At 41.5% G+C, this 144,179-nt stretch overlaps 3 protein-coding genes across 6 annotated transcripts; 2 read left to right on the forward strand and 1 right to left on the reverse strand.

The window, feature by feature from the left end:
* The first annotated feature begins 934 nt into the window (after window positions 1-934).
* On the forward strand, window positions 935-37,137 carry Xpnpep2 (X-prolyl aminopeptidase 2). The gene is made up of 21 exons (XM_021662896.2): window positions 935-1,253; window positions 4,230-4,303; window positions 5,909-6,019; window positions 7,608-7,671; window positions 8,600-8,704; window positions 8,955-9,041; window positions 10,057-10,203; window positions 13,109-13,210; window positions 13,860-13,941; window positions 14,256-14,451; window positions 15,424-15,513; window positions 16,162-16,271; window positions 16,849-16,926; window positions 28,139-28,210; window positions 29,739-29,799; window positions 31,024-31,093; window positions 31,655-31,759; window positions 32,121-32,180; window positions 32,840-32,916; window positions 35,124-35,213; window positions 35,793-37,137. The coding sequence occupies exons 1-21, from the start codon at window positions 1,205-1,207 to the stop codon at window positions 35,985-35,987; spliced, it is 2,025 nt and encodes a 674-aa protein (XP_021518571.1). The 5' UTR covers window positions 935-1,204; the 3' UTR covers window positions 35,988-37,137.
* A 16,519-nt stretch (window positions 37,138-53,656) lies between these two features.
* Sash3 (SAM and SH3 domain containing 3) lies at window positions 53,657-68,972 on the forward strand. The gene is made up of 8 exons (XM_021662894.2): window positions 53,657-53,942; window positions 61,525-61,620; window positions 61,983-62,129; window positions 64,624-64,765; window positions 65,912-66,060; window positions 66,415-66,624; window positions 66,773-66,923; window positions 67,464-68,972. Exons 1-8 carry the CDS (start codon window positions 53,886-53,888, stop codon window positions 67,655-67,657), a joined length of 1,146 nt encoding a protein of 381 aa, XP_021518569.1. The 5' UTR covers window positions 53,657-53,885; the 3' UTR covers window positions 67,658-68,972.
* Window positions 68,973-79,392: 10,420 nt separating this feature from the next.
* On the reverse strand, window positions 79,393-117,086 carry Zdhhc9 (zinc finger DHHC-type palmitoyltransferase 9). 4 transcript variants are annotated; one of them, XM_060375540.1, is made up of 9 exons: window positions 114,979-115,220; window positions 103,133-103,293; window positions 99,168-99,326; window positions 89,478-89,615; window positions 88,556-88,604; window positions 87,694-87,796; window positions 85,901-86,004; window positions 85,435-85,531; window positions 79,393-80,998 (listed from the first exon to the last, which is right to left on the reverse strand). In XM_060375540.1, exons 1-9 carry the CDS (start codon window positions 115,143-115,145, stop codon window positions 80,882-80,884), a joined length of 1,095 nt encoding a protein of 364 aa, XP_060231523.1. In that variant the 5' UTR covers window positions 115,146-115,220; the 3' UTR covers window positions 79,393-80,881. The 4 variants fall into 4 exon arrangements, with proteins under 4 accessions (XP_060231523.1, XP_060231522.1, XP_060231520.1 ...); XM_060375539.1 differs by lacking the exons at window positions 79,393-80,998; window positions 85,435-85,531; window positions 85,901-86,004 and adding an exon at window positions 116,890-117,086 and having other exon boundaries at window positions 87,701-88,604; window positions 114,979-115,179; XM_060375537.1 differs by lacking the exons at window positions 79,393-80,998; window positions 85,435-85,531; window positions 85,901-86,004 and adding an exon at window positions 116,890-117,086 and having other exon boundaries at window positions 87,701-88,604; window positions 114,979-115,268.
* Window positions 117,087-144,179: the final 27,093 nt, after the last annotated feature.

Genomic DNA, 144,179 nt, shown 5'->3' on the forward strand with positions numbered 1-144,179 from the left:
AATTCAAGAGTACACTGGACTGGCCTTTTGATACAAAATCCCATATCAAATCTAATACTCATCACTTGAAAAAAATTCTTTCTAGGCTCTCAGGACCTCAAAGTACCTAGAGAGCTTTCCCTTGGAGCTGTGTTAGCATTGGTGTGGCGTGAAGCTCCTGATAGGGCAGAGGACAAGGAAGTGAGTATGTGCTTGTCTGCCAGCACACATGCAGAAGATCTCTGCTTCTGGCTTTCTTTTTCTCTCCCAGTGAGTTCTGTTGTGTAGGAATGAGCCCCGCTGCAGGGTGACCAAATCTCTTTTCTAGAAGCTGTGTCAAGGGCATTTCCAGTTTACTGTCTTCTCAGAGCTCTCAGACTTTTCCTTCTGGGTCTTTTTCTCACTTTAGACATCACTTGGCCCCTCCAGATCCTTTGGCCTTCAAAGGTATTCTAGATATCAAGGTCCCTAAGCAGCTTAGACTTTGCAAACCACAGAACATGCAGCTGAACGGGACTGTGAGATCCTAAGGGAAGGTCAGCCTGCATATTTTAGGATGGACTATTGGGGAAATTCATGCCAGTTGTAAGAAAGTAACCCCTCCCCCAGTTGCGATCAACCTCCCTGGGATGGCAGCACCTGGGAGGGGGGAAGAGAACAATCATTCACTGGCCTTTCTTTCTTTCTTTCTTTCTTTCTTTCTTTCTTTCTTTCTTTCTTTCTTTCTTATTTTTTGACACAGGAGGACTTAGAGGAGGAGCAGAAGTAAGAGCAAATATCCATCTCAAAGCAAAAGCAGGGCTGTACCCTGCGCCTGACGTGAAGGAGATAATGAGAAACAGCTTGGTGGAGGGTGGAGAACAGAATTCAGGAACTGCTGGGATAGGGCTGCTGAAGAGGGGGCTGGAAGAGGCTGGCTGATTGATACCAGCTGTTGTTTCTCAATCCCAGAGATCTTTGGACTCTGCCTTGGGGCAGGCTCACGCCCTATTCCAAACCACAAGAAACCAGCACAGGCAGGTTGCTTTGGCAGCCTGAAACTCCTTTGCCCACTCACTGTGGCTTCTCAGACTCTGAAATAAAAGATTAGAGGAGGCTCGTCTTCTAGCAGCAAGACACAACCGTCAAACTTATCTGTTCCTGCCCAGGAAAGGCCTGGAGGAAGAGGCCACCAAACAACTCAGTCTTCTCCCCAGTGCATTGACTGCCAGCATCTGGAGACCCAATGGCCCAAGCCTACTGGTACCACTACCCCTGGCTTGTTCTCCTCTGCGGTATGTGCACCCCAGCCTCTCCTGGCAGACAGCTTTGATCTTTCTCTCCAGGCTCAGAAAAGTTTAGAGTAAGGGCTAGGACCCAGGTTCTCTCTTTTGTCTTTGTCACCCTGTCTTTTAGAAAGGGCCCCTGCCAGGGGCCTTCGTGACTTGGATCAAATCTAGTTTGGCCCCTTTCCATCCCATGACAAAACTATTGCATCACTTGTCAGTTTGCAGGCTCTCTTTAAGATGACTGCAGGAAGGGCTTTGCAGAAGGGAGCCAGGTGGGGCACATGCACAACACAGTCTGCTAGAGATGTACAGTCAGTGAGGACTGGAGGACTTGCTTCCCAGAAAGTTACTAAGAGGACTCCTTAAGGGTTCAAAGGTGGAGAATTATTGCTAAACTAATTTAACAGGATTCTCGCTGAAGGCAAGCCGGGGTAATAAGGTATCAGGGGAGGGGGATAAGAAATCTGATCCACTCTTGGAGGTGATCAAATACTGAAGGCTGGAGGTTTTCTCTAAAAAAACTTAGAAGAATTTTTGCTAGGACAATAAAGACCTGACAGACAGGGCAGGTACAAAAGGTCAGTGTTGAGGTCTTGTCAAGAAAAGAGATCAAGGGAAAAAAATGTTATATCACCTCTATGGTGCCCTGTTTGCTTTCTACGAGGTACCCAGTTCAGCCTCCCACCCCCTATCCCTGGTCATTGTTCTCTGACAGCAGGACCTGCTCATTAATTCAGCATCCAGTTACCTCCTTGGAACCACCTCTGTGCCAGAGAACACTCAGAGAGTGATAGATGCTGGTGTACAAAGGGACATGGATTAGCTAAGTCACACTTCCTATGTTGGCATCTTAGTACTGCCATTTTGCTAGACAGCTGCTCCTACAGAATTGGAGGTTTATTTTCTTGCATTAAAAGTATGGATATCATCGCTCCTTTGAATTTATGAGGCCAAATCATTAAAGGGAGGCATTCCTGATCTTACAGCCCAGCTATTTTTCTTCTGTTTCTCAAGCCACTGATAAGGTAGAAGTATGGAAACTCCCTGTACTCAGTCCTCCACAACCCCCCAGGGAAATATGCACCCTAAGTTTAAAGAGGTGAAGAGAGGGACTAACTATAAGAGATTACTGGACTTTCAGGTCAGGAAGGATTTCTAATCTGAGTATCTTTTTACACAGGCCCAGAGTTAAGGGAACATATCCTAGTGCGTGGCACACAGTAAGAACTTAAAAAATTGTTCAGTGCAAGAAAATTTGAACACAGGGAACTTCCCAGAGACTCATACTCCAACCAAGGACTATTCATGAAGATAACCCAGAACCCCTGCACAGATGTAGCCCAGGGCAGTTCAGAGTCCAATTGGGTTACATAGTAATGTGAAGAGGGACTGCCTCTGACATAATCTGATTGGTCTGCTCTTTGATCACCTCCCCCTGGGGGGGAGCAACCTTACCAGGCCATAGTAGAGGACAATGCAGCCACTTTTGATGTGAACTGATAGACTAAGATCAGGAAGGAGAGGAGAACCTCCCCTATCAGTGGACTTGGGGAGTGGCATGCATGCAGAGGGAGGAGGGAGGGTGGGATTGGGAGGAGAGGAGGGAGGGCCTTATGGGGGGATGCAGAATGAATAAAGTGTAATTGATGAAAAATTAAAAAAAAAAAGAAAAAAAATTGTTCAGTGAATATTGGGTTGCTTTCTTAGAATCATACAAAATTAAGTACAAAGCCCAAACTGGAAACTAGACCTCTGTATACTGTGTAACTTTTGTAACCCTTTCCCATTTCCTGGACTACTTCCTATGCTTAGCCTAATGAAAAGATGGAAAGAAAACCCTTGTTTCTTTTTACATTTTTTAAAAGCATACAAATGCTTTACCACTGAGCCATGCCACCAACACCACCCTCCTTAGATGGCCTGGGTTCAGATCTCCATCGAACCACTGACTCCCTGTGGCAAAACCTGGGCAAATTATCAAACCTACATGGACCTTGGCTTCTTCCATTATAGCAAGTGAATAACCATACATTTCTCACAGGGTTGTCACAAATATCAGAGGAGATACAGTTGTAGCCAATTGACAGTGGGCTGCATTCTGTGAAATAGTGGTAATTAGTCAAGATTTTCGTTGCACAACAACAGGTGCAACAGGTACTTATAGAAACCTAATGTGGCTAATAGTATTATTAGACTATATAATAATATGGGGTCATTGTTATATATCAGCTCTTAGTTGACCTTAATAGTGGCATGTGGCACATGACTATACAGCAGTTATATTACTGAGCTCATTTTTATTTTGTTCTGTATTATCTTTTTGAGATGAGGTAATATGTAGATCGGGCTGGCTCCAAACTTGCAACACAGCCAAAGAAAATCTTACATTACTGCCTCTTCCCACCACTGATAATATAGGTATGCAGTACTATGATCAGCTGTAAATTACTGACTTCCATATCTGAAACCTTTCCCCACCAGGTAATGATGTTGAACTACAGTTGCTGTTTTATGTTTAATTAAAGCCTAGAATAGTAAGCAGAGACTTAGACTGTAAGAAAAGGTAGGAGGGACCTTTGAATTTGAACACATCTCTCTCTCTCTCTCTCTCTCTCTCTCTCACACACACACACACACACACACACACACATACACCTTTGATTTGAAATTTTAATTTATACCGTTTCTTTTCCACTTTACTAGTCCCTAAAAAGACAGGATTAGATTATAAGGGGAAAAATAATGTGATGAACACTAAAACCCGACCAGAAGTAGAAATCACTTGTCAATGACTGTGACCCAAGGTGTCATCCAGTTCATCCTGATTTCCCATGAAATGTGATCAATTTCAGTCTCAAATAGAGTTGGCCAGCATGGTATGTTTAAAGGATACAGGTCCTACAGGCTGAGGGAAGATGTCCATTCACTCCGTGAGGGCTCTTTGGTCCCCAAATAACCCTAAGTTTGTCTCCCATTTCCTAGCATGTGCCTGGAGTTACCCAAAGCCTATGTACCTTGGAAGAGAAGATGTGAGAAACTGTTCAACCAACCCCCCGGTGAGGCTTTGACCCCACCCCACATGACTCTCTTACCCATCATTCTCTCCATTCCCTATTAGCCCAGCTACTGGCCTTTTCTCCTACTAGCTTTCTTCTAATTTCTCCCCTCTTTCGCCCTTGTTTCTTTTTAAAGTGCAACAGTAGCAGCTCAGGTAACTAACATATCCACTATGGGTGCTCCATTCCTCAGCCCCACTCATTTCCACAACTTGCTGGGGCTGGGAAGCTTCCAGGGGGAGAAAGACAGAGAAGGTGGGTGATGAAAGAGACTGCTAGCAGGTGGTTAATTGAGGCTAGGCAGGGGTAAAGAACGAAATGGAAGAAATGAAAACAGAAATTCTAAACTCTAGGGCGGTACTTCTCAACCTGTTGGTTGCAACCATTGGAAAGCACGTGTTTCTGATGGTCTTAGGAACTGAGACACTACTCAGTAGCAAAATCACAGTTATGAAATAGCAACAAAACAAATTAGAGGGTTCCTGAGACCATTGGAAATACATTTTTTTCTGATGGTCACACCCAACAGGTTAAGAAGCACTGTTCTAGAGGGAAACTGCAAAGAGGAAAGCGCAAAGGGATAAAAGGAGTCAGCCAGTGAGTGAGCTGGAAGGTCTAGGTGAAAGGTAAAAGGAGGTCAGAGGTTGGCAAATGGGAGACAAAGGAAAGAAGGTGGCTAGCTTCACAGCTAGACTCTAGAATGATTGTTCCCACAACTACAAAGAGTAAATATCTCTGAGTAAGGTTGGGTACCAACATGTGAAGAGGTAGACAAGCCCCAGTCATAGTCTGAGCCACAGGATAAACAGAATATCTGTATGCAATGCCAACTTTATAGGACCACTAGGGCCAGCAAATGGATGAGCAAGCCCACAACATCTCCATATTCAAACAAATCTGGATTTCTTACCGAAGAGAATGCAATGCAACCAAACCAACAAACAGGAAAAAAACAAACAAACATGTTTTTCAGTTGAAAGATAAAAGATCTCCTAAAGAGATATTTGGCTTGAAGAGGATCTTTCTGGGAGATGTTGTAAATGCAGGGGTATACTCTCCAGTACCATTTGGGGTTAGTGGGTGACTTCTGGAAAAGTAGCATGGCTGGATATGAAAAACAGTATACTTGATTACATTTAAATTTCAGGTGATAATATTTTGGTATTAAAGTATGCCCCCCAAATAGTACATGGGACATATTTATATTAAAGTATGACCCCATGCTTAATGGAAAGTCAAATCTAACTAGACAGGTGGCCCATATTTGTTTATTAAATCAGGCAACTATATTCTCAAGATATCCCCCAGAGCGTCTGCCCATAGCCTGGCCTGAGACCAGGGATGAAACCCCTGTAGTTTTCATCTATACATCCAATGGACATTCAGGTCCAGAGTCTTTCTTCAAATTCTGTAATACCTCCAACTCTAGGTATCTTAGGCTTTTAAATTTAGACTAACAAATACTATTAGCAGCTACCACATTACTCTTAAATACAGCCTAAATTCACCCTCAGGGAAATCTGGGGGCTTCTCTGGAAGCAAAGTCCCTTATATCGTTTTCTCTCAGCAATGCTTATGTTTGGGTGTCTTCCTGTTATTTGTCAGCACCTGCCAGTTACTGCAGTCAATACAACAATGCGGCTAGCAGCCCTCCGCCAGCAAATGAAGGCCTGGAATCTCTCTGCCTACATCATCCCAGACACGGATGCACACATGGTAAGGACCAGCTCTGTTTTCTCTCATCCTCTCCCTCACTTACGGTTGTTGGCCTCTAAACACAAGCCACAAATACGAGCCTGGTAACACTTGGAAACTGAAGACAGAGAAAACATTTCATAGTGAAAAGGATGAAAATGGAAAGCTCACATACACTATCCTAAGGTCAACTGAATGAACATACCTCTTTACATTAGAGGAAAAACATGGCCAAGTTTTCTTGACCTCTAGAAAAAAACATCATAACAACTTTGCTACTAGGGAGATGGCTCAGTGGGTAATGGCATTTGCCACCAAGTCTGATAACCTGAGTTCAATCTTTAGAAAACCATGAAGAAGAAGGAGAGAGCCAACTGCAACATGTTTTTCTCTAACCTCCACACACACATACAGACACACACACATACACACACACACACACACACACACACACACACACTAAATGTAAAATATTAAAACAACTTCAGAAGAGATTTTGACCAATCCCTTGATGACAACTCCAGAATGTTTAGGGTATCACTGGAAATGACTCTGGAAGAATTCTAAGCTCCTTCCTTATCCAGTTCATCTCAGACCCTGAGAGCAGTGAGATGATCCAAAGTGCTAGACTATAAAAGCATGGGAAGCAGACTGAGGGGAGAGAACAGATAGAAAACAAGGTGACCATCTTGTGTAAGAACTACTTTCCTCCAAATAGTAGTCTGGCCTACCTAGCCTATCTTTTTCCAAAGCCTCTACCTCATCCAGCAACTCACAGCAACCCAGCTAGAAGAAAAGGCATTTTCAAAATTAGTGTATCTGATTCAATTAATCTCTAACCTGCTGTAGATGCTTAAGAACTTTGACTAAGTATCAAGCTCCTTTCAGCAAAGACAACAATTATAAGTATTCAAGAGTTATGAGAACCAACAAAGTCATCTTCTGGTATTTACTATTCAATAGAATGATGTTTCAACTGCCTTATATAAAATGACATAATGTTTACATATAATCAATACATATTTTTCTATGTGCTTTAAATCATCTCTAGAAAGTTTATAATACCTAGCATAATATAAATGCTTTGTAAATGTTACCACACTCTTCTGCTTAGGGAATAATGACAATAAAATATCTATATATACTAAATACAATACCATTTTCTAATATTTTTGACCAAGGCCAAGGTTAATAGAAGTTACAGATACATGGATATGAATGTGTAACTGGGCAGTAGTGTTTAAAGCCCTGTGCAGAAGTTATTTATGAAGTATCCAATACAGTGTGATAGATTGGTAAAGAAGACATAATATTTAAGGGGAATACCAAAAGGCATGGCCTAAGACCATACTGAATTTGCATTATGACCATGGTGGTAAATTTTGCAGAACAATCTGGTGTAACCAAGTCCAGTGCCAGACTGGCTTTACACACCAAGAGACACAGTTTTTCAAAGGTAGAAAAGATAGCATGCTAAAGGAGTTACAGAGACTTCCAGAAAGAAATAGCTGGTGCGGCAAGACAAGAAAAATCCAAAATGTAGCTGGGGTCTTCCACTTGGCCTCTGATTCAATGAACAAGATTAATGATGATATTATTGATTTCCTAGAGTGAGTATATTGGCAAACATGATGAGAGGCGTGCATGGATTTCAGGCTTCACGGGAACTGCAGGTAAGAACTACAGTTGGTAGACCTGAACTGGTTATAGAGGACCTGGGTTGGCCAGTTTCTCAGCAGACAAGACCACAGGCTGATATTCATTCTCCTTCTCCCCACACGAATAAACCCAGCATGTTCCCCAGGTCAAATATCTCATACCCCACTGACCACTCTTCTGCACAGCTTCCTTCCATGCTTTGCTGTTTCTGCCACAGCCAGCCCCAGCAGAGCACTCCTTGTACCTGGTTTCTAAGCAATTGCTACTTCTACCTCTATTGACAAAACAGATCTTTTTGCTCTTCATTTTACATAATAGCTCATTTAGGGATAAAGTTTTACTTTGTAGGATCTTTATATAGACAACATCACTCTACATGGCCAAATAAGACATAAACATGGCTATTAATGATGTCTTGTGTTGTTTCTAAATGGCCCTTACCTTGATCTTGTTCCCTTAATTGAAAGACAGCTTCCTTTGTTGATCCTCACACAATTCTTCCTGAGTCTCCAGGAGATCTGCCTCCCCCATTGTGACTCTCTCTTCCACAGTTGATGTATCTGTCTATCCCATCAACCCTCAAGTAGGTACCTAGTTGGATGTTTTATCAGCCCTCATCTTTCCTGACAACAACCACATGCAGCATTACCTCCTTTGGACTGGCAGAAGCCAACCACATTCTTTTCCTATTAAATGTTCTAAAGGCCCTTCTTCAATAGGTACCTACAGTTCAAAGCAGAGATGGTTTGCCCAATGAGCGCTCTTTGTAGTTTCCCCTAAGAATGACTTTAACATCTCCTACCTCTCTTCCTTCCAATGGAGTAGAGAAGCTCATTCTAGAGGCCTTTGTGACAGAGCCAATATGTCGTGGCACATCCAACAAAGTCGTGTTCCTCACTTTCATCTTTATCTGCATCTCTAGACTTCTCTGTTCTGCTATAGGTACTGCTGTGGTGACCATGGGGAAAGCAGCTGTCTGGACCGATAGTCGTTACTGGACTCAGGCTGAGAGGCAGATGGACTGCAACTGGGAACTCCATAAGGAAGGTAGAAGGCCCACATGGATCCCCCCACCCCAAGCCCTAGATCCTAGACTAGGTTTGGGGAAATACAGGTGAGTGTGTGTCTATAAGGCCAAGCTTGGCCTCTATGGGATGTTCAGGGAATCTGAGGGCATCTCTGTTCTTTGAGGCAGATAGAAAGAACACATGTGGCAGGATTATCACAGACAAAAGTCTGGCTGTGGGGTCTGACGCTGGTCTGGGAAGTGACTTTTGTGTTCCCTCCCATCTTTCAGTTGGTGTTCGTTGGATTGTCAGCTGGATCCTTGCTGAAGTGCCTGATGGAGGGCACGTGGGCTTCGACCCCTTCCTCTTCTCTGTTGGTATGTTCTTCTCTCAGTCCCTGGATTTATGTGAACTGCCAAGGAGGGTGGCTCAGCCTCTTGGGAAGCACATAAATGTATTTATTTAGGAAGAGGGGCAGTGTGATCACAGGGTATCTTGAAGTTGTGGCTGTAGAAATAGTTTATAACAAAGAGATCTTCACAAGTTATGCGAATAAAATGTTAAAAGAACTAATACAACCTTTAAGAAAAAAAGCAATGAATGCAAAAAACCAACCTAGAAGACTTGGAATAATTAAGACCTAGTGGATAAATAGGTCTGGGATGTCCTTGACCTCAGAACCATCCTCTGGGTCCTGGGAGTCTACAAACTATGGTACTTAGGATCTTTTAAAAAACATTTTTTCTGAAAGGTAGTATAAAAGGATCAAAACTGTAAAGAGGACCTTTGAGCAAAACATGGTCCTGGAACATAGAGCTCCCCAAGTTCTGACAGCTGGATAACCCATGCCATCGAAGATAGACTTCATGAATATGCATTGAAAGACTCCTTCTTCCAAACTAACCTTTTTGTTGGCCCATCCAATGCCAAGAACATCACCCTTCCTCTGAATGGTGATATTATACCCTAAGAAAAAAATGATTTCTACCTCAGAAGGACCTTCCCCAATCACTGACACTTTAAAAAGAGCAGATCATAGTCAGTGGTATAGTACAGTGGCAGAGTGCTTGCCTGACATCCACAAGGTCCTAAGTTCAATCACTAATACTGAGGCAGAGAGTGTGGCCTAGAAGAACAAGATTACCTAGTTGACAGCGGACAGCATTGGGGTGGGATAGGATGATGAAGTTTGGAAAGCAAAGAAAGACAGATAGAAGATGTGCTGTGAAGGAGAGTTGTGCATTTCAGAGGGCCGGAGCCTCGGGAAGGCTTTGGGCAGCTGAAGCCACAGGAACCAGCAAAGGCAAGACTACAAGGACCAACTTTGCCTAGATTAGTTTTCCCTAATTTGTAAATGGACAAAGGGCAAGCGACTCCTTCCTTTCTCTGCAGATTCCTGGGAAGAGTACTCTCTGAAATTCCAAGGCTCCAACAAGCACCTGAAATCTATTACAACCAATCTTGTCGACCTGGTATGGGGATCAGAGAGGCCTCCAGTGCCAAACTCACCCATTTATGCCCTGCCAAAAGAATTTACAGGTGATTCCATTAACCTATTTTCATTTTCACTTTGTACAAACAATGGTCCTTACCGGTTGCTGCTGTTCTTTCCCTGAAAATGTCATTAACCAAGGCAACAAAGTAATGTTTGACAAACCACCTGAGGGTGGTTAAAATGTAGATCTCTCTCTCTCTCCCCCCCTCCCTCCTCACAGAGGAGTCCAAAGTTGCTCAGAGTATATTTAGAAATTGCAGAAATAAGCAGTATTAAGATTTGAAGAAAGAGTTAGCAGAAAGGGAGGGAACAAGAGAGAAGTTGGAACAACAACAACAACAAAACCCTTTCTTTAAAAAAAAATGTTTTCCATTGTACTTTTTTATATGTATGGATGTTTGTCCTACATGATGTCTGTGCATCAGGTGCATACAGTGCTTGAGGAGTCCAGAAAAGAGAATCGTATTTTCCTCGGACTGGAGTAACAGACAGTTGTAAGTTGCCATGTGGATACTGGGAATCAAACCTGCATTCTTTGGAAGAGAAACCCCGTGCTCTTAACTGCTGAGACATCGCTTTAGCCATTATCCCACTCTGTCCTCTCCCCCCAAAAAAATCTTTCTTAAGAGAGAAAGCTTAGTTGTTTATCTAGTATTGAAAACTGAGTCATTAGGCCCTTTTCTTCTGGTTCTACTCTAATGAGGAATTTAGATTTAGGACAGAGATGACTTGGACAGAAGTAAATGACTAAGTTTGGTGTCAGTCTGTGGCACAGAAGAGGGTTTGGGCTAGACCACAGAAGAAGGTTAACTGGACCCCAAAAATTCTAACATCTGAAACCATGACCTCACTGGCATCATCTTAGTCTGATAAAATATGTTTGCATTATGGTTCTTGTAAGCAAGAACTGAATCAGGGTCTTAGTTACTAACCTCTCTTACCTCCCTGGGAATTCTGAATGGGCCAGTGGAGTTGCAGTTCTTTGAGAAACTGTCACATTGAGCAATCTGAGCACCCCTTTCCACATACAAATCCACATATTATTTCTGATTTAGAAAGGGGTCAAGAAAGCAGGAGGGAAATTTCAAAATTTTGGCTATGATGAAACAAGTAGAAGTAGTGTACAATTTCTTTATCTGTTCCAATGAAACTTGAAGAGTCATTCTTTGTGTACCTTGACTTAGTTTTTAAGGAGACTGGTTATCTACAAGGATTTGATCATGAAAACCACTCATGTTACTCAAATATCAAAGGTCACCACTGTGCTGAGGAAAAATGAGGTTAAAATGGGAAAGGTGATTACCAAGGTTTGGGACAGGATTCACATGGATTTTGTTACTTCCCATAAGCTAAGAGATGCGGAGGTATCATTAGTCTTCAAAGAAAATCCATCTGGAATTGAAGCTCAGCCCAGAAGCCAAAGAACAGAAGTTCAGCTTTAAGATGCCTAGACAAGTAGAGGTTTTGAAGGTGGAGTGGAGGGGCAAAGGCAAAGGGTGGTATATGAGAGAAGCCAGACACTCACACGTCAGACTATGTGTGATTTTGTTTTCTCAAAATGGATCACATTTACACATCTTTCTTTTATGAGTTATAAGTTGTTGGGATTTTTTGTTTTGTTTTTGAGATAAGAGCTTATTCTGTAAGCCCAGCCTGACATAAACTTATTATATTGCCCAAACTGGCTTCAAACCCACACTAATCCTCTTGTTTCAGCCTCTCAAATCTTAGGATTAGAGGCATGAGCCATCATCCAAAGTAATATTCATGAATCTCAATCATAATTTTGAGTGAAAGGACCCAAAATTTATATGATTCCATTTATATGAAACACCCATCATTGGCAAATCCATAGAGAAAATATATTAGTGATTTCCTGGAGCTGGAAGGAGGGGCAATGGGGAGTGACTCCTTCATGGGTCTAAGGTTTCCTTTGGGAATGTTGAAAATGCTTTAGAATTAAATACTGGCAGTGGTTGCACAACACCATGAATGTACTGAAAGCCAGCTGAGTTGTGTACTTTATGAAGGCTTAATAAAATTTATCTTATGTCTGTTTCATCAGAATAAAATAAACGTAAAAAGTATATCATACCCAAAGCTTTTGGTTCTAGTCGAATAGTTTTACCAGTTTGCATAAAGTTTTAAAAAGCATTATAATTTCTGTATCTGGGCCCAAGTAGGAGTCCTAATGCTTATGACAGTCTGCCATTTATTTTCCTAGTACTGTCTAGAGAAAGACTTTATATGCCTTGCAGGAGGCAGGAATAAGAGATGAAATTTTAACTCCTGGAACCCAGATACATGCATGCTAGGTAGGAAAATACTGGACAAGGCTTAAATAACACTTAGATGCCTGAGTGCTAGAGTTACTGCAGAGGAGAGTTAAACACAGTCCTGGTCCTCTCTCTTGCCTATCTAGAGTAGCTCTTCTGTTCTTTTTACATGTTTATTAACAGGTCAGAAAAAGCAATATGAGACTTAGCAAGTGCCTTTTTCTATGGCTTTACAAATGTCAGTCCATTTGATCTTTGTAGCAAACCTATTGAGGTAGATGCTACTGTTACAATCCATCCTCATCTAACAGATGTGCAAAATAGGACACAGAGATGTCAAGTAATTTGACCAATATCACACCCAGTTACTAATGGGAGGACTATGGTTGGAGCCTCGTCTGGGTCCATGGCCAAAGACATTAATAATACAAGTCAGATATTGTTTGAAGATAGAGATAGAATTCTACTGCATTTGGAAACATAGAGGACTGGAGTAGTTCACACATAGAGCACTTGCCCAATGGTCAAGGCCATTGGTTTCATCTACTTAACTAAAAATGAAGGAAAACTACTACCTGTGGAGAGTTTTCAAGGAGCCCTGTGCCAAAGACCAGGTGTGCCACTCATGTTTTTGTTTGTTTGTTTGTTTATTTTTGGTTCCTTTGCTTCTTAGGGAGCACTTGGCAGGAAAAAGTATCCACCATCCGAAACCATATGCAGAAGCACACCATGGCTCCAACTGGTCTCCTTCTATCAGCACTTGATGAGACAGCCTGTGAGTAGGGATTTGTGAACAGACATGGGTCCAGTAGTCCCAGGCCTCCTGCGCCTTACAGCATACAGCTCTTCTGAAAATGACATGTTCACCAGATCCTATAAGCTCCACAGCCATGGCCTGTGGGAACCCAGAGGGGGAAGAGAGCAGCTGCTCAAGGCTACAGAATAAGGAAGCCAGGGAGCTCCAAGCAAATGGGCAAGCCCACAGGCCACCTGAGAAATGTGCTGGCCAGAGCACAGAGAAATTATGACTCATTAGGGGAAAGAAGGGCAACAAAGCCACCAGCAGCCTTGGCTGTCATCCAAGCCACTCAAAGTCCCAGCTTTAACATCCAGAGTAACTGTATTCTGTCCTCACATGGCTGAGGACTTTCTGCCCACTTCCTACGGCTGGACTTCAGACATTTGGAGGATCTACCAATACTGTGTGCTAAATGTCACCTATCTACATTTTATGGGCGAGAAATCCATAGCTTTCTTCAGTAGCTCAATGATCTCTGTGAAGATTGAGAACCACTCAGGGACAGATACCAGAAGCTGCTGTCAGTAATAACCTTGAAGCCCAAACTAATAGTGAAGCATAGGTGTCAAAAATGCCTTCCCCTATGCAAGATGGCCTCAAAAAGTCCCATCAATTCTTTTTCCAGGGCTCTTCAATCTTCGCAGCAGTGATATCCCTTATAACCCCTTCTTCTACTCCTACACACTGCTCACGAAGTCTTCTATCAGGTAAAGCTTCTCCTTGGTTCACTGTTGTGAATTTCTTCTAATGTCCACTCTATCCTGTACCGTTAACATCACAATCTTTAGGGTGCTCATGAGTTTGGGTGCCTACCACAGCAGACTTCTCTAGGAGACCCCCTACTCTCTGTGCCTAATCCATTGACTTCTGGTCCCAGTGAACCCCTGTGTAATACCCTGGCTTTTTATGCTGGCTTCTTATGAGCCTTTGGAATCAAAAGACTGGTATATGCCTCAGGTTCCATGTGTTATCCTTAGTAGGTAGGCACATGGAACACTCCCAGTCTTCCCTCTCCACTTAGGTTGTTTGTCAACAAGAGTCGCTTTAGCCCTGAAACCCTGCAGTACCTGAATACAAACTGTACATTATCCATGTGTGTGCAACTTGAGGACTACAGTCAAATTCGTGACAGTGTGGAGGCCTATGCCTCAAACAACGTGACAATCTTGATTGGGGTCAGCTATACCACCTATGGTCTCTATGAAGTGATACCCAAGGTAGGTTTGCCAGTCACTGGCCTTCCTCTGCTCCAGCATGACAACTGTCAACTTAAAATGTGGCCACTCAGTCATTGGCCCAGCTAGTCAGACAGCAAATGAGCACTGTATACCTTTGTAGGCCTCACTAATGGAATACAGAGGAGGATAAGGAGGTAGAGGAGGTGGTGGTGGCTGTGGTAGGTGCGTCTGTCCACAAAGCCTATAAAGCTTTTTAAGGAGACTAGAAAGAATACAGCCTGGTCTAGAAGAAGATTTAGTCATCTGAACATGATACTGACCTGAGATCTTTTCATAAATGGCCACACAGTGAGCTTGAAGAAGTAGTTCAGTGATTCTAGATCTCTGTTTCTTTAAAATGATAACAAAGTTGAGCACTTACAGGAGTTGTGTGAGTTCAAGGAGACAGTACTTGTGAAGTCCATTGGCTGATATAGTACATGCTTGGGGCTGGTAACTACTCTGATCCATACAAGAAACATACAGTGTTAGAACAGCCTGTGGACTCCAGCATGTTGCTGGTATTAGGCCTGACTGCTAGTACCAGGACAATGTTCATCAAAGAAATATATGGGGTGGGGAGGTTGGGGGAAGGCTGGAGAGATGGCTCATAGGTTAAGAGCACTGGCTGCTCTTACAGAGGCCCTAAATTCAATTACAGGCAACAACATGGTGGCTCACCACCATCAATAATGAGATCTGGTGCCCTCTTCTGGTTTTCAGGTGTACATGCAGGCAGAACATTGTAAACATACTAGTACATAAATACGTACATACATAAGTCTTAAAAAAAGGAAAAAGAAACCTACACACAGAAGACTAGGAAAGAACTGCCTATCTAGAAAGGAGCCAAAGGAGAGGGCATGGCCATGAAGGAGAAAGAGATCAGCAAGTCTCACAATCTGGCATTTGTAAACACTGTTTGCCTTTGACATTGCTTCTAGTCCATCATTTTGTCCATGCTCCCAACAGGAGAAACTAGTGACAGAGACCTACTCCCCAGTGATGCTAATCAAGGCTGTGAAGAACAGCAAGGACCAGGCCCTCTTGAAGGCCAGCCATGTAAGTACATATGGCAAGGCCTATTGGGAGGTCTGTCTGATGGGTTAGATTTCCAGAGAGAAGCCCGAAGAAGACTCTCAGTGAAAGCAAGGAACAACAAATATTTATATTTATAGCTATATAGATATGTAGATATTACATGTGGTGATGTACATTGCTTTGAACACTGCCTTGTTAGATGAGTGTTAGTTATAATGATTTCCTTCATATCTGGCAAGAGGATGGCTCACTTTTTAGAATATTCTTAATATTGGGATAAAAGACCTCATTTTGAAAGAAATTTTCTTAAGAAAAAAAAATTAAAATACACTACAGTAGAGAAAATAGCCTAAGATTCCCTATGTCCCCATTACCCAGCTTCAATCATCACCAAATCATGCCTTACACTGTTTCATCTGGAACCACTCTCCTCCAAGCATGACCCTCCCCTTCCACCCCTTGCTGCTGGCTTGTTTTAAAGTAAATCCTATGTTTTCAGCACTTGTAAAAACACGAGCACACTCTGATTACATATAAACATTAATGAGAATCTTTTGCTATCTAGTAGTCAGCAAAACTGTCATGTTTTTAAAGCATTCAATCTCAGGGCAGCTATCTGATTTTCTGTGAGTGGCACTCTGGCCTACCTCCTTCTGCTTCCTGCTTTAGGTGCGGGATGCTGTGGCTGTGATCCAGTACTTGGTCTGGTTGGAGAAGAACGTGCCCAAAGGCACGGTGGATGAGTTTTCTGGGGCAGAACACATTGATGAGTTACGACGGTACTGGACTTATTATCCTTTGGTGCGGGGGTGGGGGAGTGAGGAGTAATTAGTCCCCTTAGGAAGATCTTGCTTGTATTTGGAAGTGAGATTGACAGGTTCCTGGGTGGTCCTACTGAAAGCGCGGACAACCCAATAGCACCCCCTAGCGACTGCCTCAGTCACAGTTCGCTCTTCCTGGGAAAGGATGGCTTAGACCAAAATACACCCACTCCCCCACCCCACCTCCCACCCCGGTGTCCCCCAAACCTGCAACACTTGGGAGCTTCTAATAGGCAGAAGTCTTCCTGAAGCAGCTTGTATTACCATCTAGTTCAAGGCTCAAGCCATGGAACACTTTTATTCTCTCCCATAAGTAAAATGGAGGCAAAAAAAAAAAAAAAAAACCCAAGAATATGGACACCATCCATCCTTCTCTGTACTTGAGTGCTTTCTATAAGTGACAGGACAAAGCTGTGGGAGGTGAGGCTGTGAGAGGCAGATGGAGCCATGTGTGAAAGCAGCTGGACCTTCATTTGAAGAGATTATCGCAGGCCCTGGACCATTCTCTGACCATTCTTTACATTGATTGGCCTAGGAAAGAAAACTTCTCCTCAGGACCCAGTTTTGAAACCATCTCTGCTAGTGGCTTGAATGCTGCCCTGGCACATTACAGGTACTTCAGAACAACAACAACAAAATCTATAGTGCATGTGAGCAGGGATCATGGTGTAAGTACAGAGGGCTTGGGATGAGGAGAGAATGTTCTGAACTGAGGCAACATTGAGGATTTGGAGCCTTCAGGACTGTGGGTGGTCAAAGGACTAACTCCTTTGCCATTTAGAATCTCCTTGAAATTAAATTGCTCCAATGTGGCTTTTTTTCCCAAAAGGCTGGGATTTGGGAAGTGCTTGGGTGCTTCTGAGGTCTTCAATGCTCAAGGAAACTATAGATGTTAGAAGCTTGCTGTCTTTCTTTCTTTTTTTTTCTTTTCTTTCTTCCTTTCTGAATTATTTGTCATCTGTTTGTCTGAAATAGTTTTGTTTTTGTTTGTTTTATTTTTATTTTATTAATTTTAATTTTATTTTATTTTTACAATTTATTCATTATATATTCCAATTGAAGCCCCCTCCCTGAACTCATCCCAGTCCCACCTTTCCTCCCTCCTCCCCTCTATCCTTCTCTCCTGACCTGCTGAAAGGGGGAGCTCTCCTCTGCAATCTGCCCATAGCTTATCAAGTCTCATCAGGACTGCCTGGATCCTTTTCCTCTGTGGCAAGGCAAGGCTGTATCACCAGGGACAAGTGATCAATGAGCAGACAACCAAGTTCATGGCAGAGGCAGCCCCTGCTCCCCATATTTGGAGACTCTCATGGAGCCTGAGCTGCCAATCGGCAATATCTGAGCAGAGGGTCTAGGTACTCTCCATGCATAGTCCTTGGTTGGTGCATCAGACTCCACAAGACCACCTAGGCTCAGATTTTTAGCTTTGTTGATCTCCTTGTAGGGCTCCTGTCCCCACCGTGTCCTTCTATCCTCCACCCCTGTCTTCTTCCATAAGACTCTCTGTGCTCTGCTAAAAGTTTGGCTGTGAGTCTCAGCATCTGCTTTGATCCCCTGTTGGGTGGAGCCTTTCAGAGGACCCTCTAGAGTAGGCACCCATCCTGTTTCCTCTCTTCCACCACTTCTGGTGTCAATCCTGGTTTCCATTCAGAATGATATTTAAGCATCCTCCCTAGGTCCTCCTTAGTGTTTAGCTTCTTTATGTCTGTAGATTTTAGTACGGCTATCCTATATTGCATGGCTAATATCTGCTTATACATGAGTGTAGACCATGCCTGTCTTTATATTTCTGGGTTACCTGACTCAGGATGATCTTTTTCTAGTTCTATCCATTTGCCTGAAATTTTCATGATTTCCTTGTTTTTAATAGCTGAGTAGTATTCCATTGTATAAATGTGGCACAATTTCTGTATCCATTCCTCCATTGAAGAACATCTGGGTTGTTTCCAGATTCTGGCGGTTACAAATAAAGCTGCTATGAACAGAGTTGAGCAAACATCCTAGTTGAATGGTGGAATATGTTTTGGGTATATGCCCAGGAGTGATATAGCTAGATCTTGAGGTAACATTATTCCCAGTTTTTGAGAAAGCACCAGATTGATTTTCAAATTGGTTGTACAAGTTTGCACTCCTACCAGCAATGGAGGACCTTTCTACACATCCTCTCCAGCATGTGTTGTCACTGGAGTTTTAATCTTAGCCATTCTGATCAGTGTAAGATGGAATTTAAGAGTTGTTTTGATTTCCATTTCCCTGGTGACTAAGGATGTTGAGCATTTCTTTAAGTGTTTTACTACAATTCAGTATTCCTTGGCTGAGAATTCTCTGCTTAGCACTGTACCCCATTTTTAATTGCATTATGTGATTTGTTGAAATCTAATTTCTTGAGTTCTTTATATATTCTGGATATTAGCCCTCCATTGGATGTAGGGTTGGTGAAGATCTTTTCACATTCTGTAGGCTGTCGTTTTGTTCTGATAACAGTGTCCTTTGCTTTGCAGAAACTCTTCAGTTTCATGAGGTCCCATTTATTGATTGTTGCTCTTAGAGCCTGTGCTGATGGTATTCTGTTCAGGAAGTTGTCTCCTGTGCCAATGAGTTTGAGGCTTTTCCCCATTTTTTCTTCTAACAGATTTAGTGTGTCTGGTTTATGTTGAAGTCTTTGATCCACTTGGACTTTAGTTTTATGAAGGGTGGATAAGTATGGATCTATTTACATTTTTCTACATGTAGACATCCAGTTAGACCAGCACTCTTTGTTGAAGATGCTATTTTTCTTCCATTCTATGGTTTTGGAATATTTGTCAAAAATCAGGTGTCCGTAGGTGTGTGGCTTTATTTCTGGATCTTTGATTTTATTCCATTGATCCACCATTCTGTTTCTATGCCAATAACATGTAGGTTTTTTTTTTATTACTGTTGCTCCATAATACTGCTTGAGATCAGAGTTGAAGATAGCTCCAGAAGATTTTTTTAATTTTTAAATATTAATTATAGTTTATTCACTTCGTATCCCCCTGTAGCCCCCTCCCTCATTCTTTCCCAATACCATGCTCCATTCCTTATCTCCTCCCATCCCCTCTCTAAGTCCACTGATAGGAGAGATCTTCCTCCCCTTCCATCTGATACTAGTGTATCAAGTTTCATCAGGACTGGATGCATTGTCTTCCTCTATGACCTGTCCCCCCCTTTGGGAAAGGTGCTCAAAGAGCCAATCACTGGGTTCATGTCAGAGATAGTCCCTGTTCCCCTTACTAGGGTACCCAGTTGGATAATGAGCTGCCATGGGCTACATCTGTGCAGGGGTTCTAGGTTATCTCCATGCATGGTCCTTGGTTGGAGTATCAGTCTCAGAAAAGACCCCTGGGCCCAGATTTCTTGGTGTTGTTCCTCTCCTTGTGAAGTTCCTGTCACCTCCATGTCTTTCTATCTCCCACTTTCATAAGATTCTATGCACTCTGCCCAAAGTTAGGCTATGAGTTTCAGCATCTGCTTTAATATCCTGCTGGGTAGAGTCTTTCAGAGGCCCTCTGTGGTAGGATCCTGTCCAGCTGCCTGTTTTCTCCCACTTCCAATATCCATCCCATTTGCCTTTCTGAGTGAGGATTAATCATCTTACCCTGGGTCCTCCTTCTTGCTCAGCTTCTTTAGGTGTACAGATTTTAGTATGTTTATCCTATCTTATATCTCTATTATCCACTTATAAGTATATACCATGTGTGTCTTTCTGCTTCTGGGATACCGCACTCAGGATGATCTTTTCTACTTCCCATGATTTGCTTGCAAATCTCATGATTTTCTTCTTTTTAATTGCTGAGTAGTATTCCATTGTCTAAATGTACCACAACTTCTGTATCCATTCCTCAACTGAGGGATATCTGGGTTGTTTCCAGCTTCTGGCTGTTGGGAATAAAGCTGCTATGAACATGGTTGTACAAATGTCCTTGTTGTGTACTTGAGCATCTTTTGGATAAAGGCCTAGGAGTGGTACAGCTGGATCTGGAGGTAACACTGTTCCTAATTGTCTGAGAAAACACCAGATTGATTTCCAAAGTGATTGTACAAGTTACATTCCCACCAGCAGTGGAGGAGGGTTCCACTTTCTCCACATCCTGTCCAGCATGTATTGACACTTGATTTTTTTTATCTTAGCCATTCTGATGGGTGTCAGGTGAAATCTCAGGGTCATTTTTATTTCCATTTCCCTGATGACTAAGGATCTTGAACATTTTAAGTGTGTCTCTGCCATTCGATATTCCTCTATAGAGAATTCTCTGTTTAGGTCTGTACCCCATTTTTTAATTGGATTACTTGATTTGTTGCTTTTTAACTTCTTGAGTTCTTTGTATATACTGGATATTAGCCCTGTGTCAGATATAGGGTTGGTGAAGATCCTTTCCCAGTCTGTAGGCTGTCGTTTTGTTCTGACAACAGTGTCCTTTGCTTCACAGAAGCTTTTCAGTTTCATGAGGTCCCATTTATTGATTGTGAATCTTAGATCCTGTGCAAAGCAAATGAAAGACCTGTCTGAAAAAACTTCAAGTCTCTGAAGAAAGAAATTGAAGAAGATATCACAAGATGGAATGATTTCCCATTCTCATGGATCGGTAGGATTAACAGTGAAAATGTCTATCCTTCGAAAAGCAATCTACAGATTTAATGCAATTCCCATCAAAATATCAACACAATTCTTTAAAGACCTTGAAAGAACAATTTTCAACTTCATATGGAAAAACAAAAAATCCCAGAATTGCCAAAATGATCCTGTACAACAACAGATCTTCTGGAGTTATCTCCATCCCTTATCCCAATCTGTACTACAGAGCAATAGTAATAAAGAATTGCATGGTACTGGCATAGAAACAGAATGGTGGATCAACAGAATCAAATAAAAGACCCTGAAATAAACCCACACACCAATGGATACTTGATTTTTTTTTTTTTTTTTAGAAAGAAGCCAAAACCATACAATAGAAAAAAAAGAAAGCATCTTCAACAAATGGGGCTGGTACTACTGGATGTCTGCATGTAGAAAAGTACAAATAGATCGCTATTTATCACCCTGCACAAAACAGAAGTCCATGTGGATCAAAGACCTCAACATAAAACCAAACGCACTAAATCTGTTAGAAGAAAAAGTGGGGAAGAGAATTGAACTCATTGGCACAGGAGACAATCTCCTGAACAGATCTTTTATTGTAGACAATTGTTTTAGCTGCTCTGGGTTTTTTGCTTTTCCATATGAAATTGAGACTTTTTCTTTTGATTTCTGGAAAGAATTATGTTGGTATTCTGATGGGAGTTGCATTCAATCTGTAGATAGGTTTTTGGTCAGATGGCCATCTTTACTATGTTAATACTACCTAGCTATAAGCATGGGAGATTTTTCCATCTTATAATATCTTCTTCAATTTGTTTCTTCAGAGACATGAAGTTTATTTCAAACAGATCTTTCAGTTGCTTGGTTTGAGTTACACCAAGGAACTTTATATTATTTATGGCTATTGTGAAGAGTGTTGTGTCCCTAATTTCTTTCTCAGCACAACTGTCTTTTGTATATAGGACTACTGATCTTGTTTAGTTAATTTTTTCTCCAGCTACATTGCTGAAGGTGTTTATCAGCCAAAGGAGTTCCCTAGTAGAATTTTTGGGGTCACTCTTATATTCTATCATATCATCTACAAATAGTGATTCTTTGAATTCTTTTTTTCAAATTTGAATCCCCTTGATCTCCTTTAATTGTCTTATTGCCCTAGCAAGGACTTCAAATACTATGTTGAAGAGATATGGAGAGAGTGGGAAGCCTTTTCTTGTCCCTGATTTCAGTGGGATTGATTGGAGTTTCTCTTCACTTAGTTTGATATTGACTATAGGCTTGCTAAATATTACCTTTACTATGTTTAGGTAAGTGCCTTCTATCCCTGATATCGCTAGGACTTTAAACATGAACAGGTGTTAGATTTTATCAAATTTTTTTTTCAGCATCTAAGTATATGATCATGTTTTTTTTTTTCTTTCAGTTTGTTTATATGATGTATCACATTCATAGATTTCCATATATTGAACCACCCCTGCATGCCTTGGATAAAGCCTACTTGATCATAGTGGCTGTTACCTTTAATGTGTTCTTAGATTCAGTTTACAAGTATTTTTGCATCAATGTTCATAAGGGAAATTGGTCTGAAGTTGTCTTTCTTTTTTGTCTTTGTGAGGTTTAACTATCAAGGTGATTGTGGCTTCCTAGAATATGTTTTGTGATGATCTTTCTGTTTTTATTTTGTGGAATAGTTTGAAGAGTATTTGTGTTAGTTCTTCTTTGAAGGTCTGGTAGAATTCTGCACTGAAATCATTTGGCCCTTGGCTTCTTTTCGAAGGGATAATTTTGATTACTGCTTCTATTTCCATAGGGGATATAGGACTATTTAATTTATGTACCTGATCTTGATTCAGTTTTGGTAAGTGAAATCAATCAAGAAAATTGTACATTTCATTTAGTTTTGCAAATTTTGTGTAATATAGGCTTTTGAAGTAAGATCTAATGATTGTTTTTATTTCCTCAGTGTATGTTATGTCCCCTTTTCATTTCTGATTTTGTTCATTTGGATGGTGTCTCTCTGCCATTTATTTAGTTTTGCTAAGTGTTTTTCTATCTTGTTGATTTTCTCAAATAACCAGCTCTTAGTTTCTTTGATTCTTTGACTTGTTCTCTTTGTTTCTAGTTTATTATTTTCACTCCTGCGTTTTATTATTTCCAGCCATCTACTCCTCTTGGATGTATCTGCTTCTTTTTTCCTAAGGCTTTCAGGTGACACATTAAGTTGCTTGTATGAGATCTTTCGGATTTTTTTATGAAGGCACTTAGTGCTATGAACTTTCCTCTTAGCACTGCTTTCATTGTGTTCCATAAGCTTGAGTATGTTGTGCCTAAATTTCCATTGAATTCTAGGAAGTCTCTGATTTCTTCCCTGACCCAGCTGTCTTTGAGTAGAGAGTTGTTCAGTTTCCATGTGTATGTAGGATTATGCTATTTCTGTTGTTGTTGAGGTCCATGGTGGTCTGATAGGACACAAGGGATTATTTCAATCTTCTTGTATATATTGAGGCTTGCTTTGTGACCAACTATATGGTCTATTTTGGAGAGGGTCCCATGAGGTGCTAAGAAGAAGGTAAATTCTTTTGTGTTTGGCTGAAAAGATCTGTAGATGTCTATTATGTCTATTTGATTCATGACATATGTTAGTGTCATTGTTTCTTTATTTAGTTTCTGTTTTGTTGATCTGTCCTTTAATGTGAGTGTGTTATTGAAGCCTCCCACTATTAACGTTTGGGGATCTATGTGTGGTTTCAGTTTTATTAATATTTCCTTTACAAATGGGGGTACCCATGTATTTGGGGCATAGATGTTCAGGACTGAGATGTCTTCTTGGTGGAAATTTTCTGTGATGAGTATGAAGTGTCCTTCCCCATCTCTTTTGATTAATTTTGGTTGAAAGTCTATTTTATTAGATATTATAATGGCTAGTCCTGCTTGCTTTTTGGGTTGGTTTGCTTGGAAAACCATGGGCCAACCCTTTATTCTCAGATAATGTCTGTGTGACTGAGGTGTGTTTCTTTTATGCAATAGAATGTTGGGTCTTATCTATGCATCCATTCTGTTAGTCTGTGTCTTTTTATTGGAGAGTTGAGTCCATTAATGTTGAGAGAAATTAATGTCCAGTGACTGTTAGATCCTTTTATTTTTATGTTGGTTGTAATAGTATGTTTATGTGCTTGGCTACTTTTAGTTTGCTTTAGTCAGGTTATTTATTTACTGTGTTTTCCTGGGTGTAGTTAGCGTTCTTGGGTTGTATTTTTCCTTGTAGTTTCATCTTAAGCCTGGATTTGTGGGTAGGTACTGTTTAAATTTGTTTTTGTCATTGAATCTCTTCTTTTCCCCATCTATGATGATTGAGAATTTTGCTGGGTACAGTAGTCTTGGCTGACATCTGTATTCTTTAAAGGTCTGCATGATATACATCCATGGCCTTCTGTCTTTCATAGTCTCTGTTGAGAAATCAGGTGTGATTCTGATGGGTTTGCCATTATATGATACTTGGCCTTTTACCCTTGCAGCTTTTAGTATTATTTCTTTGTTCTGTGTATTTAATGTTTTGATCATTATGTGTCAGCAGGATTTTCATTTCAAGTCTAATATATTAGGTGTTCTGTAGGTCTCTTGTATAATTGCAGGCCTCTCCTTTAAATTGGGAAAATTTTCTTCTATGATTTGTTGAAAATATTTTCTGGGCCTTGGAGATGGGAATCTTCTTTTTCCTCTATTCCTATTATTCTTAGGTTTTGTCTTTTCATGTTGTCCTTGATTTCTTGGATGGTTTTTGTCAGGAATTTTTTAGATTTAACATTTTCTTCGATGAATAAGTTGATTTCTTCCATTGTATCTTCCACACTTGAGATCTTTCTTCCATCTCTTGTAGTCTGTGGAATATGCTTACTTCTATAATTCCTGTTCTCTTCCCTAAGTTCTCCCTCTCCATGATTTCCTCAGTTTTTTTTTTTAAATTTTCCATTTCTATATTCAGATCTTGAACATTTTGTTGATTTCCTTTACCTGTATGTATTTTCCTGCTTTTCCTTCAATTCCTTCACCTGCTTGTTTGAACTTTCCTCTTTCTCTTTTATTTCTTTTAATGGCTTAATTATTTCCTCTTTAAAGGACACAAATTGGCTGTATCTTCCTGTATTTCTTTATGGATGGCCATAATCTGTTTGACTTTATCTTCCTATATATGAATTTTATTTTTTCCTCTATTATGATCCTCATGAGCATAGATTTAATATCATTTTCTTGAATTTCACTTATGTTAGGGTATCCCAGGCTACTTGCCCCTGGATAACTGGGTTCTGGAGATGCCATATTATCTCGGCCCTTGTTGATTGTACCTTTATGCTGGCTTCTACCCATCTGGCTGTCTTAGGTGTTATGTTGGCTGTTAGTTTCTGGTGCCTAATGGAGTCCTTGTGGATAGAGAGTGGGGGAGGAAATCCCCTTGGCAGAGAGATGGTTGTTCCTGAAGAAGGCCTCCTCAGTTTCTTGGGTATGGTCACTGAATGGCTGGTGCTTCTCAAGGGAATTGTCACAGCTCTCCTCAGGTGCATGGTCATGTGGGGTAACTGAGCTTGTTGGGAGCCCAGGGGCTTTCTTCTCACCAGGAGAAGTCCCAGAGACAGCTACCCTGCCACTGGGTTTCTTTCTCTGAATTTATTGAGCTGCTGCTCCTGCTCATACACTGTGTTTGCTAGGCACAGCCCTTTTAAAGGACCAGGGAGCCCTGAGGTTTGGTCAGTTTAGCTAGGGAGACAGGTTGAGCTTTGGAGTAACATCTGGGTATAGTCCCATGGGTCCCAGGTGTCTGTAGGTCTGAAATTGGAGCTCTGTGCCCCAGCACCCCAGAAGTAAACAATGGGAGGTAAGCAAAGCACACCAGGCATGTGGCTGGAGGCTAGAGTCCCAAGCCTGCAGGGATACAGGAATTTTTCTAGGAAGTATCTGGATGCCCTGAGGTCAGACCTGATGTTTCCCTCATCGTCGGGTTTCCTCCAGATGAGGATATCCAGTCTGTGGTGTTTGACTGTCCACAGTTTAGTCTAGGATGGTGAGTAGAGCATGTAGGTGTATGGCTCTGGGCTGGCGACTCAGTGCCTGCAGGAACCCAGGAACTTTTCAGGAGAGAAGGGGAGTTGGCTGGTGACCCCTGAGGTCAGACCCGATTGCTTCCTTCACTGTGGGATTTCCTTTCAACTGGGAAACACAGTTTCTGGTGGTGTGGGGCCCGCAGTTCAGTCTGAGCCAGGGATCAGAGCATGCAGGTATGTTGTCCTGGGCTAGTGACAGAGTGCCAGGGAACATTGTGCTAGGTTACAGGGAGCCCAGGAACTCTTCTGGAGTTTAGCTGGGTGACATGAGATCAGACCTGATTGCTACCCACATCTTGGGGTTTCCTCTCACCTGGGAAACACAGTCGCTGGTGTTTTGGAGGCCACACTTTGATCTATTGGTCGCTGTGCACTCACTGCTGCCCTGCTTATCAGATAGAGTGTCCTCTCTGTGCCACCATCTTGCCACCTCCTGTTTGTTTTTCAAGGCAGGGTTTCTCTGTGTAGCCTTAGCCATCCTGGACTCACTTTGTAGACCAGGCTGGCCTTAAAGTCACAGATATTTGCCTGCCTCTGCTTCCCTGAGTGCTGGGATTAAAGGTCTGTCTTTAATCAACCATGACTGGACTGTTATTTTATTTTATTTTGTTTTATTTTATCTTATCTTATTTTATTTTATTTTTGAGACAAGGTCTCCTATATATAGCCTGGGCTATCCTCAAACTCATTATGCAGTCAAGATTGGTTCTAATCCTGATCTTCATAACTCTGCCTCTGAAGTACTGGAATTACAGTTGTGTACCACCATACCTAATTTGAGACAGGGCTTTGCTTTGTAGCTCAGGCTGGCCAGGAATATGTGATCTTCCTGTGTGACCATGGTGATTTCAGACATGAATACCACAGGAAAAAAAAAAAAACACAGAGAAAGGCTGTTTGCTCAGGCTCCATCAACCATAGTGAGTCCAAAATATAAGTTAGTTACTTAGTCCCATAGAAAACAAACCATGGTAGAGGCAAGCTGACTAAATGTGTCAGGACATAACAGAATAGGAGTCAGATGCCCTCCAGAAAAAGACCTGGCATGTCCAAGAACTCCCTTCCCTGATGCCTCCCAAGCCTTGCCCACTGAAGCTAGAAAGTGGCAGAAGTGGTATACCTCAGCCCTCTAAAATAGTGTTCTCCAGTCCTAAAGCCTCCTCTCTTTCTGTGCCCTAGTGCATTGGGACCCTCTTGGATGCATCAAGAACTTAGAGAGAAAGAAAGCCTAAGCCCAGTGCCTCTCTGCTGTGCTGTGGACCTCTTGCAAGCTTCTTACCTCTGGGCTTTTTCTTATGCAAGTAGAGATAGCTGAACCAAGCAGCCTCTGAAACTATTAGCTTTTCTTCCTGGGACCAAAGTCTTGCTTGCTTAGTTGTATGCAGGATAAACAGAAGTGTTCTGAGGACAGCAGCTGTAGTTATTTTCCTGGAGCTGAAATCCTGGAAAGCTAGCCCCTAAGTAGTGGGGGGGTCTGTTTCTCCTCAGCCCCTATCCTCGTGTCCACCCTGTTTACCTCGTTTACTCTCTCAGTGTTCATTCTCTTTTTTTTTTATTTTATTTTTTCTTATCAGTTACATTTTATTAACTCTGTATCCCAGCCGTGTCCTGATCCCTCATTCCCTCCCAGCCCTTCCCTCCCTCCCTCATCTCCACCGTGCCCCTTTCCAAGTCCACTGATGGGGGGGACTTCCTCCCCATTCATCTGATCCTATTTTATCAGGTATCTTCAGGACTGGCTGCAAAGCCCTCCTCTGTGGCCTAACAGGACTGCTCCTCCCTTGGGGGGTGGGGAGGCCAAAGAGCCAGTCATTGAGTTCCTGTTAGAAATAGTCCTTGTTTCCCTCACTTTGGGAAACCAATTGGTTACTGAGCTACCACAGGCTACATCTGAGCGGAGGTTCTAGGTTATATCCATACATGGTCCTTGGTTGAATGTCAGTCTCAGAAAAGACCCTGTGCCCAGATATATTTGGTCCTTGTGGAGCTCCTATCCTTTCTGTATCAGACTAACTCCCAATCTTTCTTATGATTTCCTGTACTCTGCCAAAGGTTTGGTCATGAGTCTTTGCTTTGAAAACACTGCTAGTTAGAGTCTTTCAGATGCGCTCAGTGTTCATTCTCATTCCCAGCCCAACCAAAGAGCTGCACCGCAAGCTGTCCACAGATGAGATGTACCTGGTGGATTCTGGGGGGCAATACTGGTATGTATATTTCATCATGCCTTGGCCTACTTCTCAGCTCAGACATCTGGAGCTTTCAGAGGCCAGCTGAAGTTGGTTTTCTTAGGTCATAGGTCTTCATTTGATTAAAGCAAGGGGCTGCATTGAAAAAGCCCTGAGCAGGCTTCTCGTGTTCTAATTGCAGGTGTTTGCACAGTAGAAAATACACAGAAATTAGAATAACAGGACCTGTGTGAGAATTAGGAAAAGCCTCTACTTGCTTAAGTAATTTTTTCAAGTCTGCATATTATTTACACAGATTTGCCTGGCTGCACAAACATGAACACCCATATTCTCACCTACTCATGCAAGCCCTAGACATAGCCTACATCCGAGTCATCAAACCCAACTCATTCTCCATGACAAGATAAGTGACCATGTGATATTGGAGAGGGAGGAAGATGAAAGAAATCGCCCTTTAGATGGGATTCTCTTATTACAATGTCAACCTAAACAGTCTGATGTGACAATCATGCCTAATAAGCTAACTGTATTCCTTTGAAATATATGGCCAGTCCTTCACAATTTCATCAGGTTTCCCAACTTTTGTCCTCTTGGAGAGCCAGCTTGCCATGTTCTCAATGTAGCAACCTGTACTTATCACTAAGTAGTTATCAGTAGTTTGATGCTGTGTGAACCTGAGATGGCTGTAAAAAGGAAGTAAATCTGTGGGGACATGTTGGGTTGGGGCATGCTCAGAAGAAGGTGAGGTAGAGAAATAGTCACCTCACTTCCTCTTCTCTCCTGAGGAAGAAGTTCTCCATGCCCCATGACCTACTTTCAAGAAGCCCCAGAGTCCTGGGACCCTTTGTTCATGCCTCCCACAGTGGGATGGCTATACTTAGTGCCTGCCTGGGGGAGCCACAACAGCCAGTGATAGTGAGTTGGACCTGCTGCCTATGGCTTCATATTCATGGAATTCCAAGCCATGGTCAAAACAAAGAGAATTTTATGACAAGTCAACATTTTCTCCAGCCTGACTTTACCAAATTTGGGGAAGGGAGATGGCTAAAGGTTTCAGTGGTCCCATCTTTAATAAGGAGGCCTGCTCTGTTGTCCTCTGTGGTGAGCTGCTGAAGTATCCTATAGATGGTAAATGGCTGTGATTATGGGAATGTTAGAATAACATCACCTTTATGAACTTCAGTCTCCCCATCTGTAATTTATAAAGAGAAAGAGAGAGAGAGTTAATGCCCTGAACATAGCGACTTTTACCTGAAGAACTCGACTAAGTCTCTTTGGTGCATGGATGCTGAGGTATGATTCTGATAGTGGTACCTATCCTCCCTCTCCACCTCTCATCCATACATATTTCTTTCTTTCTGACATGCATGCGCCACCATGCCTGGTTCTCTAACTTCATTTTTACTTGCCCCCATGTCCTAGTCTAGCCTAGTCACTCAAACCCCAGAATAAATAAACAATAGGAAATATACAAGAAGAACATGGTCCTGAACCCTCCTCCCAAGTACTCAGCAGAGTTGGATGTATTGATTCCCTTCCTCCACAGGGATGGGACCACAGATATCACCAGAACAGTACATTGGGGCACCCCTACTGCCTTCCAAAAAGTAAGTACTGGAACACAATTTTTCCCTTAAGTTTCCCCAAACCACAAGTCATCAAAAGCCCTTTGAAACTGAAAGAATAAAACTAAGGCCCAGAGATGTTATGTAGTTTGCCCAAGGTCACACAACAAGTACCAAGAAAACCAGAGCAAAGTCACACTACCACCAAGACCCCAGGCCACATGTATCCTCTTGCCATGTCAAGTCCATAAATGTACAGACACTAGCTATTTGTATATTCAGCCTGTGCTCTTCAAAAGGGAGAGAAAGCTATCTCTAGTGGAGAAAATAGCACAGAGCATTTCAGGAGCTGAAGGAGCTAGAGCTGGTGGAGTAGAACATGGAGCACTGGCTAGAGTAAATGGGCCAGGGAGCTGCTTACATGCAGCCATGCAGCCAGCAGGCTGGGAGCAGAAAGGAGAAATCCCTGTTGTGTGGGTCTTTTAGGAGCTCATAGTTTAGCATGTTGATGAATCTGCTTTCTCAGAGCTCCAGATGGCAAGCCAGTGGAGGAGTGGGGGAGGGGGAGGAAGTGACCACATGGCCACTAGCAGTGACCAGAACAGGTCTCCATTGTCCACCACTTTCTCACAATAGGAAACCTGCCCTGCCACATGATCAGGCCCAACTTCAGGCCTTAAGAAAAACTAAAGGGAGTTGCTAAGGCATGGTAGACCACACTGGGGAGGTAAAGACAGAAAGATTGACTGTTCAAAGTAAACCTTGGCTACATATTAAATTGAAAGGATATCTGTGAGGAATATAGGAGTAGCCAGGCTCACTTTACTTGAGCATTTGCTCATTGCCTTATACTCATTGTCAGTCTACTTCATCCTACTACTTTAGGAACCAGGTACCATTAGAATCCTATTAAGTATGAGGAAACCAAGGTAGAAAGAGATGAGCCAAGCCAGGATTCTAGACTTGAGATGAAAAAGGCCTGCTTGCCACCCACTCAGTCACTACCTTCTACAAGCATTTTTTTCAGCACATGACAATTATACCTGTACATCAGCCTAAGAGAAGAACATGGAGTTGGCCCCAGCTTTGGGAATACCTTTCTTCCTTTGGTCATCTTCCAAAACCTGAATGACTACACATGAGACTGTGTCTCCTATCCCTGGTCCTGGGCCTTTATTCCTATCTGCTCCAAAATCGAACAGCTCGAAGTTCCCTGGCTCCTCCTCATACCCTCTATATTATCTCTTCCTCCTCTCTCCTTACCAGGAGGCCTATACACGTGTACTAATGGGAAACATCGATCTGTTCAGACTTGTATTTCCTGCTGCTACATCAGGTAGATTTCAGAAAACAGACTGTACCCACGTACCTCAGGCTCTCATTGTATGGCACTCAAATTGCTATCCTGGGAGGCTAGTGGGATATCCCATCCCTGTCATATAAATGAGAAAGTGTAGCCAAGAGAGAGGACTTGCTCAAGGTCCTACTTAGGGTTAGTGGGAGTACCAGGCCTTGAATAGAGGTCCCCTACCTTTTAATGCAGTGCTGTCACTCAGAGGCAGGGAAGGTCAGTGTGAGCTTCAGAAGTCATATGCAATTCTTGGAGGAAGTCACTATCAAAGTGCTAAGGCCTATCTCATGAGGAAATATTTCAATAATTTTAACAGTTCAGGTAACAAGTCTAATGTATGAAGTGCTAGAGATAGTGGGGGGTTGGGATGGGTTGATCAGAGAGATACTTACTAGTTTCATCTATCAGCCCCTCTCCATCTCACCCCAGTGTCCTCTCAATAGCCCTTATCCTCGGGTACCACCCTAGACATTAAATAGAAAAGGCCAAGAAGGACAATTTAGGGTCCAGCCAAATGGACTAGGAGCAATCTCTTTTCCTTTTCAGGGAGAATGGTAGAAGCCTTTGCTCGAAGAGCCTTGTGGGAAGTTGGGCTCAATTATGGTCATGGGACAGGCCATGGCATTGGCAACTTCCTCTGTGTGCATGAGTGTAAGTATCTTCTTGGCTATCCTTGTTTGATCCTCTCCTGTGAGAAAGAGCCTTCCAAAGGCATGCACAGAGATGCATGACCTAACCAAGGTCACCAAATGGAGAATGATGCTCCAAGGGCTAAATGAAAAAAACTGGCAGTTGGGTGTTTCATAGAGAGAACCAAGGACTGATGACTAAGTGGCATATACCCAAATAAATAAAAGGCAAGTCCATCTGGTCTATGCCAGTTCCAGATATGATAAGTGCTGATATAGACACCTATGTAACCTTTTCCAGTTACCCATTCTCCTTCAGAACCTGCTCACTTCCAAGCTGGTGACACATAGAACTGAAACCATGCTTATATCTTCCTTCCTAGGGCCAGTGGGATTCCAGTATAACAACATTGCCATGGCCAAGGGCATGTTCACTTCAATTGGTATGGTTCTTGAGTCCCTCTGCCCCACCACCCAATCCCAGAGTGGAACTATCTGGGGAGTGCAGTCATATGCAACCATCTTTAGAAAACATGCTGGTCTTAGGCTTAGCCCAAGTTCTATCATTGCTTTCTTTCCCAAATGGTTATCACATCCTTACTCCAATCTCCCTCTGCCCATTCCTGCATTTTGCTGTTTTGTGTTAGACCATCTTATGCAGCTGTCCTTGAACTATATAAACCTTGTAGCTTTATATAGCTAAAGCTGCCCTTAAGTTCCTGATCTCCCACTTCCACCTCTTCAGTACTGGGATTACAAACATGTGCCAGCACTCCTGGATTTCCATAACTCTCTTTTTTTTTCCTTTGGGAAATTGTTTCCAGGTATACACCCAGACTATGGAATTATCTATCCAATGCTAGGGTAACAGGAAAAGGACACACACAGAGATTGGCACCCCAAGCGGGCTCCAGTATTACTTACTGGACTACAAGGAAGGGAAAGTGAGACCAAGTTATACCTAAGAGGATCTGAGCCAAAGCCACAGGCTTCCCAAGCTGCTAGGCCCTGCATTTACTTGTGGATTGGTATAGGCATCCTGGGGATGAATCTCTCTTACCCATTGTTTAATGTCATTATAATCTCTGTATGTATCTCTCAGAACCTGGATACTACCAGGATGGAGAATTTGGAATTCGTCTTGAAGATGTGGCCCTTGTGGTGGAAGCAAAGACTAAGGTAATATGCCATGGTCTAGACACATATAGAAAGCACGGCTCTGAATTTGGGATGAATGGGAGTAAAGAAGGCCAAAGGAGAAGGACATTTGATGTAGAAGCATGAATTTACTTGAAGTCTTACTTGGGTCCCCAAGAATTCTATAAATCCATTTCTCAAGCTGCACTCTAGAATCATCTGGAAAGCTGTTTGTTTCTTCTTTTTCTTTTAAAATATCAGCACCAGTCTTTACTCCAGAACAAGTGAATCACTGCCCCTGCCCTAAATCACTGGTTCTCAGTGCACATAATATTTCCCAGGGGAACTTGTTAGAAATAAAGAGTTGATATTAGAGCAACCAACAAAATGAAATATCTGGATATAAACTTTAAAAGGCTTACACAGAGAAACTCTGCTAGGAGACATAAAAAAGATGTAAGTAAACGGTGCTCTCTGGGAAGAAATGTTGACACTGTGAGCATGCCATTGTCCCTAAATTAATCTGTACATTCAAGACAACCTCAATTTCAATGTTAAGTGGATAATTTTGTGATCTCACCAATGACAGTAAAGTTTATTTGTGAAAATAAACATGCAAAATATCTAGGTAGGTAGGGGGAGAAATGAAAGCTTGAGGAGCAATTAAGGAAAACTAGCTCTATCCAATCCTCCTATAAACTAGCCCAACAAAAAAACAAGGTGGCACTGGAGATGAAATAGGCAGCTGGAATAATGAAACAGAACAGCCAGTCCAGAAATAACCCTCTAATTCACATAAGCATTGGGGGGAGGGTTAGCTAGTGTTTCACTGAAAGAGGGAAGGAAATCACTCCACAAATGGGCAAGAGAATGAATGATTAATCATTGTGGGGAGTAAACAAAATGACATCGCTGTGATAGCAAATAAAATCCCTGATGGACCAAAGAGGGTTTATTATCACAAAGAGAGTTTAATATCATATTTGTTGTCACATATTTATTGCATTAAATCAAGGCTATCATGTACCTTGATATTATCCACATACCCCTTACCTGCTATTAGCTCACTATTCCTGCTGCCAGATGAACCGATGTTTCATTGTAAACAATAGAACCACAAAGGCCTATAAGAAAACCTATTGAATTCATTTATAATCCCAAGTGGAAAAACACCTTCCTATAAAACACCCAGAAGTGATGAGGGAAAGTTTCATACCTAAATTAAACAGAAAATGTCTGTATGAAAATCATGACATAATGAAAAGCAAAAGCTCTATTTCAAATTACAGATAAGTATCCTTATTTTTACTGTGAACTCATACAAGATCAAAATGGGGGGGGAGTGGGCAAACAACAGGAAGAGACAGTTCATTAAAATGAACAAGAATTCAATGCATGTGAAAAGATGCTCAATTGCATCCTTAAATGTGTATAAATCAAACAGCAATAGAAGAGTGTATCATTCCCTTGGGTTTAATACTAAGTAAAAATACTAAGGGAGGTATAGAGAAGTGTGTGTGGTAGGATCCATTTCATCTGACTTTTTTCTTTATTAATTACACTTTATTCACTTTGTTTCCCCCCCCATAAGCCCCTCCCTCCTCCCCTCCCGACCCCACCCTTCCTCCCCCTTCTGTACGCATGCCCCTCCCCAAGTCCACTGATAGGGGACGTCCTCCTCTCCTTCCTTCTGATCTTAGTCTATCAGATCACATCAGGAGTGGCTGCATTGTCATCTTATGTGGCCTGGTAAGGCTGCTCCCCCCTCAGGGGGAGGTGATCAAAGAGCAGGCCAATCAGATTATGTCAGAGGAAGTCCGTCTTCCCATTACTATGTAACCCACTTGGACACTAAGCTGCCATGGGTTACATCTATGCAGGGGTTCTAGGTTATCTCCATGCATGGTACTTGGTTGGAGTATGAGTCTCTGGGAAGACCCCTGTGTTCAAATTTTCTGGTTCTGTGTGTGTGTGTGTGTGTGTGTGTGTGTGTCACTGTAGCAGGCTATGTGGCTCTGCTATCCCAGGGCCCAGGGTTGGAAGTGCATAATGAGTCATGCACATCTGGAAGAAGGTAGATAAGAAGACTGGCGAATAGAAGGGACTCTGGAAAGCTCAAGTCTAGCTGCAGTTTCCAGAGCTGGCAAGGATCAGTTCCCCACACTCCTGACTCCTTCCCTTGCTGCTTTCAGCCAGTTTCTCAACCTCCTTTGCTTTCTTGCTTTCTAACCTTCCTTATGGAATTTCAGTACCCAGGGACCTACCTGACTTTTGAAGTGGTGTCCTTTGTGCCATATGACCGAAACCTCATCGATGTCAGCCTGCTCTCCCCAGAGCAGGTAAGTGTCCTTAGGAATACCTACTATTCAGCCTATGAATAGCCGATTTCCAGCCACCCTAAGTATTTCTTGCCACTCTTCCTCCTACTCCAAGGACTTCTGCCCTTACTAGGAAGATCCACACTGTGGCACTGTAGCTAATCATTGGGTGCATATCCTCCCAGCCTGTCAGAGATCCCAAAGCTTCTAAGACTTTCTAGTCAGACCAGCATGCCCCTAACTCACTGAGTAAACCCCTAGGGAATATGAAACTGGCCTTCTGGGCTCTGCTGCCAAAAGGCATAGAATGATGCAGTTCATTCCCCACTTTGGGCCTCAGTCTCCTCTTTTGTAAAATGGGGATAACTACTCTGCTTGCTTTTTATTTCTGTGCCAGACAGCAACCTCCTCTCCATGAGTATCACTATAATAGTAAGCAACCACCAAGGAGCAGTCTCCAGAAAGCCCCAGAAAACAGCAGAGGTCTGGAAGTGGCTGGGTCCCTAGTCCACGGTGAAGCTAGAGTACCATAGAAGGGGACTAGATGGTACCAAGACCTCATCTTTTGGCATCTTCCCTCATATCCACTTCCCTTTGCAGCTCCAGTACCTGAATCACTACTACCAGATCATTCGTGAGAAGGTTGGCCCAGAACTTCAGCGTCGTCAGCTGCTGGAGGAGTTTGCGTGGCTAGAGAAGCACACAGAGCCCCTGTCAGCCAAGGCCCCTCATACTACCTCCTTGACCTCTATGTGGGTAGCCTTCACTCTTGCCATCCTCAGCTGGAGTAGCTAGAGGCTTCTGATTCTCCTGCTGATTGTTCACTTAGGTTTAGGATTCATTTGCTACTGCTCAGCTACTCTCCATCTGTGCCATATATGTACCAAGAGCCCCTGCTGACCCATCGCCTTGAAGTCACTCTCCTAAGCTTCCTCCAGAGTCAGAGCCAGGCAGCATATTCTACCTTCTTCCAGATGTACATAACTCCTCATGCACTTCCAACTATGGGTCCTAGGATAGTGGAGCCACATAGCCTGCCTGCTACAGTGAGTCCCTCTTTCCCAAAATAAAGGACCCTATGGTGTTATTACTCTATGGGCCCAGAGGAGCCCATCCTATCTCCACCCACTAGAAAGGTCCAGGGCTGTTAGCATCCACACTGACTCCAGACTTTTTAAGGCTACCACTGGTCACCCTTACTTACCCCCAGGCCTTCCTTGACCTCCTGGCTATAGACTATGGAGCTGAAGGAATATGACTGACTCATGCCTGTGTGCTGTATCTGGAGAAGGAGGCGACTGGGTGTTCGGGTTGCTGACTACTACTCTAGTATTAGGAAGAACAGAGAAGTGGAAGTCAATTGTGGCCTGGAACTGGAGACATCAGTAGGCAACATGTATCAGTCCCCTCCCCATATGTAAACCCACAGCTCCTAAACCACCAATGTGCTCCTTGACAAGTGATCACATAGGGAGCTAAGGCTTTCACCATGAAGTAAAAGAGGGAATGGTGAAGTTTTCTGGAATGTGGGCAGCCACCCTCTCCCAGACTCCTCTGACACTCAGGTAGCATCTTAATTTTCTAAGGTGGAGCCACCATGACAATGTCTCTCATATCTTTGAAAAACTCTGAAATTTATGTGGACAGACTCTGATTTCCTGGAAATTTTTAGATAGGAAAACTGACTTTCAGACAGGAGGTGTGGCCTGCCTGGGGAGACTCAGCACTTGGTGAGGAGATGGGGTTAGGAGACGGTGGAGGCAGATGGGTTGGTGCTCTAGTTCCTTTGCCCACCAGCATTGTGCCAAGTCTCTTAGCCTATATCTTAGCCACCGCCTCATTTACTGAACCCACTGCCATCAGCATTTCCTTCCGTCTGGCCCTAACTAGCTGTTAGCCACCTGGGCTCACATCCTGCTAGATGCTTAAAACAACTTTGCAAAGATGCCTGCCTCTGGTTTTGCATTGTGTCTGCTGTTGCTGTGTTGGAGGAGGCTACTCGTACCTGTGGCTTTTGTGGTGTGGGAGGAAGAAAAGAATCTGAGGTGGGGGCAGGGATGTGAGGCTCCCAGAATCGCAGTAGGGAAACACGTGGGCTTGAGAATGTGCTCGTGAGCATGCGCGTTAGTGTGTGTGCATGCTTGTACTCACATGCATGTGCTCCACGCCTGGCCAGCTACCTCTAGCCTGTATGAAGGTTGTTGCAAAATTACAAAGGAGATAGACATGGGTTCGTCTCTCTTAGAAACTTGTGAAGTGTGGCCCAGAAAAGTTGGAGCCAGCTCTTTTGTCTCAAGGGAGCACATTGAAGGTGAGAACCAAGGTTCTAGGGGCCCAGTTTTGGACAAAAGCAGCAGGCTGAGAATTTGCCTAAGCTGGGTCAGTGTGGCCTAATTTTCCAAGTGTGAAAATGATGTATAGAAGCTGGGGAGATGTCTCAGTGGTTAGAATACTTGCTACACAAGTGTGAGGACCAGAGCTCCTATTTCCAGAAACTCATATAGATACTGAATGGAAACAGGGCATTCCTGGAGCAAGCTGGCTAACAAGACTAGCCATATTGGCATACTTTTGGTTTGACTGAGAAATCCTACCTTGATATGAAATATGGAGGCTCCATAAAGGATGATTTCCAATATCAGCATTTGCCTCAACATGAGCGTCCATACATACATTCACACGCACACACACATACATTACACCCACATGAAAAAAAATCATCTATCACCACACAAATTTGCTTTCAAGGCCTCAGATCTGCCCTGACCTCACCAGGAAGCCTGTCACGGGTGAGACTGTTTGAGGTGTCACTTGTCTGAGAACTACTCCTCCTAGAAACTCAAGTCACCCTCATTACCATCACTGTGTTCTCTTCCACCGTTTGGGAAGCTTCCTGCACACTCGCTCGCTTTATCCTTCAGAACCGTCATCAGAAGTCATGGGTACTGTTCTCGTTTTCGAAGTGGGGGAAGCCAGTGAGGCCTTTAGAGATTGGAGAGAAACAAACTTGCCCAAGGTGGCTTTTATAACAGGTTGGTGAATAAAACAGAATTCAAACCAATCAGATGGCTCAAAGACCTGCTCTCTGAGAAGATGAGAGGTGTGACTATTCCTGCTTCTCAAATGAGAAAACAGGCTCCACTGGGCTCAGACAGCTGAGGAGAAGCAAATCCCTATACCTGCTTTCTAGGGCCTGCCTGCCCAAGCTTGCCCTGTGTGTTCTGACATGTGGTCCCAACTTTCTCCCAGTCACAGGCACTAACCAAGCCTCATTTGCAAGTCATTCAAGGCAAAACCCTAGAACTCCACCTGATTTCTTCCTTGTGATTTAGCTCCTCTGTACCCCCATCTACGCCTGAAGATTAAGTCCTGCCTCAGTTAAACAGCTGTAGAAGGGACTCTAGACAGCCCAGCTCCTCTGTTCTTTGGGATCTGGAGGGCTGGCCCCACCTGTTCCTCTCTAAGAGCTTCACTGTACATTAGTCAGGGAGACACTGAAGTGTGTATACAGTTAAGACTGGCACCTGAAGGAGCTCCTGTGATGTCATTAGGAATTGAAGATAGATAACTCCCCCCTTGGGTTACAGTCCTGTGTTTTCACACCAGAGGGTAGAGTTAGCACATTTCTCTTTATTGAGGCTGTGGAGCAGCCCATCCATGTGGAAAAACCCCTACTTGTTCCCAAGAGTTAGGTTTCTAGGCTTCTAGCCTCAGTTGTAGCAGCTGTGTGGCCTTGGGCAAGCCACATCACCTTTCTAGTCTTTGATTATCAGTTCTGTAAATTACCAACTCAGGCTTCCTGATGAGCTTGTAGAGAACTGGACCGTAAGACCCGGATGTGGTATTATTCTGTAAATCAGGAAGCTACAAGACAAAAGATAATAATGCTGTTTTTCACCTAGCACAAGCTACCTTCAGAGGTAGATGGGAAAACAATTTATTTTGGGTCAAAATTACCTTTTTCCCTCTCCCTCTTTCTCTTCTACCTCCTCTCTCTTTCCTACTCTCTTCCTCTTCCTCTCCATCCTCCACCCCTCTTTTTCTCCTTCCTCTCTCTCTCTGAAAAGGCTTTTGGGGCTAGCTTCTAATTTGGCTTTTTATAACTATGCTCCCTAGAGCCCAGGTTTCCTAAAAAATGCTGCAGGGCTTGTCACAGAAAGCAGAATTCCAGGAGCCAGCAACCATTCTGGGCTTTCCATACAACTGTGAAGTAGTTGAAGGGTCAGCTTTGTGGGTGGGGGACCTGGACATTTCTTCAGGGACATGTGCTCAGAGGGGCCTCAAGCTGGGTTTTATGGTCTTTCCCCAGCTGCCTGTCTTGCAACTTTTTTCTTTCTTCCTTCCTTTTTTTTTTTTTTGTTTTTGTTTATCTGTTCAGTCATTTTTGGTTTTTGAGACAGAGCCTCTTGTAATCCATAATGGCATCAAGGTCACCATGGAGAGAAAGTTGCCCTTGCTTGTTTCTCCACCTTATTTCATAATTCTTAATACTTTTCAAAAAGAGCCCCACATTTCCATTTTACACCCAAACCTGAAACTTCCATATTCATTCCTGAATAGGTGCTTCACAACTAGAAAAAAAAAAAAAAAAACAAAAAAAAACGGACATATCCAAGGTCATAGAGTCTGCCAGAACTAGAGCAAGGACAAAATCCCAGGCATTCTGCTTTAGCTCTGTGGTGACTCCTTTCCCATTTCTTTCTTTCTTTTGCTTTTTATAAAGGAAAGCATTTAATTGAGGGCTTGCTTACTGTTTCAAAGGCTTAGTCCATTATTGTCATAGCAGGGAGCAGGCAGATGCTGGAGAAGTAACTAAGAGCTACATACTGATCTGCAAGTAGAGGAGGAGGAGGAAAGGAGAGAGAGAATGAGTCTGGGCCTCCATGGGTGCTTGGTTTTTATCCTCTCCCACTTTTAATGTGTGCTTCTGTCACTCTCAAATAGCCTCTAGTTGACAAACTGAAGGAAGCCCAAGGAGACCTGTTTAAGGTCATGTGAGTGTGATGAAAGCAGTAAGGTGTCAAGATATTTTTCTGAAAATGAGGTTTCCTATGTAACCCAGGCTGGCCTCAGACACACTCTGCCTATCTCTCCCAAGTGCTGTGGGAAGAGACCACCACCAAGCTCTGCTCTCAGCCACAGTTTGGGGTGTTTTTTTGTTTGTTTGTTTCTTTTTTGTTTTTGTTTTTGTTTCTGCTGAAACAGGGTCTTAAACGGCCTGCAAATCACTATGTACCTCAGGTTGACCTTGAATGCATGGCAATCCTTCTACCTCTGTCTTCAAGTACTGATACTACTTAAATTTCTTTGTGCTTTAAATCTTCTTTAGAAAAGGATATGTGAAAAAAAAGGCATATACACAATTTAAAGAGTTCATCACAGTTTAAATAGTTCATAGTTTCCTCTATATGGGTTAACAAAAAAGTCAGTTCTCACTCCTTTTTGCAAGTCAACTGGCTCCAGCTGGTCATGAGTTGGGACCTTAGAAGGGGCTGGGCTATCCATTCTTTATTCGTTAACTCACATTTTACCAACTCATTGGGCACTTCCTCAAATCAATAGTTGGGCATTCTTGGGCTCAGGAAAAATAAGAATATGAAGACTTAGTAGCCACTATTTTCTCTCTCTCTCCATCCCTCCCCCTCTCCACCATGCCTCATTGCAGCGGGGTGTGGGAGGTGCTCTTCAAACCCTCATCCAGCCAGACCTTGTTGTGAGGCTGGCTCATCTCTTAACTTCTGTGTTTCTCTATGAAACAGGAACTTAGCAAGCAGCTTAGGTCGGGTAGGATGGATGGTTGAGAAAACCCCAGTAGGCTGTGGCAAGGCCCTGAAGCTGAAAAACTGGTTTCCCTCCTAGTCCCTCTGTCTGTCTGACTCTATCTCTGTTTTTTTTCTCTCTCCCTCTCTCTCTCTCTCCCTCTCTCTCTCTCTCTCTCACACACGCACACATACACACACAAACACATGAGACCAGGTTGTCGGTTAGTCTTCACTATAAAGCTCATCACAAATGATGTTACTTGCCCAATGCCCTGTTTCCAATAATGAACATTTTGAATTCAGTTCAACCTGTGTCTCCTTTACTGGGAAGTGTTCTCCTCCTCATCCCTAGAGGCTTAAAAATTGTCCCCATGGCCTCTGAAACTCACAGCTCATAGAATTTTTTCCGGGTACCCTCAAAGACTGAGTCCTAGGCAGAGCAACCCAGCCACACCTAGTCGTCCATAATTAGGCCCTCCAATGAGTCATAAGCATGTTTTGTTCTGAGTACCAAAGCCCCGCCTCCTCTTCAGAGGGTAACTGCCACAGCTTGCCTGCAGGTGTTTTTTGTTTTTAAACCAAGAACTTATCATGAGTTCAGAACTCCAGATATGATTGTCTTTCAGGAGCTACCCAGTGTTCCTGAGCTGAAAGCCCCATGTGCATATTGCACGTGCTAATGTGGTAGGCACAGATGCAAGAGCTCCCTGCCCCTTGTCTCTTGGCCGCCTCTGCCCTTGCTTGCAGTGACCATTCCTGCATTCACTCTAAGATATTCACACAATATGATTACAAGCCAGGCTGCTTCACCCATGAATCCCCAGGTATTTTCAAGGGACTACATAATCCTTGCTTGGATAGTTTTAGAGACAAGACCACTACTTAATCAAGACTAAATTAGTATCAGTAAAATTTCTTCCTTCAAACGACTCCGAATCATCCATTTTCCTATTCCTCATCATTCCTAGCCACATATATGTCTTCTTCTATATGGCCTATGTTAGGAAGCAACTTGTCCCAAATCCCTCCCACAACTCTTTAGGCAAAAATTGTTTACTTCTTGACATGTTGACAAGGACTTCCCTATGTGTCATTCGCATTTAGCCAGCCCTAGTTACTGCAGCCGTAGTGCAAATGATATGACTTCAAATGCCTTCTTCATCCTGTCCACGCCCCTCTGGGCCTGCTTCGAAGTGGTCCTGTGGCATCTAGTCTTTTATCCAGCCCCTCATAGTGCCAACATAGAGAAAAAAAAAAGCTATAACAAAAATGTTCCACAATGCGTTATCTCCTCTTTTAAAAATTCTATATTAGAGACACCTTAACCAAATGTTTAATAGTGTGGCCCCCAACCAAGACCTGACCAGTATTTAGACCTCAGCTCCCACCAATTACTACGCAGTCTTAAGTAAGTCACTTAATCCCACTGTACCTTGACTTCCTGGAAAATGGGGGCTTGGAAGGTTGTAAAGCTGGAGTGTATGGGCAGTTTGATGGTAGGAAGTGAGATAAGAAACTTTAGGGACATTCTTCCAGATGTAGGCATTCCTTCAGTATCCAAACTGTTAGTATCAAAAAAGCAGGGGTGCACCCATTCAAGGGCACAAAGAAAACAACTCCTTATGAATAGGTCCCACGTGCCTTATATAGCCCACCCATGATCATCTAATTACCAAAGGAGAATCTCCACTGTGTGTGCTGGTAGGGGCCTGCCATGTGTGAACACAGTCTTCAAAAGCCTGGTGTCTTTGGTACTCCTACATCCTCCACTTGAGGGTTCAAACTCATTTAGCAAGATAACTCCAAACACCACACACAGACACACACACACAAACACACACACTTCAATTGTGTGCTTAATCAAGGCTTTCTTATTTGATATGTATACTTCCTTCTAGGCCCCACCTTTGCAATAATGTATCTCAGCCTGAACTACCCCACTTGTATCTCTGGAGGACTGTAGTGGGATTGAAGAATATTTGTGCAGTATCTAATGCAGTAGTTGGCAAAGAACAAACAAGGGGCAAATGAGAGGCTGCCACTCCACCTAGGAGGTCAGCTCTCAGGAACAAGGAACTTTGACATTTGTTTATCATGTGCCTCCACCAAGCACCTAGCAAGGCTGTGGCCACAGCAAGCTCCTGGATCCAGCCTGTCAGCCCACTATCTAGTTTAAGGTGGCCTTACTGATTGAACTATTCTGCCCCAGGTCATTATTTTAGCTAAGCACTCTGTGTACCTGGAATGGAACCTATAAAATACAAATGTGGCGCAGAAGCCTATTAAACAAGTATTTAGGACCCATTAGCTTCCTGGAGCTTAGCCCATTGGGACTCTAGCCAGGGTCTTTGGCTGAAAGAAAGGCTGGAGGAAAGCAAGTGCTTGCGGGAGATCTGGAAGCCTGCAACACAGGCTGTGGACTGGGTCTTATGCAAATCTAAAAGAAAAGAAGGGGAGGGGCTGAGAACACTTGCCCCGCCTGTGTGTGGGGTGTCCTGTCACCTCTATGTACTCTGTCCTAAATGCCCTCTCCTCCCACTTTACCCCCAACCCTTTCACATGCCACAGCAGCCCAACACCCAACCGGGTTTACTGGCAGCATTTGTAGGTTCTGCGGTTAGTGTGTGAGCTCTGCTCACTGGGGCTGGGCAAACAGGAAGTGGGCACATCCTGAACACCAGCCAGGGACTGCGCATGTGCAAAAGTTTCGGCTCACTGCTTCCACCTTTGAGGCTCCTGGCTTCATAAGCTTCGAGAGGCTAGACAAACCAGCACTCTCTATCTCAGTCTTTGGAGAGAATGACCTCCAGCCTGGGATCACACTGAATCCCCAAAGCTGGATGAGTCCATCCCCTTCCTAGCTTTCAACTTCCTGCACACAGTGCAAAGTCTTAGCCAGTTAACATGTTGGTGGTCCTAGGCAGTCAGGGAAAGACTTTAAGACTAAAACACTCAAGCCAATAAGGAAGAGATGTAGAACACAGAACATTTTCATGAGTCAGCCTGGCAGTTTGTCTGGACTAGGGCCACAGGAAATACGGTTTTATCTTGAGAAAGATGGACTTTGTCCTTTCCTTAGCTCACAAGCAGATGATCTGAAGGCCTTAGGGTCCAGAGAGGAAGTCACCAGAAAATCTTGGGAGCTGAGACAGGCCTGCTTGGGATTTCACAAGTGCCACAGAATTGAAAGCCTTCCAAAGGTGAATCATTAGAGTTCTTTATTAGGAAATAAAAGTTGCAGACAGGGCACGGACTGCGTAAGAAATACTCCTCACTGAAGATGAATACTCAATTTCATTTCACTTTGAGGGTTTATTTCTTACTTGTTCTGTTTTACATTTTTTGAGGAATTATTTTATTCTAAGAAAAAAGCAAAGATGGTAGTGACCAGCGTGTACCTTATCTGAGGGGCACAGGAGCCGAAACTGAGTGGGGGGAGGGGAGTGCAGCTGAAGCCAGAACAACAACATGGAGGATTCCTGGGCGAGAGGGGACAGCCCGTGAGCTGGGACAGTTTAGATCCAGGTCACCTGTGGACATCTCCGGGGACTGAGAGTAGCGAATATTTGAATAGTTGAATCCCTTTGCATTTCCCCTTGCCCCAAGCACAGGTCTCCCTGCTTGGCAGAGGCAGCAGTGGTTGCCCCAAGCACAAACCTCCCTGCTTGGTGACAGAGACAGTGGAGGCAGCTGCCCCAAGTACAGGTCTCCCTGCCCAGCGGACAAACAGTGGACACCACTGAACTGATGGATCTCCTAAACTTTGATTTGCCACTGTAGAAACAAATCTGAGAGTAGAGAACAGAGGGAACCCTGTGCTTTCCAATTAGGCCTGCAACCGAGTGAGTGTGCCTTCAAGTGAGTGCTTACAGAGCCCAGATCCAGGATCCCTCTACTCTAGCAGCCAGACATCAGATCCCTCCCACCCACACACCTACTGTGGGCATCATAGGGATCCTTGGGACAGCATTCTCAACACTGAAGCCCCTGTTCTGTGGGTCTACCAGTGGAGTCCAAACAAACAATTCCTGGAGCCCAGATGGTGCAGCCTAGACAGATCTGAATACCTGGAGGACAGTACAAGAGGCCTATGAGCCACTGAGGAATTCAGAGCACCTGCGCATGAGCATTGCACCATCAAATGGCACCATCAAACCCAACCTGTGTTTATGCTCCCCTTCCAGGTAGCGACACACTCTAGCACCATGTCCTTCAAGGTACACTTCCAAGCACACTCCCATGCTTGCACACATGCACCTGCAACCTTCCTCCCTTACCTATAGCTTAAAGAGCAACATCCACTCTTGAACCAGTGGTCCTCTCTCATCTTCCTGAAGAATACTCCAGACACCAGAGACAGATAGACCCAGTCTGAAGTACAGACTCCAGGAACAAACAGCAAAAGTTATGGATGAGCAGATAGCTAGAGGTTGGCATAATGAAAATCAGGCATGGCTTTACCAGCGACCCCAAAAATCAATGGATATTTTAATTCTTTGGAAACACAGAAAAATCTCAAATCTATGCTTATCCAGTTATTAGAGGCACATAAAGAGGAAATGAACAAAGCTCTCAAAGAAATACAGGCAAATACAGTGAAACAATCACAAGTAGTAGCATATAAGGAGGAAATGAACAAGAAAAGTATGGAAAGACAGAAATCTACGTTCAAACAGATGAAGGAAATGGTGCAAGACATGAAAACAGAATAAGAATCAATAAAGAAAACACAAACAGAGAAAAGCCAGGAGCTGGAGAACTTGGAGAAAAGATCAGGAACCACAAAGTTAAGCATCAGCAACAGAATACAAGAGATGAAAGAGAGAATCTCAGGCACTGAAGATACTATTGCAGAAATTGATACATCTCTCAAAGAAAAAGTAAAATTGGAAAAGTCCCAAACACAAAACATCCAAAAAAAAAAAAAATCAAGGATGCCATGAAAAGATGAAATCTAAGAATAATAAGAATAGATGAAAAAGTGGATTATAGGCTCCAAGGTCCAGGAAATGTTTTCAAAAAAATCATAAAGAAAATTTTCCCAGCTTAAAGAAAGAGATGTCCATAAACATACAAGAGGCCTACAGACACCAAATAGACTAGACCAGAAAAGAAACACCTCACATCACATAATAGTCAAAACACTAATTCTACAGAAAAAAAGAGAAAATATTAAAAGCAGCAAGGGAAAAGGCCAAGTAACATATAATGGTAGACCTGTCAGAATCACACCAGATTTCTCAACAGAAATTATGAAAGCCAGAAGGGCCTGGGCAGATGTCATGCAGATTCTAAGTGACCACAGATGCCAACACAGACTACTATACCCAGCAAAGTTTTCCATCAACATAGACAGAGAAAACAAAATATTCCAAGGCAAAACTAAACTTAAACAATATCTACACAGCAAACTAGCCCTACAGAAGATAATAGAAGGAAAACTCCAGTCTAACAAAATCAAATACACCCAAGAAAACACAGGATGTAAATAACTTCACAACAAAAAATTAAAAGAAAACAAGCATAGAAACACAGTAACACCACCAACTCCACAGTAAAAGGAACTAAAATTCATTGCTCACTATTATCTATCAACATCAAATGGACTCAACTTTTCAAAAAAGACACAGACTAACAAAATGGTTAAGGAAACAGGATCCAACATTCTGCTGCATCCAAGAAACATACTTCTACAACAAAGATAAACACTACCTCAGAGTAAAGAGTGGGAAAAATATTTTTCAAGCAAACAGACCCAGAAAACAAGCTGAAGTATTTATCCTAATATACAATAAAATAGACTGTCAACCAAAATTAATCAAAAAAGATGAGGAGGGGAACTTCATTCTCATTAAAGGAAAAATCCACCAGGAGGATATCACAAACCTGAACATCTATTGCCCAAATACAAGAGCACCTACATTTGTAAATGAAACATTATTAAAACTTAACTCACACATCGATCCCAACACCTTAATAGTGAGAAAGTTCAACACTCCACTCTCACCAAGAGACAGATCATCTAGACAGGAGCTAAATAGGAAAATAATGAAACGTACAGGTCCTAAATCAAATGGACCTAATAGATGTCTACAGAACTTTTCACCCAAACTCAAAAAAGTATACCTTCTTTTCAGCAACTCATGGAACCATCTCAAAAAACTGACCATATTTTTGGGCACAAAGCAAGCCTCAACAGATAAAGAATATCGAAATAATCCCTTGTATCTTATCAGACCACAAAGGCCTAAAACTAGACCTCAACAACAACAGAAATAAAAATAAGCTTACATACACATTGAAACTAAACAACTCTCTACTCAATGACAGCTGGGTCAGGGAAGAATGAAAAAAGAAATTAGATATTTCCTAAAATTCAATGAAAATGAAGGCACAACTTACTCAGACTTATGGGACACAATGAAAGCAGTGCTAAGAGGAAAGTTCATAGGACTAAGTGCTTCCAGAAAGAAGTTGGAGACAGTTCATACAAGAAACTTGTAATGGCACACCTAAAAGCCCTAGAAATAAAAAGAAGCAAACACATCAAAGAGGAATAGATGATTGGAAATAATCAAACTCAGAGCTGAAATCAATGGAGTAGAAACAAACAAACAAACAATTCAAAGAATCTATGAGACTAGGAGCTGGAGTTTTGAGAAAATCAACAAGATAGACAAACCCTTAGTCAAACTAACTAAAAGGCAGAGAGAAACTATCCAAATCAGCAAAATCAGAAACGAAATGGGAGACATAACAACAGACACTGAGAAAATCCAAACAATCATTAGGTCTTACTACAAAAACCTATATGCCACAAAATTTGAAAAACTAGGTGAAATGGGCAATTTTCTTGATAGATTCTATTTACCAAAATTAACTCAAGATCAGGTTAATAAATTAAATAATCCTATATCCCTCAAGGAAATAGAAGCATTCATCAAAAGTCTCCCTTCCAAGAAAAGCCCAGCGCCATATTGTTTTAGCACAAAATTCTACCAGACCTTCAAAGAAGACCTAACTCTAATGGTCTTCAAACCATTCCACAAAATAGAAACAGAAGGAACATTACCAAATTAATTCTATAAAGCCACAGTCACTGTGATACCTAAACCTCACAGAGACCCAACAATAAAAAGAGAACTTCCGACCCCTCTCTCTTACGAACATTGATGGAAAAATACTCAGTAAAACACTTGCAAACCTAATCCAAGAACACATAAAAGATATCATCCACTATGACCAAGTAGGCTTCATTTCAGGCATGCAGGGGTGGTTCAATATACAGAAATTCATCAATGTAATCCACCATATAAACAAACTGAAGGAGAAAAACCCCATGATCATCTCCTTAGATCTCGAAAATGCATTTGACAAAATCCAAAATGTGTTTATGTTTAAAGTCCTAGAGAGAGACCAGGGATACAAACACACACCTAAACATAATAAAAGTAATATACAGTAACCTTATAGCCAACATCACACTAAATGGAGAGAGACTTAAATCAATCCCACTGAAATCAGGGACAAGGCAAGGCTGCCCGGTATCTCCATATCTCTTCAATATAGTACTTTAAATCCTAGCTAGAGCAACAAGACAACTAAAGGAGATCGAGGGGATACAAATCAGAAAGAAATAAGTCAAAGTATCACTATTCACAGATTATATGATAGTACATGTTAGTAACCCCAAAAACTATGCCAGATAACTACTTCAGGTGATAAATACGTTCAGAAAAGTGCCTAGATACAAAATTAACTCAAAAATAAAAAATCAGTAGTCCTCCTATATATGAAAGACAAAAGAGTGGAGAAAGAAATTAGGGAAGCTACACCCTTCACAATAGCCACTTACTAACATAAGGTACCTTGGTGTGACTCTAACAGAGCAAGTGAAAGCCTGTTTGGAAAAAGAAAAAAAAAAAACCTTCAATTCTCTAAAGAAAGAAATTGAAGAAGATATCAGAAGATCGAAAGATCTCCCATGTTCATGGATCAGTAGGATTAGAATAGTGAAAATGGCCATCCTGCCAAAAGCAATCTACAGATTCAATGCAATTTCCATCAAATACCAACATAATTCTTTAAAGAACTTGAAAGAACAATTCTCAATTTCAGATGGAAAAACAAAAAACCCAGAATTGCTAAAACAATCCTGTACAACAAGAGATCTTCTGGGAGTATCAACATCCCTGATCTCAAGCTGTACTACAGAGCAATAGTAATAAAATCTATATGGTATTGGCATTGAAACAGAATGGTAGATCAATGGAATTGAATAGAAGATGCTGAAATAAACACCCACATCTACAGATACTTAATTTTTGAGAAAGAAGCCAAAACCATACAATAGAAAAAAGACAGAATCTTCAACAATTAGGGCTCATCTAAGTGGATGTCTAAATGAAGAAAAATGCAAATAGATCCATATTTATCACCCTACACAAAACTAAAGTCCAAGTGGATCAAAGAACTCAACATAAAAAAATACACACTAAATCTTTTAGAAGAAAAAGTGGGGAAGAGCCTTGAACTCATTGGCACAGGAGACAACTTCCTGAACAGAACACCAACAGCACAGGCTCTAAGATCAACAATCAACAAATGGGACCTCATGAAACTGACAACCTTCTGTAAAGCAATGGGCACTGCCATCAAAACAAAACAACAGCCTCTAGACTGGGAAAGTATCTTCACCAACCCTATATCTGACAGAGGGCTAATGTCCAGATTATATAAAGAACTCAAAAAGTTAAAAAGCAACAAATCAAATAATGCAATTTAAAAAAATGTGATACAGAGCTAAACAAATAATTTTCTATAGAGGAATATCGAATGGCAGAGAAACAAAGAAATGCTCAATGTCCCTAGTCATCAGGGAAATGCAAATCAATATGACCTTGAGATTTCACCTTACACCCATTAGAATGGCTAAGATCAAAAACTCAAGTGACAACACATGATGGAGAGGATATGGAGAAAGGGGAATCCTCTTCCATTGATGATGGGAATGTAAATTTTTATAACCACTTTGGAAATCAATACTTTCTCAGACTATTAGGAACATTGCTACCTCAAGATCCAGCTATACCACTCCTAAGCATATATCCAAAATATACTCAACTACACAGCAAGGACATTTGCTCAATCATGTTCTTAGCAGCTCTATTCATAAGAGCCAGAACTTGGAAACAGCCCCAGTGTCCCTCAACTAAAGAATGGATACAGAAATTGTGGTACATTTACACAATGGAATACTACTCAGTAATTAAAAACAAGGAAATCATGAAATTTGCAGGCAAATGGTGGGCTCTAGAAAAGATCATCTTGAGTGAAGTTTCCCAGGAGCGTATATACTCACTTATAAGTGGATATTAGACATATAATATAGGATAAACATACTAAAATCTCTACACCTAAAAAAGCTAAGCAAGAAGGAGGACTCTGGGTAACATTATCAAGCCTCACTCAGAAAGGCAAATGGGATGGACATCATAAGAGGGAGAAAACAGGCAACAGGTCAGGAGCCTACCACAGAGGGCCTCTGAAAGACTCTACCCAGTAGGGTATTAAAGCAGATGCTGAGACTCATAGCCAAGCTTTGGGCAGAGTGCAGGGAATCTTATGAAAGAAGGGGGAGATGAAAGACCTGGAGGGGACAAGAGCTCCACAAGGAGATCAACAGAACCAATAATTTGGGCCCAGGGGGTCTTTTCTGAGACTGATACTCCAACGAAGGACCATGCATGGAGATAACCTAGATCCCCTGCATTGATGTAACCCATGGCAGCTCAGTGTCCTAGTAAAGGGAACAGGGACTGTCTTTGACATGAACTCAGAGGCTGGCTCTTTGATCACCTCCCCCAGAGGGGTGAGCAGCCTTACTTGGCCACAGAGTAGGACAATGCAGCCAGTCCTGATGAGACCTGATAGGCTAGGGTCAGGTGGAAGGGTAGGAGGACTGCCCCTATCATTGCAGTGGGGGAGGGGCATGAGAGGACAAGAGGGAGAAAGGGTGTGATTGGGAGAGGATGAGGCAGGAGCCACATCTGGGATGCAAAGTGAATAAATTGTAATTAATAAAAATAATGAATAAAAAGAGAAAAAAAGTAAAAAGCTGTCTTTGAATTAAGAAAAAAAAATAGCGCACATCTCTTACCTAGGAATTCCAAACTTTCTGAACATTTAACCTAATAATAAACTCATAGATGTGACTGAGTATTTACCATAAGGACATTCAATAAGTTTTTGTGTATTTTCTAAAAATCAACCAAGGCAAGATAATTGTTGTGTGTTCATTCGACTGATTGCTTATCATCCATTTAAAAAGTTGTGTGATTCAGGAGAGGTAAACAGCTCTTTGAGAAGAGTGCTTATTGTATAAGCACAAATACCTGAGTTTAAATCCCTAGTACCTATATAAATACTGGGTGAAGTGATACACATCTATAACTCCGGTACCGGATGGGGAAGGCAGAGACCTATGGCTCCTAGAAGCCTGCTAGTATAGCTGAAAACTGTGAGCTCCAGGTTCAGTGAGAGACCCTTTCTCAAAAAATAAGGTAGAGAGCACTGACTTCTAGCCTCCACATGAGAGTGTACAAGTCAGTATTTTGAGTGCATGCATGTGCACACACACACACACACACACACACACACACACACACGTACACATAAAATCACATAGTTCCAGAATATATCAATATATCAGCCAGGCATGGTGCACATCTATAATCCCAGCACTCAGGAGGCTGTGGCAGGAGGACCACAAGTTCCAAGCCAGCCTGGAATATATAGCAAAATCCTGAGCATCAGAAAATATTTAACATGAAAAGCAAATACCAACAGTCTATGAAACTTTTTTCATGAAAAAAATTAAAGATATCTGTCCTCTGAGACATTCCACCCAATAGCAGATCAAAACAGATGTTGAGACTCACAGCCAAACATTGGGCAGAGAGCATTGTGGAAGAGTTAGAGAAAGGATAGAAGGACCCAGAGGGGACAAGAGTTCCACAAGAAGACCAACAGAGCCAACTAACCAGGAGTCAGAGGTGCTCATGGAGACTGATGCATCAACCAAGGACCCTGTATAGACTGGACCTAGGTCCCCTACACATATGTAGCTGATGGGCAGCTTGGTTATTATCTAGGTCCCCTATTAAGGGAAGCAGGGGGCCGTCTCTGACATGGACTCTATTGTCTGCTTTTTGATAACTTCCTCCTGGCAGGACTGCTTTGCCAGGCCTGTGGAAGATGATGCGCTTAGTCCTGATGAGACTTGATGTGCTGGGGTGGGTTAGTAGTGGGGTTCCCCTTTTCTGAGGGGTAGGGAAAGAGGAATAGGGAGAAGAGGGAGGGAGGGAGGGTTGATGAGAGCAGAGGAGAAGTGGGAAGACCTATGATCCGGATATAAAAGGAATAAATAAAATATAAAAAATTAAATTAAAAAAATGAAAGATAGCTTTATTGAGGTATACATTCATAAAACTATCACCACACTCAAAATAAGCAAACATATTCATCATCTCCAAAAACATCTATATGTCCTTAGTTATCTATCCCTCCAGTCTCTCTAAATCTCTCTAAACCAATGATCTCCCTCTTGTTCAGCATGATTTTTGTAAGAAGTAAACATGTTTAGACAGATGTGCTAGATGCTGAAAACAGTTAAGGATATTTATCTAAACAGTCTGAAACCACTTATGGAGACCTTTTTTGAAGTTTCTTTTTATTCTTCATCTGTATTTGATAAGGTATATATGATGCATACCAGTTGCTTTGTAGTAAACTGGAGTCATTGGAAGTATTTAAGTGTTGGCCACAAATGCTCAATGGTAGCAAACTTACCTGGCATGTGTAAGCCATGGGCTAGACCCATGAGCACTACAAATCATCATTGCCATTATCATTATCATCATCATCTGCTGAACATAATCCACAAGATAGTTGTGGTGCATAGGTATTTGATAAAGCCTTTTAAATGGGATACCCGTTGTTGACACGGCATTGCCTGCAAATGTTTCTCAGTTGTTCTTGTGTGAGCTGAGGGGTGTTAAGTGTAGCACATCTCATCTAGAACGACAGACATATACATGCTGATGGAAATGTAGATAGTTGCTTGGATGGTAGCTGTAGGAGTGGTGGACACAGGGTTATTGAAGGTAATAGGGCTGAGAACATCATGGAGATGTCTGTAAGGATGACAGCTATAAAGAGGATGAAGCAGTAGAATTATCTGAAAAAAAAAATGAGAGCTTACTGATCATGCCTAAGGTGTGCTGACAGCAGTGGAATGGTAGGAGGGTTGATGGTTGTAGGGGTCATGTAGTAGGAGTAGTGCCCATCTGGTAATGGTAGCAGTAGTGATGACCATCAAGGTGATGGCCAAAGGGGTGACACTAATGGTAATTGTGGTGGCAGTATTGACTTTGGTGATGCAAATTGACTGGAGGCATTTGCTCAACAGGCAAAGAGACTGTTCACCTTTTGATTTCTGAAATTTAATCAGTGAGTATAGAGCCCAAATAAGCCACTGAGTGAAAGAACTGCTGGTGAATGGCATGAAACAACAGGATTGAGGCTTTTATCTGATTGTTCAGCTCAATATCTGTCTGCATCAGAATCTCTGGAGACTGAAGCAGGGACTTACTTCCTTCCTAGAGGCCAGCAGGGGCCATGATTGCTGTAAGAGTAGGTCACGTGGCAAGGTTTCCTGTATGCTGCTGCTGCTGCTGCTGCTGCTCCTGCTGCTGCTGCTGCTGGGTGTCCATGGCCTGCACCACCAACCTGCCACTGCAGCTGTAAGAGTAGCAGCTGGAGGCTCAGTCTATGCTGTGCCACCTTGCTGGTGCTGGGGAAGCTTATAAAGAGACGTTGGCATCTTAATACCTTGGAGAACGGAGCAGGAGTGTCATCCCAGCAGAGGACCATGTTGCGTCGTAAACCCTCCAATGCCAGTGACAAGGAGCCCACTCAGAAGAAAAAGGTGAGGAACATCTTTGAGCGCTCATTTCTTCCTACCCTCCTCCACACTCTCCACCAATTCCCTCCCCCCAGACTCTTAGAAGGGGGAAGTTGAACCAAGGCCGTATGTTGAGCTTGTAGGTGAGGGTTCTTCCAGAAAGCAAAGGGATGGTGCTCAATGGTCGCTAGAGTAGTAAAAGAACGGAAGATACTTTTTAAACTCTGGAGTATGGAGGTATGAGTTGGAGCTTTAGACGTCTAGACTTATAGAATCAACCTTACAAAGATGAGATTAAAGAACTTAAGGTCTAGAACCATAGACTTTAGTTTGAGAATTACAAAATACAGTGTTCATGTTGAATCCAAAGAGTGTACTTGATTCTGTCCCTCCCTAGCCTTGTTCTGTATTACTTCTGCTCAGCTATGTCCTCTTGAGAACTATCTCACTCAAAGGGCCCCGCTAGTTTACCCGGCCAAGGTGGCCGCAGACCTTCCTACTCTTTGGTAGGAGTCATGCCCCTGCACTTGGATCCACTACAGCCACCCCCTCCTCCTGGGCCACTAGAGATGAATTACTAGGTGCTTTTTGAACTCAGGAAAAGGGACCACCAAAGTGCAGTGAAATTCGGGGGTGTTAGTCAGGTTCATTCTGGGCAGGGAGAACTTACAAAAAAATGAGAAATGAAGCTGATGACATGGTGAGTAGGTGTGAGAGCTGAGAAGGAAAATATCATGAAGGGGGAGGGGATGGAGGGAGATTTCAAAGGCCAGGAAGAAAGGTAGCCATCATAGTTGGCTGAGATGTTCATCTTCCGAGACAGCAGCTAGACTGAATGATTCTTGAAGACTCTGTTATACCCAGCTTTCTCTGGTTTGTATATAGAGAGTTTGTTTTACAGCAGAATTCTCCCAGGCAATTGGTCTGTCCAGCCTGCATGTCTAGTGGGACCATGGGAATGTTCCAAAGCAGGCCTAGCTAGATCCAAACCTCCAAATGGTAGGCACAGGTTTCCAGGACTCATACTGTTTCCCCTGAAATTCAACTCAGGTACACTATGGGGGATTCCCTCCTTGTCAGGAGAACAGTTCCCAGGCAGTGGTGACAGCTGAAAAACAGGCTCAGAGCACTGAGGTGTACATCCTGTCCCATCTCTCAGGATCTGGGTAGCTGCCACTTTCCGCTGTACTCTCCCCACCTCAGCTGCTTCTCTAGGGTTGCAGTGGTAGTAGGTGAAAGAGAGAGAGATTTGTGAATATTCACACAGTACCCTGTCATCCCCCCCCAACCCCACCTAAACTAGGCCCCAAAGGCTTGCCATTGGCTGCCACTTCTCAGAGACAAGCCACTTCCCCTTGCTCTTTAGCTCATGAGAGAAACAGAGACTGCTATATAGACCTTGGTGGGCCCCAAACCGCAGGAGAATCAAGCTGGAGGAAAGAGTCTGAGAAAGAGCTGACACTGAGACACTGGGATCCTATGCTACCTCAGGCAGAGATGCCCCAAAGCACACAGAACAAGAAATCCCTTTCCACTCTCTTGGTTCCAATAACAGATCCTGCACTTTGCAGATGGGCCTCTGGGAATTCCTCCAGGTTTCTTCTAGAAAAGTCTGTGGTCCATATCCTTTAGGGAAGAGTAGTTCGTGCAAATTGCACCTTACCCCTGCCAGAGCTTATGTCAGCCTCCAGGAAGCAAGAGGAGCTTGCCTCTACATACCCAAGCTCCATACTCTAAAAATTCCCTTAGCACAACCAGACTTTCAGAAGACATGGCATCTTCCCAAGGCCCACAGACAGTTACATTTTGATTGCCAGATGACTGAAGTCAAGTGTCTTCCCTTTGGAAACTGAGGTGATGTGATGGAATGCACAAATACAAAGGAAGTGCTTCCCTCCTGTTCCTCCCTCATATCCTCCTTCAGGCAATGAGAATGTGCTAAGGAGAGAGATAAGAAAGTAGAGGTGGAATCCTGCCTTTCTGCCATACCTGAACAGTTTATTGAATTTCTGTGATCATCAGTTTCTTCACCTATGAAAGAAAAGGTCGTTTCTGGAGGTAGGGAGCACTGGAATAATAGTTATGAGAGCATTCTATCACGTGTGTGCTCCTGACTCCAAGGAGGTGTTTGCTTTTTCATGAGTCAAGATGGAAAGAACATTGCAAAGAACAAACCATGGTCCAAGCTGTGAAGTACAGGAAGCAAGTCCTAAGAGCATAGAGAGCTGTTACTAAGGGAAGGCTTATCACAGGCCATGTGCTGCCCTTTAGTCACAGCTTAGCTTGCTGACTTTTCACTGCAACCACATAGAACAGGGACCAGTGTGGATTTTATACTGATCTCACACCCAAGACTCAGACTGATGAAATTTGCTGGAGCTATCACAGGCTAGTGAGTTGCAGGGATCCAAGCCAAGGTCCTGGATTTCATTAATTTCAGAATCTTACCTCCTTCTCTCTGCACTCTTTTGTCCCCTTACTGATCTCAGAAGCATCAGGAGTGAGTAACAATCACAAAATTTAGTCCACCAGTAGAAGAACTGTGTGAGGAACACCCAGATACCTGTGGACTGAGAGACAAGCCAATAGAACAGAGGAGGGAGTAGACCTGTTCAGAACATGATACTTGTTGTGCTTCACAATGAGGGAGAATGCTCCTGAGTAGGAAGGTTTGTCCCTCAGTCGCTCTGTGGACGCTTGAATCATCTTCAAGTTTGAACTATATTCCTTTTGCTCTTACTTCTATCAAATGTCAGTGTCAGGGTCTAAGATATGGAAAGGAATTTGTTCTAGATTTGTCTCCCCTAAAGACAGCCCTTCTCTATCCTCTCCAGGGGAAATAAAGAGAAACCTAGGATCATGCTCAAGTGCCTCCTTCTTCTCTCTTCACCAGTGCTAGCTCATTGCTTCCCATGGGGCCCTCGTGTCACTCTTCTAGAATAAAACCCCAATAATACATGCTACAAAGCATGTAAAGACCTTATTACGAAAATCTGAAAAGCTCCAAAATCTGAAGGCTTTTGAAAACCAACAGGATGTCACAAGTAGAAAATTTCACACCTGACTTCATGTGACAGGTCACCGTCAAACCACAGGCACACTATAAATGTTATATAAAATTTACCTTTAAGTTATCTATATGAAGACTATGTGAAATATACCCAAAATTCATGTTTAGATATCTTTTTCTCCAAAACATATCAATATATATATATATGCAAACATTAAATATTTTAATTGGATGGACTAATGATATAGTTCAGCTAGTAGCATGCTTATCTAGTATTCATAAACCTCTGGGTATGGCAACCATAGACTTATCTGTAATGATTACTGATTCAAGAGGTAGAGGCATCATCTTCTACATCTTAAATATGAGTCCTCCTCTGCTACATAGCAAATTAGAGGCCAGCCAGGGGTACTTACGATACTTTCTCAAAAAACTAAATCTGAACTGTGGAACACTTTTGGTCCTAAGCGTTTTGGATAAATAATATTCAACTCATGGCTCCCCATTGTCCACAATAGAATGCCTATATCCCTTGGCATGGCTAGTAAGGACCTTCTGTGGCTTTTTCTGCTTTGCCTCCTAGAACAGCTATGGGTATACCCACCATACTCAGATTACCCCTAGCTCTAATTCTCATTCTAATGCTTCCTAGCCCCAAGGAGGAATATTGCATCACCTGTCTGAGCCCATTCAAATGTTCTTCCTTCACAATTGCTCCTACCTGTTCTCCTGCTGGCTCCAGGCACACAGCACCATAGTCAGCACTGTGCAAGGTCTATCTTGGTATAGGAGTGACTGAGCTAGCTGTGAGGTGGCACAAGGCCCAGCATGGCCTTTCATTGTCCCAGACTTGGGTTTAAGGAGTGTCCTCCTCTTATGTTTTCACTACCAGCCATGGGGCTCTGCCTAAAACCCTTAATTTCCCTGCATCTCCATTTCCTCTACTGAGAAGTGAGATTGTCATATGGAATTGGTGATGCTGGAATAGGCTGTCACATATGAAGAACCTGACAGGCTATTGGGCATATGGGTGATAGTTAACCTTTCTATGAAGGTTTCACAAAGGCTAGGACCTGGGCTACTGAAGTGACTTAGAGGGAAAATTGTGGGATATGTAGGAAAGCTGAGCCACCCGGGGCAGTGTAAAGCTATGAGGGGTGATCAGAGAAGGATTTCTGTAGGGGTGCTGCCTTTAAAACTGGAATAGGAACCACTTTTTTTTAAATCTGAGTATGATATCCATATGGTGAGTTTCTATAAAGTAGAGATCCTCAGTTATAAGCAGTACTCGGCTCAAGAAATAAACCGTTTCTGAAATTCTACAAGTTTCTCTAATAACCTTATCTGTCACCACATATCCCTTCCCCAAGGGTAACCACTTTCCTGACTTCCAACAGCATAAATGAGTTTTTCTGTGCTTTGACCCTTGTGTAGGAAGAATTAACTATCATACTTTTCCAGAAAGCTGACCAGTTTTCATCAACCATGTGTTGACGAGATTTATTCATATTTTTAGAATAAAGAATATTGTTGAGATAGTTGCGTTGTTGGTTACTGTCCTCCTGCATGATTCTGATACAGTTAATCCAGTCTACAGTTGATGGGCATTTGTGTTGTCTCCAAGTAAAATGAATCTAAAGATTTCTCTCTGACAATTGCTAGAAGTATAGGGTGTGTTTGATGGGGAAGTGTCTAGGTTAAGAGATTATAGATACAAAAGGTTAAACATAAGCCAGTGTCTCAGGAGGGACGGATATGCCAGGTGGTGTTCCCATCATTGGACGGGTACTCAGTTCAACTTGACAACATCTCAGTACAGTAGAGGGTTCGTCTTCATTTCATTAATGAGGAAATGACAGCACAGAGAAAACAGTAACATCCACAGCTGGTCAGTAGCAGAAAAGAAGAAACTGAGGTTTAAAAGGTTAAATAAGTCATCTGAGGCCACACATAGCAGAGTCATACCAAAGTTGAACTTAGCAACGCCCAATGCCCAAAGTGTAGCTGTTTCTAAGAGGCCCATATGCTCTCCATAGCCTCAAAAGAGAAGCCACCAGTACATGGAACTTCCTCACTTGCTGGCACAACTCTCAGCCAGGCCTCACCCCAACGGGAAAACAAACAAAACAAAACAAAACCTAGCTCATGGATTTCAACTCACCTGTGAGCTGGGTTATCCCAGTGCACGCAATAGTCAGCTAGGATATTTGGGGTTGCCCCCAAAGATGGAGGAAGGCCTGGTAAAAAGCCACCTTAGCTGACCCATTGATCACTTAAAGAACATGTGCCTGACATATTTATTTATCTGGACTAAGCCCAAGCCCCATAATTATCCCCATGGCCCTTTAGGGTTGTCTCCTCATGCTTTGGGGCTTAAGCTCAGCCAGAGGAGCCCTCACAAGAGCCTGGGACTCAAAGGCCCCTTTCTCCTCCCAGTCTCCCAGCCAGCTAATTAATAACAGGAAAAGGCCTGGGAAAAGAGCTGTGATTAGAGAACAGTCTCTGCAATGAACTTACTCTTCCCTAACAAAGCCTACTTTCCACCCCACATCTGCCCTCCTGCTTGCTTTCCAGCTTTACCAGTCCCTGGGGCTTCAGCAGGACTGTCAGCCTTCTGGTCTGAAGACTAGGCTAAGCAGTTATGGAGGGAAAGCTACAATAGGTCCCACCAGCCTATAAATAGTAAGCTAGCCTGCTCTCCTTGGGCCCAAGCCAGCCTGGTGCCCACCCTCTCTCTGTTCCCTCTTTTCCATGCAATAAGAGGAGGAAGTTATCCAGGCAGCTGCATCCTACCATACAAGAAAAGGAAATAAATGGAAGATAGAGGAGAGAAGAGAAAGAAAGGAAGAAAAGGAAAGAATAGTGAGGAATAGAGGAGATGCATGGGAATCATGGAAATCCCCCTCCCCCCCATGGTCCGACATTCCTCTCTGTTTACCCACTCACAGTCCCCTTTCCAGGTCTCTATCACAAAGGAAGCTTACCAAATGAGGCTCCAGGCACCCCATCTACAAGGCCCAGATGAAGCTAGTTTCTGCTTGGCCTGACTGCTGACCTAGTTTCTGGTCAACTACTTCTAGGAATACATGACCCTGAAACCCAGTTGCTGATTCAGCTTTGGTCAAGACCCAGAAAGAATCCCAGACAGCTCTACTGTAGTCTTGTAGAAGTTAGGACAAATTGTACTCATTGAGGGTTAAGTGACACCACCCCCTGATCTGGGGGGGCTTTGTCACTGGACACGCCCCCTTTTAGCAGGAAGAAGGATGTGAAACCTGGAGCTTCAGTCTCGGTTTGGAACTCTGGTTCCTCAAGCACTTACCTTGAACGTCTGTAGTCTATCTCCACTCTATTTGTCTGGCCATGTGTGAACCCTGGTTCCTGTGCGTGTCTGCTGGTCTTATCGTGACACAGGCTTAGCATCAAATTTTTTTTTAATTAAAAGAAATTTAATACCAATATGTTGCAGCCAATGGTGTTTTTGTTGACAAATATGAGGATAAACAGACTATCAGATGTTATTGTTAAAATTATATTTTCTTTCTGGTAACAAATACGTTCAAATGAAAGATAGAAATCATATAGACAGAATTTTTAAAGCAAAATAAGAGAAGATATTATTAGTTAATCCAGGAAACATTCTCTGTTGATGTAAATATTTTGGGTTTAGGCTTTATATTTGCATTTAGCACCAAGGCTATCTCCAACACCCCCCCCCCCTTTTTTTTTCTTCCAGAATTGAAAGTTTGACAGAAAATCGGCATTTAAACCCCATTAGCATCAATTTTTGTGTCTTTGGTCACACCCATTACCTGTCCTGTCCTGTTTTTTGGCTGATATCTCAGCATGTACACATGTATACAGTTAAAGATGGCTTCCTGAAGATAGTCTCATCAACACAAACAATAGGTCACACCTGAAAGTCCAAACACTTGCAAAAGTCAGCAGTTGCCAGCTTCTCTTATTGGTGGCTGAGGCAGGTTAAAAACGGAGATGAATCAAGAGAAAATGATGGTCTTCTTGACTGAATTAGCTCCAATCATTTATGAGCCAAATCTATAGGCACCTTCTATAAGTAAGCCTCTACTGTGGTTTTTATAGACAATGTCATGCCAGGCATCTGGTGGGATTGTCTTCCTCTTCCTGGGACACAAATTTGTCAGGCTAGAGGCCTGGATATATTTGCCCCTGTCACTGTGTTAGCAACCTGGCTCAGTGTGCAGCCAGAGTGTGGAAGCCAGAATCATGCTTTTGGGAAGGATTACCTCCCAGTTCACTTATGGCATTTTTATATATGCTAAAGTGTACATTGACTCTGACACATTGAATCTTTCATGTCAGGTTTCCAAGACCAAACTTCGGTGATGGAAATCTGGGTTTAGCCTGGAGCTTCATTGAGGTATGAGGCACTTGAGGCCAAAAGTAATTTGTTCTGTGGCCAGGGATAGAATGAAAAATGATACATCTTGTCCCTTCACCTCAGTGTTTCTGTTGCTCTGCCTGGCCCTGATGTGGGCATGTGCCCAGAAGGGAAAAGAAATCCACCCTTGGGCAGTCATTTTACTGCCACTGATTACAGCTTTCTGCTTCTTCCAGCTCTCACTTCAGCGCTCCAGCAGCTTCAAGGATTTTGCAAAATCCAAGCCCAGCTCCCCTGTGGTGAGCGAGAAAGAATTTAACCTGGATGATAATGTGAGTTTCAGAGATTCTTTGGAGTCTGTTGCATGGGGGGAAGTGGGTGGCAGGGTAGAGTGGAAACATGAGGAATTAGTATTACTGGGATAAAGCTTCCTTAACACAGAAGGTCCACTTCTCCTAGGCACCAAATTCCTGGGCCTAAATATCCTATGCATATTAATTACATAGCAGAAAGCAAATTAAATCACAGACTAATAAGGTTGAGAACAGGATTAGACCTGAAGAGAAAGGGAATGGGGTGACTCTCCATCCCACCACATTCATCTACTTCAGGATCCTGAAGACTTCTTTGTATACCAAGACCTGGACCCAAGCCAGTGTTACCATACCCTCTGAATCTCTACTTGTTGTCACAGATTCCAGAAGATGACTCCGGTGTTCTTACCTCAGAGGATTCTGGGAAGAGTGGCAAAAAGTTGGGAAAGAAGTGGAGGGCAGTCATTTCCCGAACCATGAACAGGAAGATGGGCAAGATGATGGTGAAGGCCTTGTCAGAGGAGATGGTGAGGCCTGGAATCCAAGGGTGGTGGGCTGAGGCCAAAGAGGGCTAAGGAGGCCATTCTGGCAGGGAAATGAATATGATCACCTGGATAGTCAGTATTTAGATGTGCAGACGCTGTTCAATGCAAACAGGGTGTTCACATGGAGGTGATGGGAGGGCACAGGGGCAGCACAGCCAAGAAAGGCTGCGGAAGCAGGAGGCTGGCTAGGAAAGAACTCAGTTTGAAGAAAGATGAAAGTCTGGGCAACAGAAGCTTCGTGTTAAGATGGGCAGCTGAAAGGAATTCAAGTTCCCCTGAGCTATATGTATCCAGCTCAAAGCTTTAACTAGAAAAATCCTCTGGGATTGATTGAGAAGACCTGATTCCAGGAAAATATAGTGAAAATACAGATTTTCTTCTGTTTACCATGGGGTTACATCCTGATAAGCCTTAAATTCAGAATGCCATGAGTCAATAATGCATACTCCCTAACTGCCTGGACACTACTAATGTTCACAACATAGCACTGTGTAGAAGTGTCACCTGCTTCCCCTCATGGCTTTGTGATTGATGGAGAGCTATGACTTCCTGCTGCTACCCAGCACCACCAGAGAGGATCACACTACATAGTGCCAACCTGGGCAAAGATCCAAATTCAAGGCTTAATGTGTGGCTCCCACTGAATGATATCACTTTGGTAACCATCAGAAAGTCAAATAGAGTGTGAGGCTGAAAAGGTGGCTCAGCAGTTAGGAGTATGTGCTGCTCTTTCAGAGAACATAAGATTGGTTCTCAACAACCACCCATAATTCCAGCTCCAAAGGTATTCAGTGCCCTCTTCATGACTCTAAAGGAACTTGCACTGATATGCATATACCCCCCAACATCACCCTACCCACACGTATATAATTTTAAAAATAAAATAAATCTTTAAAAGTAAGATAAATAGATAGGTTGAACCACCATTAACTCAAAGACTGTAATGAAAATGGAGGTTGCTAACTTCAGCCCAGGGAGGAAGGTGATTCAGAGATCTATGGGGGCAGGGGCACAGCCCCAGGAGCTTAGAGCACACAGTGGGCTATTGTGTTTGTGGCTCTTACAGCAGTCTTGAATACTGGAGCCAGCTCAACTAGCTTGTGAAGGCAATTGTCATGAATCTTGCAAGTCAGTTGTTAAATACAACTATTATTAGAAATCAACTTCTATACACTGACAGAAATCAGTGGTAAAGTATTTTCCTAGCATGTACAAAGACCTGTATTTAATCACCAACATTATCAAACACACACACAGAAATAGAGAGAGAGAGCTTTAAATCAAATATAGCCTTATTAAAAACAAAGGTTGTCTTTATTAAAAACAAAGGTTGACCATGGCTGTAATGAAACACTATGACCAAATCAACTTAGGGAGGAAAGGGTTTATTTGGCTTACACTTCCACAACATGGTCCATTATTAAAGGTGAGGACAGGAACTCAAATGGAGCAGGAACCTGGAAGCAGAAGCTGATGCAGAGGTCATGGAAGGGTGCTGCTTACTGGCTTGCTTCTCATAGGTTGCTCAACCTGCTTTCTTATAGAACCTAGGACTACCAGCCCAGGGTGGCTTCACCCACAATGAGCTGTGCCCTCCCACATCAATCACTAATTGATCCTTACAGCTGGATCTCATGGAGGCATTTCCTCAACTGAGGCTCCTTCCTCTCTGATGATTCTAGCTTGTGTCAAGTTGACACAAAAGTAACCAGGACAAAGGTTATGCCAAAAATCTTCAAAATTCATAGTTTCCTAATTCTGGCACAACCTGCTATTCTTAAACACATTGCTTATATGGGTGTATATAGTATCTACACAGTGGAAATAACCTACATACCTTTTCTGACAAGTCATCCAGGTACATGCAATGGTACCCGGATGTTGACTGTTGATGGGGAGCATTCACAACATAGAAATTGGCAAATCACTCAGTCGTTTATTCTAAGAGAACCATCTGAGAAATAACAACATGCTCAGATGCACTGAACTGAGGTGCAAGGAGCTCTGGAGCCAAGCAGCTTGGTTGTTGCCCACAGACCTTGGCTAAGTTATCTGTCTTAAAACTCAGGCCAACCATGTCACTTATCTTCGGGTACTACAGTGAGGATTAAGTGAAATGGCAGGTCAGCCTGACACATGAGAATGTGGACATTTGCTCTCAGACACAATTATCTGCCTGATTAGGTCGTGGCAACAACCTCAAGTTGCTCTGGCCTCTTGTTTATGTCCATCAGCACTAGAGGCTGACAACGTATATCCACTCAGAACACTGGAGACCTCTTTCTGTGACATAGGGAAACTGGTCCTGCTAACCTCATTTTTCCAAAAGAGGAAAGAAACTAAGGTACAGAATGTGGTCACTGAGCCTGTAACAAAACTGAGATCTGAACCAAGCTCAGAGCCAGTTCCAGTGCACTGGAGACTGGCTTTGTTACCACAGCAAGGTTTCTCAGAGATTCCAACACTCTTCCTGTAGGGAGACATGCTGGAGGAGGGCTCTGTTTCCCCAGCATCTCCAGACTGCAGCCTCGACAGCCCCGGTCCTGAGAAGATGGCCCTGGCCTTTTCTGAGCAGGAGGAGCGGGAAGTGCCAGCACTCAGCCGCCAGACGTCAACAGGTGAGGAGGAAAAGTGAGTGGACATCTGCCAAATCTGGAGGAAAGAACTAGGCTGGGGTAGTGCCAGGGGCTTTTCTGGGAAAGGGTTGAAAGAGAAATGAGTATCTGTCTTCTACTTGCTAGAACCTTCTCAACCCACTTCACATTAAATCTTCATCACTCCCTGATAGGACCTCACTGCTGCTGATGTGGAAACTGAGGCTTGGCAAAGTTAAGTGACCCAATGTTGACCTCAGATCTGCCTTGAAGGAGCTTCCACTTGCTATTTTAGGCCTGGAAAGGCCCACACACAGAGAAAGAACCTCACTGTCCTCTTGAAGCAGCCTGTCCACAGCTGTCCAAGGGGACATACATACTACAACCCCCTGAGTGCCTGAAACATCCCACCTTGGAGTCCAGAGTTTTCAGTTCTTGAGAGTCATCCTCTTGGACCCAAGACCTCTGTTTATTGAGCTTATGGCACCACCAGACATCTTCTAGAAGTTCACAGGCTAGACAAGAGGTGCCTTGCCTAAAGGAGCAGTCTCTCAGGCTCATTCCACTTTTGTCACTCTTTCTCTGGCTCTACAGACACATCCCTCTGCCTCCCAGTGAGGTCCACTTAAAATGTCCATCACCCTGGGGTAGGAAGAGCATGCCTGCATATTTTATAAGGCCTTGTTGCTAAACTTTGAGTCTAATAAACTAGAGAAAGTAAAAGAATCCTGCAAGTTATGTCTTCCTGTGTAAAATGAGCACTTTAGTGGGAGTAAGGAGACCTGGAGTGTAGTGGACCCAGTGGCACCAAGTATAATGAGAGGCCTTGGGGAGGTCACTTGGGCTGCTTGCCCTTTGATTTCCTCACCTGTTCAGTGGAAATCGGCCCTATTGAGCCCCAGAGGCTTTCTGGATTTGCCCATTCTTTAGTCTCAGTGAGCCAACTCTCCAGCTATCAACTCTTCATCGCCTAAAGCCCTGGAGGTAAAAATCTATGCTTCTCCAGAATGGCTAGGTGTATTTATCCAAAGTACTTCTACATTTCCTGCTAGAGTACAGCTTCTGTCCCTAGTGTGTTTCTTTGGTAGTTCCCTGTCTTGACCCAGCTAGGCACTGCCTGCGCCCAGCTGCCTGGGGACAAAGACATGCTTCCTCTCTGTCCTTCTGCAGGCAGTGAACTCTGTAGCCCTGGCCCAGGCTCTGGAAGCTTCATGGAAGAGTCACCTGCTCCCCAGTACACAGGGCCTTTCTGTGGGCGCGCTCAAGTCCACACTGACTTCACTCCCAGCCCTTACGACCACGACTCACTGAAACTGCAGGTAAAGTTGGCACCTGGGTCCCTCCAGGATTCGGCAGGCTTCAGCAATAAAGAAAGAGAACAAAGACAGGCAGTGGTAGCACAAGCCTTTAATCTTGACACTAGGGAGGCAGAAGCAGTCAGATCTCTGTGAGTTCAAGGCCAGCCTTGTTTACAAAGCGATTCCAAGACATCCAGGGCTACACAGAGAAACCGAGTCTCAAAAACCCAAACACTGAAACAAACAAACAAAAAAAAACAAAACAAAAAAAAATAGGATAGCAAGAAAAAAAAAAGGAGCCAAAATATGAAAGCCAAGTATTTTCTTTCCTGCTCTCTTCTTCTAACTCTTCCATCCCCACAACCTATCCCTTAGAAAGGAGATGTGATCCAGATCATTGAAAAGCCACCTGTGGGAACGTGGCTGGGCCTGCTCAATGGCAAGCTGGGCTCTTTCAAATTCATCTATGTGGATGTGCTACCAGAGGAGGCTGTGGGACCTGTGCGCCCCAGCCGCCGACAGAGCAAAGGCAAGAGGCCCAAGCCCAAGACTCTGCATGAACTGCTGGAGCGCATTGGCCTGAAGGTTTGATTTTGGACTTGCATTAGTGTCTGGGAGCAAACGAGGCATACTTGCCACTGGGATGGGGACCGAGGGACTATGTGTAAGGGGAAAAGTTCCGGGCAGGGGTGGCTTATGAAGGAGACTGTTGATTGCCTGCCTCTACCCCCAGGAGCACACATCCACTCTGCTGCTCAATGGCTACCAGACACTGGAAGACTTCAAAGAGCTGCGGGAAACACACCTCAACGAGCTGAATATTATGGACCCACAGCACCGGGCCAAGCTGCTCACAGCTGCAGAGCTGCTGCTGGACTATGACAGTGAGTGGCTTTGGTGGGGGTGGGCAAATAGGTTCTCACTGGCATTGAAGGCACTGTACTCCGACCACACTCTGCCCCAGAGACCCCATTTTGCAGTAGGAAGACAGCTTTCCAAATACTTGGGTTGGTGTTTCCTGGAAAATGAGCTGGGTACAGCGTGAGTTATAAGGGTAACCAGGTCCATCTCCCTTTTGGATCAGAGGGGAGATTAAGGCCAAAGAAGGTAAGGCATTTGCATGAAGCTGGGTAACAGCTCCAGAGTTCAAGTCCAGGTTGCCTGGTTCCAGCTTAGTGCTGGAGATGTTTGAGCTCTTGGGCCTTGGAACAGCTCTCATCTTCCCTGCTGGAAGTGGGGAGAAGAGAAGCAGAGGTAGTAGAAAGGGTCAGAAGAGCTAACTGCCTACAAGAGACTTGCCCAGGGTTTCCACCCCATGACCAGGCTCCGAAGGCTTCTGAAAACACCCACCATCCCACTCCCATCCCTACCTCCACCGCCAACCCGTTTAGGACCCAGTCTCTCCATTTTGTCTTCCTTCTCAGCCGCTGGCAGCGAAGAGGCTGAAGAAGGTGCAGAGAGCAGCCAGGAGCCTTTGGTGCACACAGTGTCAGAACTCAAGGTGGACATCCCACGCGACTCTGGCTGCTTCGAGGGTTCAGAAAGTGGGCGTGATGAGGCAGAGCTGGCAGGCACAGAGGAGCAGCTGCAGGGTCTCTCCCTGGCAGGGGCACCTTGAAGTGAAGATGGCATAGGCCGAGGCTGAGCCCTAGCTGCAGAGACTGCAGGGATGGGCGTGGCCTCCCATAATGGCTCAGGATCAGAGGACTGGTGCAGAATCTGGCCCTTCTTCCCCAGGGAGGCTTATGGCTGAAACCCCTGCCAGGATGCTACAGGTTCAGATAGAGTGAATAAGGGACTGCCAAAAGGCATACACCACCTTTTCGGACCCTCCCCCTCTACCAGTGACTGACAGAATAACCACTTCTGGCACCTCCTATTCTCTCACTAAGGCCTTACAAGTGGGACACCAAAGAATCTAGCCATGCCATCTGACCATGCCCCCCCCAAACTCTCTTACCTTCACACCACTGTCATACTGCTTCTAAGAACACCAAACTACTGTTTCAAACCAGTCTTTAAAGCCCTAAGGAAGCTGGCTCTTTCAAAGGACCTCAGTTGGACATTGGTGAGTCCAGAATTCCTTAAATGAGGTTTGAAGGAAGCCTCACATACTGTCCCCACTACTCTTCTCAGAGTTTTAGAGGTCTAAGTACTAAGTCACCATGAGACTTGAACTATATGTCTGCCTTTTTTTTTTTTTTTTTTTTTTGGCTTCAGCTTGGTAAGGATTCAAATGGGCAGTTATTGAGGGCTCCACAAGGTGATAATTATGCACCTTTAAATATGTGCTCTCCAGCTGCCTGCCATCCAGGATACCAGTGGACTTCCTGAAGAGGCTGGAAGGGCCTAAAGTTTCCAATGAAATAGCTCTTCCTTCTCATCCATTTCATACCTTTCCATGTGACTCAAACTGAGTGGCAACTTTTCCCAGCTTAAAAAAAGATTCCCATATCTCATACTAGAAGTGACCCCACTTATCCCTTGGCCCCTTAAAACACAGTTTCTCACAGGATGATTGAAGATGGATACACCTTCCATGGCAAAACTGCCTCCTGAAAGTCAGATACAGGTATGGGCCCAGGCTTGTTCATTTAGGTGGATCTTTGTAAGCAAAGACAGGCTTTTGCTTGCCATTGGAAGCTCCACTACACCCAACATTGATTTGCTGAAAGTTTTAGTGTCCTAGCTCCAAAGTGTCAGTAGATCATCACATCTATTACGGGTACCCTTGACTTCAGTAGCAAAAGAAGCTCTTCCTGATGCAAGCTCAACTGTGCCCATCACAGGTAGGACTACCTGCTTAGTGAGTGGGCATGCTTCTGATCTCCTACCAAGAACTTTCATAAAATCTAGTTTGGGTAAAGGAGTTGAATGTAAATAAAGGGAGGTGGACAGACAAATTAGTAGCAATAAATATAAATAAAACTTAATTACTGTCTCCTGATTTCTTTCCTGTGTCGAAAGGGTTGGGAGAGGGATCAAAAGTTCTTTAAAGCTGATCTCAGCAAAATACCCATTCATTGTTCTTTTCAGGGCCATCTTTCCCCTACTTGAGGATGCAAGTATTCTTGACTCCGCTAACCTAACTCTCCATATAAAGCTACAGCTGGCTCCATTCTTCCTTCCAAACATCCCTACTGAGAACAGGGCTTATATGACCATAGCCACAGGCCTTGCTGTGGTCTGAGAGCTGGCTAAGCAAGAGCTACTTCCTCTTCCTATAATCACTTAAACAGGAGCCTTTTAAAGCCCTTCATTCCTGTGAAGAAGAGCCTACATTGGGGGGAGGGGCTTTACAGGGAACAAAAGCAGAACAGCTAGGATTTGCAGGGCTTTTCTGCTGAGACTTCCTTCCTCCTGAGCTTTACCTTGGACACACTAAAGCATCACCATTTCCTGGAAAGTGGCACGGGCTTCCTTTGTATATTACCTAAACTAAGAAGGGCTATGTGTGTCTTTCTGCTTCTGGGATACTGCACTCAGGATGGTCTTTTCTAGTTTCCACCATTTGACTGCAAATTTCATAATTTCCTTCTTTTTAATTGCTGAGTAGTATTCTATTGTATAAATGTACCAGAATTTCTGTATTCATTCCTCAACTGAGGGACATCTGGGTTGTTTTCAGATTCTGGCTATTACAAATAAAGCTGCTACGAACACGGTTGAGCAAAAGTCCTTGCTGTATACTTGAACATATTTTGGATATATGCTTAGGAGTATAATAGCTGGAACTTGAGAGTGGATATTAGACACATAATATAGGATAATCATACTAAAATCTGTACACTTAAAAAAAGCTAAGCAATAAGGAGGGCCCTGGATAAGATAATCAATCCTCACTCAGAAAGGCAAATGGGATGGACATCGGAAGAGGGAGAAGACAGGCAACAGGACAGGAGCCTACCACAGAGGGCCTCTGAAAGACTCTACTTAGCAGGGTATTAAAGCAGATGCTGAGACTCATAACCAGACTTTGGGCAGAGTGCATAGAATCTTATGAAAGAAGGGGGAGACAGAAAGAACTGGAGGGGATAGAAACTTCACAAGGAGAGCAACAGAACCAAAAAATCTGGGCCCAGGGGTCTTTTGTGAGACTGATACTTCAACCAAGGACCATGCATGGAGATAACCTAGAACCCCTTCACAGATGTAACCCATGGCAGCTCAGTTTCCAAGTGGGTACCATAGTAATGAGAACAGGGGCTTTCTCTGACATGAACTCAGTGGCTGGCTCTTTGATCACCTCCCCCTGAGGGGGAGTAGCCTTACCGGGCCACAGAGGAAGACAATACAGCCAGTCCTTAGAAGACCTGATAGGCTAGGTTCAGATGGAAGGAGAGGAGGACCTCCCCTATTAGTGGATTAGGGAAGGGGCATGGGAGGAGAAAAGGGAGTGAGGGTGGGATTGGGAGAAGACAAGGAAGAAGGCTACAGCTGGGATATAAAGTGAATAAATAATAATATATAAAAAAAATTAAAAAGAAGGGCCACTTAGAGTGAGATATGCTACCAGAGTAAATATGGGGCCAATCTACTTCTAGGCTGTTCAGCCATATTGCTGCTAGGGACTCTGGGTATCAGAAAGCTATGAGCATTCTCTTCCCCCAAGAAATATGTGCCCTGAGAATGGCTAAGTAATTGCTACCCTTACTGAGCATTTATATATTGAGGAAGATATTATCATCATGATCATCATCATCCAATTTACAGAGGAACAAACAAGCTGAGAAGTTAGGCAGGGTGACTAGAAAGTCACAGGGGCAAGATGGTTACATGACATCCAAACCCATATCTTTTTTAAATTATATTTTTTATGTGTGATAGTGTTTTATCTGCATATGTAAATATATAAATATGCACCATATATGTGCCTGGTGCCCAGGGAGGTCAAAAGAGGGTGTTGGATTATCTGGAACAGAAATTACAGATGGTTGTGAGTCATAATGTTGGTGCTGAGAAACACATCCAGGTCTTCTGCAAAAGCAACAAGTGCTTTTAATGGCTGAGCCATCTCTTCAGCCCTAAAGCCCATGTCCTTAAGCTCTGTATTACACTTCTCCTTAGCTAACAAGCTGTGCAATAGATGTGGGGGGCTTCAAAAAAAATCTGACCCTTTGACACAGCCTTTCCTCTTCCACAATTTGTCATACACAAGGAGCCACGCAAGTGTACAATAATATACTGATAAAGATATGCACAACAATTGTGTCTGTAAGAAATTAGAAACAATACAAATGGCCAATTACAGTACAGTGGGTTCATACTAAATTACACAGCAACTGGTTGGTAGCAGCATGTTGCAGTAAACTAATGACCTAGGGAAATCTTTATGATTTTTAATTACTTTCAAATTTTTAACTTATATAATGTTCAGCTTTCTTGTAAAGATTTGCTATATCAAGAAGAGAGACAAATATTATATGTTTAAGAAGAGAAAAACATACAGAATAAAAACTGTAAAGATCAGCCCTAAAGGTGAAAAGCATAGACTCAGGGCTGAGCCAATGAGGGCCTCATTTTCCACATACTTTTTCCTTTTTGACTTGTAAAACTATTTAAGAACTTTCTATATATGAGGAAAAAAAAAGAATGGTATATCAAGTTTTGAAAAAAAAAAAGTCACATTTTTAGTCATGGTGATGCACAGCACTTGAAAGGCTAAGCAGGAGGATCTGGAATTTTGAGATCATTCTAGACTATACAGAAAATTCCAGGGCAGCCTGAGATATATAACAAGAACCTGTCTCAGAAAAACAAAAACACAGCCAGGCTTGGTGGTGCATGCCTTTAATCCCAGGACTCAGGGAGGCAGAGGTAGGTGAATTGATGTGAGTTTGAGGCCATTTTGGTTTACAAAGTGAGTCCAGGACAGCCAAGGCTACACAGAGAATCCCTGTCATAAAAAACCAAACCAGAACAAAACAAAAACCAAAATAAAACAAAAAACAAGTGTATGTATAATATATATACCACATGTGGTATATAATATATTACTATATATAATTATTATATATAATTAGATTTAACCAAATTAACAAATCAATAGTGCCTAAACTTCTGGCTTTCAATACAGGACAAAAGTTTCTGGCAAGATGAGGACTGAGAGTAACTAATGACCAAAGTATTTTAAAAAATATCATTTGCCCCACAGGCTCCTTTTACCAGAAGAAATCCCTAAACTGGACTGGAGTGTTGCTCAGAAGTGGAACTCATCTCACCGAGTATGCATAACACCATAAAATGAAAACATATATACAATACAACCCTGGGTGATGGTTATACATTAGTGCTAAGATGAAGAAAGAGAAATGTTGGAAAAAGAACTCATGAGAGAATGATGTTTTGAAATCCTCCCTTGCCCTGGAGAATGGTCTGGGTACAAGTAGAAGAATAGCTCAAAGACATAGGATTCATTTTGGCCAGTAGGTCTATTACAGACTGAAAGGAGGTAGCCAAACAACAGCCCCAGTGATCACAAGAAGAACAGAAAACAGACAAGTTTTCCTTCTTCCCATCTCAGGGGAAGCAGTTCCAGGCATTGGCACATACCAGCTAAACTGCCTCCCTTCTCATTTATAGATTCCCTGTCTCATTGATACTACCTTAAGACCACTCCATGCAGGTTCAAACCAGCTCCTCACAGACCCTCACCTGACCCCAACCCCTATGGTAGTGTGGGCCAACACATGGTAAAGGACCCAATTCTGCTGGTAACTTTCCAACTTCTCACTCACTTTCTGAGCTCCCCATCAGACTTTTCCCAGGAGTGGAGGCTGTATTTGGACCACAGGAGCCAAGAACATTGAAATATCGGGAAAAAAAAAAAGCAGTTTTTTTTTCCTTTTCTTTTCTTTTTTTGTAAGGGAAAGAAGAAAAAAAAAAGCACACTGATCACCATAGTCCCAGCATGGCCTGACACCTCCCCCCTTCCCAATTCAGGAAATTCAGGATGAGGTTCTCAAGCTGGGAAAAAAAGTGGTTCTCCCAGCTCTCTTACACAATAGAATCTACCTTCACTTCTCACACATTACATTATTATTCAGTGGCCATATTACATTATTATTCAGCCAACAACACAATCAACTGGGAAGGAACTGCCTCTCCTCTGGACTCAGCCAAGACTCCTCCTCTAGGAAGTACTTAAATAAATGGAATTCTATAGTACTTGATATGTAGGCTTCACCTTTTCCTATAACTTCACAGTGACCAATATAGCATTTGTATACCATTGCCTCTGGGACCTCTAGAGATAGCGTCAGAAAGCCAGAATGAACCCAACTCAATGACCTTCACAAAAGCACAGCTAATTTGATTGTGGGAACTGGCAAGGCAACTTCCTGACTTTCAATACTAAAGAAACCCCACCACAAGTTCAACCTAAGTGCAGGGGGGTGGAGAAAAATTGAATAGATTTAAGTTTTAAACAAAAACTCAGGAACCATCCCTTTGTCAGCCTTACTACAATACAGTCAGATCACTAAAATGGAAAAATCATCAACCCTGTAAACTCCAAATGACAAATAATCCTAAAAACGATTGCTGTATGTCAACATGCTTAAGAGAGAATGAAGTCAGCAATGCAGTTTCTTCTAAATTAACCCTAGCACAGTGGTTCTCAACCTTCCAAATGTTGTGACCTTTTAATACAGTTCCTCATGTTTTGATGAGCTCCCAACTATAACATTATTGCTACTTCATAACTGTAATTTTGCTACTGACATGAATCATAGTGTAAATATCTGTTATTCAGGATATCTGGTATGAGACCCTATGAGAGGCTCATTTGATTCTCAAAAGGGTCACAACCCACAGGTTGAGAACCTCTGCCCTAGCACATGCTCAATACTCAGAAACTGTTTACTGAATGTGAAACAAATCAGACTTCAAATGCTATTTGCAGTAATCCAAACTCCATTTATACCCACTTAACATAGAAGGAATGGGTTGTACTAAAAAGCTCTGGATTTTGATAGTGCATCTTCCTTTTGGTCTTGGCTCTACTGGTAACTCTTTAAGTGACTTTACATAAGTTTGTACTTAATTTGGAGAAAGGTTATGAATATGAGAGCACAAGCAAGCAGCAAGCAGCATGGCCCATGTCATCAATAGACTCCTTTCAGCTATGTTGTTCAACAGAGCCTGTATTTTGTGACAAATAATCATTATGTGTCTTATTCAAACATAAAACACCAAGTTGGAATAGACAAATAACTACTGATAGACAAATAGATGGGTAGTAGCTCACAGATAAGACAGTAGGAAGATGAATTTCAAAAAAATAAAGGAAGAGTCGGGGGGAGCTAGAAAGATGGATCAGTGATTAAAAACACATACTGCTTTTGTACAGGACCTGAGTTCAGTTACCAGCACTCATGTTAGGTGACTCACAACTCTCTATAACTCCAAATCTAAGAGATCCGATGCTCTCTTCTGGCTTCTGCAGGCATTGCACACATGTGATACAATCCCACAAGCAAACATACATATTAAAATGATAAAAATAAGTGTTAAAAAAAAGAAAACTAAAAAACATGGAATGTCAAGAACGTAGCTCTAGATCATGTTTTGGAATTGTAAAAACATTTCTAAATAAAGGGTCCTCTCATTTCCAGAACCATGAGAGAATTTGAGTCCTAAGCTCTAATTGATTGATTTATTAGAAAATGACTTTGCACCAAAAGAAAACAGATCAAGGACTTGGACAGATAATTCACAGAAAAAAATACAAATGTCAGTAAATATAGAGTAGGTTAAAAGTGCAAAAAAAATGCTTAATCTCACTGTTTAACCAATAAAATATAGAGCATACAACACTGAGTTATACTATCAAATTACTGCACCAAATGTTTGAATGGCATCGGTTAAAGCATGTTTTTTGATACAATGCTGACAGAAAAATGCTGTGACAGTCTTTCTAAGCAACAATCTTCCCAAGAGCTTGTAAAAGAGCATTCTCTGTGACTCAGTAGTTCTGCTTCTAGAAATATATAAAGGTATAATCAATATGCTCATATATAAAGAAGTTGGTCACAGCATCACTTATATTAAAAGCTGGAAACTCCAAAATATGTGACTCTAGAGGGAGAGTCTTAGACATATTATAGAGTCAGAGAAGGACTTATAAAAACTCCTAATGATATAGAAAATGCTAAGATAGAAAGCAGATTTTAAAATATTATTTAGAACTTAGAATATAGCTCAGTGATAGAGATATTCTTTAGCATACATGAGGCCCTAAGTTTAATTCCCAGCTCTGTAATAATAATAATAATAATAACTACATTTCTAGTTGAATCACCGAGACAGAGAGAGAGAGAGAGAGAGAGAGAGAGAGAGAGAGAGTCTAGAGAGAGCCTAGAAAAGACTGTACCAAAACATCAATAGTGATTATTATATCTTGGGGAGTTTACAGATTTTTGAAAGTTCTCTTATTTTTTTAATTTTCAGTAGTGAGTAGGGAAATTTTTTTAAAAGCACATTAAGGGTATGATAGAAACAAGGTTTTGTTGTTGTTGTTGCTGCTGTTTTTCCTTTCTAAGCTTCCTAAATATTTTGAGTTAGAAAGGAATATGAAATAACCTGGTCCACTGGTTCTCAACTTCAACACTCTCTTGCTATATGCAATATGTTGCATTGCCCCTTTTACAACCATGAAATGAACTACAGAGTTAACATAATCTACTTAATCCTCCAAACCCAGCATGATTATGTATAATTATTCCTCGGCCTCCATGTATTATTGGTCTTGTCATTCTCACTATTAGGGATACCCAAATCTCTAGATACTCATAAAAATTATATATTATACATATGACCTTAGGCACCGTTGTCCTGTGTATTTAAGGTAATTTGTAGATTACTTATAATAATTAACACGATGTAAATGTTATTACCATTGTTATACTGTAATATGGAATATTGACACACAAAGTCTGTACATACTTAGTACAGATGCAGGTTGGTTTTGTTTTGTTTTGAGATAGGGTCTCACTGTGTAGCTCTGTTTGGCCTGGAACTCACTATGTAGAACAAGCTGGCCTTGAGCTCACAGAGATTCACCTGCCTCTGCTTCCTGAGTGCTTTGATTAAAGGGGTGTGCCAACATCACCCAGGAAAGATGAAGCTTTTAAGAATATCTTAAATCACCTGGAGGGGACAAGAGCTCCACAAGGAGAGCAACAGAACCAAAATTTCTGGGCACAGGAGTCTTTTCTGAGACTGATACTCCAAACAAGGACCATTCATGGATATAACCCCTAGAACCCCTGCTCAGATGTAGCCCATGGCAGTTCAGTTTTCAGTGGGTACCCTAGTAAGGGGAACAGGGACTGTCGGGACATGAACTCAGTGGCTGGCTCTTTGATCACCTCCCCACCCCCAGAGCGGGGAGCAGCCTTGCAAAGCCACAAAGAAAGACAATGCAGCCAGTCCTGATGAGATGAGACCTGACAGGCTAAGGTCAGATGGAAGGGGAGGAGGACTTCCCCTAACAGTGGACTTGGAGAGAGGCATGGGAAGAGATGAGGGAGGGATTAGGAGGGAATGAGGGAAGGGTAACAGCTAGGATACAAAGTGAATAAACTGTAATTAATATAAAAAATAAAAATTTTAAAAAAGAATATCTTAAATCTAAAGTTAGTTGAATGTGTGAATATGGAACTCAAGGAAATGAAGGACTTACTGTACTAGCTATACCATAAAGGAAAAAATAAAAGAAAGTAATTTATAAGATAACATGTTTTAATATAAACAATTGGGAATGATTAGTCTAAGACATATAATAAAGTACGAGCTATAGCCTACTATCTGAAGAATCACTATTGAATGTAATATAAACATAGACTCATAAGGTAGGTTGTGTTGGCCACTTCAATACCCATGAATGACACTACAGTGACAAGAATAGCTCCTAGCAAGTTTCCAAACAAAGTAAAGCACCACATCTCTACAATCTACACAGTGGCTGTGTTTCTGGAAAATCAGTGTATATTCACATTATAGAATCATCTTGTATTTATTTATAAAATAATTAGGACCGGCAACTATACCATTTTCCCACCTTCATTTATGTCCAATGTGATATTTGAAAGTTCTTGAGATGTATGTGTATGCTTACTCCCCTTTTATATTTACCCAAAACATACAATTCACCAACACCCTTTTCTTGTGTGTCTCGGGCTTACAACCTTTAAAACTAATGATATTCAGAGTTTGAGCCTTTGAGAACAGCAAGAAATTCCTAGAATGTATTCTCAAAAGTGACACAAATGCCTTTGGAATTATTGGGAACATGACTCTTTAATAGCACCAGAAGAAAGAAAAATACTATCCTTAGGGGTAAAAAAAATATTTACTGTGATCTCTTGGTGATTTTTCTCTAGCCTGGCCCCAGCCTCAGTAGTATAAAATGAACTGAGCTGGAAGAAAGGACTAACAGGGTCAGGCTACAGGGAGCAAGAAAGAGGCTAAGTTGCTAGGTTACCACTTGAGCCAATCTAAGTGGTCCCAGAGGGGTACAAGATACAGGAGAGGTCTCTATCTGGACCACCTATTTGAGGGCCCTCTCAGTGGAAAGGAGAGGAGCCAGTTTCCAAAGGTGAGGCAAGGGCCCAGTCACTCATACTAGACTCAAATAAAAAAATCAGGCAGAATCACAAAGAAACAAACATCCCTGTATTTCTAAAACCGTTCAAGTCTCCTTCACTAATTGGCTTCCCCCCAAAAGAAAGATTTCTTTATTAAGAAATACCAGAGAGTGAAAAACCCCAACACATACACATTTGTAGGCTCACACAAAAGTGCAGAGATTTACATATTAAATTGCATTTAAGTTAGAAAATAGATTTTAAAACAAAATACTTTTCCCCCAAACAAGTTAAAGAGATTTAGTCAGTAGGAAAAGGGACCTGAGGGTAAGGGCAGGATGGTCAGATGGGAAGAACGGAATTTAGCTGCTATAGAATTAGAACCCACCTCTAATCAAACCCCACTCCTGGGGAAAAATGCAAAAGGAGCAATAATGATTTCAACTAGGGCCAGGAAGCCCCCAGAGCCAAAAGGACATACATTTCCCCTTCCTTTGCAATTTTGGATCAGTGCCAACCATCCTGGCCTGGGGAAGTGGGATGGGTACATAGGAAGTGTGAGGAATGAGAGAAAGGGGAGAGTTGGAGAGTGTCAGCCATTGAAAACATCAAACAATATAAGGTCTCTTTCCCCACAGAAAGATCAAATTTTCAGTCTATCCTCCAATCAGAGCTCAGACTAGGGACAGTCCCAGCTGGTATTTGATATGAATGGGACAGGTCTTCAGGCCAAAGTCTTAAATACAGAAGATTTATAAAGAAAGAGAAAGAGAGCAAAGAGTGTAAGGAAGCAGATTAAAAAAAAAAAAAGACAACAAAAACAAACAAACAAAAACCCAAAACATTTTCGCTAGAGATAAAAGATTTTCATTTTGATTCTTCCCACTAGAAAGAGAAAGCTCTTGGGGCAGAAGAAGAGTAACTGAGGTAAGTCAAGGGAGGAAAGAAACCCACCCTGGCCCAAGAGTGGAGTTGGCCTGAGTATTGACTAGAAGGGGAGTCCTGTGGGAAATAGGCTGATTGGGGAAAAAAAAAAAAGTAACTTCCGCACTCTCTATGATTGCCCTAATTTTGGTCTAACTGAAATCTCACTGTAATAACAAAACTGAGAGAACAACAACAACAACAACAAAAGGAGAAACAGACAGGAGAGGAATCTGAGACAATCTCTCTCCCAATGACTCTTTCCCCAGGAATATTCGATTCAAATCTTGAAACAACCAAAATGGAAAGACACAGAGAAACCTGGGAGCAGCCAAATGTCACTAGATACAAGTAACTGCAAAGAGTGAGATAGGAGTCTTGATTATAGACCGTTTGAAAAGAAATGCATGCCATCACTTGTAGAAGATCACTAATGAAACATTTCCAAGGAGAGGCCCTGGTGAGCCTGCTTCGAAAACCAAGACCCACTTGCACATAACAGTGTCCATCTACTTCAAAAAAATATCCTAATAGAGAACGTGTTCTCTTAAGTGTAATCCCTCTACTCTCCCAGTCTTGTTCACACTGTATATTGTTTGAAAAGTCCTGTGTTCATAGTCCAGAATAAGATAAACTTCGGCCCAGAATTAAATAGATCAATGGAGAGGTTGAATTTGAGAGGTATCTATCTCTTCAACTCAAGGGTACCCTGGAAAATGAAAGCATGGGAAATAACAAGCAATCCCTTCTACCCTCCACCCACCCCCTGACCCAGCACACAAACACATTCACAACCCCATGGTGGTTCTTGAAATGGAAGGGGAAGGAGGAGGCAGGCAGCTTGCATTAGACACAGTTTAATTGCCTTCAAATAGATTAAAAGTTGTGGTTCACACCCCTCCCTGTCCCCGTAAGTCATCCAGACAAGACCCTGGCTTAAGAAAGAGAAAAACACAGGTGCTCTAGGAAATATAGCCACATATAATACATAGATCTTCTTCCCTGAAATAGTGAGGGTCCTGATCAGAGCTGCCTGGGGGTTGCAGTCCACCCCCAGGATGAAAGTGGCTCTGGGACTCTGCCGGTGGAAGTGCTGGAAGAGTAGGGCTTGGATGAAGCCCATGGTGTGGTTACCATTGCCAGAGGTGCACTGAGGCCTTGGAGTGGGATACCCGGGAGGGCAGCAGTTCTGGGCTTTCCCTCACTCAGCCAAGGCTTAATGGAAGTACTGTTTAGTCCTTTTTTTTCCTTTTTTTTATTTTTGAAGGGATGAAGAGTAGAGGAGAGTGGAGAGGGGGAGAGAGAGGAGGAGAGGAAAGGAGTAGAGAGGAGAGGAGAGCCTCTCTGTGCCTTGGCTTCCCCATTTGTGCATTCAGGGCCTTTGTAGGCCTTACACAAGAAGTCTGAGGGGTAGTGTTTAAGTGAGCACTCAGGCTTCCTCTGAGGAAAAGGAACTACCAAAGTGCAGACTTTTATTACTGCCATTCCTGCTCCCAACGGAAGCAGGAGTCAAAATAAGAAAATTAAAATGGGCTAATGAGAAAAGAGGGGAGATGAGACAGAGAGTGTGAGGGGCTATGCTGTTGGCATCTCATCAATGCTTACTGAGAATAGCACAGCCATTGAAGTTTCTGGAGAATCTATGAGAAATGTAACTTGCTTTCTCTACTATGACTACTTATGTATATCATCTAATGGGGAAAGAGTGAGATGTGGATGTTAGAGAATGCATAGAGGGAGAAAGGAGAAGCTACCAATAAATACAATACCTGCCCTATTCCAAAAGGACTGGCTGGCAATGCTGGCACTTTGTAGCCAGGAGAATCCTCCAACCTCCCTCTCCCATCCTCATTAGTATTGAAGGAGTCAAGAGCCTGGTTAGGATTCCCTGGCCAGAGGTTTCTGTGAGTGCCTCTGGACTCAGGCCACGCAGCAGCTGGAAAGGACTTCAGTCAGTCTCGAGAATCTTTAGCCCCAGAATGAGACCAATGAGCCCCATCAGGAGAGCTACAATCTGGAGGGAAGAGAAGGAGAGTGCAAGGACAGCTGTGGCTCAGACAATGGAAACCCAATACCATGCCCCAAGAGACCCATTTGTCCAGTTGCCACATGCGAGTGGTGAGTGGCGTCTTCTGCCATTGTCTTCAGTCCATAAGTTTAAAAGAAAAAGTTTGCAGCAAGAAAATGCCACTGTGCAATTGGGTGACTAAGACCAATGAAAAATAGTAATAAGGGACAGCTTAGATGCTCTCTGTCTTAGGTTGATCTTCTCCCCGGAAATCTCTCATAGCCCTAATGAAACACAAACAAAAGACTCTTCAATAGATAGGCTACTTCTCAGCTTCGGTTGCCTCCTGTGGTGGCTCTGGGGGCTCAGGAGGTGGCATCTCTTCCGGAGTGCTGCTGTCCTCTGGCATCTCATTAGAGTTCATATGTTCTGTTGAGGCCTGAGAAGTAAAAGCAAGCAGATTCAACACAAAGCTCTCTCTTAAGGTCCAAATGCACATAATCCAAAGGCATTGACTTCTTCCTTGAAAACATTTGACCATAGTGACACTAAGGCCATAGTCACCAAACTCACATCCAAGCCCAGGCTATCATTGTCTCAGCAGAATGCACTTGTGGATTATTTCAGGTCTATTCTTAACTGTTATGGACAGATGTTTATACTATTATAAATAATGATAATAACATGAGCCATAAATAATTATACGCAAGCATACCCACCACAACAGAATATTATACTGTGCTTGTCTAACAATGTCTGAGCCAATGGTTTTCAATCCCATTTCTGTCCTAACGGACAATTTATTAGAATAGTGAATCCAAAAAAAAAAAAAAAGTGGCTTTAAATGACACATACAGTTTAAAATGATGCTTAAGTGATTCTTTTTTTTTAATACTATTTATTTTTATCTTATGAGGATTGGTGTTTTGCCTGTATGTATGTCTGAGTGAGGGTGTTAGATCCCCTGGAACTGGAGTTACAGGCAGCTGTAAGCTGCCATGTGGGTACTGAGAATTGAACCCAGGTCCTCTGGAAGAGCAGCCAGTGCTCTTAACCACTGAGCCATCTCTTCAGGACCCTCCTAAGTGATTCTAAAATACATGCCCTCCTGTAGTCAACTGAGAACCACTAACCTATATTGTCATTATTTGGGACCAGTCTCATCAGAAAAATGATATTCAAGATGATGACGATAACATGTAAACATACTTACAGTCCCTTAAAAAGTAAAATAAAGGTTTAAGGGGAAAAAGAATAATAATCTTACAAAAAGTATGCACATAAAATAAGATTCTATTTTGAAACAAAGTTTAAATCTAAAAACCTATTAGAAGAAAAACATGTTTAGCTAAGTTTCAGAATATAAGACTGATACACAAAGATTAATTGCATTTCTCAATACTCTAATGAACAATGCAAAAAATGAAATTAGGAAATCAACTTCATTTACATTAATGTTAAAAAGAACAAAATATTTATGTAACATAAGATACATTTAAAACTACAGCATCAACAGTCAGGCTCGGTGGCTCATGCCTGTAATCCCAACACTCAAGGAGGCAGAGGCAAGCAGATCTGTGTGACTTTGAGGCCAGCCTGGTCTACAAAGCAAGTCCAGGACAGCCAGGGCTACACAGAGAAACCCTGTCTTGAAAAACCAAAAAGAGAATTAAAAAAATAAATAAAAACCTACAGTATCAAATAAAACCAAAGTGAATAAAAAGATAGCCCATGTTTTTTGGTAAGGGTTCCCTTCCTACTTGGCAGAGAGCTACTGTCTCACTATATCATGACATGGTAGCAGAGATAACAGTCAAAGAGACAAATCACTCTTTCTGGTATCTATCTATCTAGTGTGTGTGTGTGTGTGTGTGTGTTTCTCCTCTGTGTGTGTGTCTGTCTGTCTGTGTCTCTCCTCTGTGTAAGAGTGCATGTGGGTATGCATGTGTTGCAAGGACACTACCTCCATCTCCAGCAAAAGATAACCATGTTAATGGCTCAGAAAAGTTGTGTTATGGTGGCAATACTCCTCAAATTTATCTATAGAGTCAATATAATCTCTCAAAATCCTGGTTGGCTTCTTCAAAGAGACTAATAAGCTCTTAGTTATCCTAATGTTCATTCAGATTTCAAGAAACCAAGAATAGCCAAAACAAGCATAAAAAATAAGGTTGAAGGAATAGTATTTCCTGTTTTCAAAACTTTTTAGTGCTAAAGCAACAGAGACAGTATAATACAGGCATAAGAACAGATATATGGATCAACAGACTATAATTGAGAGGACAGAAATAAACCCACACATTTCAGTCAGTTAGTTTTTAATAACAGTGTCCAAATAATACAAAAAGGGTGACAATCTTTTCAACAAATGGTAGAAAGATAACTGTATATCCACAGATAAAAATAAAAAAGTAAATGTGTACTCTCTACCTCTTACCATGTATAAAAATTAACCCAAAATGAATCAAAGATATAATTGTAAAAGCTGAAACTACACAAATCTTAGAAAATACAGAGGAATAAATCTTTACAACCTTGGTTTAGGTAATAGTTTCTTAGACATGGCACCAAAAACGTGAGCAATAAAAGAAAAAAAGAAATGTATACACAATATTTAAAACATATGAGCTACGTCAACGGCTCAGGGCATAAGGTGCTTGCTGTGTAGACATGAGAACCTGAGTTTAATCCTTAGAACTCAGGGTATGAGAAAGCTAAGAGTGGAAGCATGCATTTCTAACCCCAGCATTGGGGAGACAGAGACAAGAGGATCATTGGAGGGGGGGATGGGTGATGCACAGGAAGCCTACTCTACTTGGTGAGCTCCAGGTCAGTCAGGGAGGCTATCTGAAAAAAAACAAACAAAAGCAAAAGCCAAACAAATGAACAAACCAACAAAAAATGAAGCTGGAAAACACTTAAGGAACACTAAAAGTTATCCACTGCTCTCCTACCTACCTACTTACACACACACACACACACACACACACACACACACACACACACACACAGACACACAGAGAGAGAGAGAGAGAGAACAAAGAAAAGATTTGAATAAACATTTCCCTTGTGAAGATACACAAATGACTAATTACATATATGGAAAGATGTATGCATCATTAGTCATCAGGGAAATGCAAATCAAAGTCACAATGAGATAACACTTCACATCTACAGAAGAAATGATCAGATAATTTATCAGATACTGCTAGTGAAAATGAAAAATGGTGCAACCACTTCAGAATGTATCTCAGCAGCGTCCCAAAAGATGTTAATGTTTTATTTATATAAATAGTTCCCACCTCTCTCAGCAATCTCACTCCTAGGAATACAGCCAAAAAAAAAAATGAAAGCATATGTCCGTGGAAAAACTTGCACAGAAATGCTCATAGTAGCATTGCTTATAATAACCAAAAGGTAGAAACAGAGTTGGTGAGATGACTCAGCAGGTAAAAGCATTTGCCAAGTAAGCCTGATGACTTCAGCTTGATCCCTGTAACCCACAGTGAGAAGAGAGAACTGATTCTTAAAAGTCATCACCTGACCACCACATGTGCACTGGGTGACAAACACATGCCTACCCTCAGACACACGTACCACATATACACACCCCATAGTAACGATAAATAAAATTTTTAAAATAAAAAACAAAATGTGGAAACAGTGAATGGATAGATACAATATGGTACATCCATGTGATGGGGTAAGAGTCTGCCATACAAAGGAACAAGTACTGTCACATGTAACACAGATCAGCATTAAAATTATTACTCCAGGGCCCGGGGAGCTCATTGGTAAAGCCCTTGCCTAACATGTATGAGGTCCTGGGTTCCATCTTCAGACCATACTCCTAAAGGTATACAAGGTTTCTTAAAGCAGAGGTTGAGGAATTTTTTTTTAACTTTTATTAATTACACTTTATTCATTTTGTATCCCCCCATAAGCTGCTCCCTCCTCCCCTCCCGGTCCCGCCCTCCCCCCCCTTTCTGCATGCATGCACCTCCCCAAGTCCACTGATAGGGGAGGTCCTCCTCTCCTTCTTTCTGATCTTAGTCTATCAGTTCTCATCAGAAGTGGCTGCATTGTCAGGGTTCTAGGTTATCTCCATGAATAGTCCTTGAGGAATTTTTTTAATTTAATTTTCTTAATTTAAAAATTTTAAAATCATACAAGTGTGAACATACTATACTCAGGAATTTTATATTTGAAATAGACACTATATGGTATGTGCATTGTATCTCAATAAAACTCTTAAAAAGAAATTTCAATGGTGGTGGACATATGTAATCCAAGCACTTGGGGAGGCAGAGGCAGGTGGATCACTGTGAGTTCAAGGCCAGCCTGGTCTACAAAGCAAGTCCAGGATAGCCAAGGCTCTACAGAGAAACCCTGTCTCAAAACAAAACAAAAACCCAAAGAAATTTCAAATAGTTTTCGGAACATATTTTATAAAGTACATCTTGACCAAGATGCCTGGGAGAATGCTCACACCTGTATAACTCAAACATGGTCCTCTGGTTGCATCTTTGCCTCTTTAACATTTTATGTTTCCCTATCTTCTATGTTCTTATCCTTCATCTCCATCAGACAGTAAATCCTTTCAGGTCAGGGCATCATTCGACTTGCTCACTCGTGTAGCCCTAGCACCTATGAAAGTGGTTGGCACAGAATAACTGCTCAACATGTGTCTTAGAAGAAATGAATCAATCTTAATCTACATCAAAGGTACACAGATCTGAAGGCAGTATCTGGGCAGCTGCAGAGACAGTGAAGCTGGAGAGATTAGGGTACAGAATCCTGCAGTTATATTTTGAAGATGTGGAGTTAGCCTGCACAGTCCCTATCACCTACACAGTGTAAGTCTGCAATACTTACTGGACTCTGTGGCAAGAGGCTACTGCTGGTCTCTTGAGTACTTGGAGGTCGACTTCCACTTTCCTCCAGTGGCAAAATACCCCTTCGATCCAGCACACTGACAGAAACAGAAGAATGAATCAAGGACTTGTCATGCATTCTTCTACCAGCTCATCCCCACTAAGCCTTGGTATGTACATTAAAAAGCCCAAACATGCCTTTGGCAATCTGTCCTGACCCCAGCACACATCTATCTTCCATTTACTCTTCTGCAAACTAGAGGATGGCACATTAACCAGGGAACAAACAAATGAAATAACCGGCCCATGGTTTTATGGCCCATGTAGATATGGTGCTATGTGTCAGTTCCCAAGAAGACCTATTTGGTATCAAGAAGGTCCGTGCAGAAGAATGCAGCAGAGCAAGTAAGATGATAGGCTTGAGTAGTTCATCTTAAGAAGCCAATGCATTTTTTTTACTCCAGTACCTGGGGGGCAACGGGCCGCAAAGCACCTCACAGCAATTTTTCACAATGTTGCCATGGCTATAGGGATTCTGCACTCGATTCTTCCCTGTCCATGATCCTTTGATCTGCAAGATAAAAGCCAGTGCTTACATTCAAGAGTTATGTTGAAGAAATACATGCAGCATGGGATGACAAAAAAGTTCAAGAGGTAGATAATGGCAATAATTACACAGTAATAGGAATGCACTACAGGTCACTGAACTGTACATTTATAAAAGTTAAAGATGTTGGGTATGATGCCATACACCTTGCATTCCCAGAACTTGGGAGGCCAAGGATGGAAGAGCCTGGGTGCTAGGCCAACCTGGTTTACATATATACATGTATTATATATATATATATATATATATATATATATATATATATATATTAACCAAATATATATATATATTAACCAAAATTAATGACAAAAATAGGGGTTAGGGAGATAGTTCAGTGGGTAAAGAAGTACACTTGTCACCAAGCCTGATGGCCTGAATCGTCAGGAATCACATGGTAGGAAGAAAACCAAGTTGTCCCCTGACATCATACAAGTACATACTGCTTAATAAATTTAGTTTTAATAGGAAAGAAATAGTTTACCATGAAAAATGAACATGTACTGTACATTTATGTTAAAATACAGTGTATATTCGAACTCACAGATATGTGACAGCATACGCAAGAACTGCACAAGTTCAAAGCAGACAAACCCCAGCATAGAGAAGGGGAAGTGAACACAAAGTCCTACCAATCACCAAGAAATTATTTGCAATTAATATCTTCTAGGAAAGGGAAAGTCAGTTTTCTCCTTATGGAGTGTCACTGGATATAACAACCACACTCCAGAGTAGGTCTCATGCCTGGGAGGAGTTGGACAATACAAAACAGATTCTATGCTTTGTTTTGGTGTTTCGTGTTTTTTGTTTTGTTTTACTTTGTTTTGGTAATTTTTTCTTGTTGTTCTAGACAGAATTTTGTCTTCTGATTTTTTTTTACTTTCTTTTACGAGAGAGAAAAAGAACATGAAGTGAGATGGGGAAGATCTGAGAGGAGTTGATGGATAGAAAAGGATATGACCAAAATATCAAAATATTTGCACAAATGTACAAATATCTTAAATAAAAAATTAATTTTAAATACAGTTTCTGCGTAAACAAATAATATAAAATCTAGACAAGTTTAGAAGATGACAAATCATACCACTAACAAAAGTGATATCTAGAAGGTAAAGTTACAGAAATTTATTTGTTCAACTATATTTTTCTCATTATCCATAATATTAACTGGTAATTCCTTAAAAGTAAATATTTATTTGGTTCAATTATCTTTCTCTGTTCCAAATTTAGAGCATCAACTAGCCCTTTTGTTGTTATTGTTTTCTTGTTTTGAGAAAAGGTCTAGCTTTGTAATTCAAGCTGGCCCAGAATAGCCTTCAAATTGAGATCTTCCTGTCTCAGTCTCTCCAGCAAGTATGGCAATTGTAGAAATGTTCCATCACACTAGAACTTCAACTAGGCCTTTAAGGACCTATAACCAGCCAAAAGACATTATGCCTATCCAACTTTCCAACCTCTTCCTAATGTTCTACAGGCATTAATCTTCAAACAGAGCTGTCTGCCTGTTCTACACCTTTATTTAAAAATCTCCCAAGCCAGGTTTCATTTCCACTTGTCTCATCTTTCCAGGCTCTGGAAACATGGTTTCCTAGCACTAACAAGAAAATGGTCACAGAGAGAAGGAAGATACACAGCAAGATGAGAAAGTTGACTCACGTCTTCATTGGTCGTCTGGTTGAGAGCCACGAGGAAAGTGTGAAACCCAGTCAATCCCACAACAGACCAGAGTGTGAAGAAGCAAATGAGGACTTCCAGAACAGTGAGGTTAGGTTAAGGAATGTTGGAGAACTCATGTGAGATAGGAAAATTAATGCTTCAGACAATATTTTTGATCTCAGTCATACCATCTTTACCTCTCAGAACCAGTATCACAAAAAGTCAAATTATCTGCATATAATTATAGATGATTTCTAAACTTCACTGGATATTTTTATGAACATTAATGCATTTCTGTTTGCTCACTACAAAGCATTTGTAGTGTGTATCACTTGCCCTGTTTGTCATTGGCTATTTGAAGAGGATATTTAGTAAGATGCCAAAGCTAAACATTGTTGGCCACCATTGTTTATGGAAATCCCACCAAAAAATAAACTTTATATATGAAAAATCATTTGGATGGTAACAAGATGTGGTTTATCCAAATCTCTTCTAAATTCCCTTTTCATAAATGTAGTCACTGCACAAAATAAGCTTTCACTGAAACAGGAGGGTAGGGTTCCCAGCAAATAGCATAAAAGTGTATTTAGATAGAGAGCAGCCAACTAGATGAATCAAGGCTGAGACTAGAAGGACTCTTGAAGGACTGAAGGCAGCCAAGACAGAGGTGAGGAGCGAGCCTCCCTTAAAGCCCTGACAATTTCCCATTCTACTTGCTAACACTAAGACTACACATGTTAATTTTAGGCTTTGGCATTTGCTGATGTCTGGAAAACTAGATAGTGGGACGACCGCAGGAAGAAAACATGCTGGCAAGCAGTTTAAGATGGCTTCACATAGACAAACTGCCAGGGGAGGATATGTTCCAGGAGTTTCTTTCAATGTCTCCAGGAAGCCAATTTTCAAGGATTCTGTGAAATTGGGAAGAGGGGCAGAAAGAAAAATTAGTGACTTTAGTCAAAACTATTTAAAAAATAAATAAAAGTGCTAGTGTCTATCCATTTCCTCATATCCCTGTCCTGTGCTATATACTCTGGTAAGAAAGAAGGTCCCGCTAGGGCAAGGATAAAGACTTTCCTCTGCACCTGCAAGTTCGTGACTGAGTTCACATTCCCCACATACTCCAGTGCAGGAATAAGCATTGGACCAGGTCCAGGGAGAAACCAAGCATTAGGTTCCCTTTCCTTTTCCCAGTCTGCAAATATGGACATGCAGTGGGATAGGAACAGAGGAAAGAAACCAGAAGTTCTCTAGAAAAACCCTTTGTCTCCCCTATACTGCTGCCTTGTGCAACATCCAGTTGAGATGTCGAGACCACGTGATTAGCTCCATACTCTACCTGTCCTTAGCAGTTTTGTGTATGTGCACATGCAGGCATGTGGGTGTGCGTTTTCCATCTCTTGCATATACCATGATCCACTAACAGGACAAAGTCCTACTACTCAACACACATATATATATTACAAGACAGAATGAGAGGGTGTATAGAGGCAAATATATAGCCAACCTTTTGGATCACTTCAGAATCATTCAGTACTCTGGATGTGACTCAGGAATTATGGGTCATCATTGGCAACAGATGGCCAGAGAGAAGGCCAGAATACTCAGTAAATATCTACCAATGTGAGCTGAGATTTGTGGTTCAGCTCAAGAACAGACGATACTACTTGTTTCTGTCTGCTCCTGAGTGAAAGTGTCACCAGAAATCCACCTTCCCCTAAGTTGCTCTGAAAGCCTTTCCCCACCCACTGTCAGCCAGTGACAGATGCTTCCCCTATACTCACTGAGGGCCACGTAGACGATGTTAAAGGCAAAGACATAAATTGTGAGGAGGGAGAGAGAGAGGATGAAGAGGTAGAAGTAGCGGTAGTTCCTCTTTCCAACACAGTTTCCCACCCAGGGGCAGTGATGGTCGAAGCGCTCTGTGGGAGAAAAAGAGCTCAATGCCAAACCCGCATAGCACCTAACCCAAAGAACTCAAGGACCTGGGCATACCTTTAATCTCAGCATCTGGGAGGTAGGGTCAGACATACCTCTAAGTTTGGGGCCAGCCTGGTCTACATAGTGTTTTCTAGGCCAGCCAGAGCTACATAGTGACACCTGACTGAGAGAGACAGAAAGACAGAAAAACAGAGAAAAAGAGACAGAGAAGGAGGGAAGAAAGGAAGGGAGGGAGAGAGAGAGGGAGGGAGGGAGGGAGGGAGGAAGGAAAGAAGGAAGGAAGGAAGGAAGGAAGGAAGGAAGGAAGGAAGGAAGGAAGTTCCCTCAATCTTGTGATGGGTAATCTTTGTTGTCACCTTGACAAAATCAGGAATCAACTAAAACTCAAGTTTTTAGGCAAACCTGTAAGGGATTTTTCTTAATTAGATTATTTGAGCCAGCAGACTCACCCTAAATCTGGGCCACATCTTCTGATGACAGTCCACTCAAAAGTACACGGAAGAAGGAACATAAACTGAAAACCGGAAGCTCTTTAGGAACCTTCCAGGGATCTAGCAGTAAATTGAGACTGCTGAGACATTCAGTCTCATGGATTGAAACTACTTACTGGATTCTTGACCTTTTCATAAGGAGACAGCCACTTTTGGATTAGCCAGACCATAGCCTGTAAGCCATCCCAATATACATGCACATATATATTCATTCTGTCAGTGATTCCTCTTTAGATAACCCTGACTAAACAGATCTTTATAACTACACTGGATATCAGTTAAAAAAAATATTTTCTCATTTTATAGATCAAGAAACAAAGGCTTTCAACAGTCCAGTATTCTGGGTTATTCTGTCAGATAAAGGACAGGGACATTGCTTTTCCCAGTAAAACCTTAGCAATTGGATCTACTAAATTCAGCAAGTAAATTTGAAAAATGAGCATTGCGAATTTTTTGACCTGTCTTTGTTAAAAACTTAAGTCTATAATACACCATTCTTAAAATTGTATGGCATTGCTCAATGAAACAGAAAGAACACAAAAACAGACTCTAGAATATGCAAGAATTTACCATCTAATTAAACACCATTATAAAAGAAAGTATGATTATATGAATAATTATGAGACAATAGGCTAATTGTGGAAAATAAGGTAACTTTTTTTGTTCATATTATTTGCCAAAAAAATCCAGGTGGGATTAATTGTTATATATATATTTTTAATATTTTTAATTATTTTTATTTTTATTAATGACAGTTTATTCACTTTGTATCCCCCCTGTACCTTCCTCCCCCCTCCCCTCCCAATCCCACCCTCCCTCTTCTCCACCCGTGTCCCTCTCCCAGTCCACTGATAAAGGAGGTCCTCCTCCCCTTCCCTCTGATCCTAGTCTATCAGGTTTCATCAGGAGTGGCTGCAATGTCATCTTCTGTGGCCTGGTAAAGCTGCTCCCCCCTCAGGAGGAGGTGATCAAAGAGCAGGCCAATCAGTTCATGTCAGAGACAGTCCCTGTCCCCATTATTATGGAGGCCACATGGACACTGAACTGCCATAGGCTACCTCTGTGCGGGGGGTTCCAGGCCGTATCCATGAATGGTCCCTGGCTGGATTATCAGTTTCAGAAAAGACTTTTTTAATCTGTTGCTCTCCTTGTGGAGCTCCTGTCCTTTCCAGGTCTGACTATCTCCCACTTCTTTCATAAGATTCCCTGCACTCTGCCTAAAGTTTGTCTATGAGTCTCAGCATCTGCCTTGATACCCTGCAGGGTAGAGCCTTTCAGAGGCCCTCTGTGGTAGGCTCCTGTCCTGTTCCCTGTTTTCTCCCTTCTCCGATGTCCACTCCTAGGCATATATCAAAAAGAGGCTCAAGTATACAATGAGGACATCTGCTCAACAATGTTTGTAGCAGCTTTATTTGTAATAGTCAGAAGCTGGAAACAGCCCAGGTGCCCCTTAGTTGAGGAATGGATGCAGAAATTGTGGTACATCTATACAATGGAATATTACTCAGTGATAAAAAAAAAAATGACAAGGAAATCATGAAATTTGCAGGTAAATGGTGGGAACTGGAAAAGATCATCCTGAGTGAGATATCTCAGAAGCAGAAAGACAAACAGGGTATATACTCACTCATAAGTGGATATTCGGTATATAATATAGGATAAACATACTAAAATCTATACAACTAAGGAAGCTAATCAGGAGGGAGGACTCTGGCTAAGATGCTCAATCTCCATTCAGAAAGGCAAAGAGGATTTTTAAAATATCTATCTATTTATGTATGTATGTATGTATTTATTTATTTATTTATTATGCATGCAATGTTTTGTCTGCATGTATACCTGTGTGCCAGAAGAGGGCATCAGATCTAGATGGTTGTGAGCTACCATGTGGTTGCTGGGAATTGAACTCAGGACCTCTGAGAGAGCAGCCAGTCTCTTAACCTCTGAGCCATCTCTCCAGCCCTGTTATAGATTTTTTTAAAACAAATTTAAATCACAAAATAATAACAAAGAACAGATACAGGACTTTCCACACATATAAGTAATGCAAGAAAACATAGAGGAAAAACCCATTTTACTCTGGAGGCAGAGACAGGAACATGTCTGTGAGTTTAAGGCCAGTCTGCTCTATATAGCAAGCTCCAGGACAGCTGGGACTAAACAGAGAAACTCTGTCTCATAAACCACTACCCAAAAATGTCTCTGACTTTAAAAAAAAATGACTTCCCATACATTAAAATGCTAGAGAGGCATTGAGGTGGCTCAATGGCAAAAGGCAGTCACTTTGCAAGCCTGGTAACTTGCATTGGCTCCCCAGAGCCAACTTTACACTAGTAAAGGTAGGATTGAATCAATCCACAAAGTTGTCCTCTGAACTCTACAAACACAGCAAGGCACAAGGCCCCACCCACATCAAACACACACACAAAGCATTCTCTTCTCTCTCTCTCTCTCTCTCTCTCTCTCTCTCTCTCTCTCTCTCTTCTCTTCTCTTCTCTCTATTTCTTTCTCTCCCTCAATAATAGAAGAAAAATTAGAGAGAAAAAACAATCATATATATGCCTTATTTTATGAAATCTTTCCAAATCAATAAAAAAAATATGCTTCCTCAAGAAAATTGCCAAAGGGTGTTAAAGGTGTTAACACGTATTAAGGGTGTTTTCTTTTGATTTTGCTTTTGAAGACAGCATCTCACTTCATAGCCATAGGGTGGGGCCTTCATTCAGTAGTATTTCTGTCCTCCTAAGAAAAGGATAAAACACTAAAAATGTATGAGCACAGAAGAAAAAAAGAAAAACAGTGTGAGAACACAGCAAAAAAGAAGCCATCTGCAAGCAAAAGAAAGAGGCCTTCTCAGAAATGCTTTTGTCACCTTGATCTTGGATTTCCCAGTCTCCAGAACTGTGAAATGTGTATATTCAACAGATTAAACAATCCAGTCTATAGTATTTTCTTATCATAACCCAAGCAAATGACCAGGTTTATAGTCAAAAGTTCACTTGCTAGATCATACAGTAATGCCACATTAAAGTTTTGAGGAGCTATTTAACTATTTTCATATTGGATACATAATTTTACATTCCTACTAGTAATGTAAAGAGGTTCTACCTGCTCCACATTCTTTTTTTTTTTTGGGGGGGGTTCAAGATAAGGTTTCTCTGTGTAGCCTTGGCTGTCCTGGAACTCACTCTGTACACCAGGTTGGCCTTGAACTCAGAGATCTGCTTGTCTTTGCCTTTAGTCTAGTGCTGAGACTAAAGGCATACACCGCCATGCCCACCCTTCTCCACATTCTTAAGATAAATATGTTTTTGAAAAGGGGTCTTGCAATGTTGCCTAAGCAGGCTTTGAACACACAATTTTTCTGCATTAATCTCCCAAGTATATGCCACTAAATCAAGCTGAGCTCAATAATTTTTATTTCATAATAATAATAATAATAGAGAATAGCATCTGATGACAGGAGACTGACTAAATAAACTAAAATATAGTCTTATAATTGATTATGCAGCCACTAAAGTAATGTTAAAGATATAGAATAGGAGCTCAGCACTTGAGAGGCAGACAGGTGGATGTCCTATGCAGTGAGCTCCAGGCCAGACAGGGCTACACAGTGAAGCTGTCTAAAACAAAATAAAATGAAATCTAACAAAAATAGACAAAAGCAAGATTAGAAACTCTTATCAGGATCTGCAGAGATGGCTCAGTTATGATTAAGAGCAACTTTTGCTCTTATATAGGATCCAGGTTTGATTCCCAACACCAACATGGTAGCTCACGATCATCAATCACTTCAGTTCCAGGAGACTGACACCCTCTTATGACCTCTGCAGGCACAAGGTATGCACATGGTGTATATACAAGCATGCAGACAGGCAGGCAGGAACACATAAAATAAATAAATCTTAAAAAGAAAACCTCTTGTCAAGCTGAGGGGATGGGTCAGTTTGTAAAGTTCTTGGCACATAAGCATCCCTGGCACTCACATAAAACACTAGACATGGGCTGGAGAGAAGGTTCTGTTTATAACAGCACTTATTGTTCTTGCAGAAAACCTGGTTTCAGTTCCTATAACCCACATGATGGCTCACAACCATCTTTAACTCCAGTTCTAAGGGGACCCAATGCCTTCTACTGACTTCATGAGCACCAAGCCTGCATGGTGCACATACATGCAGGAAAAAAAAACTCATATACATAAAATACAATAAACAAGACTAAAAGAAAAAAAAAAACAAAACATTAGGCATGGTGGCACATGCTTGTAATCCTAGGAGCAGAGATAGGAAAATCCCATGATGCCCTTGGCAAATGAGTCAAGAAGAATTTATGTTCTCCAAGTTCAAAGACAGACCCTGTCTCAAAAAAGAAAATAAGGTGGAGAGGGATCATCAAGATGGTTCAGACGATAAAAGCATTTGATGCACAAACCAGATGACCTCAGCTGAATCCGTGAGACTGACTTATAGGTAGAAGGAGAGAACCACATATGTAAATTGTACTCTGGCCTCTATATATTCTGTGGCACATAAGCACACCAGCACATATCATACACACTCACTCACACACAAACATGTCCACACACATACTCAAAAAATAAAACAAACCCTCTTATCTGTGGAGCAGCCATAAATCAGTGTAGAGATTCCTCAGAAAACTAAAAATAAAACTGGCATAATATTCAGCTCTACCACTGGGTATATACCCAAAGGAATCTAGTACATCCTCCACAGAGATACTTGTACATGAGTGTTTTCTGCTGCAGTACTCACAATGGCCAGAATAATGGAACTGGACTAGACGCTCATCAACAATGACTAAGTATGCTCTATATATAAAAATCAAGTTTTATTCAACTGTAAAGGAGAATGCATTTAATTCATTTTCAGGAAAATGGACAGAACTAGAGATGATTACGCTAAATAAATAAGCCAGGCTTGCTAAATAAATAAGCCAGGCTCAGGCAAATGCTACATGTTTTCTCTCATATGTAGAATCAAGATTTGTGTGTGTGTGTGTGTGTGTGTGTGTGTGTGTGTAAGAGAGAGAGAAAGAGAAAAAGAGATGAAAGCAGAGAGGGAAGTAATGGGGAAACAAAAGAAAGGAACAACGGTTGTTAGCCAATATGAACAAAGTATGATGGCACATATGGATGAAAATGTCATAATGAAGCCTGTTATTTGTACAGTAACTACAAAAACTTAAAGGCAGCTGGGTGCCGTGGCTTACGCCTGTAATCCCAGCACTCGGGAGGCAAAAGCAAGCAAATCTTTGTGAGTTTGAGGTCAGCCTGGTATACAAAGCAAGTCCAGGACAGCCAAAGCTACACAAGGAAACCTTATCTTGAAAAAAAATTTAAAAAACAAGCAAAAAAATTAAAGGCAGAAGATGTAGCCTGTGATAAAGTGCTTGCCTAGAATGTGTGAGGACGTTGTTCAACTCCCAGTACCACAAAAATTTAATTCAGAAATTTAAAAATACTCTTATATTATGTAATGTCCCCTTTTACAAATGAAAGGATTAGAACAAAATGTGGCAAAATAGAGTATGAGTTTAAAATTGGGTTATATATATATTTTATACCACCCATATTTTCTAATAGAAGCATATATTATTTGAATCGGCTTTTTTGAAAAAGAGGTTGAGGGCTGGAGAGATAGCTCAGTGGTTAAGAGCACCTGTTGCTGTTCCCAGAGAACCAGAGTTCAAATCCTAGACCTACATAACTGCTCACAAGTACCTGGAACTCCAGTTCTAGGGGATCCAATACCCTCTTCTGGCCTAGGACCACCAGGTACACAAGTGCTCCACAGAAACACATTCAGACAAAATACCCATGGAAGTACGATAAAAAAAAAATAAAGCGAGTTGGAGAGATAGCTCAATCATTGAAGTGTTTGCAGTGCAAGTGTGAGGACCTGAGTTAAACACACACACACAGACACACACACACACACACACCAAACTCATGTAAACAATATGAGTCACAATAGCACATATTTATAATTCCAGCACTAGAGAGGTTAGAGATAAGGGTATCCCTATGGCTTAATGGCCAGGCAGGATAGCTTTATTTGTTAAGGCACAGATCCCAGTAAGAGACCCTGTCTCTAAAAAAAAGGAGGACAACAAAATTGTCCTCTGGCTTACACACATGAATGGGCAACTACACACACATGAATACACATACACAAACACCTGAGGGAAGAAATGCTTGAGGAATAGTGAGCTGTCTACTAATCAAAAGTAAGACTGTAAGAGTAAAGATGCTAAAGTTAGCTCTTCACAGTTGATGGCTTCTGGCAGCGGTTGGGGTGAGGAAAGACTCAATTTTCTTTAAGGGGCTAGCCACTGGGAGTTTGACCATGCTCCACTGAGTATATGGGCAACACAATTTGGACTTGGGGGTTTTCTTTTGTTTTTGAGGAGTAAGGCGTGATTGGGGTGCAGTCTGAGAAATTCCCAAATAATAATAAAAAAAATGTTATGTTGGGAACAAAAGGAGTAGTATATCTCCTTGTTAGAAGGTTTCAATATATGTTGTTTTTTGTTTTTTCCAAAAGAAGAAATGTATAAAGAAAACTGCCATGCTCAAGTGGTTAGCATCACATCTAGATTCAGATTTGTAGATATAGTCTCATTTTAAGCAAACTTGCCATATAAAAATATTGAGAAAAATGTAAATTTATACAGATCTATGTTTTTAGGATATTTTTAATGCTGCTCTCAGTTTGGGTATAGAAGCCTTTCCCCACCCCACCCCCAGTGGCAGAAGTCAATGGAGACACTTACAACTGGACAAGGTCATGAGAATAAATGACTGTTGTGTGCTCAGTACTAAATGATAGATCTTATTGACCCCACTAAGGCTCAGAGAACACCATGGAAGAGGGATAGGAAAAAGTGCAACAGGCAGAGGATTTGGGACGCTGTTTTTAAATCATGACAGGACCATTGTACTCATGAACTCACAGTGACTACAGTTACCAGCACAACATCAAGCCAGTTAATAATTCGAGCATGGTCAGGTGGTGGTGACACGTGCCTTTAATCCTAGCACTGGGGAGGTGGCAGGCAAAGCCAGCCAGGTCTCCATAACGAGTTCCAGAACAGCCAAGACTACATAAAGAAACACTGTCTCGAAAAAGCCAACTTAGTATTATTATTAATTATTACTACTGTATTATTATTCCACCATGATGGAGGAGTGACTAACAATGTCCCATCTTTAGGTAAGGAGCTAACAGCAATTGATGGCTGCTGAAGGATAGGGAGATGTTTTTTCCTTAGGAGTATGGTTGCCAGATAATAAAGAACCCCCATACCCATGCACATGCAGGCAGCACTAATCATAAAAAACTAAATATGTTTTTAAAAACATGCAGTTTTAATATTTATCTCTCTGATTATTAGTAGGTGTGGACAATATTTTCATGTCAGTTAGATAAGTACATTTCCTGTTTTATGAACTGTCGATATTTCTCACAGAGCATTAGCTCTTTTTTTAAAAAAATCAGCTTGTAGAGCTAGGAGCAGTGGTGCACGCCTATAATCCCAGCACTCAGGGAAGCAGAAGCAGATGGATCTCTGTGAGTTCAAGGACAGCCTGGTCTATAAAGTGAGTCCAGGACAGCCAAGGCTGCACAGAAAAACCCTGTCTTGAAAAAGAAATTAATTTGGAAGCAGGTATAGTAGCATATGCCTTTAATCTCAGCACCTGGGAGGCAGAGACATGCAGACCTTTGTGATTTCTGGGGCAGCCTGATCTACATAGAAAGTTTCAAGGCAGCTAGGGATTCATAGAGAGACATTGTCTACCCCCAAAAAAACCAACTTATACAATTTTTTTCTTATGTGTATGGGTTTGTCTGCATGCACGTCTGCACCACATCCATGCCTAGTACCCACAGAAGCCAGAAGAGGGTGTCAGATCACCTGGAACTCAAGTTACAGATGACATCATGTGGGTGCTGGGAATCAAACCCAGGTTCTCTGGAAGAGTAGCCAGAGTTATTAACCACTGAGCTATCTCTCCAACCCCTTGTACGAGTTCTTTATATTTAAGAATATTAATAAGGAGAGGGAATTCTTCATGAAACCTTCCCATCAGATCTTATTTAAATATTATTTCATAGTCCATTTTAAATTAATTTTGATTCATAAAATCTAACCCATATATCAGTTTGGACCATACAAAGGAATATAGATCTCACCAAACTTTGCCAGAAAAACAGGCTAATAGGAAGAAAGCAAGGTTCTCAGACATGGTACACAGCAGGCGACATGTTCGAATTGCATCATTCATAGCAGCAGTATCACATGTATACCTAATGAATGAACAGCTTTATTGTCTGTGTATGATCTTCTCAAGAGTTCAGCACAAAGTGGGAAGTATGTATAACTAAGCCACATATATGCACATGGCACCACAGACCTTGTCTTCTGCACACCTATACACATGTAGTAGGAACAAAGACATTTTACAAATAAAAAAGATGAAGGCTTGGACATCATACCTGGTCAAGCATCATCCATCTCATGTCAATCACACAAACTCACATAAAGGCACTTCGCTGATATCATCTGTAAAATGTGGGTGATCCTTGTTTCTAGGGATTGTTATGGGCCTTAAATGAGAGCCAGGAAAAGCAATTGGCACAGTGCTTAGTACATAGTGGGAACACAAAGGTCACCTCTGCCATAGGTATTCCTCAATACTGCCCTCTAGTGGATGGTGGTATTCTCCTCCTTTGTAAACCAGACCACACCTGACATGGATCCACTAGAGGAAACTTTAGATTTCCCAAACAGGTATTATTCCTCACTTATCAAAGACATTTTTTAGACCATATCTCCATACGTACAATTACTCTTCTGTTGTGCAGGAGATTATTTTTCTATCTAAATCTATCTGTTTCTCCTCTGACTCTATCTTCTCATTCCCAATGAATTATCCCAAGAAGTACTGGCCACTCAGGACCTCTCAGACCCCTTGTTCAACTAAGCCTATCTCTCAGTCACCATCTCTTTGGTTTTACTCACCCACACAGTTGTCACAGATGCTACAATGGGAGGCCCTGGGAGGGCGGAAGATCTTGCATGTATAACAGTATTTCAGTTTCACAATCTGGTTGTTTATCTGGAAATTCTTAATACGAGGAGGTGGTCGCTGGCCCTGTGGCACCGCACCATTGGTGGCTTCTGTAAGTCAGTAAAAGAACTCTAATTCAGTGCTATCCTTTGTTTGAGTCCAAAGTCTCATCACCTCTCCAAAGTTATAGAGGCCATAAAGTGCTCCTCTTTTCCAGACAAGTGCTTCTAGAGTAGACTCTCAACATTACACAGCATGCCCCACATGTCTACTGAACGCCATATCATTCTGTGATGTGACAAGGTGTTTCTTCAGCAGTGTTGGGTTTGGGGACAGGTTGATTACAAAGAAAAAAACTTCAAAATAAAAATGGTAAGAATCTGAAATGAGAGCATCTAACTTGACTAATAATCAGATAAATTAAATTAAAACATAGAGCCAGGCAGTGATGGTGCATGTCTTTAATCCCAACACTCAAGAGGCAGAGGTAAGTGAATTTCTGTGAGTTTGAGGCCAGCCTGGTCTACAAAGCAAGTCCATGACGGCCACAGCTGCACAGAAAACCCTGCCTCAAGAATCAATAAATAAATAAATAAATAAGAAATAAAATAAAAAATTAAGTAATACATAGTCTATCGTGTTGGTCACATACCTTTCATTACGCCCAGCATTCAGGAGGCAGAGGCAAGCAGATCTCTATGAGTCCCAGGCCAATCTGGTATATATAACAAGTTCCAGGCCAACCAAGGCTACACATGAGAACCTATATAAAAAAAAAAATTAAAACCCAAAAGCACTATTTCTTCCTACTATAATTAAGAAATATTAAAAAGCAGATAAATATACATTATACACAAAAGGTGAAATTTATCTTATCAGTGAACAACACATTAGAAGCTACCATTTTTTTTAATGTATATGCTCCGCAACCTAGTAATTCTGCTAGCAAAATTCAAAGAGAATTACAAAGCATGGTTATACAAGAGTATTTTAATAGTGTCCTTCTCAATAGTGAAAAGTGCCAGCATGGCAGCACATGTCTGCTCTCAAAGCATTTAGGAGCTATGAGCAGTAGGATCAGGAATTTGAGGACTAAGCCTTGGCTACATGAGACCTTGTCTTAACAACAAACAAAAAACAAAGTATAAAGGGAAAAGACATGCTCAAATTACATGATATACTAATATGAAAGTATCCCTGTGAAACCTAGTGCTGTAGAGAATTAATATATCAATTAAAATAATATTTCAAGGGCCTAGAGAGATGGCTTTTTAGTTAAGAACATTTGCTGCTCTTACAGAGTACCCAGCACCAATATGGCAGCTCACAACTGTTTTCTTTTTTTTTAACACCCTTTTTTAAAATTTATTTACTTATTATGTATACAATATTGTGTTTGCATATACACCTGCCTGCCAGAAGAAGGCACCAGATTTCAGTATAGATGGTTGTGAGCTACCATGTGGTTGCTGGGAATTGAACTCACGACCTCTGGAAGAGCAGCCAGTGCTCTTAACCTCTGAGCCATCTCTCCAGCCCTCACAACTGTTTGAAACTCCAGTTCTAGGGATCCAATGTCCTCTTCTGCTTCCATGGGCACTGAATGCACACAGTACATTTACATGCATGCAGACAAAACACTGATATACATACAATAAAAAGAAATACATCTTTAAAAAATTGTTTCAGCCAGTGTGGTGGCACACACCTTTAGTCCCAGCACTCTGGGAGGCAGAGGCAGGCAGATCTCTGTGAATTGGAAGTCAGCTTGGTCTATAAAGCGAATCCAGGAGAGCCAAGGGTACACAGAGAAACCTTGTCTCGAAAAAACAAAACAAAAGAAAACAAAAAAAAAAAAAGAAAGAAAAACAAAGAAAAGAAAAAAGTTTCAAAACCAAAAAAGAGTAGGAGATAATAAGACAATTCAGCAGGCTAAGGCATTTGCCACCAAGCCTAATGATCTGACTTTGGTCACTAGTGAAAAGACAGAACTGACTCCTAAATGTTGTCTTCTAACCTACACATACACATACAGACCATGATACATGCAATTTCTACTCCTAGATAGATAGATAGATAGATAGATAGATAGATAGATAGATAGATTACAATAATTTTAAAATAAATTCTTTTAAGGAGGTAACTTATATTTTAAAAGCTGTATTTTAAAATATAAAGAGAAAAATAAACAAAAACACACTAAAACATTTTTATGGCAGGTTATTTTAAATATCTGATATTTCCCTTAACTGAACTCTTAAGGAGCCCTTAATCGCTACGACAAAGGTTATGAATCCTTAAAGCCACTTTGCTTATTGCCAAACTGCTTCACAGACAGACTGAATTCGAATGCCTATCCATCTCCAGCATATAAGAGTGTCAGGCTCATTGAACCTTTGCCACAAACTATAATTCCAAAAACAGAACAGTTTTCAATTCACTTTAATTTTAAAAATATCTGTCATATAGAATATTTTTCCTTTCTTGCAGAGTGGGGTAGATGCTGTGAAATCAAACAATATCAGTGTTCTGCAAGCACTAAGAAGATGAGGCTAGCTATTCATAAAATGATGATGTAAGTACCAACATGCCACTTTAATATTTCTTTACATATGCCGTCTGGAGCACAGACCTGGATTCATGGCAGAATCCAGGGGAGACATGGGGGTAAAGCAGGAGGTACTAAGGGTAAAACAGAGGGGGAATTTCTGGTACTATTTTTTTCTCTAGCTGGATTACTGTTTCCTAGACCACTGTCTCATTCACGTGTGGACTCTGCCTATGGCACCATACCATACCTCTACTTTACACTTACTATTTTCATCCTCACCTCACCCCATGTAGTTCTAGCTCAGACATGTGCAGATCAATTTCTCCTTCTCTAACCTAAAACAGAGTTTTTAATATATATATTATGAAATTAGGGGGAAACAGTTCAAATAAAGAAACACAAAAGCATGGCAGCCTTCAGAGAAACATTAAAGAACTAAAGGCTAGCCACAGACTGGCACTCTACTAACACAGATATTCAGCATCACAAGTTCTGGGTCACAGAGCTTGTCATACAGCTCAGTACTAGAGCACGTGCCTGGTATGCCCAGGGGACTGGGCTCAATCCCCAGAACTCAGGGGTGAGGAGGTGACAAAACAAGTCCTGGTTAACCTTTTTTTTTTTCTTTTGTTTTTATGTGGACTCAAGCTACTGTCAAACAAAGTCAAAAAATACTTAACATAGCCACTACTGCTGAGCTAGTGCGTTCACACTTGCTCATAGTAATGGCATTATTGCCTTTTTCACAGTGGGAACTCCCAGGATATTCCCTTTCTAGCCCTGGATATTCTCTTTAAATTCATTAAGCCATTGTGGCTCCTGGTAGGGTTACATTTCAGTCTCAGTGTTACAGACTGTCTAGCTCTGAGCCTGAAATTAGTTGCTTTACTCCTCTGAGTGGCACCTGGTAGCATGATTACCCTTCTTCACTTTGTGTGACCCCCTAAAGTGGGAATTCTTGGTCAGGGACCCATGAATGCACTTCAGAAGATCTATGAAATTCTGAAATTATATCCAAAGTTGTATGTATACGCAAAAAAAAAGAACATTTTATGGAGAGACAGTTCAACAGCTTCCCTCAACAAACAGATGTGTGATGCCTCCCCCAAAATGGAAAAGGCACACTGTTGACAGCAATTCAGCCAGACCTCGGTAACAAACTCTTTCTTTAATGCAACCCAACATGTGGGAAAAGAAAGCATGTGGCTTTACAGGCTTGCTGGACCTGTGTTACTGAATTCATAGGTGGTTACTTGGGATCTCAGAGAGAAAAGGCTAGAATAGCAGTCTGAATCGGCAACTGCTACAGTTGACTCCACTCTCCTCCACAATGTATTACAACTTGCAACAAATACCAAGACTCACCTATTTCCATTTCTATGAAAGCTGCTTCATCTGGTAGTGCTCGGGGAATCACTCCAGGGTCACTGAAACTGGTCCTCAACAGTGTGGCCATAGAGAAAAGAAAGAGCATGGCAGCAAACACAGGAATGGCAGGAGACAGCTGAACAGCCAGGTAGCGACACCTGAAGGAAGGAGGCAGTTCAACATTTAAAATATGTATACATATATAGCAACTGGGTTGATCTTGTCTCTACAACAAGAACAAAAGATCTCCACCACAAATACTATGTTATTTACTTTCTCTAAATATTCCAAACACTTAAGATGTGATTCTGAACACACGGTGTGTATTTAATTGATTGAGGTCACCTATGGCATACAAAAACAATCTCAAGGGAACTGCCTTACACCTAAGGCAATTCATGCCTCTTATAACTCATGCCTCCTATCAGGCCTCTAGGAGCACTTTGTCTGCCTCAGGAAAGGCTGGCACTGGCTTGGGGCCAAGAGGTAAAAGAGCCTGGACATGTAAGCACCCTAGAGCACTTTTGTTCTGGAAATGTACAGAGCTTTTCATATCCACTCATCTGGCTTTAGGACTGAGCTTGATGAGGAGGAGACAAAATAGCAGCAATCACGAAGCAGGCTCACAGTGGCACCCAGAGGGTATCTCAGCATGCTTTAAGACCAGTGAAAAGTTTCCAGGCTGCTGATTGACTCTGTAACATCTTTTGTCTCCTTAAATAGTTCTGCTAGTGGGTAATAAATGCCCATCAGCAATGGGATAAAAAAACCTTCTTAACACCACTTCCCAACACCATGTCTATTTCTGTCTTTCTTCATAATGCATCTTTTCCTCTCCATATCCCAAATGGACTTATCTTTCAGGTTCCAGAAACATCACTGTCATCATGGCAATCACAATTCACCATATACCAGGTACTGTGCTAACTACTTTAAACACGTTTTTTTTTTTTTTCACACAATTCTCACACCAGAGCTACAAGGTAGTATCTCTTATATTTATTGATAGATGAAGAATTTGGGTCTTAAAGAAGTCTTACCTCCTACAAAAGGCCTATGGGAAGCAGCATTCCTAGCTCTTTATCAGTATGTTGATTTCACCTTCCTCAACTTTACTTCCTAAAAACAACAGACTTGTCTCATAGGACCCTGGGTTCAAATTCTGGTTCTACCAACTCCCAGTTGGGTGATAGCTGATCAGTCTCCCCATCTGTAAAATGGGGATAGTAATAGTATTTCATGGGGTCACTGTGTGGACAAGTATAAAAAGTGCTTAGAAGAATATTTGATGCATCATAGACACTAAATAAATGACCTCTATTAACATTAGCATCTGATTTTATATTTGCTAGACCTCCATTCAAGTAAGAGAACAAAGAAGCTATCAATAAATACTTGTTGATCTGAACTGACTATCAAACCAAATGATGAGCATTATCACTGACCTATTTTTATCCATCTCCTCCAGAGGCACATTTCTCCTTGAAAACAGATATCATCACTGGAGGCAGACTATAAGTAGATGAGCAAGGAGCGGAGGGAAAGCAAAGAAGTGAGCTAGGGAAAAAGCTTACTTCATCAGCATGGCAAGTAAGTGAGCTGCAGCCAATTTAGGACAAATGTTTAACAGCAGGCTGTATGTTTGCTCCAGATGTAGCACAACTCCCATGAGTTGTTCCCCTGCCTCCCCTCCACAATGTAAGTACACAGAATGTTGGAGGGGGGGTATGCATGTGTGTGTGTGTGTGTGTGAACTCACTGTTATATTAGGTCATGCAGAATTTGTCATGGAAGTGAACATATGTATTGAACCTTCAAAATGATTTCAGGGGCCTGTTCATTATAAAATATAATCTGTGGTCTTGAGTTTTCTTTTTAACAATTCCTTTTCGTCTCCTAAAAAAAGACAAGAGGCATGGAGGAATCATGTCAAGAATGGAAGGATCTGGCAAAAGCACTCAGGGTGACTTAAGGATCATGCATATCACTAGTATGTAGACTACTTTCCTTTCCACTCCTCTTGTCACAGCAACACACATAATCAAAGCGTAAGTTCAGAAACAAATGTCACCACTGCTTGCCAGAGATCCAAAGAAGACAGGAGAATCACAAAGTCATGTTTCATGAACAAGTCAAGTGCAATCACCTACACTTACAGAAAACAGCTACCTTCCTAGTCATTGATCATCTGTAAGATGGATCTTCAAAACAAAGAAGCAATGTCTCCAGGACAGGCTGCCTTTAGTATACTCTCCAATCAACACGGAAGAGGGAAATCTCATGGGGCCCCACCCATAAACAAACAACTACAGGCAACTAAGGAATGCTAAGAGCAGGAGAAATAGTCCCCACCCAAGGGAAGAGCCCTCTAATTGGTTATGTAGCACTGAAGAGACTGAACAAGTTGTATGTGTGTGGTGTAACAGCGATTAAAGAAAAAGAAGTCTTATAGCTTTAAAACAGCAGAGATATCTGGTTATACACCAAAAAGGAGGTTCTTTTATAAGATTATTTATTTTTATTTTATGTGTATGAGTGTCTTGTGTACACGTGGGTATGTGCACCATGTGCATGCTTGGTACCCTCAGAGGTCAGCAGCAGAGGGTGTTGGATCTCCTGGAGCTGGAGTTATAGGTGTTTGTGAGCCACTATATGGGTCCTGGGAAACAAACCCAGGTCCTCTTAAAGAACAGCAAGAGCTTTTAATCACTGGACCATCTCACTCACCCCATTTCTTTTTATTTAAGAGGAAAGATATGAAGATAGTAAACAAATTCAGAACACTGCTGGCCCATGAAAAGAAGGACCAAAGCTGAACTAAGTCCAACTCCAACATCAGCTGTAGACTAGACAAAAGATGACTTCGATTTGAATGATGCTACACCATCAAGGATAAAAGTCTCTGCAGTCTCCATACAGACTATCTTCTGCACCTGCTAAAACAATCCATTCTGTATGTCAACAAGCACACAACAGGCTCATTGTATTATTCTCTTCCAGAGATGAGGCTACTGGCAGGCAGTTGTCCCTAGTGAGTGGGCGTGGTTAGAAAGGCAGATGGAGGACCAGCAGGCCTTTTTACTCCAAATAAAAGGAAACATCAAAAACTAGCAACTAAGTATATTGTGAACTCCAACCTATGATAGTGTCTCTCTTCTAAATAAACACATTTAAATAAAAACAGCCTCCTTCCAAGATTAGACAAGACAGGGTGTGTTCAGGGTGGTGTGGTTGTAGTTCTAGAAAAAACAAGAGCTCCACAAGAAGACCAACAGAGCCAACTAACCAGGGCTCATAGGGGCCTGTGGAATTTGAAGCACCAACCAAGGACCATGCATAGACTGGACCTAGGTCCTCTACGGAGCTGTAGCTGATGGGCAGCTCGGTCTTCATGTGGGTTTTCTAATAAGAGAAGGTGGTGTGCTCTCTCTGGCATGGACTCTGCTGCCTGTTCTTTGATCATCCCTCCCTATTGGGACTGCCTTACCAGGCAACAGGGGAAGAGGATGAACCCGGTCCTCACGTGACTAGATGAGCAGGGTTAGGTAGGGATTCCATTTTCTGAGGAATAGGGGAGAGGGGCTGGAGAAGGGATGGAAAGGAAGGGTAGGGATGGGAGGAGAGGAGGAAGGAGGCTACAACCAGGATGTAAAGTGAATATATAAATAAATTAATTAATTTAACAAAAAATAGCCTCCTAAGCAAAGAATGGTGGTGTATGCCTATATTACCAGCTACTCAAGAGGCTGAGCCAGGAAGATTACTTGTGTTCATGAGCTCAAGACCACCCTAGGCAACACAGAGAAACAAATGTCAAATAAATTTTTCTTCAATGTGGGGAAGCTGGGGATACATTGGTCAAAGGCCACATAATTTCAATAAGGAAGAATAGATTCAAGAGATCTACCTGACATAATAGTGACTACAGTGAAGAAGTGACATTTTAACCATTCTAAAATACATATGTCCATCAAAATATGTTGTCCACTAGAAATATAGTTTGTATTTGCCACTTCACAAACATTTTAAACTTATCTTGTAGTTCCATAACTGCGGTAAGCTGGAAGTCTATCTATGGCAGGAATAAGCTCCACAAAAAAATCAGTAGTAATTATCCACAGTCAAGGTAATCTCAAACTTCACTAATTTTTCCTAGAGAAAGGCTTAGATCTGTCAGCTAACAAACATAAGCTAATTGTTTTTCAAATTCCCTACTACTTTCCATCTATATCATTTCTTGGAAGAATGATATCCATACACTCATGGAAACAGAACTCTCCTTTGTCTTCCGAGTACCAGGAGGCCTTCCTCTTTCCAGAGTTCCCATTCTTACTTTATAAACAAACCATGTGCCTACTAAGAAATCATTTCTGTTACCTGAAAGAGCATTATCACTTTAAAATGCCATCTCCTGACTCCTTGACTGATATTAGGCCTCCACAGGTGGGCTACAATACTGGACTCCCATATGTTCCCATGAGCCACATGCTGGTACTGACTAGCAGTATCCAGCAGTGCCAGGCTAGGCTAATGCGTCATATCATGCCCCACCTCCAGCATGCTAGCTCACTGGAGGAATGATAATAAGGGCACAGAATTCAATTCACTTGAAAAAAAATTTCAGAATAGAAACATGTGTGGAGTTGTTAAGAGACCAAATTCCATGTTAGGGCTCTGCCTCACAGACTTTAACACTCTGTCTCGAAGTCCCTAATAGCTTTCTTCCTACATTTTTAATGTTTTGTTTGTTCTTTTATCAGTACAATCAATAAGCCAACAAGTATTTATTGGCCTAACAACTGAAGAACAAGAAAAATAGGAGCTAATTGTGTTGGAGAAAACATAACTAACATATGAAACAGCTAAACATAAGATGAGACCAATAATCAAGTGTTAGAATGGTGATTCAGACTCTCTGGACTGTAAGTGGTCAGGAAAGAGCTCTCTTGGGGAGCTGGTGGCTGTTGAAACTGTTGCAAAAACAGCTGTTAGGGATGGATTTAAGAAAGAACTGTGCTTTTAACAGCAAGACGGGCCTAAGGATCCAGGCTTAATGATGCCCTTTCATCCAACAAGATAAAAATAAAACACTTTATTTTAATTCCTCCCAGGTATGGGTGGATAGTTGTCTTCTTATTTGCTGCTTACCTAGCATATGTTGAATGTTTCTGTTTCCACAAAATTCATGCTGAAATCCCAATCCCCAATTCAATAGTATCTGCAGGTCGGGTGGAGGCCCTGGTAAATGTTTATATTACCTAAGTCTCGATCTTCATGAATGAGATTAATGACTCATATTAACAAGAGTCCTCTTGCCTTTCTATGATATGAGAAGATTGCAAGAAGATCTCCCTCTAAGCCATGAAATAGGTCTTCACCAAACCCTAACTCTGCCAGTTATTTGACCTAAAGCTCTCTAGCCTATAGAATTGAAAGACATAAATTTCTCTTGAGAAAGCAGTCTATAGTAGTCTGTGATGACAAGCCAAACAGACAAACAAGACTCCATCTCTAGAGCAAAATTACCATGTAGAACCACCACTCAGAACATATACTCACAGTCTGCTGAAAGGAGGACAAATCCTTTAACACTAAAAACTTAATTGAAAATTAACCTCCAGAAATTCTGCTATCTCAAATCAGAGTAAAATGCATAACCCTCTTGCTTCAGTAGAAATATAGAAAAATTAATCAAACAGGCATCTCCTATTCTGTGGTGGTATTAAATTCTTCTTTTAGAGAAGATACATAATCTGTACCCAGGTAAATCTACTGAGTAACTGTCAAATGTTAGTTGTAATGACAATTTTTAAACTGCAGTCACAATATACCCCTACTTAAGAACTTGGAACATTTCCCTGCTGCCAAATATATATATATATATCCAAAGTCCACAGATCAGTATTCCAACATCTTCCATTAACTAGCCTTATCTAACTGGCATCACAAGGCTCCTGCCTTCTCATTGCTCCACTCCAGGGACATCCTACTAATTACACTGAATTACCTAGCTTCCTGATTTGGCAAGAGACACAAGGTGCCTCCTTTGTTCATTCTTAAACAATACTAGCGCTGGTGTCTTGAAGGAGTCTCTTCTCTCCCTCAGTAAGCACCTCAATGCATGTCACCTTGCTGGCAACATCTTTGTTCTTTGTGCTCACCTTTTCCAAAATAGAGAATTACACACTTAATAAGTTTCATTTGAAACTGGCAAGTTGGTTCATGCCCATAATCCCAGGACACAGGGACAGATCACAGATTAAAGGCCAGTGTAGGTTACCTGGAAAGTTGAAGACTAGGCTCACCTAAGTAGACTCTTTCTAAAACAACCAAACATACCAAAAAAAAAAAAAAAAAAAAAAAAAGACTCACTCTCATTCTTGCCTATAGTCCCATATAATTGTGAAGCTGAAGTAGGAAGCTCCCATGGGTTCAAAGCCATTAACAACATAAAGATTCTTATCTCAAAAAAAAAAAAAGAAGACTGTAACCCTCTGGGGGAAGTAGGAGGGCAGCTCAATAGGAGGACACTTATGAGCCCTTGGGTTGGAGAGAAAGAACAACATTTGTCTAAAAAGTTAGACAATATTTTAAAAGCAGAATGACAGTATGTAAGCCATTACTACAAAAGATGGTGGAGAGATTAAAAACATACAGAGAAATTTTTAATGATAGACCATAAAGAATTACTAAAGGAAATAAAAGTGTTTATCGAGAGTTGAGTTTACAGCTAGAGATGTGGCTCAGTTGCTACTGTACTTGTCTAGCATTCAGGATGCCTAATGTTCCATCCCCAGTACTACATAAAACTAAACATGGTATCACATGCCTGAAATCCCAGCAACTCAAGCAATAGAGAAGGGGGGATCAAGAGTTCCGCGTCATCCTCTGCTACATAGTGCATTTGAGACTAACCAGAGCTACATGAGACTTTGTCTCAAAAAAGAAAAAAAGTTAGGTTTCACTAAGAACTGTAGTGGACTTATATCAAAGAGGCCACAAGCCATTCTAAAACATCCATTTGGTTAGCCAAGTACAGAGCAGTCTAACTTACATAAAGTGTAAGACTGACCTTCACAGAGCAACTCCCAAAAGAACATTCTTGGTCAAAGACCATGATAGTCACCTTTATCTCTTCTCAGTTTCAGTGAAGGATAGGCAGTAGATTTCAACCATGTCAAAGTGTGGCTTGTCTCTGTAGTTCTGTGTTTCCTTAAACCAGTTTAAATAATGTCAGATATTATTTTTTACTGCACCATTAGCAACCACAGAGTGTCTAGGTAAGGAGCATCCCCTGCTCAATTTTTCTCCCAGAAATTTTTACCCTGGGATCCAGGCCTAGGAGTGGCAACAGAGGCAATGATCCTTCATGAACTCACAAAGCATCTTACATTTTAAGTCTTCACTTACAGACAGGCCACTGTTCTCCTGCAAGAATGCCATGCCAGAATGCTGTCAATTTTCTACAAAATAATCCTTGGTTTCTTAGGAGCATGAGCTTTGGGAGATTCTAGCATTTTTTTGTGTTATTCATAACTTTAATATAATAACTTGAATGTCTTCATAATTCCATAGCCAAAAAATCAGCATTCAACAGATCTTGAAGTAGCTCAATTCTGTGGGTCTGATTTCCTTAGCCACAAAAAGATGGAGATAGACTCCATAGCCCTTTCTAGCTCTACCATGCTAGGATTCTGTGAGTAAAGACTGGAATTTTAAATGAATCCAGACAATATTGGTTGACCACCTACTCCAGTGTAGATCACCACAGAGTGCTGCACTACAGGGGAGAACACCTGAGCCTGAAAGAGCTTGAAGCTATACAGGATAAATAGAGTGTAAGCATAATAGAAACAGAAAAAACAGGCAGGCTGGGTGTGGTGGCACAGATTCATAATCCCAGTACTTGGTGGGTGGAGGCAGAGGGATCAGGAGCTTAAGGCCATCCTTAGCTACACAGGAAATTCAAGGCTGTCTTGAGCTACATGAGAACCACATCTCAAAAATTAAAATAAGAATTCAGAAATGAAAGACATGTCACATGATTATTGGTACAATGAGCAGATGTACAGTTAAAGAAACTTGAAAGAGGAAGGAAATTAAGGTATGCTGAGAACTGAGATAATTACTGAGCAATGTTAGAAATATTTTTTCTGCTTTATCCAATTCAGTGACTTCTCTTCTAATATACACACCAAAAGCACCAATGGGGACCAATCTGACAAAAAATGGTCTGACATCACTTTAGTACAATTTCTTCCACATACAGCATGGAGAGAACATAAATACCAATCATAGCAGCAAGGTACTTGTATGTGGGGGTCAAAGGTCATATAGTCCTTCTTGCCACATAAAAAGTCTAGGACTTTGACTCCACTAGAAACCTGGCCACATAGTTACAAGAGAAAAAGCTAACAATTCCAGAAGACAATGTGTTTGATCCTTTTCCAAAGTCTACACTTCCTCCGAATGTTGAGTTAAACTAGATATTACAAAAGCTTTTCAGTAGCTGGACAGCTCACAGGTTGTCACTGTCATTCTGCTGTAATGTTCCCACATAAGCTGGACAGGGTTTGAGCAGAAAGGTGTACTCATCATTCCTTTAGCTGAAAGCTGAAATTAGCATCCGTACGCACATTTCCTAAATACCTCACTCCCAGAATTAATCAGAAAACCTTTTTGTCTTTAAGAATTTTACAATTTTCCCTCCCTTTTTAAATTTATATATATTTACCACAAATACAACTACCTATTGGGAATCCACATTCCCCTTTTGTGTCTTCATCTTCTTTAGACAGTTACACATAATTTCAGACATAGCTAACAGAGGTTCAACAACCTCATACTTTCCAATCTGTGACAACAACCTTGAGAGATGATCACCTAACTTCTTCAGGAACACCTCTAACAATTTGGTGCTAACTGCTCTCAGGTGAAAGATCTTTTAGGTTATTTTATGTATTCAACACACAACTTGTTCACTGAAAATTACAGATCTGTCCTTTGAACACCCTAGGCAAAATCTCAAAGTGCAAGGCTGTCACTTGCACATTTTCATGAAGGGGGCACCCACATGACTGACCAGACTGCTCAAGCCATCTGGCTGACCCACAGATATGCCAAACACGGCCATAAATATACTTACACTTGTCCCTAAGCACCTACTGCTTTCAGGACCTGATTGATAAGAAGCACATCCAGATGTGTATCAAGATTTGAACTATCTTCCTGGGAGGCAAAAATGTAATAGCCAGAGATTATGGAACCTAGACTCACAGATAATTTAAGAATGTAAACAGACATCAATCTGTGTATTCAAATATGCTCACCTGTCAATTCTTGGTCATTTGGTCAAGATCAAGTGTAGTGTTAAATGCCATCATCACTTGCCTGAAAACAGGGACTAGTTCATATAGTTTCCTTCGGTTTTATTGCATCTTAATACTAACATTAGAGTGCGAACTCTGTCCTCTTAACCCTACCTTCCACTATTCAGCTCAGAGTAAATTACAGACTAGTCAACAAGATAAAAAGACTCAATTCCTCATAGTTATGTTGGTGTGTCTTGTAGAGCCTACTATTGGATAGGCACAAGGCAGCAACCACTGTGATTATCCATGTGTCTGCATATGCCAATCACATAAACATACACACACACACACACACACACACACACACACACACACACACACACCAGATCCCACCTTTCTTATTAAAAGCAGTCAACACCTAAAAGCATTCATCACTGGAGTCCTGTCTTCTTTGGTCAGATTTATACTTCCCCATTCCACTCCTAAGCTAACACATGTACTTCCTTCTCCTCTCCCTCCCCCAGCCTTTACTTTTGAAATATTTACTCTTTCAGAGAGCTGGAACTCAGGGCAGTTTTTCAAACAACGTCACACCTCATATCCAGAAAAAAAAAAAAAAAAAAAGAAATAATTTTGAAACAGAATCATCTTGGAAGAAAACTTATCATGCCTCTGTTGAATAGTAGTTTAGCTAATTAGAAGCTTCATCCCATGGGCAGTTTTCTTCAGAGACCTTCAAGGGCCTAAGTGGAACAGATCCAAGTCACAGTCTCTTTAAGCCTTCCAGGTACAAAAAAAGAGCCAAAAAGCCACAGCTCTAAACCCCACATTTCTCTGACCAAAGCAGAGGTTTCCCAGACTCAGAACTACCAACTCACTCATAGTCTGAAAACAAGTATCATCTCTGTCATAAAATTCTAAACATAAGTCTCTAATGGCAGAGGTAGGGGAAACCAAAGGAACAAAAGAGGAAGAATGACAGCAGAATTCAACATTGTACTTCCATCAAGAAGAAAAGCAGAAATGAGGAAAGAAAAATGTAGAAAGAGTGAGCTGAAGAAAATCAAACTGTTTTGTGCTGTGTACAACCCTGCATGGCTGCATATGCTCACTTGCACCACACAGAAGCACGTGGTATATGTACACACACACACAGAACACAAAGGCGCGTGAACTGAGCTATAAAACTCAGCATGGAAAACAGGTAAAAGCCTTTGGCAACCTGCCTAACTTAACAGAAAATCTCCACAAAGTCAGTGGCAATAACAAGAAAAGGACCTTTTCACAAAGAGTTCATTTGATCTTATTTTCCCAGCCCTGTTACAGAACATTATAACACTCTTCTCGCTGCTATTATTCAAGCCAGGAGCAATCATCAAAAGTCCAGCAATGTAACCCTCAAATCACTCTGAGATACACAGGGAAATCAAAAGTCTCAATGGACTGGAGCTCATTTTAATTACCTACTCAAGGTGGCCAAGGAGCCCCCTTGGCATCTGCCAGCCACACCTCAGCATGGGAACTCTATTTCCAGGCCACCCATGAACACAAGCCATGGCAGGCTCACATCAGGTGTGGCCTCGGTTGATACACGTACACCTCTTGCTTCCTCAACGTCCGCCTTAATACAGTAATCCCAAAACAATTAGCACTGTTCCCATCCCTAGAGTATGGAATCATTCTCAGCATACCCAGTAGTCATGCCACAGTGCACTAGACTCCAACTGTCTGCCTCCCTGGAGCAGTAACCTACACAGACTTCACATAGTGTCTCTAGTAGTGGGTGTCACATTGCATAAATAAAAAATTCCATGGTTAACATCAGGCTTATACAGAATTGTTTATGTGTATATAATACACATATATATGTGTAAATATATGTATATGTATTATATATATATATGTAGATATATGTATATGTATTATATATGTGTAGATATATAGATATATGTATATGTATATGTATTATATATATATATTACTGAGTGGTTTTTTTTGAGGGAAATAAAGAACTCACATTTCAAAAGCACCTATATGGCATTCCCACAGCTACTTTGTGGTGCAGCTAATGCTGGGACCAACCTTCAGGTTCTCAATTCTGTTTTGGTTTTCAAATTAACAGCTAGGTAAGAACTAGGGCTTACAGAAATAGGATCCAGAACAGCAGATTAAGTGGATATTGTTGCCTGGTGTTCTAACAATGAGGGTTGGGAGGGGTAGAGAAGAAATAATTTGTCACTAAGTTACTGTCTGGGAAACGAGGTGAATAATTAAGACAAACTCATTTGTTTGTCAGAGATATCCCCATATCAGTTCTATGAAATCGATCTTTAAGTTTTTGGTCTTTTCAGGAAGTATATGTTCTACTATAGCCACAAAGCAGTGAATTCAATAGTCACAGCCTATAAACATTGTTCAACGAAAGAGTGAAATCGTGCAAGGACCACCCACCACAAATGCTCAGGAAACAGAATTTCATCCCTTGAACCCATATTAACCATACGCAGACAACTGTACTCAACGTAAACTCACTCGAAGGCAAAGAACAGTGTACATGTCCCCAGGATGAGGAAGAGAGTCAAGTAGAAGATGCCCTTTTGCCGGGCCATCATGACACGGCCATCGCAGCAGAAGGTGTTCCTGCCTGGGAGTTTCTCCCATTTCCTTGTCACCTTCTTTCTTACCACCATCACAGACATGATTGGAGTTCCTGGTCCAAAATGGGCTTTGTGACTACACGAGAGAAGAAATAGAGCCTGAGCCCAGCTTTGAAATCACGGCGTCTGCTATTGTTTCCACTGGGTCAAACATTATCAAGAGCCCTAAGAAAAAGAAAGGGGGGGGGATGAGACAAGAATAACAAAATACAATTGAACTCTCATTTCCCAGACACAGAAAGATGAACACTGCTTGAGGAGTGGAAATGCAAAAGTTTGAAATTTTATTTTGAATCTATGTTTGTTCTCTAAAGAGGAAAGCAAAAAAACAGTACTCCAAAAGGGGAGGGGACTAGTGTTTCTTAAATAATAAATCCCATTTCCAAACTAATGCTGATGATTTGGTTAATCATGAGTCTTGGAAGTAAGTAGGAATTCTGTAAGTGGCCATCCCGATTACTATACTTTACTTGAGTAAACAGAGGACCAGTGAAAGGAAATACCATATTCAGGGTCATACAGCAACAAAGCTGAGACAAAAAAAGAAAAAACATGCCCAATGACTTAACAGTCCCAGTACCTTCTACTGCATTACAATGTTCTTTAGTCTTCATTAAGAGATTTGTAAAAATAATACCAGCAGGTTTGTTGTGTGTCCCTAAGTAGCCCCTCCCATCCCTCTTCTACTCCTTCCCCTTCTTTCTTCAATTAGCCATTCAAATATTAATTACAGGAGGAAACAAGTAAGCCTCTGGCTGGGGAAGGATTTTCTGGGCATTCTGTACACATACACACATTGTATTTACACAAAACAGATTTCCCCTAATCAAGCCTTCTGTAACTGCCTGAGTTAGAAAATGAAACAGCTTTACTGGTCCAGCTTAACATTTGTGAGACCCCTAATAAAAACACTGTACATAAAAGGCTTCCTTAAACAGGACAGATTCTGGGATGGTTGGCAACTGATGGGGGGGGCGCCTAAGGGCAGTGGCAGCAGCAAAGTCCCTTGAGGTCTTTCTGGGACATTTCACCAGTACCAGCTCCATTCAGCATCCTGGGATTTCCAGGCCTCGCCTTTCTCAGTCAGTGTCATCCTTCTCTTCCTCTCAGGTGCGGGGCTGTGTCCTCTATTTACTGGCAACACATGCCCCATGCTGGCCAGAATGAAGCGGAAGCCTGCAGCCTGATGAGCAAGAAACACCCAGCCAGAGATCATTCCCGAGCTAGAGAAGGCAAAGGTCCAAAAGGGGACTAAGATCCAAGCAGCTAGATGGAAAGGTGTAAGGCTTGGTAAAGGGGAGGGGGGGTCCCAGAGGTGCAAAGATCACTTCCTTTGTGTAAAACTAACCTGGAAAACAATCCCCCACCCCACAAACTGACCCAGCAGGGGAACACAGAATAGGAAGGGGAGTCCAACCTGGGAGAAGAAAAATTTAAATCAGTCGGAAAAGCAGCGACCTGGTTCAGCAGCCTAGCGGCAGAAGCCAGGGCTATGCAGCGGGCTCGGCCTCAGGAGGCCCGCCCTGCCTCCGCCACGCAGCCGACCACCGCCCCAAGCTGGCTGGGACAGGCGCCACTTCCACACGCACACGCGTCCACACGCTTGTACACACTCACACACACACGCCCCGCCACGTGTAGTCACCCCGGGCCAGAGGCTCAGCGGCTGGCAAACTGAACAGGGCGGTGCCAACGTCCCCGGGTCCCGGCGGAGCTGAAGAGAGGATGCAGCCCTCCAGACAGCGGAGTCCCAGAGACCCCCACACACACTCCCACCCCTTGTTACCTGAACGAGGGAGACCGAACTCAGCTGGCAACTGAGGGCAGAAAGTGCACTGTCCCTGGGGATCGCGTCAGCCGCCAAAGGTGGTAGCGACTTCTCCCTGACAGGGAGGGTGCCTCCTCCTGACAAGGGGCCCCAATGGTCGGAGCCCTAAACCAGCTGTGGCAACCGCCCACCGCTGGCTGAATGGAACGCTCCTCACGTCACCAGGTCGCTCCAGCAGTTGCTCGTCCTCCATTGGCTAAATGATCACAGTGCCTCCATCCCTCCCTGAAACGCACTGCCATTGGCTCCTTTAAACGTCACTCAAGAGTGCCTCCGCCTTCTCCCCCACCCATCTCCTTGCTACAAGCCTACCTGCCAAGACACAGCGAGCCTGAGCGCCAGTATGTGAAGTGTTCCCTTCTATTAATATAGTTACGCAAAAGCGGAGGCTAAAGGTATTGTGGAATGGGCAGGGGCGGAGCCAAGAGAAGCCTCCCCACAATCGCACAGGGAGATGCTGAAGCAAGACTAGATCACAAATCCTGACGCTCACCCTGAGTTGGGTCTGCCCTGGGCCTATCCAGTGCAGACCCAGGGCTGTTTATGGACATCTTTATGTTAAGTTCTCTGCTTCTCAAGTCCTATTCAGGAGTCTGGGACTTGGACGCAATCTCAAAGGCTTTCAAAAGAAAACAGAAAAAGAAGCTGAGAAAAAATAGCCGTCTCTAAAAACATCGTTTTGTGATATTGAAAACAAGTAATTGACATTAAGGGGGTTGGAGAAACTCCACTAAGACAACATAAATACTTCCAGGTAGATAATGAGGCAAAGATTGCCCAAAGGTGGTTAATTTCTATTAGAACTTGAGATCACGTTGGGCGTGGTGAGGCAGAAGCAAGCAGATTTCTGTATGCATGAGGCCAGCCTGCTCTTGCATTCTGAGTTCCAGGACAGCAAGAGATATATAGTAAAATTCTGTTTCAAAAGAACAAAGCAAATACAAAGTGAATAAATTGTAATAAATAAAAAAATAAAGAAAGAAATGTTAACAGAAGAAGAGAAATTCTAAAATAAATAAAAAATAAATTAAAAAGAAAAACAAAAGCAACAACAACAACAACGAAAAGAACAAAGCAAAAGACCTGGAGATATTATGATAATTAAGGGAGGGGCATCCAAGGCACAATTTTCATACACCATGCAGACTGGCTTTTCTTCTGATGCCTCCTTGGCAGTTACTGCCACTGAACCTCTGCTATCAATTGTAGTAACATCATTTAGAAATTTGAGTGGGGAAAACAGTTAAGAATCACGGCAATTTAATATTGGGTGGATATTACAATGCACCACGTCTGTTTCCACCAGTATGACTGGTTCTTACCTTCCAAATAATGAGAGGGATGATTAAAAGTGGCCTCTCCTTACCTACTACACCGTCTATGTTACCAGTCCAGGTTTTCCAGAGCTTAACCAAAGTTTTCCTAGGGTCACAGTAGTTGGAATTAGTAGCGAAGTGACTGCCAATGCTCTCCCAAAGGCAATTTTGTGGTAGTTTTAATAAAGGACCACATACATAGTCAAGAATTATTCTTCCTTTACAAGTATTTTGGTCCCATATAATATTAAAACCAAAAAAAATCTATATAATGATGATTATTCTTGAAACATTTGACATCTTCCAATCAAAAAATTAAGAAATTAAAAATCATGACCCTATTGTCTTACAAGAGAGATGTTATAATTAATTTGGAGTTGAAAGTATGTCTTTATAAAGCTCCTGTTGTTCCTGAACACTCATGCTGACTATAATCATTGATTTATTCCTTATGAAGCATATGATCAGCATTATTGCCTCCAGTTCCTGGAGGGTACTAATACTATTACGTACTTGGCATGGAAGGGACAGGAACTTCTCTTGGCCCCATTAGCTCTCTGAATTCCCAACCTGTGTATATGAGATGCCCTTAGGAATCACATGCACAGCTTAGCTGCCATTCTTGTGAGTGTAGAGCAATCAACATGAAGTGACCAAACATACTTTTGTCATCACTCAGATGCAGGCAAAGCCTAGGAAGTTCTGGAATGAACATAACATGGCAACACATTCCTGAGCTCTGACCCTCCTTGATCTGGGCCACATTCCGTCTGATATTAAGTAGTTTTGTAAGTCAGTCTTGTTTTATTTTAATTTGTTGCCAGTCTTACTCACTACTGAAAGAAAAATAAGAAAATTTTATATGGATAAATATTTCATAGCACTTATTTCTACACGATTACATCATTTAACATAATCCTTAATTCTTAATAAAACATATAAATGGAGCATGGGTTTTTCTTTTCTTTTCTCTTTCTTCCTTTTGCTGTCCTCAACAAACTTCCCTACTTTATGCATCCAAATCACTGTTCGCTCTTTTGAAAGGGAGTTGCAGCTATCCAACAAGCACCAGAAACACTACTAGAATCAAAAGGTAGCCTTCCATTTTATAAGACAGCTCATGGTTTAGTGGTATATGTTATGGCATGCCATTTTTAAAAAAATCTATCTCCATAATTATGGCATTTGTGTGCATTTGTGTATTGATGTGTAGGTATAAAGTAATGCTGAAAGGATTCAGATCCTGAATGTCACCACTGGATTGACACTGCCTGTCAGTGTCATTCCAGAGACCACCCAGAACCACAGCCAAGAATAGATGCATTAAATTAGACCCTGTGTCACATTTGAGCTCATAGTGGCTCCTTTTTGTCTCTATCCTCAACCCTCACACCCAACCCAATACACAGGTACCTCTTCTCACACCACTTGCCTGACTTGCATTCCTCTCCCTACTCTCTGGCTATAAATAAATCAGAGGAAACAAATCATGAATGCCCTACCCACACATGACCAGCTAGTGCTCCTAAGCAAGATCTGCTTCTGTGGGGCCTGGGATGATATAGAAGAAGAGGATGGTATTCTGTAAAAGAAAGAACATAAGCCTTATGGCCAGGCAGAGCTAGGCTCAAATATGGGCTACTTAATATCTGAAGTAACCCTTGGCAAGCAATTTATGTATTCTGTGCTCATTTTCTCATCTGCAAAATAAAGCTACTATAGATAGCCCTCCATATCACCCAACTATAGATTTAAAAATTCACTGACTTTTTTTATAACCTTGACAAACTTCTGTGTCACCTACTTTCAGTTACTTTATGTGTTAGAGTTATTTGGCTATGTAAACCCCGTGGTTTCTTCAAGTACTGACAATGCCAGATTTTGTAACTGAAGGCATTCTGGATAATCGTTAGACATATCAGCTTCAACATTGGAATGTATTACCTCACTTGAATAAATTTTTGTCAAAAAACGTTTTAAGAAAAAAAATGTACCTCTACTGAACATGTAGAAACTTTTTCTTTTCATTTTTCTACTAAGAAATTCAGTGTAACATCATTTGCATGGCATCTACAGTGCAGTGCGATCAGTATCATAAGTAACTTGGATTTAAAATGCACGGGAGGAATGCAAAGTCTATATGCAAGCACTGCTCCATTCCACATGAGATATTTGAGCATGTTCATAGGGGTCCTAGAAGCAATCACCTTTGGATAATGAGGGACAGCTGTACCTACTTCATAGAATTGTAACGTGGATTATAGATTATGTTTGAATGTTTGGCATATAGGAGAGACACAGTCCACATTGAGTATCATAGTCATGTCTATGAAACCTGCCATCTCCCATCTCCCTCCTTCAGCCATGCTGCCAAATAGGAATAGAGAGTTAAGAATGAGAGTTATTTTTTACTTTTGTTGTTGTTGTTGTTGGCTTTTCTCTGAGGATAAGCAGCATCATAAAGATGTCCACACATGAATGCCAAACATACAAAAAGCCAACAAAAACTGTATGGAGTGTCAAAGAAATTGGTTATCATAATGCAATTGAACATCCATTTCAAGTTCCAGAAACTGACCCTCACTTCTATTTTTCTTGTTTGTTTCTGGTTTTTCTGTTTTTGTTTTTGTTTTGTTTTGTTTTTCTTTTTGACACAGGATCTTGCTGTGCGGTCCAGGCTGTACTCAAAGTTTGGATTCTCCTGCCTTAGCCCTCTCAGATAACAGGATTATAGGACTATACCACCATGTTCATCCTCTAAACCCTTGTTTCAACTCTGTTCCTGGCTGCTTCTGCTGGTTCCCAATTTGTTTCTGTGTCTGGACTGTGACCTTCTGACTTTACCTGGAATAGTTTTAGTTACCAAACTTGAACCTTCAACTGCCCCTTATACTACCCTCTCATTAAACAGGAATCACAATAGCAAAATAGAGGTATTTTACTAAGGAGCTTTTCTGAGCCAGAACTTGTGCTAGGTGTTTGGTAAGGTTCCCAGATTAGGGTCTCAACTTGCAACTGATACTGACTTGGCACGTCCCTAGTCTCTGACTCTGCCCAGCCCTCTCCTTCCAGGAGCTGACCTCAAAACCTTGTGTAGCCCACAAATATAAACTGGTTTATTAGTCATTCATCAGATATGGATTGATAACCAACAGTTTGCCTGGCTTGTACTGAACACCTATGGGAAATACCAAAGAAGTGTATGCCATGACCCTGGCCTTCAGGGAACTTATTCTAAGGGAGAAAAGACTAGCATCTGAGCAGTCATTAAAGATAAATACTCCAGAGTGCAGAGTCAAATTCTCAACTACTCAGTGCTGATCCTCCAATTAAAGAAAGCTGGACTCAAAAGAGTCTACTCTCTCTCAGAGTTGGGAAATAGCTGGAGGAATAGAGCACTTGCTTACAATATAAACCCACTTCTGGGTTCCATCTACAGCACTAAAAAAGAAAGTCTGTGGGCTGGAGATATGGCCTGGCAGTTTAAGAGTGCACACTCCTTTTGTAGAATACCCAAGTTCAGATCTCAGCACCCATGTCAGTAGATTCATAACTACCTTTAACTCCAGCTCATGGGGATTCAATGCCCCTAACCTTCACAGGCACTTCCACTTATGAACTCATGCACTCGCTCACGTGTGCACGTGGGCAGGTACGCACACTCACACACACTTAACGTAATAAAAAAAATGAACTCTAAAAAATTAAAGACTACACCCTCTCAAATGCTTTTGATAGAAGAATAAACTGATTTTTTAAAAATCATTTGGGCTGTTTGGCAGGATCGCCTAATATTTATGTATTACCTCACCATTGATCCTAAAATCCTATTTCTATCTAGAAAACTAGTAAATATATTTGAAGAACAATGCTCAAAAACTAGAACATTGTGTGTAATTATTAGAATCAATAAACAAAAAGTCCACTAAATATTGTACAAAACTACACAGCTGTTAAAAATAATGAGGTTGTCTGGCTATTTGGTAGCCTGAGACAGGAGAATTACTGATTCAAGGCTAGCCTAAGCAACATGACAAGATATCTCAAAAAACAATAACAAGGATAAAGAGATAGCCATTTGTCAAAGTGCTTGGCTTAAAAGCATGAAGACCTGAGTTCAATTCCAGAACACACATGAAAAAAAAACCAGACATGGTGATCATACTTGTAATCCCAGTACCGAGGAGGTGGAGAAAGCTGGATCCCTGGGACTCACTGGCCAACCAGCTGATCAGTCTATGATAATCCCAAGCCAGGGGGGCTTAGTGTCAAAAAACAAGGTGACTAGCACCTGAAAAGAAAAAACCTTGAAGTTGGCCTCTGCTCTACACAAATACATGAATTCATTGTGTATATACACCTACACACAAGTCCACCCACACAAAACATTCACTCAGAAAAATAATAGCAATTAGCTAGATAGCTCAGCAGATAAGGATATTTAAAACCAAGCCTTGAGATCTGAGCTTTATCCTCAAGACCTATATATGGAAGGAGAAAACCAACTTTTACAAGTTGTCCTTTAATTAAAAGACATATGCTGTGGTAAATGTGTACACACACACACACACACACAAATACACAAATAAATATTTAAATGAAAATTATAATGCAAAATTTAACATAACAATTATAATTTAATTATACATACAAAAATTAGAACATCATCTTCATGTCTCTGTGCATAGTTCAATAAAAGCTATATTAAAGGCAGGCAAAATGGCTCAGCAGTTAAGTCATTTGCCTCTTAGGCCTGGCAGCATGAGTTTGATTCCTGGAATCTACACAAAGGTGGAAGAACCTGTTCCACAATATTATGTTCTGGTCTCCACATGCAAGCCTTAGCACACATGACCCCACCACATACAATACTACTATAAAATAAAACAAAGAAATGTGATGGGAGACTATAAGAGGGTGAGCTAATCAATACAAATGAAAGTCCATATCCTAAATTTGCCTGGAAATGAGGACCATTTCCCTCCAGTTGACCAAAGGTTTGCTAGTAATTTTTCAAGTTCAGGTGGGCCTTGGAGGTCAGATGAAGTATGATGTTATATTAAAGGCTCCAGTTGGAAAGGGGAAAGTTCCATTTTATTTTTTAATTGTATAAGGCTGGGTGTGGTGTCACTCACCTTTAATCCCAGCACTCAGGAGCCAGAGGCAGGAAGGTCTCTGTAAATTGGAGGCCAGACTGGTCTACATAGTGAGCCTTTTTCTAAAAGAACAAACAAATAAACAAACAAACAAAAAAACGATATTCAGTGCTAAAGTTATAAAGTTATTGAATAGACTTGAAATTCTCTAGAAGGAAAATTGTACTTAATTAAAGTTTTTGTTATAATTTGATTATACTATTGTATGTGTGCGTACACATGCATATAAGTCAGAGTTGGCGCACATTTCAAGGTTATAGGACAGCTTGCAGGATTCAGCTCTCTTCTTCAATTATTGGAGCTCCAAGTATGAAACGCAGGTCCCCAGCCTTGGTAGAAAATGCTTTTACCCACTGAGCCATCTCACCAGCCCTCTTAAATTGATTTTCAACTGATACAAAAGAAACCCCCAAAAGCTCATATATATTAACAAAGTAACATTCAATGTCACACAATACATATATAATATATATAATAAATTCAATATTTTCAAATGTTTACTTACTACTTCATGGTGATTTTTCAAAGTATTTTCTCCCACCCTTTAGAAATACACAGTTCATTGTTCTTTAATTCTTATGGTGTGTGTGTGTGTGTGTGTGTGTGTGTGTAGACTGCCACTGCACACATGTGGAGGTCCATGTGGAGGTCAGAGGACAACTTTGCAGAGCTGTTTTTCTCCTTCTAGATCATCATGTCTGTGTGGCCTTTATCTACTGAGCTATTTTGCTGATCTTATTGGCTTATTTTTATTTATCTTTTTACATTTTTTTTTATTGAGAGACATGTCTATGTATCACAGCATTTGTGTGGAGGCCAAAGGGTAACTTGCAAAAGTTGATTCTCTGCTTCCAACATGTGAAGTCCAAGGCTTGACGTCAGTTCCTCAAACTTGGTCACAGACACTTGCTGACTATCATTCTTTTTTTTTTTTCTTTTTTTAATTTAAATCTTTTTTTAAGATTTTTTTAAGATTAAATCTTAATTTAATTTAATCTTTTTTTTTAATTTAAAACAAGATTTGTTTATGTCTTGGGATTCATTGTGTAAATCAGGATGGCCTTGACACTCAAGAGATCCATCTGCTTCTGCCACCTGAGTCCTGGGATTAAAGGCACCACTGCTCCTTAATAAAGCATTGTTTTACCTCAACAGACCAACCCTATCATTATTTATCCAAATTAAAACGAGGTATGGAAGTCTTTATTCATGGACAGACTGGTTTTCTCTTGTTAGCTATAACACACAGTGCCTAAAACTCCTGGTCAATTAATTATGTGTCATACATTAAAATGTAATCAACATATTGTCACTGTGTTTTCAGACCTCCAACTATCCTTACAGTTGATGCTTTCATGATACATATGAACATTACTGTGTAAATCAATTGACTTCTGCTTATTTTCTTGTAATTTAAGGGAAGTTTTATCAACAAAGACAGTTATTGCAGACATTAATTTCTTTTCTGTTTTTGTCCGTGTGGAATTCAGAGTCTAACAAATTGCCAAAATATATGTTTAATATCTCATAATAAGTATAATAATTACACCCTTTAGTTTTTTTAAACGATCAGAGTCTTTCTATATTATACAACCTGAACTCAAACTTGCAGCTTTCCTGCCTCAGATTCCTGAATGCTAAAACTACAGATGTATACACTTGATTTTATTATTTCTCATTGTAGCCAAGAGAGTGTTGGTTTAAAACCCAAATGCTGCAGTTGTGTATATCACACTGATATAAAATAATATTTTGCATATCTAATATATTCACATAGATTAAAATCCTAAAGTTACATAAGGGTATACCCTGAAAATCCAGGCCTTCCTTTTGAACTCATCTCCAAATTCTTCACTTTCTCCCTCTGAGGAAAACTACTGTTGGCAATCTAGTGTATTTCCTTTGATAGGTAATTCCACAGCACTTTGGTTACAGGGTTATTGCTTGTTCCCTAACAAGCTCTAAGTACCTGGATATGCAAACATGTAGTTTTTCAAAGCAAAACTAATGTTCTAAGTATTGGGATGGAATAGTGTCTGCTCTTGAGTTTTCTCAACTCCATCTTCAGAAAACATATTCTCAGGGCAGGTCACAAGATATTTGTTTTAACCACTTTTAGCTGGACAAAACACTAATGAACACACTTCTCATGAACACTCAGTGACCAGTACACCTCACAGATCCAGAATTTTATGTGTACTTGGTGTGTATTTGGAAAAATAGATGCTTTAGAGAGACTATTGAGCAAGGAGGGAGGTGTGTTTTTATGCAAGTTGAAATCAGTATGAAATTGTTCACTATTTCCTAAGCAGCCAGGGAAGATTTAATCAAGGAGGCAAGGTGTACATGACGAAAGTTTGGTCCCTGTCTCAGTGATATTCCAGCAGACAGAAGATATTCCAGCAAAATTTGTGGCAATGAGAAGCAGTGCTGTGAGGGTCTGGCAATATGGGCTGAATCACTCATTGCATTTGTGGATAATGAAGCCTTGTGTAAACCTCTGTGGAGAGAAGTCAATCTCTCTATATTTACTATGCCTCCTATATTCCTAGAGCTGTCATGAAAACTATCATTCACTTCTGAATTTCTCCCAAACAAAGGCACTAGAAATAGATTGTGGCCTGGAGCGGTACACATCTGTAATCCCAGCACTCAAGGAGGCAGAGGCAGGTGGATCACTATGGTTCAAGGCCAGCTTGGTTTACAGGACAGCCAGGGCTACACAGAGAAATCCTGTCACACACACAAAAAAAAAATGGGTTGGGAGGGAGAACAACAGCAAGTTTTTTTTATATTATATCCATCTCACAGGTTGACCTTATTTACTATTTATAGCCATAACTTTACTTAATAAGTTGTTGAAGCTATATCATCTACACATTTGTATATAAATGTGTTCTTTACTGCAGGGAGCTATCCTGTGCATTTTAAGATGTCAAACAGTTTCCCCTGGGCCACACAAACACACTACTACAACCAATATCAAAATAAAAGAATCTAACAGTCACTGATCATTAATCTCTCTCAACATCAGTGAACTCTTCTCTCCACTAAAAAGACAGAGACTAACCGAATGGATGTGAAACAAGACCCAACATTCTGTTGCATTCAACAAATGCACCTCAGTCACAAAGATAGACATTACCTGAGAGCAAAGGGCTGGAAGAGAGGATCCAAGACCACACAATGGCTGACCACACAGTGTTATCTGAACAGCAGCTCAGCAGTGAGAGCAGGGTAACTGGCACGCCGTACTGTATTGTGGAACTCAGAACTGTGATGTCTGTGTTTCTCAGGTGAGAGGAGAATCCACTAGGATACTCAAAGGTCTATCTTTAGGCCACCCGGTTTATACCAGGAAAATTCCTGGGATCCCACCCAGCACTGTCACAGCCCAAGGCCACTGGCCCAAACCCACCATCTGTGGATACCCTCCTGTGACAGGCAGCATTGGTGTGCAATTCCTACCTCACATCTTTTGGCTACCTGCCCAAGACAATCATCTGTGGACACTTTTCTGGAACCGAGGCACATAGTTCCAACCCCTCAGCCCTAGGCAACCTGCCCAAGCCCACTCTCTGTGGATGCTTTCCTGGGACCAGCGGCTGGTGACTTGGCCCTTGGGCACTCACTCTCACTACCTGTGGAGTGAAAACCTTCCTGTACTGAGGGTGAGGCTCCAAGCTCAAGCACCCACTCTCACAATCCTGTGGACACCTTCTGGGTACTAGCGACTCCTGGTTCCAAACCCAGGAGCCCACAATCACCATCCTTTGAACACCTTCCTGGTCGCAGTGGCTAGTGATACTCACTCTCACCTTCCTGTGGAGGGAATATCTTGTGGTACTGTGGTGGAGGCACAGCTCCATTCTGCCTACTCCCCACCTGCCTGGCTCACCCAGGTCAGAATCAGCCAGCACAGTACAGCACAGTGAACACTGAGGAGCTGAGCTAGGCACCAGATCCAAGTTCCATTGTCTTCCTTCCAAAGGAGGACTGTGAGGCACTCGAGCAGCTCTAGGCTCAGAGATCTTTCTGCCTGCTCCGGAGAACCCTAACCCATCTGGGTCAGAAACAACCAGGGTAGTACAGCCAGTGAACCCAGGGGAGCTAAGCCGGGCATGGGCCCCAAACCCCATTCTCTACCATCTTAAGGAAGCCTGGGAGCACTGTAACAGCTCTAGGCTTGGAGATCTTTCCACCTGTGCCCCAGAATCTGGCATACCTGGATCACAAACAGTGAGCCAGCGAAGGCAGTGATTCCAGGGAAGACGACTCAAAACTCCAGAGACAGGTGGATCCAGTCTGCAGTACAGGCTCCAGGAACAACCAGTCAAGGCTACAGTCAACCAGACGATTAGAGGCTGGCATAAGAATACAGGCAACAGGGGAATCCAAGATGGCGGCACTGTTTTTGATGAGCAGGACAGCATTGATTGCACAGTAACCAAGAGACCAAATTCTGGGCCCTAAAACACCAGCAATTGTGTTTCCCAGGTGAGAGGAAACCCCATATTGTGGGAAGCAAGTGGGTCCATTTTCAGGTCACCCAGCTAAACCTTGGAAGAATTCCTGTATACCAGCAGGCGCTTGGTTGCCGGCCCAGAGCACTACTACGTGCTCTGATCACCATCCCAGATTTAACTGTGGGCACCACAACACCAGAGACAGGGGTTTCCAGTACAGAGAAAACCCCATGGTGAAGAATGAAGCAATCAGGACTGACCTCAGGTCACCCAGACAATTTCTGGAAAAGGTTCCAAGCTCTGGCAGGTGCTCAGCCACAAGCCCAGAGACCTGCCTGAGCTACTGATTCACTGTTCCAGACAGAACTGTGGGCCCCAGGGCACCAGAGACTGGGTTTCTCTGTCAGGAAAAAGCCCCATTGCCACGGACCGACCCAGCCGGGTCCCACAACTGCCGGAGAATCAGGGTATTTGGATATCAGGAAGGCACAGTTTCAGGCCAATGACAGTCAGAGACAACACCGAGATGGCTTTGACCCTGCTGTAATTTTACTGAAGTCAGGCTAATAATTTTATAGTGATTTCATGAGGAAGCACCTTAAAGTTGGCATGCTTTCCAGAACATTCAAACTTTTACCAAGGATACAAAGTTTATGTTTTAACTCAAAAGTGTAGCCAAGCGTAAAGCAGTGCCCACAAGAAATCTTGGCCTACTAACTTTCTGATCAAGGCAAACAAGAAACAAAAACCTCAAACTGTGGTTTCATTATCACTGACTAGTGAAGGGGAAAGTCAGGAGCTGTAATAGTCCTCCGAGCCAAGTCAAATACCTGCCAAAGTCTTTTTCTACATTAAAGTCTAAATACACCTTGGTCAACCATCCTCCCATATGTCTTGTTAAAGATTTATAATCTTCCTTAGAAACAAGACGCTAAAGGGAGGCATGCTCAAGCCTACTGTACCTGCTTATGCTCTTTTTTCCTAAGAAGAAACCTATTATTTTTTTCACTATTCTTGTAATGCTTTCTAATTCATTATTTATTTTTCTTTTACTCTATTCTTGCTAAAGCTTTTAATAATCTATCAAAAATATATTTCCTTGAATAGTTAGTTGTGCTGTACCAGGAATCATAGAGAAAAATCAAAAGGCTCATTTCAATCCTTCATCTGAAAAGGCAAGATTTTCAGAGTACATCTTTTTGGCGTAAATGGCCAGGGGGAAATCCAGGGACTTCCAGGGAGCGGATTCCCATAGGAAACGTGTCTCCTCCTCTTAGCAGCATAATTTTATGCTTATATAGCACATTTTTATGCTCACATAGACTCTGGAGTTAGTGTGGCACCCCATGGTGAGGGAAACAGCAAGTCTGACCTTAGGGCACTCAGCCAACTCACACCCCCTGCACCCGTCACCCCGCACCCTCCCCGCCCCCCACTGAAAAGTTCTCCAGAAAAGTTCCCAGGTTCCTGCAGGCACCCAGTCGCTAACGCAGGGCCACTAGCTTGCACCTGCATGCTCTACTCACCATTCCAGACTGAACTGTGAACCCCAAAATACCACAGGATAGGTCTCCCTGTTGATAAGAAACCCCAAGGTGGAGGAAACATCAGGACCAACCTTAGGACACCCAGCTCCAGAAAAGTTTCTGGGCTCCCTCAGGCTCCAAGCTTTAGTCTCCTGCCACACTCATGAATGCTGTGCTCAGCTGCCACTGATTACCGCTTGGGTACTGGGGCACAGAGCTCCAACCTCAGACCTACAGAACCCTGGGGTTAACAGGATCAGCCCCAGACACTGTACCAAGGCATAACCCGTCTCCCTAGCTAAACTGACCAAACTGTGGGGCTCCCTGGTTCTTCAAGAGGGCTGTACCCAGCAAACACAGTGTAAAGAGCAGCAGCAACAGCCTACTAAATTCAGAGCAAGAAGCCCAACAGCAGGGCAGCTGTTTCCAGGTCTTCTCGTGAGAGGAGACCCTCCCTGACTACCAACAAACACAGTTACGCCTGAGGTGAGCTGTGGCAATTCCTGAGAAGCACTGGCCATTCAGTGACCATACCGAAAAAGCTGAGGAGGCCTCCTTCAGGAACAATCATCTTCATGCTGAGGGGATTCTCCCCACCCCAGGAGTCCAGGAGTTATCAGAAACTAACAACCAACACCTGAGACCCCTGGACGGTTAGAGGCCAGCGTAAAAGCACAACCAACAAAAACCAAAGCAATATGACAACCCCAGAACCCATTTATCCAGGGGCAAGCAGCCCTGGGCACCCAATCATAAATGAAATCTAAGAAGATGACCTTATATCTATGCTTATGAAAAGGATAATGGAGGAAACAAGTAAAATGAGTAAAGAATTAGAGGGAAAAAAGTCAAACAGATTATGGCCACCCGTAAAGAAACAGAAGATAAAGTCAAACAGATTATGGCCATCCATGAAGAAATACGGGAAGATACAGCCAAACAGTTTGTGGACTTCACAGAAGAAATAATTAAGTCACTGAAAGAAATAAAAGAAACAAAGGAATATTCAAACAAACAGGTGAAGGAACTGAAGGAAAAATAGGAAAATACAATCAGACAGTTGAAGGAAATCAACAAAACTGTTCAAGATTTGGAGATAGAATTAGAAGAATTAACAAAAACACTAACGGAGAAAATCATGGAAAGGAAGAACTAAGGGAAGAAAAAAAGAACTACAGAGGTAAACATAACCAATAGACTACAAGAGATGGAAGAAAGAATCTCAGGTGTGGAAGATATAAAGGAAAAAATCGATGTATCCATCAAAGAAAATGTTAAATCTAAAAGAATCCTGACACAAACTGTCCAAGAAATCCAAGACAACATGAAAAGACAAAACGTAAGAATAATAGGAATGGAGGAAAAAGAAGATTCTTGTCTCAAAGGCCCAGAAAATATTTTCAACAAAATCATAGAAGAAAATTTCCCCCACTTAAAGGAGAGGCCTATAGGATCACAAGAGGCCTACAGAACACCTAATAAATTAGATCAGACAAGAAAATCCTCCCAGCACATAATAATCAATACAGTAAGTATACAGAACAAGAAAAAATACTAAAGCTGAAGAGTTTAATTTAGCCAGAATATAACTCCATTTTGAAATAAAGATTTTGACTGGGAACTGAATTCAAGTACCAGGAAATATCACAGAATGTACACCTGGCAGAAAACAAAGTTAACTCTCCTAGCAACAGCCTCCAGGAAATATAACAGAATAAATGCTTCATAGAAAATAGAGACAAACTCCCTGGCAATAATCAATGGGAATTGGTTGAGAATCGGGTGGGAAAATTCTCCCCAATGTTTCAGATATGGTTTAGAAAAATAGCCATTGTGATTATATGTCTTAGCCATTATGATTATGTGCCTCAGAAAAGGTCACCCCGCCCTGCTAAACTTCACCCAATTCTGTAACACCAAGGCTTGTGCCCCCCTGCTTGTTGCCTTGGAAACCCCCTGCTCACAGACTTTCTTTTTAAAAATCCTGTTCACTCAGAACTCGAGGTCCCACTTCTCTACTGCTGCGCCAGTGAGACTTGGGTCCCGAGTTCGATCGCTCTCATAATAAAGCTCTCTTGCAATTGCATCGAGTCATCTCCTGGTGGTCTCTGAGGGTCCTGTGAACCTGGCATAACAAAGCTGCAAGGGAAAACGGCCAAATAACATATAACACATATATCACACCTGACTTCTCAACAGAGACTATGAAAGCCAGAAGGGCCTGGATGGATATCACGCAGACTCTAAGAGAACACAGATGTCACAACCAACAGCAATATCAAAGGATCTAACAGTCACTGGTCATTAATTTCTCTCAACATCAATGAACTCAACTCTCCAATAAAAAGACACAGCCTAACAGAATGGATGCATAAACGAAACCCAACAATCTGTTGCATACAAGAGACACACCTAAGTCACAAAGATAGACATTACCTGAGAGTAAAGGGACGGAAAACAAGTTTTCCAAGCAAATGGACCCAAGAAGCAAGGAGTAGCCATTCTAATATCTAATAAAATAGATATTCAACCAAAATCAATCAAAGGAAATGGGGAAGGACACTTCATAAGTATCAAAGGAAAATTCCACCAAGAAGACATCACAATTCTGAACATCTATGCCACAAACACAAAGGCACCCACATTTGTAAAAGAGACATTAATAAAACTTAAACCACACATAGATCCCCACACATTAAGAGTGGGAGACTTCAACACCCCACTCTCAACAAAGGACAGATAAAAAAAAAAACAAAATAGAAATTAAACAAAGAAACAATGACTCTAACAGAGGTGGTGAATCACATGGACCTAACAGACATCTACAGAACCTTTCACACAAACACAAAAGAATTTACCTTCTCAGCACCTCATGGAACCTTCCCCAAAATAGACCACATAGTTGGTCAAAAAGCAAACCTTAACAGATACAAGAAGATTTAAATAATCTCTTGTATCCTATCAGACCACCATGGACTAAACCTGGACCTTAACACCAAGATAAATATCAAAAAGCCTTCACTCACGTGGAAACTGAACAACTCCCTACTCAATGACAGCCGGGGCAGGGAAGAAATAAAGAAAGAAATTAAAGACTTCCTGGAATTCAATAAACATGAAGGCACAACATACCCAAATTTATGAGACACAATGAAAGCAGTGCTAAGAGGAAAGTTCAAAGCACTAAGTGCCTTCAAGAAGAAATTCGAAACATCTTTATGAGTAACTTAATGGCTCACCTGAAATCCCTGGGGGGGGGGGGAACAGACACACCCAAGAGGAGTAGTGATTGGAAATAATCGAACTCAGGGCTGAAATCAATAAAATAGAAACAAATAAAATAATTCAAAGAATCAAGAGCTGGTTCTTTGAGAAAATCAACAAGATAGACAAATCCTTAGCCAAATTAACTAAAAACCAGAAAGAAAGTATCCAAATCAACAAAATCAGAAATAAAAAGGGGGACATAACAGCAGACATTGAAGAAATCCAATCATTAGGTCTTACTTCAAAAGCCTATATGCCACAAAATTTGAAAATCTAAATGAAACAGACAATTTTCTCCATAGATTCCATCTACCAAAATTAAATCAAGATCAGGAAAATAACCTGAATAGTCCTATATCCCCCAAGGAAATGGAAGCAGTCATCAAAAGTTTCCCTTCAACTGTTTCTGACATGGACTCAATGGCAGGCTCCCCAAGGGAGGAACAGCCCTGCTAGGCCGCAGAGAAGGACTTTGCAGCCAATCCTGAAGACACCTGATAAAGCAGTATCAGATGAAAGGGGAGGCGGTTCTCCCCTATCAGTGGACTTGGAAAGGGGCAGGGAGATGAGGGTGGGAGGGTGGGGTTGGGAGGGAAAGAGGGAGCAGGATACAGCAGGGATACAAAGTTAACAAACTGTAACTAATATATATAAAAAAAAAAAAAAAAGCCCAGGGCCAGATGGTTTCAGCGCAGAATTCTACCAGACCTTCAAAGAACTGCTAACTCCAATTCTCTCTAAAATATTTCACAAAATAGAAACTGAAGGAACATTACCTAACTCATTCTATGAAGCCACAGTCACCTTGATATGTAAACCTCACAAAGACCCAAAAAGAAAGAGAATTTCAGGCCAATATCCCTTATGAACACTGATGCAAAATTACTCAACAAAATACTCGCAAACCAAATCCAGGAACACAACAAAGGTATCATCCACCATGATCAAGTAGGCTTCATCACACACGTGCAGGGGAGGTTCAGTATACGGAAATCTATCAATGTAATCTACCATAAAAAGAAACTAAAAGAAAAAAACACATAATAATCTCCTTAGATGCTGATTTTCAGAAAAATCACAGTAGAAAAATTCCCCAACCTTATGAAAGAGATTCCCTTAAACATACAAAGAGGCCTACAGAACACCAAATAGACAGGACTAGAATAGAAACCCCTCCAGCCACATAAAAATCAAAACAGTAAATCTACAGAACAAATAAAAAATATTAAAAGCAGCAAGGAAAAAAGGCCAAGTAACATAAAAAGGCAAACCTGTCAAAATCACACCAGACTTCTCAACAGAGGCTATGAAAGCCAGAAGGGCCTGGTCTGATATTATGCAGACACTAAGAGACCAAAGATACCATCCAAGACTACTATACTCAGAAAAGCTCTTAATCAACATAGATGGATAAATCAAAATATTCCATGACATAACTAAATTTAAACAATATGTACGCAGTAACCCAGCCCTGAAGAAAATACTAGAAGGAAGACTCCAACCCAACAAAATTTACTACACCCAAGAAAACACAGGATAAAGACACCATCACAACAAAAAAAAAAAAAAAAAAAGAAAAGAAAAGAAAACAAGCACACAAATACACAATCACCACCAACTCCAAAATTAAAAGGACTAACAATCATTGGTCACTAATATCTATTAACATCAATGGACTCAACTCTCCAATAAAAAGATACAGACTAACAGAATGGTTGCGGAAACAGGATCCAACATTCTGCTGCATTCAAGAAACAGACCTCTGCAACAAAGACAGACCCTACCTCAGAGTAAAGGGATGGAAAAAGGTTTTCCAAGCTATCAGACACAAAAGACAAGCTGGAGTAGCTATCCTAATATCTAACAAAATAGACCTCAACCAAAATTAATCAAGAGATGGATAAGAACTCTTAATTCTCTTCAGAAGGAAAACTCCTCCAGGAGGACATCATGATCCTAAACATCTATGCACTAAACAAAAGGGCTCTTGCATTTGTCAAAGAAATAATACAGTTTAAATCACACATTGACCCCAAGACTTTAATAGTGGGAGACTTCAATACCCCAATGTCACCAAAGGTCAGATCATTGAGACAGAAGCTAAACAGAGAAATAATGACACAGAGGTCTGAAATCAAATGTACCTAATAGATATATATCTACACAAGTTTTCACCCAAACACAAAAGAACACCTTCTTCTCAGCATCTGATAGAACCTTCTCCAAAATAGATCATATAGTCAGGCACAGAGCAAGCCTCAACAGAAACAAAAAGATTGAAATAATCCCTTGTATCATATCAGACCACATTGTCTAAACATAGACATCAACAATAACAGAAATAACAAAAAGGCTACACACACACAAGGAAACTGAACAACACTCTACTCAACAACAACTGGGTCAGGGATGAAATAAAAATTTAAACAATTCCTAAAATACAATGAAAATGAAGAAAAAACTTACCCAAACTTATGGGACACAAAGAAAGATGTGCTTAAGAGCAAAGTTCATAGCAGTAAGTGCCACCAGAAAGAAGTTTGAGACATCTCATACAAGCAACTTAGCATTTCACTTGAAAGCACTAGGGAAAAAAAACAGAAGCAGACACACCCAAGAGGAGTAGACGATTGGAAATAATCAAACTCAGGAGAAAAATCAATAAATTAGAAACAAAGAGAACAATTCAAAGAATCAATGAAAGCAAGGGCTGGTTCTTTGAAAAAATCAACAAGATAGACAAACCTTTAGCCAAACTAACTAAAAGGCAGAGAGAAACTATCTAAATAAACAAAATCAGAAATGAAAAGTGGGACATAATAACAGACACTGAGAAAATCCAAACAATCATTAAATCCTGCATCAAAAGCCTATATGCAACAAAATTTGAAAATCTAAATGAAACAGATAATTTTCTCGATTGATTCCATTTGCCAAAGCTGAATCAAGATCAGGTAAATAAATAAATAGTCATATATGCCCTAAGGAAATAGAAGCTGTCATCAAAATTTCCCATCCAGAAAAAGCACAGGGCCAGATGGTTTAAGCACAGACTTCTACCAGACCTTCAAAGAAGAGCTAATACCAACACTCTTCAAACTATTCCACAACATAGAAACAGAAGGAACATTACCAAATTCTTTCTAAGAGGCCATAGTCACTTTGACTGCTAAACCTCCCAAAAACTCAACAAAAAAGAAAACTACAGGCCTATCTTGGCATTTTGTTCAGGAAGTTGTCTCCTATGCCAATGAGCTCAATGCTCTTGCCCAATTTTTTATTCTAACAGATTTAGTGTATCTGGTTTATGTTGAGGTCTTTGATCCACTTGGACTTTAGTTTTGTGCAGGGTGATAAATATGGATCTATTGGCATTTTTTTCTACTTGTAGACATCCAGTTAGACCAGCACCATTTGTTGAAGATGCTGTCATTTTTTTTAATTGTATGGTTTTGTCTTCGTTCTCAAAAATCAAGTAACTGTAGGTGTGTGGGTTTATTTCTGGGACTTCTATTTTATCCCATCAATCCACCATTCTGTTTCTATACTAATACCATGCAGTTTTTATTACTATTGCTCTGTAGAGCAGCTTGAGTTAGATCTGTTGTTGTACAGGATTGTTTTGGCAATTATGGTTTTTTTTCAAGGTCTGTAAAGAATTGTGTTAGTATTTTGATGGGAATTGTATTGAATCTGTAGATTGTTTTTGGCAGGATGGCCATTTTCACTATGTTAATCCTACTGATCCATGAGCATGACAGATCTTTCCATCTTCTGATGTCTTCTTCAATTTCTTTCTTCAGAGACTTGAACTTTATTTCAAACAGATCTTTCCCCTGGCTTGGTTAGGGTCACTCGAAGGAACTTTATGTTATTAGTGGCTATTGTGAAGGGTGTAGTTTCCCTAATTTCTTTCTCAGCCCTTTTGTCTTTTGTATACAGGAGGGCTAATAATTTTTTTTTAGTTAATTTTGTATCCAGCCACTTTGCTGAAGGAGTTTGTCTGCTGAAGGAGTTCTCTGATTGAATTTTTGGGGTCACTCATGTATACTATCATATCATCTGCAAATAGTGATACTCTGGCTTCTTCCTTTGCAATTTGTATCCCCTTGATCTCCTTTAGTTGTCTTATTGCTCTAGATAGGACTTCAAGTACTATGTTGAAGGAATATGGAGAGAGTGGGAAGCCTTGCCTAGTCCCTGATTTCAATGAGATTGATTTAATTTTCTCTCTATTGAGTTTGATGCTGGCAATGGGCTTTATTGTCTTTACTATGTTTAGGTATGTGCCTTGTATCTCTGATCTCTCCAAGACTTTAAACATGACTGGGTGTTGGATTTTGTCAAATGCTTTTTCAGCATCTAAGGGGGTAATCATGTGGTTTTTCTCCTTCAGTTTGTTTATATGGTGGATTACATTGATCGATTTCCATATATTGAACCACCCTGCATGGCTAGGATGAAGCCTACTTGGTCATGGTGGATGATAACTTTTATGTACTCTTGGATTCAGTTTGCAAGTATTTTATTGATTTTTTTTGCCTCAATGTTCATAAGAGAGAGTTCTGAAGTTTCTGAAGTTCTCTGTTTTTGTTGGGTCTTTGTGTGGTTTAGGTATCAAGGTGACTGTGGCTTCATAGAATGAGATTGGTAATGTTCCTTCTTTTTTTGTTGTTTTATTTTTTTTTATCAGTTACATTTTATTAACTCTGTATCCCAGCCGTTTCCCTATCCCTCATTCCCTCCCAGTCCCTCCCTCCCTCCCACATCTCCACCGTGCCCCTTTCCAAGTCCACTGATGGGGGGGGGACCTCCTCCCCATTCATCCGATACTGTTTTATGGTAATGTTCCTTCTGTTTCTATTTTGTCGAATAGTTTGAAGAGAACTGGAGTTAGCTCCTTCTTTGAAGGTCTGGTAGAATTCTGTGCTGAAACTTTCTGGTCCTGAGCTGCTTTTTTTTTTTTTTTTTTTTTTTTTGAGGGGAAACTTTTGATGACTGCTTCTATTTCCTTAGGAGATATAGGACTATTCAGTCTATTTTCCTGATCTTGATTTAATTTTGGTAAATAGAATCTATCAAGAAAATTGTTTCATTTAGATTTTCAAATTTTGTGGTATATAAGCTTTTGTAGTAAGACCTAATGATTGTTTGGATTTCCTCAGTGTCTGTTGTTATATCCCCCATTTTCGTTTCTGATTTTGCTGGTTTAGATAGTTTCTCTCTGCCTTTTAGTTAGTTAGGCTAAAGATTTGTCTATCTTGTTGATTTTCTCAAAGAACCAGCTCTCGATCTCATTGATTCTTTGAATTGTTTTCTTTGCTTCTACTTCATTGATTTCAGCTCTAAGTTTGATTATTTCCAATCATCTACTCCTCTTGGGTGTGTCTCCTTCTTTATTTTTAGGGCTTTTAGGTGTGCCATTAAGTTGCTTGCACAAGCTGTCTCCAACTTCTTTCTGGAGGCACTTAGTGCTATGGACTTTCCTCTTAGCAATGCTTTCATTGTGTCCCATAAGTTTGGGTAAGTTTTGTCTTCGTTTTTATTGAATTTTAGGAAGTCTCTAATTTCTTTTTCATTTCTTCCCTGACCAAGCTGTCATTGAGTAGAGAGTTGTGCAGTTTCCATGTGTATGTAGGCTTTTTGTTATTTCTATTGTAGTTGAGGTCTCGTTTCAGGGCATAGTGGTCTGGGAGGATACATGGGATTATCTCTATCTTTCTGTGTTTGTTGAGGCTTGCTTTGTGCCCAACTATCTGGTCAATTTTTGAGAAGGTTCTGTGAGTTGCTGAAAAGAAGTTATACTCTTTTGAGTTTGGGTGAAAAGTTCTGTAGACATCTATTAGGTCCATTTGATTTAGGACCTCTGTAAGTGTCATTATTTCCCTATTTAGATGATATGTCCCTTGGTGAGATTGGAGTGTTGAAGTATCCTATTATTAAGGTGTTGGGATTGATGTGTGATTTAAGCTTTTATAATGTTTCATTTACAAATGCAGGTGCTCTTGTATTGGGGGCATAGATATTCAGAATTATGATGTCCTCCTGGTGGATTTTTCCTTTGATGAGAATGAAGTGCCCCTCCTGATATTTTTGGATTAATGTTGGTTGAAAGTCTATTTTATTAGATATTAGGATAACTACCCCAGCTTGTTTTCTGGGTCCATTTGATTGAAAAACATTTTTTCAGCCCTTTACTCTAAGGTAGTGCTTATCTTTGTTGCAGAGGTGTGTTATATTGAATGCAGCAGAATGTTGGATCTTGTTTCCTCAACCATTCTGTTGGTCTGTGTCTTTTTATTGGAGGGCTGAGTCCATTGATGTTGATAGATAATACTGACCAGTGAACGTTAATTCCTTTTATTGTAGAGTTGGTGGTGTTACTGTGTTTCAATGCTTGTTTTCTTTTAATTTTTTGTTGTGAAGTTATCTACATCCTGTGTTTTCTTGGGTGTAGTTGTTTTTGTTGGATTGGAGTTTTCCTTCTAGTATCTTCTGTAGGGCTGGGTTGCTGTGTAGATATTGTTTAAGTTTAGTTTTGTCATGGAATATTTTGTTTTCTCTGTCTATGTTGATTGAAAGCTTTGCTGGGTATAGTAGTCTTGGTTGGCATCCGTGGTCCCTTAGAGTCTGCATGACATCTGTCCAGTTCCTTCTGACTTTCATAGTTTCTGTTGAGAAGTCTGGTGTGATTCTTATATCTCTACCTTTATATGTTACTTGGCCTTTTTCCCTTGCTGCTTTTACTATTTTTTCTTTGTTCTGTATACTTAGTGTTTTGACTATTATATAATGTGAAAAGTTTCTTTTCTGGTCTAGTCTATTTGGTGTTTTGTAGGCCTCTTTTATGTTTATGGACATCTCTTTCTTTAAGTTGGGAATTTTTTCTTCTATGATTTTCTTGAGCCCCTTCTATGATTTTCTGGTCCTTGGAACCTGGAATCTTTTTTGTCTGTTCCTATTATTCTTAGAGTTTGTCTTTTCATGGCATCCTTGATTTGTTGGATGTTTTGTGCTTGGGACTTTTCCGATTTTACTTTTTCTTTGAGAGATGTATCAGTTTCTGCAAGTGTATCTTCAGCTACTGAGATTCTCTCTTCCATCTCTTCTATTCTGTTGGTGATGCTTACCTTTGTGGTTCCTGATCTCTTCTCTAAGTTCTCCAGCTCCAGAGTTTTCTCTGTTTGTGTTTTCTTTATTGATTCTAATTCTGCTTTCATGTCTTACACCTGTTTGAATGTGGTTTCCTTCATCTGTGTGAATGTGGTTTCCTGTAGTTCCATGATGGCCTCTATTTTTCTTTTGTTTGTTTGTTTCCTCTCTGTATGCCACTAATTGTGCCTCTATTTTCTATTTGTTTGGCTATATTGGCCTGTATATTTTTTTGAGAACTTTGTTCATTTCCTCTTTAAGTGCCTCTAATATCTGGATAAGCCTAGAGTTGAGATTATTTTCCTGTGTTTCCAATGGATCAGCATCTCCATTGATTTTTGGTGTTGCTGTTGAAGCCATGATGTCCTGATTTTTGTTGGATATGTTCTTACACCAACCTTACAGATAGTCAACTGCTTATCTGTAACCTTCACTGTTTGTTCCTGGAGTCTGTACTTCAGACTGGATCCATCTTTCTCTGGTGTCTGGAGTATTTTTTGTGAAGATGAGAGCGTCCCACTGGTTTGAGAGTGTCTATTGGTATTTCAGCTGTAGCTAAGGGAGGAAGGCCGCAGGCTTAGTTGTGCAAGTGCAGTAGAGCAACCGTGGGCATTGGCTTGGAGTGTGCCTTAAAGGACAGGGTGCTAGAGTGTGTAGATACCTGAAATTTGGGGTTTAAGCACAGGAAGTGGTGCAGGTGCTGGCGCTCTTCATGGGTGCAATGTGCATACGCAGGTACCCTGAATACCTCAGTGGCCTACAGGCCTATCTTACTCTCTTCCGGGTATTTAGATCTGCCTGGGCTTCAGGGATTGTTTGCCTGGACTCCACTGGTATACCCATAGAACAGGGGCTTCAGTGCTGAGAATGCTGTCCCAAAGATCCCTCTGCTTCCCACAGTGGGGGGGATCCAATTTCTGGCTGCTAGCATAGAGGGTCCCTGGATCTGGGGCTGTGCATGCATTCACTTGAAGGCACACACTCTCTCTAACACGCCTAATCAAAAAGCACAGGGGTTCCCTCTGTTCTCTACTCTCAGATATGGGCCTGCAGGGGCAAATGAGAGTGTAGGAGATCCCTCAGCTCAGTGATATTCACTAGTTGTCTGCTGGGCAGGGAGACCCTTATTTAGTGTAGCAACATCTGATGTCTCAGTCAGGAAGCAAGAAGACTCCTATTAGGGTTAGCTGCCACCCTGCTGTAGCTGCAGCAGAACTAGGAGGCTGGTACAGCCAACCACTGGGAGGCCCTAGGAGGCCTGTACAGCTGCCTATTGCAGCCACAGAACTGGGAAGCCAGTACAGTCACCCGCTTGAAGGCCCTGACAAGCCTATACAACCGCCAGCATACCTGGGAGGCCCATGCTGTGCAACCATTGAGGAACTGGGAGGCCTGCCTCTGTTGTCTCAGTTACAGGGTGGAGTAGGGAGGTCCATGCTTGGAGAATTGGGCACTGCGGGCTGCTTTTGCTGAGGAGGGAGGCCCAGCAAGGGAAAGTGCAGGTGGGTTGAGTATTTGACACTCTCAGTCCCCGGAGATATCAGCAGGTTATCTGGATCCAAATGGTTTTAGCTCACAGTTTATCCCCTCTCACCCAGGAAGCTTCAGTGTCGATGTTCTGGCTTCAGCTGCCCCTCCACTCACCAATTTTGGAGTTTCAGATCCTGTGCCCTTCAGCTATGGTGCTTGCTGGTTGCCACCATCTTGGATCTCCTCCTAGATACAGAATTTCTATCTCTCTCCAGTAACTATAACACTGTATAACAATTCTTAATTGAATTTTCCCCTTTCCTACTGGAGTCTGTAATATGACACCATACTTCATCTGACACCATTCTTCATCTGAGTTCCAAGAACCCCCTGGACTTGAAAATTACTAGCAAACCTCTAGCCATTTGAAGGAAATGGCTCTCAATTGGATATACCTTCTCCAGGCAAATTTAGGATACTGATCTTCATCAACCTTCCAGCAATAAGCTCCCCTGTTGTCATCTTCCATCAGATCTTTTTTCTTTTTTTTTATTTTTGTGCATGTGTGTGTGTGTGATGTATGTATATGTGAGCACACGTGCCAAGATATAAAGGTTTGAGTAAAATTTGTTCAGTCAGTTCTCCCTCCACATTCAGGGGGGTTCCAGGGATCAAATATATGTTGGCAGGACTATTCGTTACCTATGGAGCACTCTAGTAAGCCCCTCCAATCACGTCTTGCTTCTAACCTTGAATTTATTTGCACAGAAGCTAAGCTCAAAAGTAATTTTCAATGGTGATTTGATTGTGGTTTAAAGATTACAATTATTACATTTACCTATAGAAATTTAATCACTACAATTTTTAAAATTCAAAAACAATCTTTTTACCCATACAGAGTATTCCCATCTGACAACAACTTAATTGATTTGTGTATACACTTAGAACATTGGTCACCTCAGCTATACCATAAAACAACATGTCTAAACCAACCAAAATTTTAATTTCTTACAGTTCTAAAAGCTAGAAGTCTCAGGTCAAAGTGCTAGCCAATGTGGTTCTCCTCTTTCTTGATGAGCATTCTTTCCTTTGTGGTCTTCTGAAAGACAAAGATCTCCTGTGCAAATTAATACATTCTTTGTATTATTTTATATTTATATATTTATTGCTTTATATTATTTACGTGTATGGGTGTTTCTTCTGAATGTACATATATAGTGTGAGTAGTGTTACTTGCATGAACTGGAGTTACATATCATTGTAAGCTATCATGTGGGTGCTTGGAATTGAACCAAAGTCCTCTGGAGAGTATCAAGAGTTCTTTCTGACATTGTTGTTGTTGAAATGGCAAAAGTTGAAACATTTATTTAACAGTATAAAATTCTGGCGAAATTGTGGAAATGCCAGAATTCTCTTATATTTCTGGTAGGAACGTAAAATTAACATTTAGCACATGATCATTTGAATAATAACTATGAACAGACATTTATTTCATTGAAAATGGGGAGGGGAGGGTCTGGCATCACATCAGGCACAGGTGGTAAGTGCTGTACTGTGATGATGATTGGAAATTAGGGAACTTTCTTAGGGTGGGAGGAAGAGACAAAAATTCAGTCACTAATTTTGCATGGGAAAATCTCTCAAATGAAGTCCCTTGAGTTTGTCACTTTCACTCAAGGAAGCTTTACAACAAAAATGTTAATTTCTTTAAAAACTATAGAAGCATGCAGGTTTTTCTGTATCATATTGTATAATGTTTAGGCCATTTTTATCATCTAAAGAATGTATTTAGTCTACTTTATTGTTTTATTATATAAAATTGTCTGCATTTCTCTTTGTTTAACATTTAATCTAGCCAGACCCATAAGATTATTTTTAATAGACATGGAAAAGAAGGAACAGGAAAATCATCTAATAGAACAGGAAAGAGGGAGCAGCAAGAACCCCATTACTCACAAGCTTCAACCAAGGTAGAGGTGAGAAGCTAGCCAAGTCATTTGTCAAATCAAACCATTCAGTAGGACTAAGCACATTTCAGTAAATCCTCAGATTTCATTTCTTCAGAAGAAAATTTACATACACTGTAATATCTATGCAAACCCACTAAAGCATCTACTGGGAATCTGAATATTCAGTTGCAAAATGTTAGAGTTCTATCAGGTGAGGGTAGGCCCATATAATTTCCTTATAAGTTCTATTTTCAAATACAGTAATATTGAGTATCAGGACTTAAACCATGTGAAGGGTGTGGGGGGTACAGTTCAGTCCACAAAAAAAAAACTGATTTACTGATTAAAGTAGAATTTTTTCACCTGTTAGTAAATTAGCAGGTATCTGAGATGCGTGTGGGGAGAATTTTTCTACTTACAAATATATGAACATTTAAAACTGGCTTATCAGATAAGTAGGTTGCTTTGTAGTTGAGAGAAATGATGTACAGAATGCATTCAGGGAATCAAGACGAACATTAGGAATGGATAGGAAAGTCATTTCACAGAATGGGCAAGAGAGAGCAGCAGAACGCCATTACTCACAAGCTTTAACCAAGGTAGTGGTGAGAAAGTAGCAAAGTCTTTTGTCAAAGCAAGTTATTCAGTAGGACTAAGTATGTTTCTGTTAATCCTCATGCTTCATAATATCAGCTGGGTCAAAGCTCTGCCCCGCTGACCGGAATACCAACAGCGCCTAACCTGTCCCATCCTGATTGCAGGCTCACAGAAAAATGGCAACTATGTCCATTTAACTCACTCACTATGGTATTGTTGAACAGAAGTGAATTTAAATGCTTTTGATGATGATGATTATAGAGTAAAATGAAATATAAATGGCTGCTGACAAGTTTCATTGTAACAACTTTTATGATACCATTATTAAAGAGATGAATATCTTCTTATT

The sequence above is a fragment of the Meriones unguiculatus genome, chromosome X (genome assembly GCF_030254825.1).
Source record: "Meriones unguiculatus strain TT.TT164.6M chromosome X, Bangor_MerUng_6.1, whole genome shotgun sequence".
NCBI classification, from domain to species: domain Eukaryota; kingdom Metazoa; phylum Chordata; class Mammalia; order Rodentia; family Muridae; genus Meriones; species Meriones unguiculatus.

Bases quoted from the DNA above. Each gene is read 5' to 3' on its own strand.
- Sash3 (XM_021662894.2), top strand. From the start codon at position 53,886: ATGTTGCGTCGTAAACCCTCCAATGCCAGTGACAAGGAGCCCACTCAG. The intron at 53,943-61,524 runs GTGAGGAACATC...TGCTTCTTCCAG, and splicing joins AGCCCACTCAGAAGAAAAAG to CTCTCACTTCAGCGCTCCAG. The intron at 66,625-66,772 runs GTTTGATTTTGG...CTCTACCCCCAG, and splicing joins TGGAGCGCATTGGCCTGAAG to GAGCACACATCCACTCTGCT.
- Xpnpep2 (XM_021662896.2), top strand. From the start codon at position 1,205: ATGGCCCAAGCCTACTGGTACCACTACCCCTGGCTTGTTCTCCTCTGC. The intron at 13,942-14,255 runs GTAAAGCTTCTC...CTCTCCACTTAG, and splicing joins CTCACGAAGTCTTCTATCAG to GTTGTTTGTCAACAAGAGTC. The intron at 28,211-29,738 runs GTATGTATATTT...CTTCCTCCACAG, and splicing joins GATTCTGGGGGGCAATACTG to GGATGGGACCACAGATATCA.
- Zdhhc9 (XM_060375540.1), bottom strand. From the start codon at position 115,145: ATGTCTGTGATGGTGGTAAGAAAGAAGGTGACAAGGAAATGGGAGAAA. The intron at 99,327-103,132 runs GTGAGTCTTGGT...ACTGACTTACAG, and splicing joins TTTCATAGAAATGGAAATAG to AAGCCACCAATGGTGCGGTG. The intron at 88,605-89,477 runs GTGAGTATAGGG...CCAATTTCACAG, and splicing joins CATCGTCTACGTGGCCCTCA to AATCCTTGAAAATTGGCTTC.